Here is a 144,179-nt window from a genome sequence, read left to right on the forward strand (position 1 = left end):
AAACGCCCCCAGGTCAAGGGAAAGGAGGTAAACACCTACCTTATTCAAGCTGTGCATGTGCTGCCATTCCACTCCGACCTGAGGAAATAAGAAGCCTCAGCACCTGGACATATTTGCTGGAAGCCCATAGAGCCAACTGACAGTCTGGGGTGGCTTTCTGTTTCTGGGTTTGCTGATGTTCCATCCCCCACAGTTCTCAGAATCAACCTGCAAGTCCTCCAGGCCGCTTTCCCACAAGCAGGTGGGAGACACCTGCTTAATTCGTGTCCACTTAGAAACACAAAGTCCAGAGATGGCCAAGAGTGTTCTGGTAAGCCTGGGAGCAGGGGTGTCCCGTGGTGCTTACACCTGGGTGGGGAGCAGACACTGGTCCAATACCATGGACTACTCATGCCCTCTTGAATTTGGAGCTTCTGGATGATCAGGAGGATAGATGGGAATCAAGAAGGGAGAGGTCAGTGTGAAGGGCTGGAGCTGAGATGAGCGAGTGCAGCAGCTTGTCCACTGCCATGTCTGAGGGAGTCTGTGTGTCAGGTGGCAGCATGCAGTCCAGAAGGGCAGGGACAGGTATGGGTGACAGATGAGAATAGGACAGGAACTAGGTTGCAGGTTCCCTTGTATGGGATGCTGACGTCTATGGAGGAGGACAGCAGTGTGAGGTTCTCCATGTTCCTTGAACAAGGAGCTGAGAGAGTCTCTCTGCAGAGTCGATATGGATGTGGAGCAAGCACACTAAATGTCCAGGTAACCCAATGACCACCCTTGCCGGATGAGGTGCCCTCCTACATCCCAGCCAGCACTGAGCCTCTGGAGGCCAGGAGCTCTCATGGCTATCTTTCAGCTCTCCTGTGTGTGGTCATGTTCCTGGGTCTGTTTTTGGCCCTGGCAATCCAGACCAAAGCCTCTAGGTTTTGTGCCTAGGCCATTCCCAATGCCGCCTGCATCCTCGGGCAGACCTGGGATCTTGGAGGCTATTGTCCCATTCCTCCCAACTTGTGGGATGAGATTGCATCTGTATGCAGGTAGTGGGGTCCTTTCACTCCGAGAGGAGTGCAGCTCCACAAAGAGCAATGGCAGGCCCAGGAAGTCCTATGTACAAGGATTGGGCTAGTAGCCTGTGGGAAGAGCCCACACGATGAGCAGGAGGTCAGCCTCGGGTAGTAGGGTCATGGATGTTGCCCTTGTATTTAGAGTGGAGGTGCCTCCAGAATGCCCCTGCCCACTGTCCTTGAGTAGTCACTTCAAGGCCCATTTCCTGAAGGCCTGTCTCCCATGCTGCTCCAGGTGACCTGCCACGATAGGGCTCCTGTCGTCATCCGCAGCGCCCTCGACCTACACTTCCTTACTGAGGAGAATCCAGAGGATTATGAGCTGGGCCAAATCATCTCTCGCCATCAGAGTAAGTGAGACAATCAGATAGCAGAGAGCAAGGGTCAGGATGTGGACTCAGGTCAACTCTTAGCAACAAAGAGTAGTCTCTGACCCTCAAGAACACTCCAACAGGTGTGTTGGGTTCGTGCACAAAGCCAACTGCACTTCTGCTGGTGGAAGGTCTTGAGGTCCAATGGTATACCCCGGTGGATATTGCGGCTCCCCACCAGGTGCCCTCCCCTGGACATGAACAGGCATCCAAAGCTGACATCTTTGAGGAGTGAGGAGGAAAGCCTCTCTCCAGGAGCAGTATGTTTTCATGGTCTGGGATAGGAGTGGTTTCAAAGGAACATGGGAATGCATGGGCTAAAGAGGGAACTGGCATTTTGTGGACTGAAGCAGTACTATTGAAAGCCTTCTGTGTGACCAAAAAACCACTGCCTGGGCAGAGCATTGCCAGGATTCTAGCAAGCAGTAACAGGATGAAATTGGGAAGAAAACACAGCCTGGGAGACAGCCTGAATCATCTGTTTTTGCATAAATTCCATGGTCTTACGCACCTGAGTCCACTAGGCAAGGAGTGATCACAATAGCCAGGTTGTGATCCCTAACTAAAGTCAGATGAGGGCTTCCTGAGCACGTAGCCACAGAGCTCATCTGATAATAATGCCAGCGCTTTTTCGTTGGTTGGTTGGTTGGTTGGTTTTTGTGAGCCAAACACCACAGCAGCCATTATCCCAGCCTATGTACCCTGAAGACCACCATCCCTACGAGTTCTAGGATCACTTGTCTCCTATCTTAACCTACTGTTAGGTTAGTAGAGTCTATGGAAGAGGAAGTCTGTCTGGGGCCTTGGTAGCCTGAGAAATTCATAGCAGAGATCTCCACATCCAACCCAGAAGGGATGGAGAACAGGCTCTAGGTTAGAGGAGGGCGACAGGAAACACATGTTCAGAGGAAGGAGAAGCGGCTGTTGTATTCCCCCACTCGGGGTCATGGCACCACTGGGCCATACACCATGTTGGAGGGAAGCAGTCCCTTTGCTGGTCTTTGGAACCATTGTTCTCAGTAGGGCAGTATTTGGAATGTGGCCTCCATTCTCAGAAGCCTGGTTCACATGGAGGCGGGCTCCACCAATGCAGAAGCATGGCTCTAACGTGGTATCCGTGCTGGTCAGCCTGTCCTCACTGTGGCCATACTTGAGGAAAATAACTCAGAGGAGGAATCCTAGGCCTTTTTTTCTCTGGGTTTCATAGCTTTCTCTTTGGTTGTGCACTGAGGCTGTCCATAAAGCTCTAGTGTGTGGCAGTGGAGAGCTCCTCAGCCCTTGCCACAAAGGCATAGACTGGGAGAGAGAGAACGAGGCTGGCAGAGAGGGAGAGAGAGAAAGATGGAGAGGGAGGACCTCTCCTTGGAGAATGAGGATTCAGTGGAGCCAACAGGAACAAGGTACTGTTGCCCAGGGCACAACCCTGTTTAGGTCTTACTCCAACCATGCTCAACCTTTCTTCCAGTCCCTCCCACCCCCCAGTAGTGTATTCATCTTGAATGAGAATTTCATGTTGACATCAGAGCACTCACCATCCAATGCTTCCCTCCAAACCCACCTATGAAGATGGCTCATGTGGGGACTGAATCTTCGGCACAGGAGCCTTTTGTGGGAGATTTCAGATGCAAACCCTAGTGGTGTGCTTTGGCAGATGCAAGAGGACCTGAGATATTCTGGAGTCCAAAGCCTTCGGTAGGAACAGACATTAGGTCTGTTGAAGTGCTCTGCCTAGTTCTTCCTCAGGGAGGACTGTGGAGGCTGTCTTTGTTGGTATTGGTGCTGAATTGGAGAGCTCTCAGGTGTGTGGCTCTGGCCTTTTCTGGCACAGGCTCTCAGATGTTGGCGTGTCCTAGGGAGCACCTCCTGAGTGCCACCTTCTTTTTGTACACCCCTCTCTCCCCAGAGCTGAAGATTCCAGCAGAGGCCAATATATTTTATGCCAAGAATCCTCACAAAAAATCCAACTTTGTGCTGAGGAAAAGGAGCCTCTCCCAAAAGAATGATGGGTGGATCGAGCCTCAACCTCCCTCTCGTCCTGCAAAGAAGGCTCCTGCCCTCCTGAGGATGCTTGCAAAACCATTCTGTTGCTGTGTGCCTGGGCGGGGCTGAGGCAGCCCAGGAATATTTACATTGATTACTATTTTCTTCAAAGTTTGAATCTATAGTTTGCCATTGTCCTTGACCTTGTTTAGTAACACAGTTGTTACTCTATCCTGTATTTGTTGTTTCCATTAATATATTATTATTATTTTAAAATATATATGTTTTTGTTACCTGATCTACTGTGATGATTTGAGTATACTAAATGTAGCAGTGATTCCTAAAGGACACATCCAAACCAACAGGAAGGAATGTTTCATTCTATCAGCAAGAACTTTGGTTTTTAGGAGTTTGGCAGATGGCATTATCTGAGTCAGTTTTCCAATGGGGGCAATGAAGTATCAGCTGTGATGGTACAAACACAAACAAAGACACACAAACACACACAAGAGCACACACACTCACTGAGAGATAGATAGACAGATGGAGTTGGTCTCTGCTGAAATACTTTGGAGACATGGTTCTGATTTCTCCCCTTTTGGAGTATTTTCAATTGCACAAGGTGTCTTGCAAATGAACCCATGTCTGAGGAAGACATGCATGTGTACTTCACATGCCACTTTTCACATAGCAGGAAGGTCATGTAATATTTTTCATGCAGCTGTCTTTTGACTGTGAACCATCCCATGAGGTCAGCTGTGGAATTTTCAACTTGTAGCATCACAATGGGGATCCACTCTTTGGATTTGGGGATATTTCCGATTTTCTTGATTCAGATTGGAATGATATATATATTAGGTTTTGATGAAAATTCTGCATTTGATGGTAATGAATGTCGTGCATCTAGGAATCTGTAGAGTGCAGACAATGAATGGATGCCTACTGTTGTCTGGACTGGTCTGAAAAGTCCTGTAGCATCTGAGCATGTGTGAGGGCTGTACAGGTCTTGCCAATAGTCCAGGTCAGATGATCCTGCACAAAGCTGAACTCCTAGTGGTCTCCACAACAGTGTAAGGGCCAAGGAGGAACTCACTTCCACACAGAAGTTGGGAAGCTACCTTATGAAGGTGATCATAGATACGGGATTATTAATATATCCAGGTTGGCATCTATTATTTTTTTAGCTTTTGACTTTCGCAGCTGTGGGCATCTTGACAACCATCAACTCCCTGTAAGCACAGACAACTCTATAAGAACCTGAGGATAAATTTCCCTGTGCATGTCCCCTTGTGAAACTGCTTAAGCACCGCCTGGTTTACACACAGGTGGAATTTCTAGGTCAAAGTGTGCATGTTTACTTCTTTGACTAAGCACTGCCAGGTGGCTCTTCGGCATAGCTCTACCTGTGGCCAGGATTGTATTATCTAGCTTTCTAACTTTTGCAGGTTGAGTAGATACATAGTGGGAGCACACTGTTTTTGTTGGTATTTTTCTTGGTATCTATTCTGATGCTTTTCACTGGGGGATTTTTTCCTGTGAAAATGGGCTTCCTCTACTTGACCTTATTTTCTTCTTTTTAAAATTTTTTCAATGTGACTTTTTAATTTTAGTTTTATTAAAGACATTGCCCCTTGCTTGCATAGTCTATATCTAAAGCACTAGTCCTTGCTCCAAGGCCCAGCTTGCTCTCAGCTGCCCCAGGAGGGGAACAGTCTTTGGCGGTAGACAAGAGACGCCCCTGCAGGGGGCACAAGTGCTTTGGCCCTCTGGTGTCTTGCCAGCAGTGCTTCTCATGCCCACAGAGGGTTTCAGACACTGAGTCAATGGTCCAGGTGGTCTTTTGTTCAGTCTGATCTCAAATTGAGCTCCTCTGAGAGGTCATATTGAAGTCCTTGTGTGTACCTGACCCATCATTTTAAACAATATTCCAAGTTCAGTTTTTGTGTGTACGTGGGTTCTGGGGATTGAACCCAGGGCCTTGAGCCTGTGAGGCAAGTGACCTACCTGAGCTACACCCTCAGAGACCCCTGTAAAAGTATTTCCCCTTTGCCTCGGGGTCTAAGTTGCCAAGGCTGACCTCAAACGTTCCTCTTGCCTCAGCCTCCCTGGTGGCTGGCATGACAGGCATGCACCTGGGACTGTCACACTCGAGCCTGTGATGGGAACTCATGTGCATCTGTCCAGGGCTGAGCATGGTTAGGCAGAGCTGTGCTCCAGGCTCCCTGCAGGGCTGTGGAGGCTTCTGCTGCCCAGCAGCCCTGGTGCCATGGCCAGGGCTCCTCCCAGCCGAGGGCAGGCAGCTGCCCATTGCTGTAGGCTGACCTTATTTTCTTCTTATGGCACTCGTCCGTTCTCTGGAGTATGTTGTATGGTTTGTCCATTAGGAGTCTAACAGGTCCTCTAGAACCTTCAAACAATTAGTAAAATTCCTGAACAGTAAGTGAGCGCGCGCAGAAATTGGGCTAATATTTTGGGAAGAACAATGTTGGATGATATATTCATGTCTTGAATATGTCATCCAACATGAAGTTATATTTTATTACTTACAAAATAATAAAATAATGAAGCAATACCATGGGCTGAGCTAAAATAGATCCTTAGGATCTTAGGCATTCTGTAATAAATCTGTGTCACTTGAAGTATAGAGTTGATCGACTCTGAGTAATGAAACAGAAGTAAAGGTATCAAAGCCAATGATCATCTGTTTCCAATTTTCTGTGATTTGGTTCAAGTGGTAAAGTGGTGATATTTATTAATAATGGATCGAATAGGTTCATAATTGTTTTAGAGTACAATTAGATGCCTTCAAACTTTAGGCTACATGGGCACATTTGAGAACGGTTCCAGCCATTCTCTCATCCTTTGGGTCATTCCCCTCCTATGTCCTGTGAGACATTTTCTATTAGAGGCTTTAAGAAGAAGAAGAGAATATTCTGTAAAGAAAACCTTGTGATCTGTGCAGTATGAAGTTGAATGGATTCATTCAGAAATCAGAAATTCTATTGAAAGATATTTATTGGCATGAGCCAAATAAAACCTATTTTTAGGCATCCTGGTGAAGACAAGGTTTTATCTTTATGTCTCATTTTCTATGTTTTGTTGTTGTTGTTGTTGTTAGAATGAAATTCATATCTTGCCAGACCATTCTATCAGATGTGTAACTAGATGCCATTTAAATTACCCACTTTTACATGGTAGACAGTTTTTAATGAACACTGCCTGTCTGCACCTTTTTTAAAAACAGGACTGGGATCAGAAGCCCAAATACCAATGGTTAGCTGGAGCATATTTTTCATTTGGCCTATCTGTCAGTATTCCCTGAGGTCATCTGTGCAATCAGCTTCGTTACTCCTGCTCCCTCACTGGATTTCATAGAAACCATATGCTATGTATGAATCAGGGACACCAATCCCACAACATAGCATTCTTGGAATATCCAAAGTCCCACTTTTCACTTCGCCATGCCTGAGATCAGCAGTAATATTTATCAGCAAATGTGAGATTTTCAAAGATCCAATTCTATGTGCTCCTTTCTCATAGAGCCTTAGGCAGGGATATAGCATACATAAATATTAAGTAAAGTCCATAGTTTTTAAAATGTCATCCATTGAATAGTTGACACATGTCTGAGATACTTTTTATTTTGGAGGAGGTATTATTTAATAGGGAATTCCAACAGCTACCTAATAGTGAAATGAGAAGTCTTGCATCCATTTTATTTTGTTTCTGATGATTTTTATGAGTAAGGGTAAGATACTTCCTTGTTCTGATGCAGATGTTGCCCACTTTTGTGAATGGATGCGGGGTGTCACCTACTACTTGCATATCTGCATATTGGGCTTGACACTGCTATCGTACTTGGTAGTTGGCAAAAAGTCAATACTGAAGTTAAGCTCTTGTGTTCTAGCAGCAGAGCTGAAGATCCTTGATGTGCCACCTTCTGCAATCCATGCTGCTCTCTTCATGTTCCTTATTGACTTCCTGGTGAGGAGCATCATGGTCTCCTGGTCTTGAGAATGGCCAAGCATTGCTCTGTGAATGTGGAAGATGGGCATGTGGAAGGCTCCAGGGAGGAGGGATCATTGAACATGTACTCGAATCCATGTGCCTGTTGAATGACCTGTTTTTTTATTTTTGGGTTTTAAGGGAGACACTGCCCTAAAACACTTCTGTGCAGCTGGGGATGCAGGCTTCTGCTTCACCTTGCAGGAAGCATTAACGAATCCTTTCCAGAAGACATGAGAAGAGAGAAGTGAGCCTCTGGTATCATGCAGGTTCCTTGCATTGCCCATGGGCTAGAAGAGAGAAGAGTTGCTTCATGAGATTTGATCCCCTTTTCCTGAAAAGTTCCACACAGAGGTGAGTCCCCAGCATGTTTAGAAATCATTTCAGACACCTTTCTGGACGGAATTGAATCAGAGCCCCTGATGATGTGGAAGAGCTAAAGATGGGTTTGCTATGAATTTTCTATTTCATTCATCAGGGCCTGAGTCAGGTCAGTCATTGTGCTGTCAACACATGAGCTGCTGGTCAAATGTGAGGAAGTGGTCTTGCTTTATGAAAACACCACCCTGATTCAGTGAGCCAGAGGCAGCCTGCAGTCCCTGTTTTCCTGTAAAGGCAGATTGCTGTGGATGGCCTCTGGCCTCGTCATGCAGCCCTGCTCAGAGTAGGGGATTGAGGGACCAGGCAGATCCCTAGTTCCTTTTGACCTTTATTGCCACTGGGCCACCCCAGGGTCCTTGGACTCTACCTGGTCTTCTGGCCTGGGTCAGGGGATGTGAGGTTTGGAATCCCCCTCTGTGGCAGGATCCCAGCCCCCCAGCCACTTGAGGTCAGCACATCCTTTCCTAATTGTGTTAGAGTTGGAGACTTCTCCCACCCATCCTCATCCATGCTCATCCCACATTTTGTAGCTTGGCACCTGAGGACCTTTATTCATTGACTTAGTTGTTAGTGATGATGGTTACTAAGACTAAGTGACTCTTTCAAGTCACATCACTTGCATGGTAGGGCTAGAGCATGGATCTTCCTAATTGATTTCATGGGACTCTCTCATGGAAACTGTGACTGCTTCCTAAACACACACTCTACATTTGGAGTGTCAAAATTCTTGCCACTGCCTCCTTGGCAAGTGTATCTTTCTTCTACGTGGGAATTTCACAAATATTTTCCTTTGGTTTGTGGAGGTCATGCAGAAGCGATTTCATTTGAAATAGCCCAAACAAGAAATACCAGTTGTCTTTTTCGCACATGGATGTGTGTAGTGAACACCCCTTTCTGTGTGCTTGCATGAGTTACTCCTTTGAATTTGTTGAAGAATGGTTGGCTGGGGAGCAAGTTAACGAGAGATGGATATCAATGGTTGTCAAGTATTCTGACGTGAAGAATGTATTGAGGATGTGAAGGCTTTTCTAGCCAGTTCCTATGGCTCAGTCAGGGATCAGTCAGAGGATTCTGTCTGGTAGACTCTTTGGCACAGATGTCAAAGTGGCCTGGTCTTACCCTGTCCAGGACTGAATGCTGAGCTTGAGTGGGAGCTTCTTGTCATTTCAAGCATTTCCATGAGTCTGTCCTCTGTTCTCTTGTATCCAAGTGGTTTCTAATAGGAAAGCAGAACAAAAATTGAAAGTATGGTGATTGATTATTTTTACCAATGTTATTTCAATCCACTTTGTTTAATACGAAATTACCTTTATGCTAGTAAGATTTCATATGTGAGGAAATAATGAAAATATTGGGGTTAGGGGATGAGAATATGCAAATCAAACATTTTTGAGCACCAAGACCCGTTTTTTGTTTTTTGTTTTTTTTTTTTTTAACTTCAATAATATTAAGTGCCAGAGGACCACCGCTGCCATTCAGCCTCAACAACCTCCAGGTCCAGCCTCCAGGTGGCCCATTTCACCAGGGTGTGTGGGACCACACTGTCCTGGGATGAGAGAACAGTACCCACGGATGTTGACATCTCACAGAGTAGATATTGCCAGTGACAGTAGGGAGCTATTGGCACATGAGGAAGGGAAGAGCTCTCAGGATGGGAAGAGGGGGCCGCTTCGAGACTCATTGGGTATGGCACGAGGCTGCTGCGTGTGGTGTTGGCCTGGGCCCACTGAGTGGGGCAGATCCGTGGTCTGTGTTTCTGTACCCTCCTCTGTAGCCTGTGTTGGCAGCAGATCAGGGAATTGCGATCAGAAGTGCTCCCAGTAACACAGGCACCAGCCCCCAGAGTGTGTGCCTATCCGTTTCCCCACCTGGCCTGACTTAGTGCCTGTCTTGCCTCAGGGCTGAGACCCTACAATCTCTGATGAGGGTGTCTGTGGTCCAGATCCAACCTGCATGGCCAACATGCTCAGACCTTCAGCTGGGTCCTAGGCTGCTGCAACCAAACTCTGTTAACTGGGTGGCCGACAACAGAGGAAGTGTCTTCCGTTGAGCTCCAGAGGCTCAACACAGTAGGTGTTGGGCTGTCCCAGTGCCATAACCCCTCCCAGGTTTCAAGGGGACTGTCTCCCCAACTCTCCCAGCCCTTGCCCACTCTCCTATTGCTGCCCACGATCTGTGGTTCCCATATGGGCATCCCGCCCTGGCTCCAACCTCACATATCCGGTATCCCCCAGTCTCCCTGGTATCTGGGTCCAGACTCTCCTCTTCCTACAAGAATATCAGATATTGGATTTGGTCCCAGTTGATGCTGTGTTCCATCATGTGAGCTCTTAGCTTCATCACTGTGCAAAGACTCTTTTCCCACACAAGTTCGCACGGCTTTTGGCTGGCTAAGAATTTTCAGGCGACACTTTTCTAATGAGTACACTTTCCTTCCTTCCGATCTCCCACCAGTGAGCATTCCTCGCACCCTTGTCCTAGTTCCTTTATGGCAGTTTCCCTCCTTATGGCTGAGAGGACCTAGTGACCCCTGAATTCACACGTTCTCCTTAATCACCAACACACTGCAGAATTCTCCAGGGGGCCATATATGCTCCTGGAAGTTGGTGTTGGAAATAGTTCTCCATCCATTAATCACTCCCTCACTCACTAAAGTCCTTGTGTCCTTGAGAAAGGCTCTCCCTTTCCTGGTTTTCCTGAATAGAAATCCTCTTGCCTCTTGGGTGAATAGGGTTATGGGTTGTGCAGAGGGTGTTGGTCCACTGAGCATCTTAGAGACTGTCCTTTATGGAGCCTAATGATCCTCACTGGGGAATGAGGCCAGGGTCCTAACTGTGGTTAGTTAGAGAGGGAAAGAAGGACGAGGGAAACTCAGATGTCCCTTCATGGCCCCTGGAGTTAGAGGACTTACCCCTTTGCACCTGGGATCAGGAGACCTCATTTCCTCGAGGACACGCACACTCAGACGTTAATCTTGAGTGTGGGTTCCTTTCTGGGGTCCAGGGCTGTTGTTAGCCACCAGGAATGACAGTGCTCTCCATGCTGAGTGGAGCCATTTTTGCCAGGAAAGAGAGCCCATGGTCACGCCTTGTGCAAAGCATCCCACGCCAGGGGCTCCCATGCCTACATTCCTGTCCTGAAAGGAAGCCACTCAGAGGCAAGGTGGGTCCAACCACCTCCCATGTGTTCACTCATCACTGTGTTCCAGCAGTCACCCCAGTGAACAGTCCTGATGGGATTGGATGTGGCTCAGAATGTCACCCTCATGAGCTCTACCCTGCCACAGCTGCAGTTCTGCAGTGGGAGAAACTCAAAACCTCAAAACACATGCACATGAAAGAAAAGAGCAAGAGCCAGAGCCCAAACAGGCCAGGTGTGGCAAAGACAGCTGGAGTGCCTAGGTTGGGACTCAGAATTATGTCAGTGGGGTGGCATTGCTGCTGGCACCAGCATGATAACCGAGAGCCAGCCCTGCTCATTTTGGGGAGCAGTGTGTTGGGGAAGGCAGCAGAAATTGAGAGGCAGGATTGAGTTTGGCCCTAGGAGGAGGTTGGGTAAGAGGCCAGTGTGGGTTGGAGAGCCTGGGCAGATAGACAGAGGCCAGGGCACACCCCAAAGCCTGGAGACTGCACTTGATGTCCAGGGTTGTGAAACACCACTTCCCCTCTTACTCACAACTGAGAGCAAGGGGCATTGATGAGTTCAGTTTGTGTGCGGCTGCATCCAAGGTGGCTCGGCTAGGAACCTCTGTTTCCTTGACTCAGGAGGCTGGGAGTCCAGGCTCCACTGAGGCTCGGCTGGGAGGATCGGAGTCTGAGTTTATGCCTGTGTTCCCTGTAGGATCCATGTTGGCTGAGCCTCAGTGTTTTTGTAATGAGAGGATGGGTGACCGTCATGTCTTTATCACAGGACACACTTGCTAAATGGATTTGTTTGCTCTGAGGAGGAAAGAGAGAGGGGGGAGTGGTGCTGGAGACAGGGATGCAGACAGGGGTCATGGACTTGGCATAACTCAGTCTTGGAGGTGATATCCCATCACCTGTACCCACTTCAATTCCCATGAATCCAGAGGCTGAGCCCCCTTGAGGTGAGGGGTGAACCGGTTCTGGGCAGCAGGATGCTGTGGTACCTCGGAGTCTCTGTGAGACCCCAACACTAGACACACTTGGCCCTTTTGAAATCTTAGGAGAAGCCTTGGGAAGTTGTATGGCAGAGGGGAGCAGCCTCTGCATCTCAGTCCCCTCCAACTTGCCATGGTGTAGAGAGGGAACTGCAGCCACGATGGGACGGACATTGGCCATGTCCCTGTGTGGGACACAGGCCTGATTGAGTTAGGGTGCATTCTTTGTCTCTCCCTTTCTTGTGATTATCCCATCTCTACATTTGTGCTTTAGCCACCTGTGAGTCCCATCTCTGGTTTCAGAGAGAACAGAGGGTGTTATGGGCCAATAGACACAATAAACCCTAGAGATTAGATGCTACCCTACTTTCCAGAAAAGACTGGGCACACCATGAGTTGCACAATGATGGGACCAGGGTCCAAAAGCTGCTGAGAGGGAAGGACTGGTTGTGAATGCATTTTTGAAGGCTCCAAGCTGGAACTCTAGTGGCACCAAGCAGGGCAGATGCTGGTGGGGATGTTTGGGTAGTTGTTGGTGAACACCTGCGCACCTGAGATGGGTAGGCATGGAGGAGAAATCGGCAGCCCATAGGGCTGTTGAAAGTGGTCTTATGTGAAAAGAGGCTCAGGTATGGGCACAGGAAATGACATCATTGCCTTGACAATGGATCAAACAGAACATGGAACCCTGGTATCCAGGCACCCACTTCACTGACCAAGCCATCCGAGCTCACTTGGTTGGAGCCACTGGAGGGAGAAGGATGTTCTCCTGTGGTTGCAGACAATGCCGAGCCTCAGGCTCCCAGGAATCTCAGGGGGGGGCAACTAGCCCTTTTGTGGATACACTGGGTGAGGCTTCATCTTAGACGCCAGAGCCTCTGGCGATTGTCGCAGAGGAGCTCAAGAGTAACAGTGAGTAGCACAGGGCAGGTGAGCCCAGCAGGCCCTCTAGTCTGATCCCTGATGAATGGCCCAGGACTCCTATTCTGACTCTGTGTGTGTGTGTGTGTGTGTGTGTGTGTGTGTGTGTGTGTTTGTACTGATGGGAACTGTCCCATTGTGCTTCGACTCTAGTGTATTGGCACAAGTCATTTTTCTGTTTGTCACCATTTCCATTTTGAACCCACCATTCTTGGTCCCAACCCAGGGTGAAAATGATCAGAACACGGAGGAGCCCTTCAGGGTTCAGAGCCTTGAACCTTACAGGCAGGACCAGCTTAGGAATGAGCTCCTGCCTGTCATTTGTGGGAGGAACCTACATTTCAGCAGCAACATGGGGTTAATCTCCTGGGATTTCATCCCCACCCAGCAGGTGCTGGATCTCTTGTTCCCAAAACAGCCACCTTCTTCAGTCTTTACTCCTGGTGCCACTCCACATCCTCCAAGGGGACAAGAACCTCAGGTTCTGGATGGATGTTGTAGAATGCCCACAGAGCCAACTGCCAGGCTGGGTGGGGTGCAGTTGCTGGGCTTTGCTGATGTTGTCATCCCCCACAGTTCTTGGAACCTTCTGTGGCAGTGGCATCCAGGACCCCAGCAGCTGTGAGTAGCAGCTCCTCACGGCTTCACTCCAGCGAGCAGGTGGAAGACAGCCACGTTGTTCACGTCCTCCTAGAGGGACAGAGCCTGAGGGAGACAAAGCGCATCCCGGTAAGCCCGACAGCAGGGCTGCCTCCTGGGTGTCCACACAGTGGAAGGCAGGAGACACAGCCAACCCCAGGGCTATGGTGGGAAATAAAGAAGAGAGAGGTCCGTCTTAAGGGCTTGACCTGAGGAGGGAGAGCATCAGCATGCCCAGCTTCAGTGGTGAGTGGGCCTGTGTATTGTGGGTTTTGCAGGCCAGAAGTGCAGACGGAAGTGCTGTGGACAGATGAAGGCAGAGATATGTCCAGGGTGCAGGCTGCAGTGCCTAGAACTTGGTATTCTCAATGAGTGAAGTTGGAGCAGAGGAGGTGGCAGTGACTTGTCACATGTGTAGGAGGGGATGTGTTCCTGGTGGCAGGGAAGAGAACCTCCTTAGCATGACTAGGTGTAGGAATTTGGGGTCGGGATCACCTGGGGGGTCATGCCAAAGCTTCGGAATGTTAGGCTTTGCATGTATGTAAATACGGAGCTAAAGGGGTTCTTGGCAGAATTTCTATGGATGTGCAGTAGACACGCTAATGCTGCAGGTGTCCAGCTGCAGAGGAGACATGTTCAGTGACTGCCAGTGCTGAGTCAAGTACATCATGACAACCAGACCCGCACCGAGCTTCCAGAGGCCAGGGCCTCTCAAAGCTATCATGAAGCACTCAAGTGCACACTCTTGTATCTGAGTCTGTTTTGTGTCGTGGCAGTCAGGACCCAAATTTTCAGTGCATCTGCCTCTTGCACCCACAAAGGCAGCCTGCATCCCAGATCACACTTGGTGCGCAGATCCCTGGCCCATTGCTCTCATCTCAGTGAGATGAGAGTGTGTCTGTGCATAGGCAGTTTGGTCCTTTGACATGAGTGGAATGTGGCTCCCCAGGGGGAGGGGAGATGGCAGGTACAGGCAGATATTTGTACCAGGATTGTTCTAGTAGCACATTGCAAGAACCCAGGTGGTATATGGAGGACACACTCAGGTAGCAGGATAACAAGATTGTGCCCTTGTATATGTAGCTGAGATTTCTCCTGAATGTTTGACCACAGTCTTCTGGGTAGCTCTTCTAAAAGCCATTCTCTGATGACATTTGTCCCACCCTGATCCAGGTGACCTTTCAGGAGACGGTGACAAGCCTCATCTGCAGGGCCTTGGACCAAAATTTGTTGCAGCATGAGGATGTGGACAACTTTGAGCTGCTGTATATGATGTCTGAGGATGAGAGTAAGTAGGACAATCAGACAGTGGGGAGACATGATCCACAGTGGGCTCAGGATAACTGACAGCCAAGAGAAAGTGGGCCTTGGCCCCAAAATACCAAAGTGTGATGGGCCTGGCGGAGACTCTCAGGGGTTGTGGGTGTTTTGTGGTATAATCCTTGAGTGCCACCTAACAATTCTCTCCACTTCGCTCTGCAGAAATCAAGGTCTCTGACCACTCACTCGTGTGTCTGTCCATGAATCTGGGAATACAATCTTTCATCGTGAGGAAACGCCCCCAGGTCAAGGGAAAGGAGGTAAACACCTACCTTATTCAAGCTGTGCATGTGCTGCCATTCCACTCCGACCTGAGGAAATAAGAAGCCTCAGCACCTGGACATATTTGCTGGAAGCCCATAGAGCCAACTGACAGTCTGGGGTGGCTTTCTGTTTCTGGGTTTGCTGATGTTCCATCCCCCACAGTTCTCAGAATCAACCTGCAAGTCGTCCAGGCCGCTTTCCCACAAGCAGGTGGGAGACACCTGCTTAATTCGTGTCCACTTAGAAACACAAAGTCCAGAGATGGCCAAGAGTGTTCTGGTAAGCCAGGGAGCAGGAGTGTCCCGTGGTGCTTACACCTGGGTGGGGAGCAGACACTGGTCCAATACCATGGACTACTCATGCCCTCTTGAATTTGGAGCTTCTGGATGATCAGGAGGATAGATGGGAATCAAGAAGGGAGAGGTCAGTGTGAAGGGCTGGAGCTGAGATGAGCGAGTGCAGCAGCTTGTCCACTGCCATGTCTGAGGGAGTCTGTGTGTCAGGTGGCAGCATGCAGTCCAGAAGGGCAGGGACAGGTATGGGTGACAGATGAGAATAGGACAGGAACTAGGTTGCAGGTTCCCTTGTATGGGATGCTGACGTCTATGGAGGAGGACAGCAGTGTGAGGTTCTCCATGTTCCTTGAACAAGGAGCTGAGAGAGTCTCTCTGCAGAGTCGATATGGATGTGGAGCAAGCACACTAAATGTCCAGGTAACCCAATGACCACCCTTGCCGGATGAGGTGCCCTCCTACATCCCAGCCAGCACTGAGCCTCTGGAGGCCAGGAGCTCTCGTGGCTATCTTTCAGCTCTCCTGTGTGTGGTCATGTTCCTGGGTCTGTTTTTGGCCCTGGCAATCCAGACCAAAGCCTCTAGGTTTTGTGCCTAGGCCATTCCCAATGCCGCCTGCATCCTCGGGCAGACCTGGGATCTTGGAGGCTATTGTCCCATTCCTCCCAACTTGTGGGATGAGATTGCATCTGTATGCAGGTAGTGGGGTCCTTTCACTCCGAGAGGAGTGCAGCTCCACAAAGAGCAATGGCAGGCCCAGGAAGTCCTATGTACAAGGATTGGGCTAGTAGCCTGTTGGAAGAGCCCACACGATGAGCAGGAGGTCAGCCTCGGGTAGTAGGGTCATGGATGTTGCCCTTGTATTTAGAGTGGAGGTGCCTCCAGAATGCCCCTGCCCACTGTCCTTGAGTAGTCACTTCAAGGCCCATTTCCTGAAGGCCTGTCTCCCATGCTGCTCCAGGTGACCTGCCACGATAGGGCTCCTGTCGTCATCCGCAGCGCCCTCGACCTACACTTCCTTACTGAGGAGAATCCAGAGGATTATGAGCTGGGCCAAATCATCTCTCGCCGTCAGAGTAAGTGAGACAATCAGATAGCAGAGAGCAAGGGTCAGGATGTGGACTCAGGTCAACTCTTAGCAACAAAGAGTAGTCTCTGACCCCCAAGAACACTCCAACAGGTGTGTTGGGTTCGTGCACAAAGCCAACTGCACTTCTGCTGGTGGAAGGTCTTGAGGTCCAATGGTATACCCCGGTGGATATTGCGGCTCCCCACCAGGTGCCCTCCCCTGGACATGAACAGGCATCCAAAGCTGACATCTTTGAGGAGTGAGGAGGAAAGCCTCTCTCCAGGAGCAGTATGTTTTCATGGTCTGGGATAGGAGTGGTTTCAAAGGAACATGGGAATGCATGGGCTAAAGAGGGAACTGGCATTTTGTGGACTGAAGCAGTACTATTGAAAGCCTTCTGTGTGACCAAAAAACCACTGCCTGGGCAGAGCATTGCCAGGATTCTAGCAAGCAGTAACAGGATGAAATTGGGAAGAAAACACAGCCTGGGAGACAGCCTGAATCATCTGTTTTTGCATAAATTCCATGGTCTTACGCACCTGAGTCCACTAGGCAAGGAGTGATCACAATAGCCAGGTTGTGATCCCTAACTAAAGTCAGATGAGGGCTTCCTGAGCACGTAGCCACAGAGCTCATCTGATAATAATGCCAGCGCTTTTTCGTTGGTTGGTTGGTTGGTTTTTGTGAGCCAAACACCACAGCAGCCATTATCCCAGCCTATGTACCCTGAAGACCACCATCCCTATGAGTTCTAGGATCACTTGTCTCCTATCTTAACCTACTGTTAGGTTAGTAGAGTCTATGGAAGAGGAAGTCTGTCTGGGGCCTTGGTAGCCTAAGAAATTCATAGCAGAGATCTCCACATCCAACCCAGAAGGGATGGAGAACAGGCTCTAGGTTAGAGGAGGGCGACAGGAAACACATGTTCAGAGGAAGGAGAAGCGGCTGTTGTATTCCCCCACTCGGGGTCATGGCACCACTGGGCCATACACCATGTTGGAGGGAAGCAGTCCCTTTGCTGGTCTTTGGAACCATTGTTCTCAGTAGGGCAGTATTTGGAATGTGGCCTCCATTCTCAGAAGCCTGGTTCACATGGAGGCGGGCTCCACCAATGCAGAAGCATGGTTCTAACATGGTATCCGTGCTGGTCAGCCTGTCCTCACTGTGGCCATACTTGAGGAAAATAACTCAGAGGAGGAATCCTAGGCCTTTTTTCTCTGGGTTTCATAGCTTTCTCTTTGGTTGTGCACTGAGGCTGTCCATAAAGCTCTAGTGTGTGGCAGTGGAGAGCTCCTCAGCCCTTGCCACAAAGGCATAGACTGGGAGAGAGAGAACGAGGCTGGCAGAGAGGGAGAGAGAGAAAGATGGAGAGGGAGGACCTCTCCTTGGAGAATGAGGATTCAGTGGAGCCAACAGGAACAAGGTACGGTTGCTCAGGGCACAACCTATTTAGGTCTTACTCCAACCATGCTCAACCTTTCTTCCAGTCCCTCCCACCCCCCAGTAGTGTATTCATCTTGAATGAGAATTTCATGTTGACATCAGAGCACTCACCATCCAATGCTTCCCTCCAAACCCACCTATGAAGATGACTCATGTGGGGACTGAATCTTCGGCACAGGAGCCTTTTGTGGGAGATTTCAGATGCAAACCCTAGTGGTGTGCTTTGGCAGATGCAAGAGGACCTGAGATATTCTGGAGTCCAAAGCCTTCGGTAGGAACAGACATTAGGTCTGTTGAAGTGCTCTGCCTAGTTCTTCCTCAGGGAGGACTGTGGAGGCTGTCTTTGTTGGTATTGGTGCTGAATTGGAGAGCTCTCAGGTGTGTGGCTCTGGCCTTTTCTGGCACAGGCTCTCAGATGTTGGCGTGTCCTAGGGAGCACCTTCTGAGTGCCACCTTCTTTTTGTACACCCCTCTCTCCCCAGAGCTGAGGATTCCAGCAGAGGCCAACGTATTTTATGCCAAGAATCCTCACAAAAAATCCAACTTTGTGCTGAGGAAAAGGAGCCTCTCCCAAAAGAATGATGGGTGGATCGAGCCTCAACCTCCCTCTCGTCCTGCAAAGAAGGCTCCAGCCCTCCTGAGGATGCTTGCAAAACCATTCTGTTGCTGTGTGCCTGGGCGGGGCTGAGGCAGCCCAGGAATATTTACATTGATTACTATTTTCTTCAAAGTTTGAATCTATAGTTTGCCATTGTCCTTGACCTTGTTTAGTAACACAGTTGTTACTCTATCCTGTATTTGTTGTTTCCATTAATATATTATTATTATTTTAAAATATATATGTTTTTGTTACCTGATCTGCTGTGATGATTTGAGTATACTAAATGTAGCAGTGATTCCTAGAGGAAACATCCAAACCAACAGGAAGGAATGTTTCATTCTATCAGCAAGAACTTTGGTTTTTAGGAGTTTGGCAGATGGCATTATCTGAGTCAGTTTTCCAATGGGGGCAATGAAGTATCAGCTGTGATGGTACAAACACAAACAAAGACACACAAACACACACAAGAGCACACACACTCACTGAGAGATAGATAGACAGATGGAGTTGGTCTCTGCTGAAATACTTTGGAGACATGGTTCTGATTTCTCCCCTTTTGGAGTATTTTCAATTGCACAAGGTGTCTTGCAAATGAACCCATGTCTGAGGAAGACATGCATGTGTACTTCACATGCCACTTTTCACATAGCAGGAAGGTCATGTAATATTTTTCATGCAGCTGTCTTTTGACTGTGAACCATTCCATGAGGTCAGCTGTGGAATTTTCAACTTGTAGCATCACAATGGGGATCCACTCTTTGGATTTGGGGATATTTCCGATTTTCTTGATTCAGATTGGAATGATATATATATTAGTTTTTGATGAAAATTCTGCATTTGATGGTAATGAATGTCGTGCATCTAGGAATCTGTAGAGTGCAGACAATGAATGGATGCCTACTGTTGTCTGGACTGGTCTGAAAAGTCCTGTAGCATCTGAGCATGTGTGAGGGCTGTACAGGTCTTGCCAAAAGTCCAGGTCAGATGATCCTGCACAAAGCTGAACTCCTAGTGGTCTCCACAACAGTGTAAGGGCCAAGGAGAAACACACTTCCACACAGAAGTTGGGAAGCTACCTTATGAAGGTGATCATAGATACGGGATTATTAATATATCCAGGTTGGCATCTATTATTTTTTTAGCTTTTGACTTTCGCAGCTGTGGGAATCTTGACAACCATCAACTCCCTGTAAGCACAGACAACTCTATAAGAACCTGAGGATAAATTTCCCTGTGCATGTCCCCTTGTGAAACTGCTTAAGCACCGCCTGGTTTACACACAGGTGGAATTTCTAGGTCAAAGTGTGCATGTTTACTTCTTTGACTAAGCACTGCCAGGTGGCTCTTCTGCATAGCTCTACCTGTGGCCAGGATTGTATTATCTAGCTTTCTAACTTTTGCAGGTTGAGTAGATACATAGTGGGAGCACACTGTGTTTGTTGGTATTTTTCTTGGTATCTATTCTGATGCTTTTCACTGGGGGATTTTTTCCTGTGAAAATGGGCTTCCTCTACTTGACCTTATTTTCTTCTTTTTAAAATTTTTTCAATGTGACTTTTTGATTTTAGTTTTATTAAAGACATTGCCCCTTGCTTGCATAGTCTATATCTAAAGCACTAGTCCTTGCTCCAAGGCCCAGCTTGCTCTCAGCTGCCCCAGGAGGGGAACAGTCTTTGGCGGTAGACAAGAGACGCCCCTGCAGGGGGCACAAGTGCTTTGGCCCTCTGGTGTCTTGCCAGCAGTGCTTCCCATGCTCACAGAGGGTTTCAGACACTGAGTCAATGGTCCAGGTGGTCTTTTGTTCAGTCTGATCTCAAATTGAGCTCCTCTGAGAGGTCATATTGAAGTCCTTGTGTGTACCTGATCCATCATTTTAAACAATATTCCAAGTTCACTTTTTGTGTGTACATGGGTTCTGGGGATTGAACCCAGGGCCTTGAGCCTGTGAGGCAAGTGACCTACCTGAGCTACACCCTCAGAGACCCCTGTAAAAGTATTTCCCCTTTGCCTCGGGGTCTAAGTTGCCAAGGCTGACCTCAAACGTTCCTCTTGCCTCAGCCTCCCTGGTGGCTGGCATGACAGGCATGCACCTGGGACTGTCACACTCGAGCCTGTGATGGGAACTCATGTGCATCTGTCCAGGGCTGAGCATGGTTAGGCAGAGCTGTGCTCCAGGCTCCCTGCAGGGCTGTGGAGGCTTCTGCTGCCCAGCAGCCCTGGTGCCATGGCCAGGGCTCCTCCCAGCCGAGGGCAGGCAGCTGCCCATTGCTGTAGGCTGACCTTATTTTCTTCTTATGGCACTCGTCCGTTCTCTGGAGTATGTTGTATGGTTTGTCCATTAGGAGTCTAACAGGTCCTCTAGAACCTTCAAACAATTAGTAAAATTCCTGAACAGTAAGTGAGCGTGCGCAGAAATTGGGCTAATATTTTGGGAAGAACAATGTTGGATGACATATTCATGGCTTGAATATATCATCCAACATGAAGTTATATTTTATTACTTACAAAATAATAAAATAATGAAGCAATACCATGGGCTGAGCTAAAATAGATCCTTAGGATCTTAGGCATTCTGTAATAAATCTGTGTCACTTGAAGTATAGAGTTGATCGACTCTGAGTAATGAAACAGAAGTAAAGGTATCAAAGCCAATGATCATCTGTTTCCAATTTTCTGTGATTTGGTTCAAGTGGTAAAGTGGTGATATTTATTAATAATGGATCGAATAGGTTCATAATTGTTTTAGAGTACAATTAGATGCCTTCAAACTTTAGCCCTCCTATGTCCTGTGAGACATTTTCTATGTGAGGCTTTAAGAAGAAGAAGAGAATATTCTGTAAAGAAAACCTTGTGATCTGTGCAGTATGAAGTTGAATGGATTCATTCAGAAATCAGAAATTCTATTGAAAGATATTTATTTGCATGAGCCAAATAAAACCTATTTTTAGGCATCCTGGTGAAGACAAGGTTTTATCTTTATGTCTCATTTTCTATGTTTTGTTGTTGTTGTTGTTGTTAGAATGAAATTCATATGTTGCCCGACCATTCTATCAGATGTGTAACTAGATGCCATTTAAATTACCCACTTTTACATGGTAGACAGTTTTTAATGAACACTGCCTGTCTGCACCTTTTTTAAAAACAGGACTGGGATCAGAAGCCCAAATACCAATGGTTAGCTGGAGCATATTTTTCATTTGGCCTATCTTCAGTATTCCCTGAGGTCATCTGTGCAATCAGCTTCGTTACTCCTGCTCCCTCACTGGATTTCATAGAAACCATATGCTATGTATGAATCAGGGACACCAATCCCACAACATAGCATTCTTGGAATATCCAAAGTCCCACTTTTCACTTCGCCATGCCTGAGATCAGCAGTAATATTTATCAGCAAATGTGAGATTTTCAAAGATCCAATTCTATGTGCTCCTTTCTCATAGAGCCTTAGGCAGGGATATAGCATACATAAATATTAAGTAAAGTCCATAGTTTTTAAAATGTCATCCATTGAATAGTTGACACATGTCTGAGATACTTTTTATTTTGGAGGAGGTATTATTTAATAGGGAATTCCAACAGCTACCTAATAGTGAAATGAGAAGTCTTGCATCCATTTTATTTTGTTTCTGATGATTTTTATGAGTAAGGGTAAGATACTTCCTTGTTCTGATGCAGATGTTGCCCACTTTTGTGAATGGATGCGGGGTGTCACCTACTACTTGCATATCTGCATATTGGGCTTGACACTGCTATCGTACTTGGTAGTTGGCAAAAAGTCAATACTGAAGTTAAGCTCTTGTGTTCTAGCAGCAGAGCTGAAGATCCTTGATGTGCCACCTTCTGCAATCCATGCTGCTCTCTTCATGTTCCTTATTGACTTCCTGGTGAGGAGCATCATGGTCTCCTGGTCTTGAGAATGGCCAAGCATTGCTCTGTGAATGTGGAAGATGGGCATGTGGAAGGCTCCAGGGAGGAGGGATCATTGAACACGTACTCGAATCCATGTGCCTGTTGAATGACCTGTTTTTTTTTTATTTTTGGGTTTTAAGGGAGACACTGCCCTAAAACACTTCTGTGCAGCTGGGGATGCAGGCTTCTGCTTCACCTTGCAGGAAGCATTAACGAATCCTTTCCAGAAGACATGAGAAGAGAGAAGTGAGCCTCTGGTATCATGCAGGTTCCTTGCATTGCCCATGGGCTAGAAGAGAGAAGAGTTGCTTCATGAGATTTGATCCCCTTTTTCCTGAAAAGTTCCACACAGAGGTGAGTCCCCAGCATGTTTAGAAATCATTTCAGACACCTTTCTGGACGGAATTGAATCAGAGCCCCTGATGATGTGGAAGAGCTAAAGATGGGTTTGCTATGAATTTTCTATTTCATTCATCAGGGCCTGAGTCAAGTCAGTCATTGTGCTGTCAACACATGAGCTGCTGGTCAAATGTGAGGAAGTGGTCTTGCTTTATGAAAACACCACCCTGATTCAGTGAGCCAGAGGCAGCCTGCAGTCCCTGTTTTCCTGTAAAGGCAGATTGCTGTGGATGGCCTCTGGCCTCGTCATGCAGCCCTGCTCAGAGTAGGGGATTGAGGGACCAGGCAGATCCCTAGTTCCTTTTGACCTTTATTGCCATTGGGCCACCCCAGGGTCCTTGGACTCTACCTGGTCTTCTGGCCTGGGTCAGGGGATGTGAGGTTTGGAATCCCCCTCTGTGGCAGGATCCCAGCCCCCCAGCCACTTGAGGTCAGCACATCCTTCCCTAATTGTGTTAGAGTTGGAGACTTCTCCCACCCATCCTCATCCATGCTCATCCCACATTTTGTAGCTTGGCACCTGAGGACCTTTATTCATTGACTTACTTGTTAGTGATGATGGTTACTAAGACTAAGTGACTCTTTCAAGTCACATCACTTGCATGGTAGGGCTAGAGCATGGATCTTCCTAATTGATTTCATGGGACTCTCTCATGGAAACTGTGACTGCTTCCTAAACACACACTCTACATTTGGAGTGTCAAAATTCTTGCCACTGCCTCCTTGGCAAGTGTATCTTGTCTTCTACGTGGGAATTTCACAAATATTTTCCTTTGGTTTGTGGAGGTCATGCAGAAGGGATTTCATTTGAAATAGCCCAAACAAGAAATACCAGTTGTCTTTTTCGCACATGGATGTGTGTAGTGAACACCCCTTTCTGTGTGCTTGCATGAGTTACTCCTTTGAATTTGTTGAAGAATGGTTGGCTGGGGAGCAAGTTAACGAGAGATGGATATCAATGGTTGTCAAGTATTCTGACGTGAAGAATGTATTGAGGATGTGAAGGCTTTTCTAGCCAGTTCCTATGGCTCAGTCAGGGATCAGTCAGAGGATTCTGTCTGGTAGACTCTTTGGCACAGATGTCAAAGTGGCCTGGTCTTACCCTGTCCAGGACTGAATGCTGAGCTTGAGTGGGAGCTTCTTGTCATTTCAAGCATTTCCATGAGTCTGTCCTCTGTTCTCTTGTATCCAAGTGGTTTCTAATAGGAAAGCAGAACAAAAATTGAAAGTATGGTGATTGATTATTTTTACCAATGTTATTTCAATCCACTTTGTTTAATACGAAATTACCTTTATGCTAGTAAGATTTCATATGTGAGGAAATAATGAAAATATTGGGGTTAGGGGATGAGAATATGCAAATCAAACATTTTTGAGCACCAAGACCCGTTTTTTGTTTTTGTTTTTGTTTTTTTTTAACTTCAATAATATTAAGTGCCAGAGGACCACCGCTGCCATTCAGCCTCAACAACCTCCAGGTCCAGCCTCCAGGTGGCCCATTTCACCAGGGTGTGTGGGACCACACTGTCCTGGGATGAGAGAACAGTACCCACGGATGTTGACATCTCACAGAGTAGATATTGCCAGTGACAGTAGGGAGCTATTGGCACATGAGGAAGGGAAGAGCTCTCAGGATGGGAAGAGGGGGCCGCTTCGAGACTCATTGGGTATGGCACGAGGCTGCTGGGTGTGGTGTTGGCCTGGGCCCACTGAGTGGGGCAGATCCGTGGTCTGTGTTTCTGTACCCTCCTCTGTAGCCTGTGTTGGCAGCAGATCAGGGAATTGCGATCAGAAGTGCTCCCAGTAACACAGGCACCAGCCCCCAGAGTGTGTGCCTATCCGTTTCCCCACCTGGCCTGACTTAGTGCCTGTCTTGCCTCAGGGCTGAGACCCTACAATCTCTGATGAGGGTGTCTGTGGTCCAGATCCAACCTGCATGGCCAACATGCTCAGACCTTCAGCTGGGTCCTAGGCTGCTGCAACCAAACTCTGTTAACTGGGTGGCCGACAACAGAGGAAGTGTCTTCCGTTGAGCTCCAGAGGCTCAACACAGTAGGTGTTGGGCTGTCCCAGTGCCATAACCCCTCCCAGGTTTCAAGGGGACTGTCTCCCCAACTCTCCCAGCCCTTGCCCACTCTCCTATTGCTGCCCACGATCTGTGGTTCCCATATGGGCATCCCGCCCTGGCTCCAACCTCACATATCCGGTATCCCCCAGTCTCCCTGGTATCTGGGTCCAGACTCTCCTCTTCCTACAAGAATATCAGATATTGGATTTGGTCCCAGTTGATGCAGTGTTCCATCATGTGAGCTCTTAGCTTCATCACTGTGCAAAGACTCTTTTCCCACACAAGTTCGCACGACTTTTGGCTGGCTAAGAATTTTCAGGCGACACTTTTCTAATGAGTACACTTTCCTTCCTTCCGATCTCCCACCAGTGAGCATTCCTCGCACCCTTGTCCTAGTCCCTTTATGGCAGTTTCCCTCCTTATGGCTGAGAGGACCTAGTGACCCCTGAATTCACATGTTCTCCTTAATCACCAACACACTGCAGAATTCTCCAGGGGGCCATATATGCTCCTGGAAGTTGGTGTTGGAAATAGTTCTCCATCCATTAATCACTCCCTCACTCACTAATGTCCATGTGTCCTTGAGAAAGGCTCTCCCTTTCCTGGTTTTCCTGAATAGAAATCCTCTTGCCTCTTGGGTGAATAGGGTTATGGGTTGTGCAGAGGGTGTTGGTCCACTGAGCATCTTAGAGACTGTCCTTTATGGAGCCTAATGATCCTCACTGGGGAATGAGGCCAGGGTCCTAACTGTGGTTAGTTAGAGAGGGAAAGAAGGACAAGGGAAACTCAGATGTCCCTTCATGGCCCCTGGAGTTAGAGGACTTACCCCTTTGCACCTGGGATCAGGAGACCTCATTTCCTCGAGGACACGCACACTCAGACGTTAATCTTGAGTGTGGGTTCCTTTCTGGGGTCCAGGGCTGTTGTTAGCCACCAGGAATGACAGTGCTCTCCATGCTGAGTGGAGCCATTTTTGCCAGGAAAGAGAGCCCATGGTCACGCCTTGTGCAAAGCATCCCATGCCAGGGGCTCCCATGCCTACATTCCTGTCCTGAAAGGAAGCCACTCAGAGGCAAGGTGGGTCCAACCACCTCCCATGTGTTCACTCATCACTGTGTTCCAGCAGTCACCCCAGTGAACAGTCCTGATGGGATTGGATGTGGCTCAGAATGTCACCCTCATGAGCTCTACCCTGCCACAGCTGCAGTTCTGCAGTGGGAGAAACTCAAAACCTCAAAACACATGCACATGAAAGAAAAGAGCAAGAGCCAGAGCCCAAACAGGCCAGGTGTGGCAAAGACAGCTGGAGTGCCTAGGTTGGGACTCAGAATTATGTCAGTGGGGTGGCATTGCTGCTGGCACCAGCATGATAACCGAGAGCCAGCCCTGCTCATTTTGGGGAGCAGTGTGTTGGGGAAGGCAGCAGAAATTGAGAGGCAGGATTGAGTTTGGCCCTAGGAGGAGGTTGGGTAAGAGGCCAGTGTGGGTTGGAGAGCCTGGGCAGATAGACAGAGGCCAGGGCACACCCCAAAGCCTGGAGACTGCACTTGATGTCCAGGGTTGTGAAACACCACTTCCCCTCTTACTCACAACTGAGAGCAAGGGGCATTGATGAGTTCAGTTTGTGTGCGGCTGCATCCAAGGTGGCTCGGCTAGGAACCTCTGTTTCCTTGACTCAGGAGGCTGGGAGTCCAGGCTCCACTGAGGCTCGGCTGGGAGGATCGGAGTCTGAGTTTATGCCTGTGTTCCCTGTAGGATCCATGTTGGCTGAGCCTCAGTGTTTTTGTAATGAGAGGATGGGTGACCGTCATGTCTTTATCACAGGACACACTTGCTAAATGGATTTGTTTGCTCTGAGGAGGAAAGAGAGAGGGGGGAGTGGTGCTGGAGACAGGGATGCAGACAGGGGTCATGGACTTGGCATAACTCAGTCTTGGAGGTGATATCCCATCACCTGTACCCACTTCAATTCCCATGAATCCAGAGGCTGAGCCCCCTTGAGGTGAGGGGTGAACCGGTTCTGGGCAGCAGGATGCTGTGGTACCTCGGAGTCTCTGTGAGACCCCAACACTAGACACACTTGGCCCTTTTGAAATCTTAGGAGAAGCCTTGGGAAGTTGTATGGCAGAGGGGAGCAGCCTCTGCATCTCAGTCCCCTCCAACTTGCCATGGTGTAGAGAGGGAACTGCAGCCACGATGGGACGGACATTGGCCATGTCCCTGTGTGGGACACAGGCCTGATTGAGTTAGGGTGCATTCTTTGTCTCTCACTTTCTTGTGATTATCCCATCTCTACATTTGTGCTTTAGCCACCTGTGAGTCCCATCTCTGGTTTCAGAGAGAACAGAGGGTGTTATGGGCCAATAGACACAATAAACCCTAGAGATTAGATGCTACCCTACTTTCCAGAAAAGACTGGGCACACCATGAGTTGCACAATGATGGGACCAGGGTCCAAACGCTGCTGAGAGGGAAGGACTGGTTGTGAATGCATTTTTGAAGGCTCCAAGCTGGAACTCTAGTGGCACCAAGCAGGGCAGATGCTGGTGGGGATGTTTGGGTAGTTGTTGGGGAACACCTGCGCACCTGAGATGGGTAGGCATGGAGGAGAAATCGGCAGCCCATAGGGCTGTTGAAAGTGGTCTTATGTGAAAAGAGGCTCAGGTATGGGCACAGGAAATGACATCATTGCCTTGACAATGGATCAAACAGAACATGGAACCCTGGTATCTAGGCACCCACTTCACTGACCAAGTCATCCGAGCTCACTTGGTTGGAGCCACTGGAGGGAGAAGGATGTTCTCCTGTGGTTGCAGACAATGCCGAGCCTCAGGCTCCCAGGAATCTCAGGGGGGGGCAACTAGCCCTTTTGTGGATACACTGGGTGAGGCTTCATCTTAGACGCCAGAGCCTCTGGCGATTGTCGCAGAGGAGCTCAAGAGTAACAGTGAGTAGCACAGGGCAGGTGAGCCCAGCAGGCCCTCTAGTCTGATCCCTGATGAATGGCCCAGGACTCCTATTCTGACTCTGTGTGTGTGTGTGTGTGTGTGTGTGTGTGTGTGTGTGTGTGTGTTTGTACTGATGGGAACTGTCCCATTGTGCTTCGACTCTAGTGTATTGGCACAAGTCATTTTTCTGTTTGTCACCATTTCCATTTTGAACCCACCATTCTTGGTCCCAACCCAGGGTGAAAATGATCAGAACACGGAGGAGCCCTTCAGGGTTCAGAGCCTTGAACCTTACAGGCAGGACCAGCTTAGGAATGAGCTCCTGCCTGTCATTTGTGGGAGGAACCTACATTTCAGCAGCAACATGGGGTTAATCTCCTGGGATTTCATCCCCACCCAGCAGGTGCTGGATCTCTTGTTCCCAAAACAGCCACCTTCTTCAGTCTTTACTCCTGGTGCCACTCCACATCCTCCAAGGGGACAAGAACCTCAGGTTCTGGATGGATGTTGTAGAATGCCCACAGAGCCAACTGCCAGGCTGGGTGGGGTGCAGTTGCTGGGCTTTGCTGATGTTGTCATCCCCCACAGTTCTTGGAACCTTCTGTGGCAGTGGCATCCAGGACCCCAGCAGCTGTGAGTAGCAGCTCCTCACGGCTTCACTCCAGCGAGCAGGTGGAAGACAGCCGCGTTGTTCACGTCCTCCTAGAGGGACAGAGCCTGAGGGAGACAAAGCGCATCCCAGTAAGCCCGACAGCAGGGCTGCCTCCTGGGTGTCCACACAGTGGAAGGCAGGAGACACAGCCAACCCCAGGGCTATGGTGGGAAATAAAGAAGAGAGAGGTCCGTCTTAAGGGCTTGACCTGAGGAGGGAGAGCATCAGCATGCCCAGCTTCAGTGGTGAGTGGGCCTGTGTATTGTGGGTTTTGCAGGCCAGAAGTGCAGACGGAAGTGCTGTGGACAGATGAAGGCAGAGATATGTCCAGGGTGCAGGCTGCAGTGCCTAGAACTTGGTATTCTCAATGAGTGAAGTTGGAGCAGAGGAGGTGGCAGTGACTTGTCACATGTGTAGGAGGGGATGTGTTCCTGGTGGCAGGGAAGAGAACCTCCTTAGCATGACTAGGTGTAGGAATTTGGGGTCGGGATCACCTGGGGGGTCATGCCAAAGCTTCGGAATGTTAGGCTTTGCATGTATGTAAATACGGAGCTAAAGGGGTTCTTGGCAGAATTTCTATGGATGTGCAGTAGACACGCTAATGCTGCAGGTGTCCAGCTGCAGAGGAGACATGTTCAGTGACTGCCAGTGCTGAGTCAAGTACATCATGACAACCAGACCCGCACCGAGCTTCCAGAGGCCAGGGCCTCTCAAAGCTATCATGAAGCACTCAAGTGCACACTCTTGTATCTGAGTCTGTTTTGTGTCGTGGCAGTCAGGACCCAAATTTTCAGTGCATCTGCCTCTTCCACCCACAAAGGCAGCCTGCATCCCAGATCACACTTGGTGCGCAGATCCCTGGCCCATTGCTCTCATCTCAGTGAGATGAGAGTGTGTCTGTGCATAGGCAGTTTGGTCCTTTGACATGAGTGGAATGTGGCTCCCCAGGGGGAGGGGAGATGGCAGGTACAGGCAGATATTTGTACCAGGATTGTTCTAGTAGCACATTGCAAGAACCCAGGTGGTATATGGAGGACACACTCAGGTAGCAGGATAACAAGATTGTGCCCTTGTATATGTAGCTGAGATTTCTCCTGAATGTTTGACCACAGTCTTCTGGGTAGCTCTTCTAAAAGCCATTCTCTGATGACATTTGTCCCACCCTGATCCAGGTGACCTTTCAGGAGACGGTGACAAGCCTCATCCGCAGGGCCTTGGACCAAAATTTGTTGCAGCATGAGGATGTGGACAACTTTGAGCTGCTGTATATGATGTCTGAGGATGAGAGTAAGTAGGACAATCAGACAGTGGGGAGACATGATCCACAGTGGGCTCAGGATAACGGACAGCCAAGAGAAAGTGGGCCTTGGCCCCAAAATACCAAAGTGTGATGGGCCTGGCGGAGACTCTCAGGGGTTGTGGGTGTTTTGTGGTATAATCCTTGAGTGCCACCTAACAATTCTCTCCACTTCGCTCTGCAGAAATCAAGGTCTCTGACCACTCACTCGTGTGTCTGTCCATGAATCTGGGAATACAATATTTCATCGTGAGGAAACGCCCCCAGGTCAAGGGAAAGGAGGTAAACACCTACCTTATTCAAGCTGTGCATGTGCTGCCATTCCACTCCGACCTGAGGAAATAAGAAGCCTCAGCACCTGGACATATTTGCTGGAAGCCCATAGAGCCAACTGACAGTCTGGGGTGGCTTTCTGTTTCTGGGTTTGCTGATGTTCCATCCCCCACAGTTCTCAGAATCAACCTGCAAGTCCTCCAGGCCGCTTTCCCACAAGCAGGTGGGAGACACCTGCTTAATTCGTGTCCACTTAGAAACACAAAGTCCAGAGATGGCCAAGAGTGTTCTGGTAAGCCAGGGAGCAGGGGTGTCCCGTGGTGCTTACACCTGGGTGGGGAGCAGACACTGGTCCAATACCATGGACTACTCATGCCCTCTTGAATTTGGAGCTTCTGGATGATCAGGAGGATAGATGGGAATCAAGAAGGGAGAGGTCAGTGTGAAGGGCTGGAGCTGAGATGAGTGAGTGCAGCAGCTTGTCCACTGCCATGTCTGAGGGAGTCTGTGTGTCAGGTGGCAGCATGCAGTCCAGAAGGGCAGGGACAGGTATGGGTGACAGATGAGAATAGGACAGGAACTAGGTTGCAGGTTCCCTTGTATGGGATGCTGACGTCTATGGAGGAGGACAGCAGTGTGAGGTTCTCCATGTTCCTTGAACAAGGAGCTGAGAGAGTCTCTCTGCAGAGTCGATATGGATGTGGAGCAAGCACACTAAATGTCCAGGTAACCCAATGACCACCCTTGCCGGATGAGGTGCCCTCCTACATCCCAGCCAGCACTGAGCCTCTGGAGGCCAGGAGCTCTCGTGGCTATCTTTCAGCTCTCCTGTGTGTGGTCATGTTCCTGGGTCTGTTTTTGGCCCTGGCAATCCAGACCAAAGCCTCTAGGTTTTGTGCCTAGGCCATTCCCAATGCCGCCTGCATCCTCGGGCAGACCTGGGATCTTGGAGGCTATTGTCCCATTCCTCCCAACTTGTGGGATGAGATTGCATCTGTATGCAGGTAGTGGGGTCCTTTCACTCCGAGAGGAGTGCAGCTCCACAAAGAGCAATGGCAGGCCCAGGAAGTCCTATGTACAAGGATTGGGCTAGTAGCCTGTGGGAAGAGCCCACACGATGAGCAGGAGGTCAGCCTCGGGTAGTAGGGTCATGGATGTTGCCCTTGTATTTAGAGTGGAGGTGCCTCCAGAATGCCCCTGCCCACTGTCCTTGAGTAGTCACTTCAAGGCCCATTTCCTGAAGGCCTGTCTCCCATGCTGCTCCAGGTGACCTGCCACGATAGGGCTCCTGTAGTCATCCGCAGCGCCCTCGACCTACACTTCCTTACTGAGGAGAATCCAGAGGATTATGAGCTGGGCCAAATCATCTCTCGCCGTCAGAGTAAGTGAGACAATCAGATAGCAGAGAGCAAGGGTCAGGATGTGGACTCAGGTCAACTCTTAGCAACAAAGAGTAGTCTCTGACCCCCAAGAACACTCCAACAGGTGTGTTGGGTTCGTGCACAAAGCCAACTGCACTTCTGCTGGTGGAAGGTCTTGAGGTCCAATGGTATACCCCGGTGGATATTGCGGCTCCCCACCAGGTGCCCTCCCCTGGACATGAACAGGCATCCAAAGCTGACATCTTTGAGGAGTGAGGAGGAAAGCCTCTCTCCAGGAGCAGTATGTTTTCATGGTCTGGGATAGGAGTGGTTTCAAAGGAACATGGGAATGCATGGGCTAAAGAGGGAACTGGCATTTTGTGGACTGAAGCAGTACTATTGAAAGCCTTCTGTGTGACCAAAAAACCACTGCCTGGGCAGAGCATTGCCAGGATTCTAGCAAGCAGTAACAGGATGAAATTGGGAAGAAAACACAGCCTGGGAGACAGCCTGAATCATCTGTTTTTGCATAAATTCCATGGTCTTACGCACCTGAGTCCACTAGGCAAGGAGTGATCACAATAGCCAGGTTGTGATCCCTAACTAAAGTCAGATGAGGGCTTCCTGAGCACGTAGCCACAGAGCTCATCTGATAATAATGCCAGCGCTTTTTCGTTGGTTGGTTGGTTGGTTTTTGTGAGCCAAACACCACAGCAGCCATTATCCCAGCCTATGTACCCTGAAGACCACCATCCCTACGAGTTCTAGGATCACTTGTCTCCTATCTTAACCTACTGTTAGGTTAGTAGAGTCTATGGAAGAGGAAGTCTGTCTGGGGCCTTGGTAGCCTAAGAAATTCATAGCAGAGATCTCCACATCCAACCCAGAAGGGATGGAGAACAGGCTCTAGGTTAGAGGAGGGCGACAGGAAACACATGTTCAGAGGAAGGAGAAGCGGCTGTTGTATTCCCCCACTCGGGGTCATGGCACCACTGGGCCATACACCATGTTGGAGGGAAGCAGTCCCTTTGCTGGTCTTTGGAACCATTGTTCTCAGTAGGGCAGTATTTGGAATGTGGCCTCCATTCTCAGAAGCCTGGTTCACATGGAGGCGGGCTCCACCAACGCAGAAGCATGGCTCTAACGTGGTATCCGCGCTGGTCAGCCTGTCCTCACTGTGGCCATACTTGAGGAAAATAACTCAGAGGAGGAATCCTAGGCCTTTTTTCTCTGGGTTTCATAGCTTTCTCTTTGGTTGTGCACTGAGGCTGTCCATAAAGCTCTAGTGTGTGGCAGTGGAGAGCTCCTCAGCCCTTGCCACAAAGGCATAGACTGGGAGAGAGAGAACGAGGCTGGCAGAGAGGGAGAGAGAGAAAGATGGAGAGGGAGGACCTCTCCTTGGAGAATGAGGATTCAGTGGAGCCAACAGGAACAAGGTACTGTTGCCCAGGGCACAACCCTGTTTAGGTCTTACTCCAACCATGCTCAACCTTTCTTCCAGTCCCTCCCACCCCCCAGTAGTGTATTCATCTTGAATGAGAATTTCATGTTGACATCAGAGCACTCACCATCCAATGCTTCCCTCCAAACCCACCTATGAAGATGGCTCATGTGGGGACTGAATCTTCGGCACAGGAGCCTTTTGTGGGAGATTTCAGATGCAAACCCTAGTGGTGTGCTTTGGCAGATGCAAGAGGACCTGAGATATTCTGGAGTCCAAAGCCTTCGGTAGGAACAGACATTAGGTCTGTTGAAGTGCTCTGCCTAGTTCTTCCTCAGGGAGGACTGTGGAGGCTGTCTTTGTTGGTATTGGTGCTGAATTGGAGAGCTCTCAGGTGTGTGGCTCTGGCCTTTTCTGGCACAGGCTCTCAGATGTTGGCGTGTCCTAGGGAGCACCTCCTGAGTGCCACCTTCTTTTTGTACACCCCTCTCTCCCCAGAGCTGAGGATTCCAGCAGAGGCCAACGTATTTTATGCCAAGAATCCTCACAAAAAATCCAACTTTGTGCTGAGGAAAAGGAGCCTCTCCCAAAAGAATGATGGGTGGATCGAGCCTCAACCTCCCTCTCGTCCTGCAAAGAAGGCTCCTGCCCCCCTGAGGATGCTTGCAAAACCATTCTGTTGCTGTGTGCCTGGGCGGGGCTGAGGCAGCCCAGGAATATTTACATTGATTACTATTTTCTTCAAAGTTTGAATCTATAGTTTGCCATTGTCCTTGACCTTGTTTAGTAACACAGTTGTTACTCTATCCTGTATTTGTTGTTTCCATTAATATATTATTATTATTTTAAAATATATATGTTTTTGTTACCTGATCTACTGTGATGATTTGAGTATACTAAATGTAGCAGTGATTCCTAAAGGACACATCCAAACCAACAGGAAGGAATGTTTCATTCTATCAGCAAGAACTTTGGTTTTTAGGAGTTTGGCAGATGGCATTATCTGAGTCAGTTTTCCAATGGGGGCAATGAAGTATCAGCTATGATGGTACAAACACAAACAAAGACACACAAACACACACAAGAGCACACACACTCACTGAGAGATAGATAGACAGATGGAGTTGGTCTCTGCTGAAATACTTTGGAGACATGGTTCTGATTTCTCCCCTTTTGGAGTATTTTCAATTGCACAAGGTGTCTTGCAAATGAACCCATGTCTGAGGAAGACATGCATGTGTACTTCACATGCCACTTTTCACATAGCAGGAAGGTCATGTAATATTTTTCATGCAGCTGTCTTTTGACTGTGAACCATCCCATGAGGTCAGCTGTGGAATTTTCAACTTGTAGCATCACAATGGGGATCCACTCTTTGGATTTGGGGATATTTCCGATTTTCTTGATTCAGATTGGAATGATATATATATATTAGTTTTTGATGAAAATTCTGCATTTGATGGTAATGAATGTCGTGCATCTAGGAATCTGTAGAGTGCAGACAATGAATGGATGCCTACTGTTGTCTGGACTGGTCTGAAAAGTCCTGTAGCATCTGAGCATGTGTGAGGGCTGTACAGGTCTTGCCAAAAGTCCAGGTCAGATGATCCTGCACAAAGCTGAACTCCTAGTGGTCTCCACAACAGTGTAAGGGCCAAGGAGGAACTCACTTCCACACAGAAGTTGGGAAGCTACCTTATGAAGGTGATCATAGATACGGGATTATTAATATATCCAGGTTGGCATCTATTATTTTTTTAGCTTTTGACTTTCGCAGCTGTGGGCATCTTGACAACCATCAACTCCCTGTAAGCACAGACAACTCTATAAGAACCTGAGGATAAATTTCCCTGTGCATGTCCCCTTGTGAAACTGCTTAAGCACCGCCTGGTTTACACACAGGTGGAATTTCTAGGTCAAAGTGTGCATGTTTACTTCTTTGACTAAGCACTGCCAGGTGGCTCTTCTGCATAGCTCTACCTGTGGCCAGGATTGTATTATCTAGCTTTCTAACTTTTGCAGGTTGAGTAGATACATAGTGGGAGCACACTGTTTTTGTTGGTATTTTTCTTGGTATCTATTCTGATGCTTTTCACTGGGGGATTTTTTCCTGTGAAAATGGGCTTCCTCTACTTGACCTTATTTTCTTCTTTTTAAAATTTTTTCAATGTGACTTTTTAATTTTAGTTTTATTAAAGACATTGCCCCTTGCTTGCATAGTCTATATCTAAAGCACTAGTCCTTGCTCCAAGGCCCAGCTTGCTCTCAGCTGCCCCAGGAGGGGAACAGTCTTTGGCGGTAGACAAGAGACGCCCCTGCAGGGGGCACAAGTGGCCCTCTGGTGTCTTGCCAGCAGTGCTTCCCATGCTCACAGAGGGTTTCAGACACTGAGTCAATGGTCCAGGTGGTCTTTTGTTCAGTCTGATCTCAAATTGAGCTCCTCTGAGAGGTCATATTGAAGTCCTTGTGTGTACCTGACCCATCATTTTAAACAATATTCCAAGTTCACTTTTTGTGTGTACGTGGGTTCTGGGGATTGAACCCAGGACCTTGAGCCTGTGAGGCAAGTGACCTACCTGAGCTACACCCTCAGAGACCCCTGTAAAAGTATTTCCCCTTTGCCTCGGGGTCTAAGTTGCCAAGGCTGACCTCAAACGTTCCTCTTGCCTCAGCCTCCCTGGTGGCTGGCATGACAGGCATGCACCTGGGACTGTCACACTCGAGCCTGTGATGGGAACTCATGTGCATCTGTCCAGGGCTGAGCATGGTTAGGCAGAGCTGTGCTCCAGGCTCCCTGCAGGGCTGTGGAGGCTTCTGCTGCCCAGCAGCCCTGGTGCCATGGCCAGGGCTCCTCCCAGCCGAGGGCAGGCAGCTGCCCATTGCTGTAGGCTGACCTTATTTTCTTCTTATGGCACTCGTCCGTTCTCTGGAGTATGTTGTATGGTTTGTCCATTAGGAGTCTAACAGGTCCTCTAGAACCTTCAAACAATTAGTAAAATTCCTGAACAGTAAGTGAGCGCGCGCAGAAATTGGGCTAATATTTTGGGAAGAACAATGTTGGATGATATATTCATGGCTTGAATATATCATCCAACATGAAGTTATATTTTATTACTTACAAAATAATAAAATAATGAAGCAATACCATGGGCTGAGCTAAAATAGATCCTTAGGATCTAAGGCATTCTGTAATAAATCTGTGTCACTTGAAGTATAGAGTTGATCGACTCTGAGTAATGAAACAGAAGTAAAGGTATCAAAGCCAATGATCATCTGTTTCCAATTTTCTGTGATTTGGTTCAAGTGGTAAAGTGGTGATATTTATTAATAATGGATCGAATAGGTTCATAATTGTTTTAGAGTACAATTAGATGCCTTCAAACTTTAGCCCTCCTATGTCCTGTGAGACATTTTCTATGTGAGGCTTTAAGAAGAAGAAGAGAATATTCTGTAAAGAAAACCTTGTGATCTGTGCAGTATGAAGTTGAATGGATTCATTCAGAAATCAGAAATTCTATTGAAAGATATTTATTGGCATGAGCCAAATAAAACCTATTTTTAGGCATCCTGGTGAAGACAAGGTTTTATCTTTATGTCTCATTTTCTATGTTTTGTTGTTGTTGTTGTTGTTAGAATGAAATTCATATGTTGCCAGACCATTCTATCAGATGTGTAACTAGATGCCATTTAAATTACCCACTTTTACATGGTAGACAGTTTTTAATGAACACTGCCTGTCTGCACCTTTTTTAAAAACAGGACTGGGATCAGAAGCCCAAATACCAATGGTTAGCTGGAGCATATTTTTCATTTGGCCTATCTGTCAGTATTCCCTGAGGTCATCTGTGCAATCAGCTTCGTTCCTCCTGCTCCCTCACTGGATTTCATAGAAACCATATGCTATGTATGAATCAGGGACACCAATCCCACAACATAGCATTCTTGGAATATCCAAAGTCCCACTTTTCACTTCGCCATGCCTGAGATCAGCAGTAATATTTATCAGCAAATGTGAGATTTTCAAAGATCCAATTCTATGTGCTCCTTTCTCATAGAGCCTTAGGCAGGGATATAGCATACATAAATATTAAGTAAAGTCCATAGTTTTTAAAATGTCATCCATTGAATAGTTGACACATGTCTGAGATACTTTTTATTTTGGAGGAGGTATTATTTAATAGGGAATTCCAACAGCTACCTAATAGTGAAATGAGAAGTCTTGCATCCATTTTATTTTGTTTCTGATGATTTTTATGAGTAAGGGTAAGATACTTCCTTGTTCTGATGCAGATGTTGCCCACTTTTGTGAATGGATGCGGGGTGTCACCTACTACTTGCATATCTGCATATTGGGCTTGACACTGCTATCGTACTTGGTAGTTGGCAAAAAGTCAATACTGAAGTTAAGCTCTTGTGTTCTAGCAGCAGAGCTGAAGATCCTTGATGTGCCACCTTCTGCAATCCATGCTGCTCTCTTCATGTTCCTTATTGACTTCCTGGTGATGAGCATCATGGTCTCCTGGTCTTGAGAATGGCCAAGCATTGCTCTGTGAATGTGGAAGATGGGCATGTGGAAGGCTCCAGGGAGGAGGGATCATTGAACATGTACTCGAATCCATGTGCCTGTTGAATGACCTGTTTTTTTATTTTTGGGTTTTAAGGGAGACACTGCCCTAAAACACTTCTGTGCAGCTGGGGATGCAGGCTTCTGCTTCACCTTGCAGGAAGCATTAACGAATCCTTTCCAGAAGACATGAGAAGAGAGAAGTGAGCCTCTGGTATCATGCAGGTTCCTTGCATTGCCCATGGGCTAGAAGAGAGAAGAGTTGCTTCATGAGATTTGATCCCCTTTTTCCTGAAAAGTTCCACACAGAGGTGAGTCCCCAGCATGTTTAGAAATCATTTCAGACACCTTTCTGGACGGAATTGAATCAGAGCCCCTGATGATGTGGAAGAGCTAAAGATGGGTTTGCTATGAATTTTCTATTTCATTCATCAGGGCCTGAGTCAAGTCAGTCATTGTGCTGTCAACACATGAGCTGCTGGTCAAATGTGAGGAAGTGGTCTTGCTTTATGAAAACACCACCCTGATTCAGTGAGCCAGAGGCAGCCTGCAGTCCCTGTTTTCCTGTAAAGGCAGATTGCTGTGGATGGCCTCTGGCCTCGTCATGCAGCCCTGCTCAGAGTAGGGGATTGAGGGACCAGGCAGATCCCTAGTTCCTTTTGACCTTTATTGCCATTGGGCCACCCCAGGGTCCTTGGACTCTACCTGGTCTTCTGGCCTGGGTCAGGGGATGTGAGGTTTGGAATCCCCCTCTGTGGCAGGATCCCAGCCCCCCAGCCACTTGAGGTCAGCACATCCTTCCCTAATTGTGTTAGAGTTGGAGACTTCTCCCACCCATCCTCATCCATGCTCATCCCACATTTTGTAGCTTGGCACCTGAGGACCTTTATTCATTGACTTAGTTGTTAGTGATGATGGTTACTAAGACTAAGTGACTCTTTCAAGTCACATCACTTGCATGGTAGGGCTAGAGCATGGATCTTCCTAATTGATTTCATGGGACTCTCTCATGGAAACTGTGACTGCTTCCTAAACACACACTCTACATTTGGAGTGTCAAAATTCTTGCCACTGCCTCCTTGGCAAGTGTATCTTGTCTTCTACGTGGGAATTTCACAAATATTTTCCTTTGGTTTGTGGAGGTCATGCAGAAGGGATTTCATTTGAAATAGCCCAAACAAGAAATACCAGTTGTCTTTTTCGCACATGGATGTGTGTAGTGAACACCCCTTTCTGTGTGCTTGCATGAGTTACTCCTTTGAATTTGTTGAAGAATGGTTGGCTGGGGAGCAAGTTAACGAGAGATGGATATCAATGGTTGTCAAGTATTCTGACGTGAAGAATGTATTGAGGATGTGAAGGCTTTTCTAGCCAGTTCCTATGGCTCAGTCAGGGATCAGTCAGAGGATTCTGTCTGGTAGACTCTTTGGCACAGATGTCAAAGTGGCCTGGTCTTACCCTGTCCAGGACTGAATGCTGAGCTTGAGTGGGAGCTTCTTGTCATTTCAAGCATTTCCATGAGTCTGTCCTCTGTTCTCTTGTATCCAAGTGGTTTCTAATAGGAAAGCAGAACAAAAATTGAAAGTATGGTGATTGATTATTTTTACCAATGTTATTTCAATCCACTTTGTTTAATACGAAATTACCTTTATGCTAGTAAGATTTCATATGTGAGGAAATAATGAAAATATTGGGGTTAGGGGATGAGAATATGCAAATCAAACATTTTCGAGCACCAAGACCCGTTTTTTGTTTTTTTTTGTTTTTTTTTTTTTTTAACTTAAATAATATTAAGTGCCAGAGGACCACCGCTGCCATTCAGCCTCAACAACCTCCAGGTCCAGCCTCCAGGTGGCCCATTTCACCAGGGTGTGTGGGACCACACTGTCCTGGGATGAGAGAACAGTACCCACGGATGTTGACATCTCACAGAGTAGATATTGCCAGTGACAGTAGGGAGCTATTGGCACATGAGGAAGGGAAGAGCTCTCAGGATGGGAAGAGGGGGCCGCTTCGAGACTCATTGGGTATGGCACGAGGCTGCTGGGTGTGGTGTTGGCCTGGGCCCACTGAGTGGGGCAGATCCGTGGTCTGTGTTTCTGTACCCTCCTCTGTAGCCTGTGTTGGCAGCAGATCAGGGAATTGCGATCAGAAGTGCTCCCAGTAACACAGGCACCAGCCCCCAGAGTGTGTGCCTATCCGTTTCCCCACCTGGCCTGACTTAGTGCCTGTCTTGCCTCAGGGCTGAGACCCTACAATCTCTGATGAGGGTGTCTGTGGTCCAGATCCAACCTGCATGGCCAACATGCTCAGACCTTCAGCTGGGTCCTAGGCTGCTGCAACCAAACTCTGTTAACTGGGTGGCCGACAACAGAGGAAGTGTCTTCCGTTGAGCTCCAGAGGCTCAACACAGTAGGTGTTGGGCTGTCCCAGTGCCATAACCCCTCCCAGGTTTCAAGGGGACTGTCTCCCCAACTCTCCCAGCCCTTGCCCACTCTCCTATTGCTGCCCACGATCTGTGGTTCCCATATGGGCATCCCGCCCTGGCTCCAACCTCACATATCCGGTATCCCCCAGTCTCCCTGGTATCTGGGTCCAGACTCTCCTCTTCCTACAAGAATATCAGATATTGGATTTGGTCCCAGTTGATGCTGTGTTCCATCATGTGAGCTCTTAGCTTCATCACTGTGCAAAGACTCTTTTCCCACACAAGTTCGCACGACTTTTGGCTGGCTAAGAATTTTCAGGCGACACTTTTCTAATGAGTACACTTTCCTTCCTTCCGATCTCCCACCAGTGAGCATTCCTCGCACCCTTGTCCTAGTTCCTTTATGGCAGTTTCCCTCCTTATGGCTGAGAGGACCTAGTGACCCCTGAATTCACACGTTCTCCTTAATCACCAACACACTGCAGAATTCTCCAGGGGGCCATATATGCTCCTGGAAGTTGGTGTTGGAAATAGTTCTCCATCCATTAATCACTCCCTCACTCACTAATGTCCTTGTGTCCTTGAGAAAGGCTCTCCCTTTCCTGGTTTTCCTGAATAGAAATCCTCTTGCCTCTTGGGTGAATAGGGTTATGGGTTGTGCAGAGGGTGTTGGTCCACTGAGCATCTTAGAGACTGTCCTTTATGGAGCCTAATGATCCTCACTGGGGAATGAGGCCAGGGTCCTAACTGTGGTTAGTTAGAGAGGGAAAGAAGGACGAGGGAAACTCAGATGTCCCTTCATGGCCCCTGGAGTTAGAGGACTTACCCCTTTGCACCTGGGATCAGGAGACCTCATTTCCTCGAGGACACGCACACTCAGACGTTAATCTTGAGTGTGGGTTCCTTTCTGGGGTCCAGGGCTGTTGTTAGCCACCAGGAATGACAGTGCTCTCCATGCTGAGTGGAGCCATTTTTGCCAGGAAAGAGAGCCCATGGTCACGCCTTGTGCAAAGCATCCCACGCCAGGGGCTCCCATGCCTACATTCCTGTCCTGAAAGGAAGCCACTCAGAGGCAAGGTGGGTCCAACCACCTCCCATGTGTTCACTCATCACTGTGTTCCAGCAGTCACCCCAGTGAACAGTCCTGATGGGATTGGATGTGGCTCAGAATGTCACCCTCATGAGCTCTACCCTGCCACAGCTGCAGTTCTGCAGTGGGAGAAACTCAAAACCTCAAAACACATGCACATGAAAGAAAAGAGCAAGAGCCAGAGCCCAAACAGGCCAGGTGTGGCAAAGACAGCTGGAGTGCCTAGGTTGGGACTCAGAATTATGTCAGTGGGGTGGCATTGCTGCTGGCACCAGCATGATAACCGAGAGCCAGCCCTGCTCATTTTGGGGAGCAGTGTGTTGGGGAAGGCAGCAGAAATTGAGAGGCAGGATTGAGTTTGGCCCTAGGAGGAGGTTGGGTAAGAGGCCAGTGTGGGTTGGAGAGCCTGGGCAGATAGACAGAGGCCAGGGCACACCCCAAAGCCTGGAGACTGCACTTGATGTCCAGGGTTGTGAAACACCACTTCCCCTCTTACTCACAACTGAGAGCAAGGGGCATTGATGAGTTCAGTTTGTGTGCGGCTGCATCCAAGGTGGCTCGGCTAGGAACCTCTGTTTCCTTGACTCAGGAGGCTGGGAGTCCAGGCTCCACTGAGGCTCGGCTGGGAGGATCAGAGTCTGAGTTTATGCCTGTGTTCCCTGTAGGATCCATGTTGGCTGAGCCTCAGTGTTTTTGTAATGAGAGGATGGGTGACCGTCATGTCTTTATCACAGGACACACTTGCTAAATGGATTTGTTTGCTCTGAGGAGGAAAGAGAGAGGGGGGAGTGGTGCTGGAGACAGGGATGCAGACAGGGGTCATGGACTTGGCATAACTCAGTCTTGGAGGTGATATCCCATCACCTGTACCCACTTCAATTCCCATGAATCCAGAGGCTGAGCCCCCTTGAGGTGAGGGGTGAACCGGTTCTGGGCAGCAGGATGCTGTGGTACCTCGGAGTCTCTGTGAGACCCCAACACTAGACACACTTGGCCCTTTTGAAATCTTAGGAGAAGCCTTGGGAAGTTGTATGGCAGAGGGGAGCAGCCTCTGCATCTCAGTCCCCTCCAACTTGCCATGGTGTAGAGAGGGAACTGCAGCCACGATGGGACGGACATTGGCCATGTCCCTGTGTGGGACACAGGCCTGATTGAGTTAGGGTGCATTCTTTGTCTCTCCCTTTCTTGTGATTATCCCATCTCTACATTTGTGCTTTAGCCACCTGTGAGTCCCATCTCTGGTTTCAGAGAGAACAGAGGGTGTTATGGGCCAATAGACACAATAAACCCTAGAGATTAGATGCTACCCTACTTTCCAGAAAAGACTGGGCACACCATGAGTTGCACAATGATGGGACCAGGGTCCAAAAGCTGCTGAGAGGGAAGGACTGGTTGTGAATGCATTTTTGAAGGCTCCAAGCTGGAACTCTAGTGGCACCAAGCAGGGCAGATGCTGGTGGGGATGTTTGGGTAGTTGTTGGTGAACACCTGCGCACCTGAGATGGGTAGGCATGGAGGAGAAATCGGCAGCCCATAGGGCTGTTGAAAGTGGTCTTATGTGAAAAGAGGCTCAGGTATGGGCACAGGAAATGACATCATTGCCTTGACAATGGATCAAACAGAACATGGAACCCTGGTATCTAGGCACCCACTTCACTGACCAAGCCATCCGAGCTCACTTGGTTGGAGCCACTGGAGGGAGAAGGATGTTCTCCTGTGGTTGCAGACAATGCCGAGCCTCAGGCTCCCAGGAATCTCAGGGGGGCCAACTAGCCCTTTTGTGGATACACTGGGTGAGGCTTCATCTTAGACGCCAGAGCCTCTGGCGATTGTCGCAGAGGAGCTCAAGAGTAACAGTGAGTAGCACAGGGCAGGTGAGCCCAGCAGGCCCTCTAGTCTGATCCCTGATGAATGGCCCAGGACTCCTATTCTGACTCTATGTGTGTGTGTGTGTGTGTGTGTGTGTGTGTGTGTGTGTGTGTTTGTACTGATGGGAACTGTCCCATTGTGCTTTGACTCTAGTGTATTGGCACAAGTCATTTTTCTGTTTGTCACCATTTCCATTATGAACCCACCATTCTTGGTCCCAACCCAGGGTGAAAATGATCAGAACACGGAGGAGCCCTTCAGGGTTCAGAGCCTTGAACCTTACAGGCAGGACCAGCTTAGGAATGAGCTCCTGCCTGTCATTTGTGGGAGGAACCTACATTTCAGCAGCAACATGGGGTTAATCTCCTGGGATTTCATCCCCACCCAGCAGGTGCTGGATCTCTTGTTCCCAAAACAGCCACCTTCTTCAGTCTTTACTCCTGGTGCCACTCCACATCCTCCAAGGGGACAAGAACCTCAGGTTCTGGATGGATGTTGTAGAATGCCCACAGAGCCAACTGCCAGGCTGGGTGGGGTGCAGTTGCTGGGCTTTGCTGATGTTGTCATCCCCCACAGTTCTTGGAACCTTCTGTGGCAGTGGCATCCAGGACCCCAGCAGCTGTGAGTAGCAGCTCCTCACTGCTTCACTCCAGCGAGCAGGTGGAAGACAGCCGCGTTGTTCACGTCCTCCTAGAGGGACAGAGCCTGAGGGAGACAAAGCGCATCCCGGTAAGCCCGACAGCAGGGCTGCCTCCTGGGTGTCCACACAGTGGAAGGCAGGAGACACAGCCAACCCCAGGGCTATGGTGGGAAATAAAGAAGAGAGAGGTCCGTCTTAAGGGCTTGACCTGAGGAGGGAGAGCATCAGCATGCCCAGCTTCAGTGGTGAGTGGGCCTGTGTATTGTGGGTTTTGCAGGCCAGAAGTGCAGACGGAAGTGCTGTGGACAGATGAAGGCAGAGATATGTCCAGGGTGCAGGCTGCAGTGCCTAGAACTTGGTATTCTCAATGAGTGAAGTTGGAGCAGAGGAGGTGGCAGTGACTTGTCACATGTGTAGGAGGGGATGTGTTCCTGGTGGCAGGGAAGAGAACCTCCTTAGCATGACTAGGTGTAGGAATTTGGGGTCGGGATCACCTGGGGGGTCATGCCAAAGCTTCGGAATGTTAGGTTTTGCATGTATGTAAATACGGAGCTAAAGGGGTTCTTGGCAGAATTTCTATGGATGTGCAGTAGACACGCTAATGCTGCAGGTGTCCAGCTGCAGAGGAGACATGTTCAGTGACTGCCAGTGCTGAGTCAAGTACATCATGACAACCAGACCCGCACCGAGCTTCCAGAGGCCAGGGCCTCTCAAAGCTATCATGAAGCACTCAAGTGCACACTCTTGTATCTGAGTCTGTTTTGTGTCGTGGCAGTCAGGACCCAAATTTTCAGTGCATCTGCCTCTTGCACCCACAAAGGCAGCCTGCATCCCAGATCACACTTGGTGCGCAGATCCCTGGCCCATTGCTCTCATCTCAGTGAGATGAGAGTGTGTCTGTGCATAGGCAGTTTGGTCCTTTGACATGAGTGGAATGTGGCTCCCCAGGGGGAGGGGAGATGGCAGGTACAGGCAGATATTTGTACCAGGATTGTTCTAGTAGCACATTGCAAGAACCCAGGTGGTATATGGAGGACACACTCAGGTAGCAGGATAACAAGATTGTGCCCTTGTATATGTAGCTGAGATTTCTCCTGAATGTTTGACCACAGTCTTCTGGGTAGCTCTTCTAAAAGCCATTCTCTGATGACATTTGTCCCACCCTGATCCAGGTGACCTTTCAGGAGACGGTGACAAGCCTCATCCGCAGGGCCTTGGACCAAAATTTGTTGCAGCATGAGGATGTGGACAACTTTGAGCTGCTGTATATGATGTCTGAGGATGAGAGTAAGTAGGACAATCAGACAGTGGGGAGACATGATCCACAGTGGGCTCAGGATAACTGACAGCCAAGAGAAAGTGGGCCTTGGCCCCAAAATACCAAAGTATGATGGGCCTGGCGGAGACTCTCAGGGGTTGTGGGTGTTTTGTGGTATAATCCTTGAGTGCCACCTAACAATTCTCTCCACTTCGCTCTGCAGAAATCAAGGTCTCTGACCACTCACTCGTGTGTCTGTCCATGAATCTGGGAATACAATCTTTCATCGTGAGGAAACGCCCCCAGGTCAAGGGAAAGGAGGTAAACACCTACCTTATTCAAGCTGTGCATGTGCTGCCATTCCACTCCGACCTGAGGAAATAAGAAGCCTCAGCACCTGGACATATTTGCTGGAAGCCCATAGAGCCAACTGACAGTCTGGGGTGGCTTTCTGTTTCTGGGTTTGCTGATGTTCCATCCCCCACAGTTCTCAGAATCAACCTGCAAGTCCTCCAGGCCGCTTTCCCACAAGCAGGTGGGAGACACCTGCTTAATTCGTGTCCACTTAGAAACACAAAGTCCAGAGATGGCCAAGAGTGTTCTGGTAAGCCTGGGAGCAGGGGTGTCCCGTGGTGCTTACACCTGGGTGGGGAGCAGACACTGGTCCAATACCATGGACTACTCATGCCCTCTTGAATTTGGAGCTTCTGGATGATCAGGAGGATAGATGGGAATCAAGAAGGGAGAGGTCAGTGTGAAGAGCTGGAGCTGAGATGAGCGAGTGCAGCAGCTTGTCCACTGCCATGTCTGAGGGAGTCTGTGTGTCAGGTGGCAGCATGCAGTCCAGAAGGGCAGGGACAGGTATGGGTGACAGATGAGAATAGGACAGGAACTAGGTTGCAGGTTCCCTTGTATGGGATGCTGACGTCTATGGAGGAGGACAGCAGTGTGAGGTTCTCCATGTTCCTTGAACAAGGAGCTGAGAGAGTCTCTCTGCAGAGTCGATATGAATGTGGAGCAAGCACACTAAATGTCCAGGTAACCCAATGACCACCCTTTCCGGATGAGGTGCCCTCCTATATCCCAGCCAGCACTGAGCCTCTGGAGGCCAGGAGCTCTCGTGGCTATCTTTCAGCTCTCCTGTGTGTGGTCATGTTCCTGGGTCTGTTTTTGGCCCTGGCAATCCAGACCAAAGCCTCTAGGTTTTGTGCCTAGGCCATTCCCAATGCTGCCTGCATCCTCGGGCAGACCTGGGATCTTGGAGGCTATTGTCCCATTCCTCCCAACTTGTGGGATGAGATTGCATCTGTATGCAGGTAGTGGGGTCCTTTCACTCCGAGAGGAGTGCAGCTCCACAAAGAGCAATGGCAGGCCCAGGAAGTCCTATGTACAAGGATTGGGCTAGTAGCCTGTGGGAAGAGCCCACACGATGAGCAGGAGGTCAGCCTCGGGTAGTAGGGTCATGGATGTTGCCCTTGTATTTAGAGTGGAGGTGCCTCCAGAATGCCCCTGCCCACTGTCCTTGAGTAGTCACTTCAAGGCCCATTTCCTGAAGGCCTGTCTCCCATGCTGCTCCAGGTGACCTGCCACGATAGGGCTCCTGTCGTCATCCGCAGCGCCCTCGACCTACACTTCCTTACTGAGGAGAATCCAGAGGATTATGAGCTGGGCCAAATCATCTCTCGCCGTCAGAGTAAGTGAGACAATCAGATAGCAGAGAGCAAGGGTCAGGATGTGGACTCAGGTCAACTCTTAGCAACAAAGAGTAGTCTCTGACCCCCAAGAACACTCCAACAGGTGTGTTGGGTTCGTGCACAAAGCCAACTGCACTTCTGCTGGTGGAAGGTCTTGAGGTCCAATGGTATACCCCGGTGGATATTGCGGCTCCCCACCAGGTGCCCTCCCCTGGACATGAACAGGCATCCAAAGCTGACATCTTTGAGGAGTGAGGAGGAAAGCCTCTCTCCAGGAGCAGTATGTTTTCATGGTCTGGGATAGGAGTGGTTTCAAAGGAACATGGGAATGCATGGGCTAAAGAGGGAACTGGCATTTTGTGGACTGAAGCAGTACTATTGAAAGCCTTCTGTGTGACCAAAAAACCACTGCCTGGGCAGAGCATTGCCAGGATTCTAGCAAGCAGTAACAGGATGAAATTGGGAAGAAATCACAGCCTGGGAGACAGCCTGAATCATCTGTTTTTGCATAAATTCCATGGTCTTACGCACCTGAGTCCACTAGGCAAGGAGTGATCACAATAGCCAGGTTGTGATCCCTAACTAAAGTCAGATGAGGGCTTCCTGAGCACGTAGCCACAGAGCTCATCTGATAATAATGCCAGCGCTTTTTCGTTGGTTGGTTGGTTGGTTTTTGTGAGCCAAACACCACAGCAGCCATTATCCCAGCCTATGTACCCTGAAGACCACCATCCCTATGAGTTCTAGGATCACTTGTCTCCTATCTTAACCTACTGTTAGGTTAGTAGAGTCTATGGAAGAGGAAGTCTGTCTGGGGCCTTGGTAGCCTAAGAAATTCATAGCAGAGATCTCCACATCCAACCCAGAAGGGATGGAGAACAGGCTCTAGGTTAGAGGAGGGCGACAGGAAACACATGTTCAGAGGAAGGAGAAGCGGCTGTTGTATTCCCCCACTCGGGGTCATGGCACCACTGGGCCATACACCATGTTGGAGGGAAGCAGTCCCTTTGCTGGTCTTTGGAACCATTGTTCTCAGTAGGGCAGTATTTGGAATGTGGCCTCCATTCTCAGAAGCCTGGTTCACATGGAGGCGGGCTCCACCAACGCAGAAGCATGGCTCTAACGTGGTATCCGCGCTGGTCAGCCTGTCCTCACTGTGGCCATACTTGAGGAAAATAACTCAGAGGAGGAATCCTAGGCCTTTTTTCTCTGGGTTTCATAGCTTTCTCTTTGGTTGTGCACTGAGGCTGTCCATAAAGCTCTAGTGTGTGGCAGTGGAGAGCTCCTCAGCCCTTGCCACAAAGGCATAGACTGGGAGAGAGAGAACGAGGCTGGCAGAGAGGGAGAGAGAGAAAGATGGAGAGGGAGGACCTCTCCTTGGAGAATGAGGATTCAGTGGAGCCAACAGGAACAAGGTACTGTTGCCCAGGGCACAACCCTGTTTAGGTCTTACTCCAACCATGCTCAACCTTTCTTCCAGTCCCTCCCACCCCCCAGTAGTGTATTCATCTTGAATGAGAATTTCATGTTGACATCAGAGCACTCACCATCCAATGCTTCCCTCCAAACCCACCTATGAAGATGGCTCATGTGGGGACTGAATCTTCGGCACAGGAGCCTTTTGTGGGAGATTTCAGATGCAAACCCTAGTGGTGTGCTTTGGCAGATGCAAGAGGACCTGAGATATTCTGGAGTCCAAAGCCTTCGGTAGGAACAGACATTAGGTCTGTTGAAGTGCTCTGCCTAGTTCTTCCTCAGGGAGGACTGTGGAGGCTGTCTTTGTTGGTATTGGTGCTGAATTGGAGAGCTCTCAGGTGTGTGGCTCTGGCCTTTTCTGGCACAGGCTCTCAGATGTTGGCGTGTCCTAGGGAGCACCTCCTGAGTGCCACCTTCTTTTTGTACACCCCTCTCTCCCCAGAGCTGAGGATTCCAGCAGAGGCCAACGTATTTGATGCCAAGAATCCTCACAAAAAATCCAACTTTGTGCTGAGGAACAGGAGCCTCTCCCAAAAGAATGATGGGTGGATCCAGCCTCAACCTCCCTCTCGTCCTGCAAAGATTCTCCAGCCCTCCTGAGGATGCTTGCAAAACCATTCTGTTGCTGTGTGCCTGGGCGGGGCTGAGGCAGCCCAGGAATATTTACATTGATTACTATTTTCTTCAAAGTTTGAATCTATAGTTTGCCATTGTCCTTGACCTTGTTTAGTAACACAGTTGTTACTCTATCCTGTATTTGTTGTTTCCATTAATATATAATTATTATTTTAAAATATATATGTTTTTGTTACCTGATCTACTGTGATGATTTGAGTATACTAAATGTAGCAGTGATTCCTAAAGGACACATCCAAACCAACAGGAAGGAATGTTTCATTCTATCAGCAAGAACTTTGGTTTTTAGGAGTTTGGCAGATGGCATTATCTGAGTCAGTTTTCCAATGGGGGCAATGAAGTATCAGCTATGATGGTACAAACACAAACAAAGACACACAAACACACACAAGAGCACACACACTCACTGAGAGATAGATAGACAGATGGAGTTGGTCTCTGCTGAAATACTTTGGAGACATGGTTCTGATTTCTCCCCTTTTGGAGTATTTTCAATTGCACAAGGTGTCTTGCAAATGAACCCATGTCTGAGGAAGACATGCATGTGTACTTCACATGCCACTTTTCACATAGCAGGAAGGTCATGTAATATTTTTCATGCAGCTGTCTTTTGACTGTGAACCATCCCATGAGGTCAGCTGTGGAATTTTCAACTTGTAGCATCACAATGGGGATCCACTCTTTGGATTTGGGGATATTTCCGATTTTCTTGATTCAGATTGGAATGATATATATATTAGTTTTTGATGAAAATTCTGCATTTGATGGTAATGAATGTCGTGCATCTAGGAATCTGTAGAGTGCAGACAATGAATGGATGCCTACTGTTGTCTGGACTGGTCTGAAAAGTCCTGTAGCATCTGAGCATGTGTGAGGGCTGTACAGGTCTTGCCAAAAGTCCAGGTCAGATGATCCTGCACAAAGCTGAACTCCTAGTGGTCTCCACAACAGTGTAAGGGCCAAGGAGGAACTCACTTCCACACAGAAGTTGGGAAGCTACCTTATGAAGGTGATCATAGATACGGGATTATTAATATATCCAGGTTGGCATCTATTATTTTTTTAGCTTTTGACTTTCGCAGCTGTGGGCATCTTGACAACCATCAACTCCCTGTAAGCACAGAAAACTCTATAAGAACCTGAGGATAAATTTCCCTGTGCATGTCCCCTTGTGAAACTGCTTAAGCACCGCCTGGTTTACACACAGGTGGAATTTCTAGGTCAAAGTGTGCATGTTTACTTCTTTGACTAAGCACTGCCAGGTGGCTCTTCTGCATAGCTCTACCTGTGGCCAGGATTGTATTATCTAGCTTTCTAACTTTTGCAGGTTGAGTAGATACATAGTGGGAGCACACTGTTTTTGTTGGTATTTTTCTTGGTATCTATTCTGATGCTTTTCACTGGGGGATTTTTTCCTGTGAAAATGGGCTTCCTCTACTTGACCTTATTTTCTTCTTTTTAAAATTTTTTCAATGTGACTTTTTAATTTTAGTTTTATTAAAGACATTGCCCCTTGCTTGCATAGTCTATATCTAAAGCACTAGTCCTTGCTCCAGGGCCCAGCTTTCTCTCAGCTGCCCCAGGAGGGGAACAGTCTTTGGCGGTAGACAAGAGACGCCCCTGCAGGGGGCACAAGTGCTTTGGCCCTCTGGTGTCTTGCCAGCAGTGCTTCCCATGCTCACAATGGGTTTCAGACACTGAGTCAATGGTCCAGGTGGTCTTTTGTTCAGTCTGATCTCAAATTGAGCTCCTCTGAGAGGTCATATTGAAGTCCTTGTGTGTACCTGACCCATCATTTTAAACAATATTCCAAGTTCACTTTTTGTGTGTACGTGGGTTCTGGGGATTGAACCCAGGGCCTTGAGCCTGTGAGGCAAGTGACCTACCTGAGCTACACCCTCAGAGACCCCTGTAAAAGTATTTCCCCTTTGCCTCGGGGTCTAAGTTGCCAAGGCTGACCTCAAACGTTCCTCTTGCCTCAGCCTCCCTGGTGGCTGGCATGACAGGCATGCACCTGGGACTGTCACACTCGAGCCTGTGATGGGAACTCATGTGCATCTGTCCAGGGCTGAGCATGGTTAGGCAGAGCTGTGCTCCAGGCTCCCTGCAGGGCTGTGGAGGCTTCTGCTGCCCAGCAGCCCTGGTGCCATGGCCAGGGCTCCTCCCAGCCGAGGGCAGGCAGCTGCCCATTGCTGTAGGCTGACCTTATTTTCTTCTTATGGCACTCGTCCGTTCTCTGGAGTATGTTGTATGGTTTGTCCATTAGGAGTCTAACAGGTCCTCTAGAACCTTCAAACAATTAGTAAAATTCCTGAACAGTAAGTGAGCACGCGCAGAAATTGGGCTAATAATTGGGAAGAACAATGTTGGATGACATATTCATGGCTTGAATATGTCATCCAACATGAAGTTATATTTTATTACTTACAAAATAATAAAATAATGAAGCAATACCATGGGCTGAGCTAAAATAGATCCTTAGGATCTTAGGCATTCTGTAATAAATCTGTGTCACTTGAAGTATAGAGTTGATCGACTCTGAGTAATGAAACAGAAGTAAAGGTATCAAAGCCAATGATCATCTGTTTCCAATTTTCTGTGATTTGGTTCAAGTGGTAAAGTGGTGATATTTATTAATAATGGATCGAATAGGTTCATAATTGTTTTAGAGTACAATTAGATGCCTTCAAACTTTAGGCTACATGGGCACATTTGAGAACGGTTCCAGCCATTCTCTCATCCTTTGGGTCATTCCCCTCCTATGTCCTGTGAGACATTTTCTATGTGAGGCTTTAAGAAGAAGAAGAGAATATTCTGTAAAGAAAACCTTGTGATCTGTGCAGTATGAAGTTGAATGGATTCATTCAGAAATCAGAAATTCTATTGAAAGATATTTATTGGCATGAGCCAAATAAAACCTATTTTTAGGCATCCTGGTGAAGACAAGGTTTTATCTTTATGTCTCATTTTCTATGTTTTGTTGTTGTTGTTGTTGTTAGAATGAAATTCATATGTTGCCAGACCATTCTATCAGATGTGTAACTAGATGCCATTTAAATTACCCACTTTTACATGGTAGACAGTTTTTAATGAACACTGCCTGTCTGCACCTTTTTTAAAAACAGGACTGGGATCAGAAGCCCAAATACCAATGGTTAGCTGGAGCATATTTTTCATTTGGCCTATCTGTCAGTATTCCCTGAGGTCATCTGTGCAATCAGCTTCGTTCCTCCTGCTCCCTCACTGGATTTCATAGAAACCATATGCTATGTATGAATCAGGGACACCAATCCCACAACATAGCATTCTTGGAATATCCAAAGTCCCACTTTTCACTTCGCCATGCCTGAGATCAGCAGTAATATTTATCAGCAAATGTGAGATTTTCAAAGATCCAATTCTATGTGCTCCTTTCTCATAGAGCCTTAGGCAGGGATATAGCATACATAAATATTAAGTAAAGTCCATAGTTTTTAAAATGTCATCCATTGAATAGTTGACACATGTCTGAGATACTTTTTATTTTGGAGGAGGTATTATTTAATAGGGAATTCCAACAGCTACCTAATAGTGAAATGAGAAGTCTTGCATCCATTTTATTTTGTTTCTGATGATTTTTATGAGTAAGGGTAAGATACTTCCTTGTTCTGATGCAGATGTTGCCCACTTTTGTGAATGGATGCGGGGTGTCACCTACTACTTGCATATCTGCATATTGGGCTTGACACTGCTATCGTACTTGGTAGTTGGCAAAAAGTCAATACTGAAGTTAAGCTCTTGTGTTCTAGCAGCAGAGCTGAAGATCCTTGATGTGCCACCTTCTGCAATCCATGCTGCTCTCTTCATGTTCCTTATTGACTTCCTGGTGATGAGCATCATGGTCTCCTGGTCTTGAGAATGGCCAAGCATTGCTCTGTGAATGTGGAAGATGGGCATGTGGAAGGCTCCAGGGAGGAGGGATCATTGAACATGTACTCGAATCCATGTGCCTGTTGAATGACCTGTTTTTTTATTTTTGGGTTTTAAGGGAGACACTGCCCTAAAACACTTCTGTGCAGCTGGGGATGCAGGCTTCTGCTTCACCTTGCAGGAAGCATTAACGAATCCTTTCCAGAAGACATGAGAAGAGAGAAGTGAGCCTCTGGTATCATGCAGGTTCCTTGCATTGCCCATGGGCTAGAAGAGAGAAGAGTTGCTTCATGAGATTTGATCCCCTTTTTCCTGAAAAGTTCCACACAGAGGTGAGTCCCCAGCATGTTTAGAAATCATTTCAGACACCTTTCTGGACGGAATTGAATCAGAGCCCCTGATGATGTGGAAGAGCTAAAGATGGGTTTGCTATGAATTTTCTATTTCATTCATCAGGGCCTGAGTCAAGTCAGTCATTGTGCTGTCAACACATGAGCTGCTGGTCAAATGTGAGGAAGTGGTCTTGCTTTATGAAAACACCACCCTGATTCAGTGAGCCAGAGGCAGCCTGCAGTCCCTGTTTTCCTGTAAAGGCAGATTGCTGTGGATGGCCTCTGGCCTCGTCATGCAGCCCTGCTCAGAGTAGGGGATTGAGGGACCAGGCAGATCCCTAGTTCCTTTTGACCTTTATTGCCATTGGGCCACCCCAGGGTCCTTGGACTCTACCTGGTCTTCTGGCCTGGGTCAGGGGATGTGAGGTTTGGAATCCCCCTCTGTGGCAGGATCCCAGCCCCCCAGCCACTTGAGGTCAGCACATCCTTCCCTAATTGTGTTAGAGTTGGAGACTTCTCCCACCCATCCTCATCCATGCTCATCCCACATTTTGTAGCTTGGCACCTGAGGACCTTTATTCATTGACTTAGTTGTTAGTGATGATGGTTACTAAGACTAAGTGACTCTTTCAAGTCACATCACTTGCATGGTAGGGCTAGAGCATGGATCTTCCTAATTGATTTCATGGGACTCTCTCATGGAAACTGTGACTGCTTCCTAAACACACACTCTACATTTGGAGTGTCAAAATTCTTGCCACTGCCTCCTTGGCAAGTGTATCTTGTCTTCTACGTGGGAATTTCACAAATATTTTCCTTTGGTTTGTGGAGGTCATGCAGAAGGGATTTCATTTGAAATAGCCCAAACAAGAAATACTAGTTGTCTTTTTCGCACATGGATGTGTGTAGTGAACACCCCTTTCTGTGTGCTTGCATGAGTTACTCCTTTGAATTTGTTGAAGAATGGTTGGCTGGGGAGCAAGTTAACGAGAGATGGATATCAATGGTTGTCAAGTATTCTGACGTGAAGAATGTATTGAGGATGTGAAGGCTTTTCTAGCCAGTTCCTATGGCTCAGTCAGGGATCAGTCAGAGGATTCTGTCTGGTAGACTCTTTGGCACAGATGTCAAAGTGGCCTGGTCTTACCCTGTCCAGGACTGAATGCTGAGCTTGAGTGGGAGCTTCTTGTCATTTCAAGCATTTCCATGAGTCTGTCCTCTGTTCTCTTGTATCCAAGTGGTTTCTAATAGGAAAGCAGAACAAAAATTGAAAGTATGGTGATTGATTATTTTTACCAATGTTATTTCAATCCACTTTGTTTAATACGAAATTACCTTTATGCTAGTAAGATTTCATATGTGAGGAAATAATGAAAATATTGGGGTTAGGGGATGAGAATATGCAAATCAAACATTTTTGAGCACCAAGACCCGTTTTTTGTTTTTGTTTTTGTTTTTTTTTTTTAACTTAAATAATATTAAGTGCCAGAGGACCACCGCTGCCATTCAGCCTCAACAACCTCCAGGTCCAGCCTCCAGGTGGCCCATTTCACCAGGGTGTGTGGGACCACACTGTCCTGGGATGAGAGAACAGTACCCACGGATATTGACATCTCACAGAGTAGATATTGCCAGTGACAGTAGGGAGCTATTGGCACATGAGGAAGGGAAGAGCTCTCAGGATGGGAAGAGGGGGCCGCTTCGAGACTCATTGGGTATGGCACGAGGCTGCTGGGTGTGGTGTTGGCCTGGGCCCACTGAGTGGGGCAGATCCGTGGTCTGTGTTTCTGTACGCTCCTCTGTAGCCTGTGTTGGCAGCAGATCAGGGAATTGCGATCAGAAGTGCTCCCAGTAACACAGGCACCAGCCCCCAGAGTGTGTGCCTATCCGTTTCCCCACCTGGCCTGACTTAGTGCCTGTCTTGCCTCAGGGCTGAGACCCTACAATCTCTGATGAGGGTGTCTGTGGTCCAGATCCAACCTGCATGGCCAACATGCTCAGACCTTCAGCTGGGTCCTAGGCTGCTGCAACCAAACTCTGTTAACTGGGTGGCCGACAACAGAGGAAGTGTCTTCCGTTGAGCTCCAGAGGCTCAACACAGTAGGTGTTGGGCTGTCCCAGTGCCATAACCCCTCCCAGGTTTCAAGGGGACTGTCTCCCCAACTCTCCCAGCCCTTGCCCACTCTCCTATTGCTGCCCACGATCTGTGGTTCCCATATGGGCATCCCGCCCTGGCTCCAACCTCACATATCCGGTATCCCCCAGTCTCCCTGGTATCTGGGTCCAGACTCTCCTCTTCCTACAAGAATATCAGATATTGGATTTGGTCCCAGTTGATGCTGTGTTCCATCATGTGAGCTCTTAGCTTCATCACTGTGCAAAGACTCTTTTCCCACACAAGTTCGCACGACTTTTGGCTGGCTAAGAATTTTCAGGCGACACTTTTCTAATGAGTACACTTTCCTTCCTTCCGATCTCCCACCAGTGAGCATTCCTCGCACCCTTGTCCTAGTTCCTTTATGGCAGTTTCCCTCCTTATGGCTGAGAGGACCTAGTGACCCCTGAATTCACACGTTCTCCTTAATCACCAACACACTGCAGAATTCTCCAGGGGGCCATATATGCTCCTGGAAGTTGGTGTTGGAAATAGTTCTCCATCCATTAATCACTCCCTCACTCACTAATGTCCTTGTGTCCTTGAGAAAGGCTCTCCCTTTCCTGGTTTTCCTGAATAGAAATCCTCTTGCCTCTTGGGTGAATAGGGTTATGGGTTGTGCAGAGGGTGTTGGTCCACTGAGCATCTTAGAGACTGTCCTTTATGGAGCCTAATGATCCTCACTGGGGAATGAGGCCAGGGTCCTAACTGTGGTTAGTTAGAGAGGGAAAGAAGGACGAGGGAAACTCAGATGTCCCTTCATGGCCCCTGGAGTTAGAGGACTTACCCCTTTGCACCTGGGATCAGGAGACCTCATTTCCTCGAGGACACGCACACTCAGACGTTAATCTTGAGTGTGGGTTCCTTTCTGGGGTCCAGGGCTGTTGTTAGCCACCAGGAATGACAGTGCTCTCCATGCTGAGTGGAGCCATTTTTGCCAGGAAAGAGAGCCCATGGTCACGCCTTGTGCAAAGCATCCCACGCCAGGGGCTCCCATGCCTACATTCCTGTCCTGAAAGGAAGCCACTCAGAGGCAAGGTGGGTCCAACCACCTCCCATGTGTTCACTCATCACTGTGTTCCAGCAGTCACCCCAGTGAACAGTCCTGATGGGATTGGATGTGGCTCAGAATGTCACCCTCATGAGCTCTACCCTGCCACAGCTGCAGTTCTGCAGTGGGAGAAACTCAAAACCTCAAAACACATGCACATGAAAGAAAAGAGCAAGAGCCAGAGCCCAAACAGGCCAGGTGTGGCAAAGACAGCTGGAGTGCCTAGGTTGGGACTCAGAATTATGTCAGTGGGGTGGCATTGCTGCTGGCACCAGCATGATAACCGAGAGCCAGCCCTGCTCATTTTGGGGAGCAGTGTGTTGGGGAAGGCAGCAGAAATTGAGAGGCAGGATTGAGTTTGGCCCTAGGAGGAGGTTGGGTAAGAGGCCAGTGTGGGTTGGAGAGCCTGGGCAGATAGACAGAGGCCAGGGCACACCCCAAAGCCTGGAGACTGCACTTGATGTCCAGGGTTGTGAAACACCACTTCCCCTCTTACTCACAACTGAGAGCAAGGGGCATTGATGAGTTCAGTTTGTGTGCGGCTGCATCCAAGGTGGCTCGGCTAGGAACCTCTGTTTCCTTGACTCAGGAGGCTGGGAGTCCAGGCTCCACTGAGGCTCGGCTGGGAGGATCAGAGTCTGAGTTTATGCCTGTGTTCCCTGTAGGATCCATGTTGGCTGAGCCTCAGTGTTTTTGTAATGAGAGGATGGGTGACCGTCATGTCTTTATCACAGGACACACTTGCTAAATGGATTTGTTTGCTCTGAGGAGGAAAGAGAGAGGGGGGAGTGGTGCTGGAGACAGGGATGCAGACAGGGGTCATGGACTTGGCATAACTCAGTCTTGGAGGTGATATCCCATCACCTGTACCCACTTCAATTCCCATGAATCCAGAGGCTGAGCCCCCTTGAGGTGAGGGGTGAACCGGTTCTGGGCAGCAGGATGCTGTGGTACCTCGGAGTCTCTGTGAGACCCCAACACTAGACACACTTGGCCCTTTTGAAATCTTAGGAGAAGCCTTGGGAAGTTGTATGGCAGAGGGGAGCAGCCTCTGCATCTCAGTCCCCTCCAACTTGCCATGGTGTAGAGAGGGAACTGCAGCCACGATGGGACGGACATTGGCCATGTCCCTGTGTGGGACACAGGCCTGATTGAGTTAGGGTGCATTCTTTGTCTCTCCCTTTCTTGTGATTATCCCATCTCTACATTTGTGCTTTAGCCACCTGTGAGTCCCATCTCTGGTTTCAGAGAGAACAGAGGGTGTTATGGGCCAATAGACACAATAAACCCTAGAGATTAGATGCTACCCTACTTTCCAGAAAAGACTGGGCACACCATGAGTTGCACAATGATGGGACCAGGGTCCAAAAGCTGCTGAGAGGGAAGGACTGGTTGTGAATGCATTTTTGAAGGCTCCAAGCTGGAACTCTAGTGGCACCAAGCAGGGCAGATGCTGGTGGGGATGTTTGGGTAGTTGTTGGTGAACACCTGCGCACCTGAGATGGGTAGGCATGGAGGAGAAATCGGCAGCCCATAGGGCTGTTGAAAGTGGTCTTATGTGAAAAGAGGCTCAGGTATGGGCACAGGAAATGACATCATTGCCTTGACAATGGATCAAACAGAACATGGAACCCTGGTATCTAGGCACCCACTTCACTGACCAAGCCATCCGAGCTCACTTGGTTGGAGCCACTGGAGGGAGAAGGATGTTCTCCTGTGGTTGCAGACAATGCCGAGCCTCAGGCTCCCAGGAATCTCAGGGGGGCCAACTAGCCCTTTTGTGGATACACTGGGTGAGGCTTCATCTTAGACGCCAGAGCCTCTGGCGATTGTCGCAGAGGAGCTCAAGAGTAACAGTGAGTAGCACAGGGCAGGTGAGCCCAGCAGGCCCTCTAGTCTGATCCCTGATGAATGGCCCAGGACTCCTATTCTGACTGTGTGTGTGTGTGTGTGTGTGTGTGTGTGTGTGTGTGTGTGTGTGTTTGTACTGATGGGAACTGTCCCATTGTGCTTTGACTCTAGTGTATTGGCACAAGTCATTTTTCTGTTTGTCACCATTTCCATTATGAACCCACCATTCTTGGTCCCAACCCAGGGTGAAAATGATCAGAACACGGAGGAGCCCTTCAGGGTTCAGAGCCTTGAACCTTACAGGCAGGACCAGCTTAGGAATGAGCTCCTGCCTGTCATTTGTGGGAGGAACCTACATTTCAGCAGCAACATGGGGTTAATCTCCTGGGATTTCATCCCCACCCAGCAGGTGCTGGATCTCTTGTTCCCAAAACAGCCACCTTCTTCAGTCTTTACTCCTGGTGCCACTCCACATCCTCCAAGGGGACAAGAACCTCAGGTTCTGGATGGATGTTGTAGAATGCCCACAGAGCCAACTGCCAGGCTGGGTGGGGTGCAGTTGCTGGGCTCTGCTGATGTTGTCATCCCCCACAGTTCTTGGAACCTTCTGTGGCAGTGGCATCCAGGACCCCAGCAGCTGTGAGTAGCAGCTCCTCACTGCTTCACTCCAGCGAGCAGGTGGAAGACAGCCGCGTTGTTCACGTCCTCCTAGAGGGACAGAGCCTGAGGGAGACAAAGCGCATCCCGGTAAGCCCGACAGCAGGGCTGCCTCCTGGGTGTCCACACAGTGGAAGGCAGGAGACACAGCCAACCCCAGGGCTATGGTGGGAAATAAAGAAGAGAGAGGTCCGTCTTAAGGGCTTGACCTGAGGAGGGAGAGCATCAGCATGCCCAGCTTCAGTGGTGAGTGGGCCTGTGTATTGTTGGTTTTGCAGGCCAGAAGTGCAGACGGAAGTGCTGTGGACAGATGAAGGCAGAGATATGTCCAGGGTGCAGGCTGCAGTGCCTAGAACTTGGTATTCTCAATGAGTGAAGTTGGAGCAGAGGAGGTGGCAGTGACTTGTCACATGTGTAGGAGGGGATGTGTTCCTGGTGGCAGGGAAGAGAACCTCCTTAGCATGACTAGGTGTAGGAATTTGGGGTCGGGATCACCTGGGGGGTCATGCCAAAGCTTCGGAATGTTAGGCTTTGCATGTATGTAAATACGGAGCTAAAGGGGTTCTTGGCAGAATTTCTATGGATGTGCAGTAGACACGCTAATGCTGCAGGTGTCCAGCTGCAGAGGAGACATGTTCAGTGACTGCCAGTGCTGAGTCAAGTACATCATGACAACCAGACCCGCACCGAGCTTCCAGAGGCCAGGGCCTCTCAAAGCTATCATGAAGCACTCAAGTGCACACTCTTGTATCTGAGTCTGTTTTGTGTCGTGGCAGTCAGGACCCAAATTTTCAGTGCATCTGCCTCTTGCACCCACAAAGGCAGCCTGCATCCCAGATCACACTTGGTGCGCAGATCCCTGGCCCATTGCTCTCATCTCAGTGAGATGAGAGTGTGTCTGTGCATAAGCAGTTTGGTCCTTTGACATGAGTGGAATGTGGCTCCCCAGGGGGAGGGGAGATGGCAGGTACAGGCAGATATTTGTACCAGGATTGTTCTAGTAGCACATTGCAAGAACCCAGGTGGTATATGGAGGACACACTCAGGTAGCAGGATAACAAGATTGTGCCCTTGTATATGTAGCTGAGATTTCTCCTGAATGTTTGACCACAGTCTTCTGGGTAGCTCTTCTAAAAGCCATTCTCTGATGACATTTGTCCCACCCTGATCCAGGTGACCTTTCAGGAGACGGTGACAAGCCTCATCCGCAGGGCCTTGGACCAAAATTTGTTGCAGCATGAGGATGTGGACAACTTTGAGCTGCTGTATATGATGTCTGAGGATGAGAGTAAGTAGGACAATCAGACAGTGGGGAGACATGATCCACAGTGGGCTCAGGATAACTGACAGCCAAGAGAAAGTGGGCCTTGGCCCCAAAATACCAAAGTATGATGGGCCTGGCGGAGACTCTCAGGGGTTGTGGGTGTTTTGTGGTATAATCCTTGAGTGCCACCTAACAATTCTCTCCACTTCGCTCTGCAGAAATCAAGGTCTCTGACCACTCACTCGTGTGTCTGTCCATGAATCTGGGAATACAATATTTCATGGTGAGGAAACGCCCCCAGGTCAAGGGAAAGGAGGTAAACACCTACCTTATTCAAGCTGTGCATGTGCTGCCATTCCACTCCGACCTGAGGAAATAAGAAGCCTCAGCACCTGGACATATTTGCTGGAAGCCCATAGAGCCAACTGACAGTCTGGGGTGGCTTTCTGTTTCTGGGTTTGCTGATGTTCCATCCCCCACAGTTCTCAGAATCAACCTGCAAGTCCTCCAGGCCGCTTTCCCACAAGCAGGTGGGAGACACCTGCTTAATTCGTGTCCACTTAGAAACACAAAGTCCAGAGATGGCCAAGAGTGTTCTGGTAAGCCTGGGAGCAGGGGTGTCCCGTGGTGCTTACACCTGGGTGGGGAGCAGACACTGGTCCAATACCATGGACTACTCATGCCCTCTTGAATTTGGAGCTTCTGGATGATCAGGAGGATAGATGGGAATCAAGAAGGGAGAGGTCAGTGTGAAGAGCTGGAGCTGAGATGAGCGAGTGCAGCAGCTTGTCCACTGCCATGTCTGAGGGAGTCTGTGTGTCAGGTGGCAGCATGCAGTCCAGAAGGGCAGGGACAGGTATGGGTGACAGATGAGAATAGGACAGGAACTAGGTTGCAGGTTCCCTTGTATGGGATGCTGACGTCTATGGAGGAGGACAGCAGTGTGAGGTTCTCCATGTTCCTTGAACAAGGAGCTGAGAGAGTCTCTCTGCAGAGTCGATATGGATGTGGAGCAAGCACACTAAATGTCCAGGTAACCCAATGACCACCCTTGCCGGATGAGGTGCCCTCCTACATCCCAGCCAGCACTGAGCCTCTGGAGGCCAGGAGCTCTCGTGGCTATCTTTCAGCTCTCCTGTGTGTGGTCATGTTCCTGGGTCTGTTTTTGGCCCTGGCAATCCAGACCAAAGCCTCTAGGTTTTGTGCCTAGGCCATTCCCAATGCCGCCTGCATCCTCGGGCAGACCTGGGATCTTGGAGGCTATTGTCCCATTCCTCCCAACTTGTGGGATGAGATTGCATCTGTATGCAGGTAGTGGGGTCCTTTCACTCCGAGAGGAGTGCAGCTCCACAAAGAGCAATGGCAGGCCCAGGAAGTCCTATGTACAAGGATTGGGCTAGTAGCCTGTGGGAAGAGCCCACACGATGAGCAGGAGGTCAGCCTCGGGTAGTAGGGTCATGGATGTTGCCCTTGTATTTAGAGTGGAGGTGCCTCCAGAATGCCCCTGCCCACTGTCCTTGAGTAGTCACTTCAAGGCCCATTTCCTGAAGGCCTGTCTCCCATGCTGCTCCAGGTGACCTGCCACGATAGGGCTCCTGTCGTCATCCACAGCGCCCTCGACCTACACTTCCTTACTGAGGAGAATCCAGAGGATTATGAGCTGGGCCAAATCATCTCTCGCCGTCAGAGTAAGTGAGACAATCAGATAGCAGAGAGCAAGGGTCAGGATGTGGACTCAGGTCAACTCTTAGCAACAAAGAGTAGTCTCTGACCCCCAAGAACACTCCAACAGGTGTGTTGGGTTCGTGCACAAAGCCAACTGCACTTCTGCTGGTGGAAGGTCTTGAGGTCCAATGGTATACCCCGGTGGATATTGCGGCTCCCCACCAGGTGCCCTCCCCTGGACATGAACAGGCATCCAAAGCTGACATCTTTGAGGAGTGAGGAGGAAAGCCTCTCTCCAGGAGCAGTATGTTTTCATGGTCTGGGATAGGAGTGGTTTCAAAGGAACATGGGAATGCATGGGCTAAAGAGGGAACTGGCATTTTGTGGACTGAAGCAGTACTATTGAAAGCCTTCTGTGTGACCAAAAAACCACTGCCTGGGCAGAGCATTGCCAGGATTCTAGCAAGCAGTAACAGGATGAAATTGGGAAGAAATCACAGCCTGGGAGACAGCCTGAATCATCTGTTTTTGCATAAATTCCATGGTCTTACGCACCTGAGTCCACTAGGCAAGGAGTGATCACAATAGCCAGGTTGTGATCCCTAACTAAAGTCAGATGAGGGCTTCCTGAGCACGTAGCCACAGAGCTCATCTGATAATAATGCCAGCGCTTTTTCGTTGGTTGGTTGGTTGGTTTTTGTGAGCCAAACACCACAGCAGCCATTATCCCAGCCTATGTACCCTGAAGACCACCATCCCTATGAGTTCTAGGATCACTTGTCTCCTATCTTAACCTACTGTTAGGTTAGTAGAGTCTATGGAAGAGGAAGTCTGTCTGGGGCCTTGGTAGCCTAAGAAATTCATAGCAGAGATCTCCACATCCAACCCAGAAGGGATGGAGAACAGGCTCTAGGTTAGAGGAGGGCGACAGGAAACACATGTTCAGAGGAAGGAGAAGCGGCTGTTGTATTCCCCCACTCGGGGTCATGGCACCACTGGGCCATACACCATGTTGGAGGGAAGCAGTCCCTTTGCTGGTCTTTGGAACCATTGTTCTCAGTAGGGCAGTATTTGGAATGTGGCCTCCATTCTCAGAAGCCTGGTTCACATGGAGGCGGGCTCCACCAACGCAGAAGCATGGCTCTAACGTGGTATCCGCGCTGGTCAGCCTGTCCTCACTGTGGCCATACTTGAGGAAAATAACTCAGAGGAGGAATCCTAGGCCTTTTTTCTCTGGGTTTCATAGCTTTCTCTTTGGTTGTGCACTGAGGCTGTCCATAAAGCTCTAGTGTGTGGCAGTGGAGAGCTCCTCAGCCCTTGCCACAAAGGCATAGACTGGGAGAGAGAGAACGAGGCTGGCAGAGAGGGAGAGAGAGAAAGATGGAGAGGGAGGACCTCTCCTTGGAGAATGAGGATTCAGTGGAGCCAACAGGAACAAGGTACTGTTGCCCAGGGCACAACCCTGTTTAGGTCTTACTCCAACCATGCTCAACCTTTCTTCCAGTCCCTCCCACCCCCCAGTAGTGTATTCATCTTGAATGAGAATTTCATGTTGACATCAGAGCACTCACCATCCAATGCTTCCCTCCAAACCCACCTATGAAGATGGCTCATGTGGGGACTGAATCTTCGGCACAGGAGCCTTTTGTGGGAGATTTCAGATGCAAACCCTAGTGGTGTGCTTTGGCAGATGCAAGAGGACCTGAGATATTCTGGAGTCCAAAGCCTTCGGTAGGAACAGACATTAGGTCTGTTGAAGTGCTCTGCCTAGTTCTTCCTCAGGGAGGACTGTGGAGGCTGTCTTTGTTGGTATTGGTGCTGAATTGGAGAGCTCTCAGGTGTGTGGCTCTGGCCTTTTCTGGCACAGGCTCTCAGATGTTGGCGTGTCCTAGGGAGCACCTCCTGAGTGCCACCTTCTTTTTGTACACCCCTCTCTCCCCAGAGCTGAGGATTCCAGCAGAGGCCAACGTATTTGATGCCAAGAATCCTCACAAAAAATCCAACTTTGTGCTGAGGAACAGGAGCCTCTCCCAAAAGAATGATGGGTGGATCCAGCCTCAACCTCCCTCTCGTCCTGCAAAGATTCTCCAGCCCTCCTGAGGATGCTTGCAAAACCATTCTGTTGCTGTGTGCCTGGGCGGGGCTGAGGCAGCCCAGGAATATTTACATTGATTACTATTTTCTTCAAAGTTTGAATCTATAGTTTGCCATTGTCCTTGACCTTGTTTAGTAACACAGTTGTTACTCTATCCTGTATTTGTTGTTTCCATTAATATATTATTATTATTTTAAAATATATATGTTTTTGTTACCTGATCTACTGTGATGATTTGAGTATACTAAATGTAGCAGTGATTCCTAAAGGACACATCCAAACCAACAGGAAGGAATGTTTCATTCTATCAGCAAGAACTTTGGTTTTTAGGAGTTTGGCAGATGGCATTATCTGAGTCAGTTTTCCAATGGGGGCAATGAAGTATCAGCTATGATGGTACAAACACAAACAAAGACACACAAACACACACAAGAGCACACACACTCACTGAGAGATAGATAGACAGATGGAGTTGGTCTCTGCTGAAATACTTTGGAGACATGGTTCTGATTTCTCCCCTTTTGGAGTATTTTCAATTGCACAAGGTGTCTTGCAAATGAACCCATGTCTGAGGAAGACATGCATGTGTACTTCACATGCCACTTTTCACATAGCAGGAAGGTCATGTAATATTTTTCATGCAGCTGTCTTTTGACTGTGAACCATCCCATGAGGTCAGCTGTGGAATTTTCAACTTGTAGCATCACAATGGGGATCCACTCTTTGGATTTGGGGATATTTCCGATTTTCTTGATTCAGATTGGAGTGATATATATATTAGTTTTTGATGAAAATTCTGCATTTGATGGTAATGAATGTCGTGCATCTAGGAATCTGTAGAGTGCAGACAATGAATGGATGCCTACTGTTGTCTGGACTGGTCTGAAAAGTCCTGTAGCATCTGAGCATGTGTGAGGGCTGTACAGGTCTTGCCAAAAGTCCAGGTCAGATGATCCTGCACAAAGCTGAACTCCTAGTGGTCTCCACAACAGTGTAAGGGCCAAGGAGGAACTCACTTCCACACAGAAGTTGGGAAGCTACCTTATGAAGGTGATCATAGATACGGGATTATTAATATATCCAGGTTGGCATCTATTATTTTTTTAGCTTTTGACTTTCGCAGCTGTGGGCATCTTGACAACCATCAACTCCCTGTAAGCACAGACAACTCTATAAGAACCTGAGGATAAATTTCCCTGTGCATGTCCCCTTGTGAAACTGCTTAAGCACCGCCTGGTTTACACACAGGTGGAATTTCTAGGTCAAAGTGTGCATGTTTACTTCTTTGACTAAGCACTGCCAGGTGGCTCTTCTGCATAGCTCTACCTGTGGCCAGGATTGTATTATCTAGCTTTCTAACTTTTGCAGGTTGAGTAGATACATAGTGGGAGCACACTGTTTTTGTTGGTATTTTTCTTGGTATCTATTCTGATGCTTTTCACTGGGGGATTTTTTCCTGTGAAAATGGGCTTCCTCTACTTGACCTTATTTTCTTCTTTTTAAAATTTTTTCAATGTGACTTTTTAATTTTAGTTTTATTAAAGACATTGCCCCTTGCTTGCATAGTCTATATCTAAAGCACTAGTCCTTGCTCCAGGGCCCAGCTTTCTCTCAGCTGCCCCAGGAGGGGAACAGTCTTTGGCGGTAGACAAGAGACGCCCCTGCAGGGGGCACAAGTGCTTTGGCCCTCTGGTGTCTTGCCAGCAGTGCTTCCCATGCTCACAATGGGTTTCAGACACTGAGTCAATGGTCCAGGTGGTCTTTTGTTCAGTCTGATCTCAAATTGAGCTCCTCTGAGAGGTCATATTGAAGTCCTTGTGTGTACCTGACCCATCATTTTAAACAATATTCCAAGTTCACTTTTTGTGTGTACGTGGGTTCTGGGGATTGAACCCAGGGCCTTGAGCCTGTGAGGCAAGTGACCTACCTGAGCTACACCCTCAGAGACCCCTGTAAAAGTATTTCCCCTTTGCCTCGGGGTCTAAGTTGCCAAGGCTGACCTCAAACGTTCCTCTTGCCTCAGCCTCCCTGGTGGCTGGCATGACAGGCATGCACCTGGGACTGTCACACTCGAGCCTGTGATGGGAACTCATGTGCATCTGTCCAGGGCTGAGCATGGTTAGGCAGAGCTGTGCTCCAGGCTCCCTGCAGGGCTGTGGAGGCTTCTGCTGCCCAGCAGCCCTGGTGCCATGGCCAGGGCTCCTCCCAGCCGAGGGCAGGCAGCTGCCCATTGCTGTAGGCTGACCTTATTTTCTTCTTATGGCACTCGTCCGTTCTCTGGAGTATGTTGTATGGTTTGTCCATTAGGAGTCTAACAGGTCCTCTAGAACCTTCAAACAATTAGTAAAATTCCTGAACAGTAAGTGAGCACGCGCAGAAATTGGGCTAATAATTGGGAAGAACAATGTTGGATGACATATTCATGGCTTGAATATGTCATCCAACATGAAGTTATATTTTATTACTTACAAAATAATAAAATAATGAAGCAATACCATGGGCTGAGCTAAAATAGATCCTTAGGATCTTAGGCATTCTGTAATAAATCTGTGTCACTTGAAGTATAGAGTTGATCGACTCTGAGTAATGAAACAGAAGTAAAGGTATCAAAGCCAATGATCATCTGTTTCCAATTTTCTGTGATTTGGTTCAAGTGGTAAAGTGGTGATATTTATTAATAATGGATCGAATAGGTTCATAATTGTTTTAGAGTACAATTAGATGCCTTCAAACTTTAGGCTACATGGGCACATTTGAGAACGGTTCCAGCCATTCTCTCATCCTTTGGGTCATTCCCCTCCTATGTCCTGTGAGACATTTTCTATGTGAGGCTTTAAGAAGAAGAAGAGAATATTCTGTAAAGAAAACCTTGTGATCTGTGCAGTATGAAGTTGAATGGATTCATTCAGAAATCAGAAATTCTATTGAAAGATATTTATTGGCATGAGCCAAATAAAACCTATTTTTAGGCATCCTGGTGAAGACAAGGTTTTATCTTTATGTCTCATTTTCTATGTTTTGTTGTTGTTGTTGTTGTTAGAATGAAATTCATATCTTGCCAGACCATTCTATCAGATGTGTAACTAGATGCCATTTAAATTACCCACTTTTACATGGTAGACAGTTTTTAATGAACACTGCCTGTCTGCACCTTTTTTAAAAACAGGACTGGGATCAGAAGCCCAAATACCAATGGTTAGCTGGAGCATATTTTTCATTTGGCCTATCTGTCAGTATTCCCTGAGGTCATCTGTGCAATCAGCTTCGTTCCTCCTGCTCCCTCACTGGATTTCATAGAAACCATATGCTATGTATGAATCAGGGACACCAATCCCACAACATAGCATTCTTGGAATATCCAAAGTCCCACTTGTCACTTCGCCATGCCTGAGATCAGCAGTAATATTTATCAGCAAATGTGAGATTTTCAAAGATCCAATTCTATGTGCTCCTTTCTCATAGAGCCTTAGGCAGGGATATAGCATACATAAATATTAAGTAAAGTCCATAGTTTTTAAAATGTCATCCGTTGAATAGTTGACACATGTCTGAGATACTTTTTATTTTGGAGGAGGTATTATTTAATAGGGAATTCCAACAGCTACCTAATAGTGAAATGAGAAGTCTTGCATCCATTTTATTTTGTTTCTGATGATTTTTATGAGTAAGGGTAAGATACTTCCTTGTTCTGATGCAGATGTTGCCCACTTTTGTGAATGGATGCGGGGTGTCACCTACTACTTGCATATCTGCATATTGGGCTTGACACTGCTATCGTACTTGGTAGTTGGCAAAAAGTCAATACTGAAGTTAAGCTCTTGTGTTCTAGCAGCAGAGCTGAAGATCCTTGATGTGCCACCTTCTGCAATCCATGCTGCTCTCTTCATGTTCCTTATTGACTTCCTGGTGATGAGCATCATGGTCTCCTGGTCTTGAGAATGGCCAAGCATTGCTCTGTGAATGTGGAAGATGGGCATGTGGAAGGCTCCAGGGAGGAGGGATCATTGAACATGTACTCGAATCCATGTGCCTGTTGAATGACCTGTTTTTTTATTTTTGGGTTTTAAGGGAGACACTGCCCTAAAACACTTCTGTGCAGCTGGGGATGCAGGCTTCTGCTTCACCTTGCAGGAAGCATTAACCAATCCTTTCCAGAAGACATGAGAAGAGAGAAGTGAGCCTCTGGTATCATGCAGGTTCCTTGCATTGCCCATGGGCTAGAAGAGAGAAGAGTTGCTTCATGAGATTTGATCCCCTTTTTCCTGAAAAGTTCCACACAGAGGTGAGTCCCCAGCATGTTTAGAAATCATTTCAGACACCTTTCTGGACGGAATTGAATCAGAGCCCCTGATGATGTGGAAGAGCTAAAGATGGGTTTGCTATGAATTTTCTACTTCATTCATCAGGGCCTGAGTCAAGTCAGTCATTGTGCTGTCAACACATGAGCTGCTGGTCAAATGTGAGGAAGTGGTCTTGCTTTATGAAAACACCACCCTGATTCAGTGAGCCAGAGGCAGCCTGCAGTCCCTGTTTTCCTGTAAAGGCAGATTGCTGTGGATGGCCTCTGGCCTCGTCATGCAGCCCTGCTCAGAGTAGGGGATTGAGGGACCAGGCAGATCCCTAGTTCCTTTTGACCTTTATTGCCATTGGGCCACCCCAGGGTCCTTGGACTCTACCTGGTCTTCTGGCCTGGGTCAGGGGATGTGAGGTTTGGAATCCCCCTCTGTGGCAGGATCCCAGCCCCCCCAGCCACTTGAGGTCAGCACATCCTTCCCTAATTGTGTTAGAGTTGGAGACTTCTCCCACCCATCCTCATCCATGCTCATCCCACATTTTGTAGCTTGGCACCTGAGGACCTTTATTCATTGACTTAGTTGTTAGTGATGATGGTTACTAAGACTAAGTGACTCTTTCAAGTCACATCACTTGCATGGTAGGGCTAGAGCATGGATCTTCCTAATTGATTTCATGGGACTCTCTCATGGAAACTGTGACTGCTTCCTAAACACACACTCTACATTTGGAGTGTCAAAATTCTTGCCACTGCCTCCTTGGCAAGTGTATCTTGTCTTCTACGTGGGAATTTCACAAATATTTTCCTTTGGTTTGTGGAGGTCATGCAGAAGGGATTTCATTTGAAATAGCCCAAACAAGAAATACCAGTTGTCTTTTTCGCACATGGATGTGTGTAGTGAACACCCCTTTCTGTGTGCTTGCATGAGTTACTCCTTTGAATTTGTTGAAGAATGGTTGGCTGGGGAGCAAGTTAACGAGAGATGGATATCAATGGTTGTCAAGTATTCTGACGTGAAGAATGTATTGAGGATGTGAAGGCTTTTCTAGCCAGTTCCTATGGCTCAGTCAGGGATCAGTCAGAGGATTCTGTCTGGTAGACTCTTTGGCACAGATGTCAAAGTGGCCTGGTCTTACCCTGTCCAGGACTGAATGCTGAGCTTGAGTGGGAGCTTCTTGTCATTTCAAGCATTTCCATGAGTCTGTCCTCTGTTCTCTTGTATCCAAGTGGTTTCTAATAGGAAAGCAGAACAAAAATTGAAAGTATGGTGATTGATTATTTTTACCAATGTTATTTCAATCCACTTTGTTTAATACGAAATTACCTTTATGCTAGTAAGATTTCATATGTGAGGAAATAATGAAAATATTGGGGTTAGGGGATGAGAATATGCAAATCAAACATTTTCGAGCACCAAGACCCGTTTTTTGTTTTTGTTTTTGTTTTTTTTTTAACTTAAATAATATTAAGTGCCAGAGGACCACCGCTGCCATTCAGCCTCAACAACCTCCAGGTCCAGCCTCCAGGTGGCCCATTTCACCAGGGTGTGTGGGACCACACTGTCCTGGGATGAGAGAACAGTACCCACGGATGTTGACATCTCACAGAGTAGATATTGCCAGTGACAGTAGGGAGCTATTGGCACATGAGGAAGGGAAGAGCTCTCAGGATGGGAAGAGGGGGCCGCTTCGAGACTCATTGGGTATGGCACGAGGCTGCTGGGTGTGGTGTTGGCCTGGGCCCACTGAGTGGGGCAGATCCGTGGTCTGTGTTTCTGTACGCTCCTCTGTAGCCTGTGTTGGCAGCAGATCAGGGAATTGCGATCAGAAGTGCTCCCAGTAACACAGGCACCAGCCCCCAGAGTGTGTGCCTATCCGTTTCCCCACCTGGCCTGACTTAGTGCCTGTCTTGCCTCAGGGCTGAGACCCTACAATCTCTGATGAGGGTGTCTGTGGTCCAGATCCAACCTGCATGGCCAACATGCTCAGACCTTCAGCTGGGTCCTAGGCTGCTGCAACCAAACTCTGTTAACTGGGTGGCCGACAACAGAGGAAGTGTCTTCCATTGAGCTCCAGAGGCTCAACACAGTAGGTGTTGGGCTGTCCCAGTGCCATAACCCCTCCCAGGTTTCAAGGGGACTGTCTCCCCAACTCTCCCAGCCCTTGCCCACTCTCCTATTGCTGCCCACGATCTGTGGTTCCCATATGGGCATCCTGCCCTGGCTCCAACCTCACATATCCGGTATCCCCCAGTCTCCCTGGTATCTGGGTCCAGACTCTCCTCTTCCTACAAGAATATCAGATATTGGATTTGGTCCCAGTTGATGCTGTGTTCCATCATGTGAGCTCTTAGCTTCATCACTGTGCAAAGACTCTTTTCCCACACAAGTTCGCACGACTTTTGGCTGGCTAAGAATTTTCAGGCGACACTTTTCTAATGAGTACACTTTCCTTCCTTCCGATCTCCCACCAGTGAGCATTCCTCGCACCCTTGTCCTAGTTCCTTTATGGCAGTTTCCCTCCTTATGGCTGAGAGGACCTAGTGACCCCTGAATTCACACGTTCTCCTTAATCACCAACACACTGCAGAATTCTCCAGGGGGCCATATATGCTCCTGGAAGTTGGTGTTGGAAATAGTTCTCCATCCATTAATCACTCCCTCACTCACTAATGTCCTTGTGTCCTTGAGAAAGGCTCTCCCTTTCCTGGTTTTCCTGAATAGAAATCCTCTTGCCTCTTGGGTGAATAGGGTTATGGGTTGTGCAGAGGGTGTTGGTCCACTGAGCATCTTAGAGACTCTCCTTTATGGAGCCTAATGATCCTCACTGGGGAATGAGGCCAGGGTCCTAACTGTGGTTAGTTAGAGAGGGAAAGAAGGACAAGGGAAACTCAGATGTCCCTTCATGGCCCCTGGAGTTAGAGGACTTACCCCTTTGCACCTGGGATCAGGAGACCTCATTTCCTCGAGGACACGCACACTCAGACGTTAATCTTGAGTGTGGGTTCCTTTCTGGGGTCCAGGGCTGTTGTTAGCCACCAGGAATGACAGTGCTCTCCATGCTGAGTGGAGCCATTTTTGCCAGGAAAGAGAGCCCATGGTCACGCCTTGTGCAAAGCATCCCACGCCAGGGGCTCCCATGCCTACATTCCTGTCCTGAAAGGAAGCCACTCAGAGGCAAGGTGGGTCCAACCACCTCCCATGTGTTCACTCATCACTGTGTTCCAGCAGTCACCCCAGTGAACAGTCCTGATGGGATTGGATGTGGCTCAGAATGTCACCCTCATGAGCTCTACCCTGCCACAGCTGCAGTTCTGCAGTGGGAGAAACTCAAAACCTCAAAACACATGCACATGAAAGAAAAGAGCAAGAGCCAGAGCCCAAACAGGCCAGGTGTGGCAAAGACAGCTGGAGTGCCTAGGTTGGGACTCAGAATTATGTCAGTGGGGTGGCATTGCTGCTGGCACCAGCATGATAACCGAGAGCCAGCCCTGCTCATTTTGGGGAGCAGTGTGTTGGGGAAGGCAGCAGAAATTGAGAGGCAGGATTGAGTTTGGCCCTAGGAGGAGGTTGGGTAAGAGGCCAGTGTGGGTTGGAGAGCCTGGGCAGATAGACAGAGGCCAGGGCACACCCCAAAGCCTGGAGACTGCACTTGATGTCCAGGGTTGTGAAACACCACTTCCCCTCTTACTCACAACTGAGAGCAAGGGGCATTGATGAGTTCAGTTTGTGTGCGGCTGCATCCAAGGTGGCTCGGCTAGGAACCTCTGTTTCCTTGACTCAGGAGGCTGGGAGTCCAGGCTCCACTGAGGCTCGGCTGGGAGGATCGGAGTCTGAGTTTATGCCTGTGTTCCCTGTAGGATCCATGTTGGCTGAGCCTCAGTGTTTTTGTAATGAGAGGATGGGTGACCGTCATGTCTTTATCACAGGACACACTTGCTAAATGGATTTGTTTGCTCTGAGGAGGAAAGAGAGAGGGGGGAGTGGTGCTGGAGACAGGGATGCAGACAGGGGTCATGGACTTGGCATAACTCAGTCTTGGAGGTGATATCCCATCACCTGTACCCACTTCAATTCCCATGAATCCAGAGGCTGAGCCCCCTTGAGGTGAGGGGTGAACCGGTTCTGGGCAGCAGGATGCTGTGGTACCTCGGAGTCTCTGTGAGACCCCAACACTAGACACACTTGGCCCTTTTGAAATCTTAGGAGAAGCCTTGGGAAGTTGTATGGCAGAGGGGAGCAGCCTCTGCATCTCAGTCCCCTCCAACTTGCCATGGTGTAGAGAGGGAACTGCAGCCACGATGGGACGGACATTGGCCATGTCCCTGTGTGGGACACAGGCCTGATTGAGTTAGGGTGCATTCTTTGTCTCTCACTTTCTTGTGATTATCCCATCTCTACATTTGTGCTTTAGCCACCTCTGAGTCCCATCTCTGGTTTCAGAGAGAACAGAGGGTGTTATGGGCCAATAGACACAATAAACCCTAGAGATTAGATGCTACCCTACTTTCCAGAAAAGACTGGGCACACCATGAGTTGCACAATGATGGGACCAGGGTCCAAAAGCTGCTGAGAGGGAAGGACTGGTTGTGAATGCATTTTTGAAGGCTCCAAGCTGGAACTCTAGTGGCACCAAGCAGGGCAGATGCTGGTGGGGATATTTGGGTAGTTGTTGGTGAACACCTGCGCACCTGAGATGGGTAGGCATGGAGGAGAAATCGGCAGCCCATAGCGCTGTTGAAAGTGGTCTTATGTGAAAAGAGGCTCAGGTATGGGCACAGGAAATGACATCATTGCCTTGACAATGGATCAAACAGAACATGGAACCCTGGTATCCAGGCACCCACTTCACTGACCAAGCCATCCGAGCTCACTTGGTTGGAGCCACTGGAGGGAGAAGGATGTTCTCCTGTGGTTGCAGACAATGCCGAGCCTCAGGCTCCCAGGAATCTCAGGGGGGCCAACTAGCCCTTTTGTGGATACACTGGGTGAGGCTTCATCTTAGACGCCACAGCCTCTGGCGATTGTCGCAGAGGAGCTCAAGAGTAACAGTGAGTAGCACAGGGCAGGTGAGCCCAGCAGGCCCTCTAGTCTGATCCCTGATGAATGGCCCAGGACTCCTATTCTGACTGTGTGTGTGTGTGTGTGTGTGTGTGTGTGTGTGTGTGTGTGTGTGTGTGTTTGTACTGATGGGAACTGTCCCATTGTGCTTTGACTCTAGTGTATTGGCACAAGTCATTTTTCTGTTTGTCACCAATTCCATTTTGAACCCACCATTCTTGGTCCCAACCCAGGGTGAAAATGATCAGAACACGGAGGAGCCCTTCAGGGTTCAGAGCCTTGAACCTTACAGGCAGGACCAGCTTAGGAATGAGCTCCTGCCTGTCATTTGTGGGAGGAACCTACATTTCAGCAGCAACATGGGGTTAATCTCCTGGGATTTCATCCCCACCCAGCAGGTGCTGGATCTCTTGTTCCCAAAACAGCCACCTTCTTCAGTCTTTACTCCTGGTGCCACTCCACATCCTCCAAGGGGACAAGAACCTCAGGTTCTGGATGGATGTTGTAGAATGCCCACAGAGCCAACTGCCAGGCTGGGTGGGGTGCAGTTGCTGGGCTTTGCTGATGTTGTCATCCCCCACAGTTCTTGGAACCTTCTGTGGCAGTGGCATCCAGGACCCCAGCAGCTGTGAGTAGCAGCTCCTCACTGCTTCACTCCAGCGAGCAGGTGGAAGACAGCCGCGTTGTTCACGTCCTCCTAGAGGGACAGAGCCTGAGGGAGACAAAGCGCATCCCGGTAAGCCCGACAGCAGGGCTGCCTCCTGGGTGTCCACACAGTGGAAGGCAGGAGACACAGCCAACCCCAGGGCTATGGTGGGAAATAAAGAAGAGAGAGGTCCGTCTTAAGGGCTTGACCTGAGGAGGGAGAGCATCAGCATGCCCAGCTTCAGTGGTGAGTGGGCCTGTGTATTGTGGGTTTTGCAGGCCAGAAGTGCAGACGGAAGTGCTGTGGACAGATGAAGGCAGAGATATGTCCAGGGTGCAGGCTGCAGTGCCTAGAACTTGGTATTCTAAATGAGTGAAGTTGGAGCAGAGGAGGTGGCAGTGACTTGTCACATGTGTAGGAGGGGATGTGTTCCTGGTGGCAGGGAAGAGATCCTCCTTAGCATGACTAGGTGTAGGAATTTGGGGTCGGGATCACCTGGGGGGTCATGCCAAAGCTTCGGAATGTTAGGCTTTGCATGTATGTAAATACGGAGCTAAAGGGGTTCTTGGCAGAATTTCTATGGATGTGCAGTAGACACGCTAATGCTGCAGGTGTCCAGCTGCAGAGGAGACATGTTCAGTGACTGCCAGTGCTGAGTCAAGTACATCATGACAACCAGAGCCGCACCGAGCTTCCAGAGGCCAGGGCCTCTCAAAGCTATCATGAAGCACTCAAGTGCACACTCTTGTATCTGAGTCTGTTTTGTGTCGTGGCAGTCAGGACCCAAATTTTCAGTGCATCTGCCTCTTGCACCCACAAAGGCAGCCTGCATCCCAGATCACACTTGGTGCGCAGATCCCTGGCCCATTGCTCTCATCTCAGTGAGATGAGAGTGTGTCTGTGCATAGGCAGTTTGGTCCTTTGACATGAGTGGAATGTGGCTCCCCAGGGGGAGGGGAGATGGCAGGTACAGGCAGATATTTGTACCAGGATTGTTCTAGTAGCACATTGCAAGAACCCAGGTGGTATATGGAGGACACACTCAGGTAGCAGGATAACAAGATTGTGCCCTTGTATATGTAGCTGAGATTTCTCCTGAATGTTTGACCACAGTCTTCTGGGTAGCTCTTCTAAAAGCCATTCTCTGATGACATTTGTCCCACCCTGATCCAGGTGACCTTTCAGGAGACGGTGACAAGCCTCATCCGCAGGGCCTTGGACCAAAATTTGTTGCAGCATGAGGATGTGGACAACTTTGAGCTGCTGTATATGATGTCTGAGGATGAGAGTAAGTAGGACAATCAGACAGTGGGGAGACATGATCCACAGTGGGCTCAGGATAACTGACAGCCAAGAGAAAGTGGGCCTTGGACCCAAAATACCAAAGTGTGATGGGCCTGGCGGAGACTCTCAGGGGTTGTGGGTGTTTTGTGGTTTAATCCTTGAGTGCCACCTAACAATTCTCTCCACTTCGCTCTGCAGAAATCAAGGTCTCTGACCACTCACTCGTGTGTCTGTCCATGAATCTTGGAATACAATATTTCATCGTGAGGAAACGCCCCCAGGTCAAGGGAAAGGAGGTAAACACCTACCTTATTCAAGCTGTGCATGTGCTGCCATTCCACTCCGACCTGAGGAAATAAGAAGCCTCAGCACCTGGACATATTTGCTGGAAGCCCATAGAGCCAACTGACAGTCTGGGGTGGCTTTCTGTTTCTGGGTTTGCTGATGTTCCATCCCCCACAGTTCTCAGAATCAACCTGCAAGTCCTCCAGGCCGCTTTCCCACAAGCAGGTGGGAGACACCTGCTTAATTCGTGTCCACTTAGAAACACAAAGTCCAGAGATGGCCAAGAGTGTTCTGGTAAGCCTGGGAGCAGGGGTGTCCCGTGGTGCTTACACCTGGGTGGGGAGCAGACACTGGTCCAATACCATGGACTACTCATGCCCTCTTGAATTTGGAGCTTCTGGATGATCAGGAGGATAGATGGGAATCAAGAAGGGAGAGGTCAGTGTGAAGAGCTGGAGCTGAGATGAGCGAGTGCAGCAGCTTGTCCACTGCCATGTCTGAGGGAGTCTGTGTGTCAGGTGGCAGCATGCAGTCCAGAAGGGCAGGGACAGGTATGGGTGACAGATGAGAATAGGACAGGAACTAGGTTGCAGGTTCCCTTGTATGGGATGCTGACGTCTATGGAGGAGGACAGCAGTGTGAGGTTCTCCATGTTCCTTGAACAAGGAGCTGAGAGAGTCTCTCTGCAGAGTCGATATGAATGTGGAGCAAGCACACTAAATGTCCAGGTAACCCAATGACCACCCTTTCCGGATGAGGTGCCCTCCTATATCCCAGCCAGCACTGAGCCTCTGGAGGCCAGGAGCTCTCGTGGTTATCTTTCAGCTCTCCTGTGTGTGGTCATGTTCCTGGGTCTGTTTTTGGCCCTGGCAATCCAGACCAAAGCCTCTAGGTTTTGTGCCTAGGCCATTCCCAATGCCGCCTGCATCCTCGGGCAGACCTGGGATCTTGGAGGCTATTGTCCCATTCCTCCCAACTTGTGGGATGAGATTGCATCTGTATGCAGGTAGTGGGGTCCTTTCACTCCGAGAGGAGTGCAGCTCCACAAAGAGCAATGGCAGGCCCAGGAAGTCCTATGTACAAGGATTGGGCTAGTAGCCTGTGGGAAGAGCCCACACGATGAGCAGGAGGTCAGCCTCGGGTAGTAGGGTCATGGATGTTGCCCTTGTATTTAGAGTGGAGGTGCCTCCAGAATGCCCCTGCCCACTGTCCTTGAGTAGTCACTTCAAGGCCCATTTCCTGAAGGCCTGTCTCCCATGCTGCTCCAGGTGACCTGCCACGATAGGGCTCCTGTCGTCATCCGCAGCGCCCTCGACCTACACTTCCTTACTGAGGAGAATCCAGAGGATTATGAGCTGGGCCAAATCATCTCTCGCCGTCAGAGTAATTGAGACAATCAGATAGCAGAGAGCAAGGGTCAGGATGTGGACTCAGGTCAACTCTTAGCAACAAAGAGTAGTCTCTGACCCCCAAGAACACTCCAACAGGTGTGTTGGGTTCGTGCACAAAGCCAACTGCACTTCTGCTGGTGGAAGGTCTTGAGGTCCAATGGTATACCCCGGTGGATATTGCGGCTCCCCACCAGGTGCCCTCCCCTGGACATGAACAGGCATCCAAAGCTGACATCTTTGAGGAGTGAGGAGGAAAGCCTCTCTCCAGGAGCAGTATGTTTTCATGGTCTGGGATAGGAGTGGTTTCAAAGGAACATGGGAATGCATGGGCTAAAGAGGGAACTGGCATTTTGTGGACTGAAGCAGTACTATTGAAAGCCTTCTGTGTGACCAAAAAACCACTGCCTGGGCCGAGCATTGCCAGGATTCTAGCAAGCAGTAACAGGATGAAATTGGGAAGAAAACACAGCCTGGGAGACAGCCTGAATCATCTGTTTTTTCATAAATTCCAAGGTCTTACGCACCTGAGTCCACTAGGCAAGGAGTGATCACAATAGCCAGGTTGTGATCCCTAACTAAAGTCAGATGAGGGCTTCCTGAGCACGTAGCCACAGAGCTCATCTGATAATAATGCCAGCGCTTTTTCGTTGGTTGGTTGGTTGGTTTTTGTGAGCCAAACACCACAGCAGCCATTATCCCAGCCTATGTACCCTGAAGACCACCATCCCTATGAGTTCTAGGATCACTTGTCTCCTATCTTAACCTACTGTTAGGTTAGTAGAGTCTATGGAAGAGGAAGTCTGTCTGGGGCCTTGGTAGCCTAAGAAATTCATAGCAGAGATCTCCACATCCAACCCAGAAGGGATGGAGAACAGGCTCTAGGTTAGAGGAGGGCGACAGGAAACACATGTTCAGAGGAAGGAGAAGCGGCTGTTGTATTCCCCCACTCGGGGTCATGGCACCACTGGGCCATACGCCATGTTGGAGGTAAGCAGTCCCTTTGCTGGTCTTTGGAACCATTGTTCTCAGTAGGGCAGTATTTGGAATGTGGCCTCCATTCTCAGAAGCCTGGTTCACATGGAGGCGGGCTCCACCAACGCAGAAGCATGGCTCTAACGTGGTATCCGCGCTGGTCAGCCTGTCCTCACTGTGGCCATACTTGAGGAAAATAACTCAGAGGAGGAATCCTAGGCCTTTTTTCTCTGGGTTTCATAGCTTTCTCTTTGGTTGTGCACTGAGGCTGTCCATAAAGCTCTAGTGTGTGGCAGTGGAGAGCTCCTCAGCCCTTGCCACAAAGGCATAGACTGGGAGAGAGAGAACGAGGCTGGCAGAGAGGGAGAGAGAGAAAGATGGAGAGGGAGGACCTCTCCTTGGAGAATGAGGATTCAGTGGAGCCAACAGGAACAAGGTACTGTTGCCCAGGGCACAACCCTGTTTAGGTCTTACTCCAACCATGCTCAACCTTTCTTCCAGTCCCTCCCACCCCCCAGTAGTGTATTCATCTTGAATGAGAATTTCATGTTGACATCAGAGCACTCACCATCCAATGCTTCCCTCCAAACCCACCTATGAAGATGGCTCATGTGGGGACTGAATCTTCGGCACAGGAGCCTTTTGTGGGAGATTTCAGATGCAAACCCTAGTGGTGTGCTTTGGCAGATGCAAGAGGACCTGAGATATTCTGGAGTCCAAAGCCTTCAGTAGGAACAGACATTAGGTCTGTTGAAGTGCTCTGCCTAGTTCTTCCTCAGGGAGGACTGTGGAGGCTGTCTTTGTTGGTATTGGTGCTGAATTGGAGAGCTCTCAGGTGTGTGGCTCTGGCCTTTTCTGGCACAGGCTCTCAGATGTTGGCGTGTCCTAGGGAGCACCTCCTGAGTGCCACCTTCTTTTTGTACACCCCTCTCTCCCCAGAGCTGAGGATTCCAGCAGAGGCCAACGTATTTGATGCCAAGAATCCTCACAAAAAATCCAACTTTGTGCTGAGGAAAAGGAGCCTCTCCCAAAAGAATGATGGGTGGATCGAGCCTCAACCTCCCTCTCGTCCTGCAAAGAAGGCTCCTGCCCTCCTGAGGATGCTTGCAAAACCATTCTGTTGCTGTGTGCCTGGGCGGGGCTGAGGCAGCCCAGGAATATTTACATTGATTACTATTTTCTTCAAAGTTTGAATCTATAGTTTGCCATTTTCCTTGACCTTGTTTAGTAACACAGTTGTTACTCTATCCTGTATTTGTTGTTTCTATTAATATATTATTATTATTTTAAAATATATATGTTTTTGTTACCTGATCTACTGTGATGATTTGAGTATACTAAATGTAGCAGTGATTCCTAAAGGACACATCCAAACCAACAGGAAGGAATGTTTCATTCTATCAGCAAGAACTTTGGTTTTTAGGAGTTTGGCAGATGGCATTATCTGAGTCAGTTTTCCAATGGGGGCAATGAAGTATCAGCTGTGATGGTACAAACACAAACAAAGACACACAAACACACACAAGAGCACACACACTCACTGAGAGATAGATAGACAGATGGAGTTGGTCTCTGCTGAAATACTTTGGAGACATGGTTCTGATTTCTCCCCTTTTGGAGTATTTTCAATTGCACAAGGTGTCTTGCAAATGAACCCATGTCTGAGGAAGACATGCATGTGTACTTCACATGCCACTTTTCACATAGCAGGAAGGTCATGTAATATTTTTCATGCAGCTGTCTTTTGACTGTGAACCATCCCATGAGGTCAGCTGTGGAATTTTCAACTTGTAGCATCACAATGGGGATCCACTCTTTGGATTTGGGGATATTTCCGATTTTCTTGATTCAGATTGGAATGATATATATATTAGTTTTTGATGAAAATTCTGCATTTGATGGTAATGAATGTCGTGCATCTAGGAATCTGTAGAGTGCAGACAATGAATGGATGCCTACTGATGTCTGGACTGGTCTGAAAAGTCCTGTAGCATCTGAGCATGTGTGAGGGCTGTACAGGTCTTGCCAAAAGTCCAGGTCAGATGATCCTGCACAAAGCTGAACTCCTAGTGGTCTCCACAACAGTGTAAGGGCCAAGGAGAAACACACTTCCACACAGAAGTTGGGAAGCTACCTTATGAAGGTGATCATAGATACGGGATTATTAATATATCCAGGTTGGCATCTATTATTTTTTTAGCTTTTGACTTTCGCAGCTGTGGGCATCTTGACAACCATCAACTCCCTGTAAGCACAGACAACTCTATAAGAACCTGAGGATAAATTTCCCTGTGCATGTCCCCTTGTGAAACTGCTTAAGCACCGCCTGGTTTACACACAGGTGGAATTTCTAGGTCAAAGTGTGCATGTTTACTTCTTTGACTAAGCACTGCCAGGTGGCTCTTCTGCATAGCTCTACCTGTGGCCAGGATTGTATTATCTAGCTTTCTAACTTTTGCAGGTTGAGTAGATACATAGTGGGAGCACACTGTTTTTGTTGGTATTTTTCTTGGTATCTATTCTGATGCTTTTCACTGGGGGATTTTTTCCTGTGAAAATGGGCTTCCTCTACTTGACCTTATTTTCTTCTTTTTAAAATTTTTTCAATGTGACTTTTTAATTTTAGTTTTATTAAAGACATTGCCCCTTGCTTGCATAGTCTATATCTAAAGCACTAGTCCTTGCTCCAAGGCCCAGCTTGCTCTCAGCTGCCCCAGGAGGGGAACAGTCTTTGGCGGTAGACAAGAGACGCCCCTGCAGGGGGCACAAGTGCTTTGGCCCTCTGGTGTCTTGCCAGCAGTGCTTCCCATGCTCACAGAGGGTTTCAGACACTGAGTCAATGGTCCAGGTGGTCTTTTGTTCAGTCTGATCTCAAATTGAGCTCCTCTGAGAGGTCATATTGAAGTCCTTGTGTGTACCTGATCCATCATTTTAAACAATATTCCAAGTTCACTTTTTGTGTGTACGTGGGTTCTGGGGATTGAACCCAGGGCCTTGAGCCTGTGAGGCAAGTGACCTACCTGAGCTACACCCTCAGAGACCCCTGTAAAAGTATTTCCCCTTTGCCTCGGGGTCTAAGTTGCCAAGGCTGACCTCAAACGTTCCTCTTGCCTCAGCCTCCCTGGTGGCTGGCATGACAGGCATGCACCTGGGACTGTCACACTCGAGCCTGTGATGGGAACTCATGTGCATCTGTCCAGGGCTGAGCATGGTTAGGCAGAGCTGTGCTCCAGGCTCCCTGCAGGGCTGTGGAGGCTTCTGCTGCCCAGCAGCCCTGGTGCCATGGCCAGGGCTCCTCCCAGCCGAGGGCAAGCAGCTGCCCATTGCTGTTGGCTGACCTTATTTTCTTCTTATGGCACTCGTCCGTTCTCTGGAGTATGTTGTATGGTTTGTCCATTAGGAGTCTAACAGGTCCTCTAGAACCTTCAAACAATTAGTAAAATTCCTGAACAGTAAGTGAGCGTGCGCAGAAATTGGGCTAATATTTTGGGAAGAACAATGTTGGATGATATATTCATGGCTTGAATATGTCATCCAACATGAAGTTATATTTTATTACTTACAAAATAATAAAATAATGAAGCAATACCATGGGCTGAGCTAAAATAGATCCTTAGGATCTTAGGCATTCTGTAATAAATCTGTGTCACTTGAAGTATAGAGTTGATCGACTCTGAGTAATGAAACAGAAGTAAAGGTATCAAAGCCAATGATCATCTGTTTCCAATTTTCTGTGATTTGGTTCAAGTGGTAAAGTGGTGATATTTATTAATAATGGATCGAATAGGTTCATAATTGTTTTAGAGTACAATTAGATGCCTTCAAACTTTAGGCTACATGGGCACATTTGAGAACGGTTCCAGCCATTCTCTCATCCTTTGGGTCATTCCCCTCCTATGTCCTGTGAGACATTTTCTATTAGAGGCTTTAAGAAGAAGAAGAGAATATTCTGTAAAGAAAACCTTGTGATCTGTGCAGTATGAAGTTGAATGGATTCATTCAGAAATCAGAAATTCTATTGAAAGATATTTATTGGCATGAGCCAAATAAAACCTATTTTTAGGCATCCTGGTGAAGACAAGGTTTTATCTTTATGTCTCATTTTCTATGTTTTGTTGTTGTTGTTGTTGTTAGAATGAAATTCATATCTTGCCAGACCATTCTATCAGATGTGTAACTAGATGCCATTTAAATTACCCACTTTTACATGGTAGACAGTTTTTAATGAACACTGCCTGTCTGCACCTTTTTTAAAAACAGGACTGGGATCAGAAGCCCAAATACCAATGGTTAGCTGGAGCATATTTTTCATTTGGCCTATCTGTCAGTATTCCCTGAGGTCATCTGTGCAATCAGCTTCGTTACTCCTGCTCCCTCACTGGATTTCATAGAAACCATATGCTATGTATGAATCAGGGACACCAATCCCACAACATAGCATTCTTGGAATATCCAAAGTCCCACTTTTCACTTCGCCATGCCTGAGATCAGCAGTAATATTTATCAGCAAATGTGAGATTTTCAAAGATCCAATTCTATGTGCTCCTTTCTCATAGAGCCTTAGGCAGGGATATAGCATACATAAATATTAAGTAAAGTCCATAGTTTTTAAAATGTCATCCATTGAATAGTTGACACATGTCTGAGATACTTTTTATTTTGGAGGAGGTATTATTTAATAGGGAATTCCAACAGCTACCTAATAGTGAAATGAGAAGTCTTGCATCCATTTTATTTTGTTTCTGATGATTTTTATGAGTAAGGGTAAGATACTTCCTTGTTCTGATGCAGATGTTGCCCACTTTTGTGAATGGATGCGGGGTGTCACCTACTACTTGCATATCTGCATATTGGGCTTGACACTGCTATCGTACTTGGTAGTTGGCAAAAAGTCAATACTGAAGTTAAGCTCTTGTGTTCTAGCAGCAGAGCTGAAGATCCTTGATGTGCCACCTTCTGCAATCCATGCTGCTCTCTTCATGTTCCTTATTGACTTCCTGGTGAGGAGCATCATGGTCTCCTGGTCTTGAGAATGGCCAAGCATTGCTCTGTGAATGTGGAAGATGGGCATGTGGAAGGCTCCAGGGAGGAGGGATCATTGAACATGTACTCGAATCCATGTGCCTGTTGAATGACCTGTTTTTTTTATTTTTGGGTTTTAAGGGAGACACTGCCCTAAAACACTTCTGTGCAGCTGGGGATGCAGGCTTCTGCTTCACCTTGCAGGAAGCATTAACCAATCCTTTCCAGAAGACATGAGAAGAGAGAAGTGAGCCTCTGGTATCATGCAGGTTCCTTGCATTGCCCATGGGCTAGAAGAGAGAAGAGTTGCTTCATGAGATTTGATCCCCTTTTTCCTAAAAAGTTCCACACAGAGGTGAGTCCCCAGCATGTTTAGAAATCATTTCAGACACCTTTCTGGACGGAATTGAATCAGAGCCCCTGATGATGTGGAAGAGCTAAAGATGGGTTTGCTATGAATTTTCTATTTCATTCATCAGGGCCTGAGTCAAGTCAGTCATTGTGCTGTCAACACATGAGCTGCTGGTCAAATGTGAGGAAGTGGTCTTGCTTTATGAAAACACCACCCTGATTCAGTGAGCCAGAGGCAGCCTGCAGTCCCTGTTTTCCTGTAAAGGCAGATTGCTGTGGATGGCCTCTGGCCTCGTCATGCAGCCCTGCTCAGAGTAGGGGATTGAGGGACCAGGCAGATCCCTAGTTCCTTTTGACCTTTATTGCCATTGGGCCACCCCAGGGTCCTTGGACTCTACCTGGTCTTCTGGCCTGGGTCAGGGGATGTGAGGTTTGGAATCCCCCTCTGTGGCAGGATCCCAGCCCCCCAGCCACTTGAGGTCAGCACATCCTTCCCTAATTGTGTTAGAGTTGGAGACTTCTCCCACCCATCCTCATCCATGCTCATCCCACATTTTGTAGCTTGGCACCTGAGGACCTTTATTCATTGACTTAGTTGTTAGTGATGATGGTTACTAAGACTAAGTGACTCTTTCAAGTCACATCACTTGCATGGTAGGGCTAGAGCATGGATCTTCCTAATTGATTTCATGGGACTCTCTCATGGAAACTGTGACTGCTTCCTAAACACACACTCTACATTTGGAGTGTCAAAATTCTTGCCACTGCCTCCTTGGCAAGTGTATCTTGTCTTCTACGTGGGAATTTCACAAATATTTTCCTTTGGTTTGTGGAGGTCATGCAGAAGGGATTTCATTTGAAATAGCCCAAACAAGAAATACCAGTTGTCTTTTTCGCACATGGATGTGTGTAGTGAACACCCCTTTCTGTGTGCTTGCATGAGTTACTCCTTTGAATTTGTTGAAGAATGGTTGGCTGGGGAGCAAGTTAACGAGAGATGGATATCAATGGTTGTCAAGTATTCTGACGTGAAGAATGTATTGAGGATGTGAAGGCTTTTCTAGCCAGTTCCTATGGCTCAGTCAGGGATCAGTCAGAGGATTCTGTCTGGTAGACTCTTTGGCACAGATGTCAAAGTGGCCTGGTCTTACCCTGTCCAGGACTGAATGCTGAGCTTGAGTGGGAGCTTCTTGTCATTTCAAGCATTTCCATGAGTCTGTCCTCTGTTCTCTTGTATCCAAGTGGTTTCTAATAGGAAAGCAGAACAAAAATTGAAAGTATGGTGATTGATTATTTTTACCAATGTTATTTCAATCCACTTTGTTTAATACGAAATTACCTTTATGCTAGTAAGATTTCATATGTGAGGAAATAATGAAAATATTGGGGTTAGGGGATGAGAATATGCAAATCAAACATTTTTGAGCACCAAGACCCGTTTTTTGTTTTTGTTTTTGTTTTTTTTTTTAACTTAAATAATATTAAGTGCCAGAGTACCACCGCTGCCATTCAGCCTCAACAACCTCCAGGTCCAGCCTCCAGGTGGCCCATTTCACCAGGGTGTGTGGGACCACACTGTCCTGGGATGAGAGAACAGTACCCACGGATGTTGACATCTCACAGAGTAGATATTGCCAGTGACAGTAGGGAGCTATTGGCACATGAGGAAGGGAAGAGCTCTCAGGATGGGAAGAGGGGGCCGCTTCGAGACTCATTGGGTATGGCACGAGGCTGCTGGGTGTGGTGTTGGCCTGGGCCCACTGAGTGGGGCAGATCCGTGGTCTGTGTTTCTGTACGCTCCTCTGTAGCCTGTGTTGGCAGCAGATCAGGGAATTGCGATCAGAAGTGCTCCCAGTAACACAGGCACCAGCCCCCAGAGTGTGTGCCTATCCGTTTCCCCACCTGGCCTGACTTAGTGCCTGTCTTGCCTCAGGGCTGAGACCCTACAATCTCTGATGAGGGTGTCTGTGGTCCAGATCCAACCTGCATGGCCAACATGCTCAGACCTTCAGCTGGGTCCTAGGCTGCTGCAACCAAACTCTGTTAACTGGGTGGCCGACAACAGAGGAAGTGTCTTCCGTTGAGCTCCAGAGGCTCAACACAGTAGGTGTTGGGCTGTCCCAGTGCCATAACCCCTCCCAGGTTTCAAGGGGACTGTCTCCCCAACTCTCCCAGCCCTTGCCCACTCTCCTATTGCTGCCCACGATCTGTGGTTCCCATATGGGCATCCCGCCCTGGCTCCAACCTCACATATCCGGTATCCCCCAGTCTCCCTGGTATCTGGGTCCAGACTCTCCTCTTCCTACAAGAATAACAGATATTGGATTTGGTCCCAGTTGATGCTGTGTTCCATCATGTGAGCTCTTAGCTTCATCACTGTGCAAAGACTCTTTTCCCACACAAGTTCGCACGACTTTTGGCTGGCTAAGAATTTTCAGGCGACACTTTTCTAATGAGTACACTTTCCTTCCTTCCGATCTCCCACCAGTGAGCATTCCTCGCACCCTTGTCCTAGTTCCTTTATGGCAGTTTCCCTCCTTATGGCTGAGAGGACCTAGTGACCCCTGAATTCACACGTTCTCCTTAATCACCAACACACTGCAGAATTCTCCAGGGGGCCATATATGCTCCTGGAAGTTGGTGTTGGAAATAGTTCTCCATCCATTAATCACTCCCTCACTCACTAATGTCCTTGTGTCCTTGAGAAAGGCTCTCCCTTTCCTGGTTTTCCTGAATAGAAATCCTCTTGCCTCTTGGGTGAATAGGGTTATGGGTTGTGCAGAGGGTGTTGGTCCACTGAGCATCTTAGAGACTGTCCTTTATGGAGCCTAATGATCCTCACTGGGGAATGAGGCCAGGGTCCTAACTGTGGTTAGTTAGAGAGGGAAAGAAGGACGAGGGAAACTCAGATGTCCCTTCATGGCCCCTGGAGTTAGAGGACTTACCCCTTTGCACCTGGGATCAGGAGACCTCATTTCCTCGAGGACACGCACACTCAGTCGTTAATCTTGAGTGTGGGTTCCTTTCTGGGGTCCAGGGCTGTTGTTAGCCACCAGGAATGACAGTGCTCTCCATGCTGAGTGGAGCCATTTTTGCCAGGAAAGAGAGCCCATGGTCACGCCTTGTGCAAAGCATCCCACGCCAGGGGCTCCCATGCCTACATTCCTGTCCTGAAAGGAAGCCACTCAGAGGCAAGGTGGGTCCAACCACCTCCCATGTGTTCACTCATCACTGTGTTCCAGCAGTCACCCCAGTGAACAGTCCTGATGGGATTGGATGTGGCTCAGAATGTCACCCTCATGAGCTCTACCCTGCCACAGCTGCAGTTCTGCAGTGGGAGAAACTCAAAACCTCAAAACACATGCACATGAAAGAAAAGAGCAAGAGCCAGAGCCCAAACAGGCCAGGTGTGGCAAAGACAGCTGGAGTGCCTAGGTTGGGACTCAGAATTATGTCAGTGGGGTGGCATTGCTGCTGGCACCAGCATGATAACCGAGAGCCAGCCCTGCTCATTTTGGGGAGCAGTGTGTTGGGGAAGGCAGCAGAAATTGAGAGGCAGGATTGAGTTTGGCCCTAGGAGGAGGTTGGGTAAGAGGCCAGTGTGGGTTGGAGAGCCTGGGCAGATAGACAGAGGCCAGGGCACACCCCAAAGCCTGGAGACTGCACTTGATGTCCAGGGTTGTGAAACACCACTTCCCCTCTTACTCACAACTGAGAGCAAGGGGCATTGATGAGTTCAGTTTGTGTGCGGCTGCATCCAAGGTGGCTCGGCTAGGAACCTCTGTTTCCTTGACTCAGGAGGCTGGGAGTCCAGGCTCCACTGAGGCTCGGCTGGGAGGATCGGAGTCTGAGTTTATGCCTGTGTTCCCTGTAGGATCCATGTTGGCTGAGCCTCAGTGTTTTTGTAATGAGAGGATGGGTGACCGTCATGTCTTTATCACAGGACACACTTGCTAAATGGATTTGTTTGCTCTGAGGAGGAAAGAGAGAGGGGGGAGTGGTGCTGGAGACAGGGATGCAGACAGGGGTCATGGACTTGGCATAACTCAGTCTTGGAGGTGATATCCCATCACCTGTACCCACTTCAATTCCCATGAATCCAGAGGCTGAGCCCCCTTGAGGTGAGGGGTGAACCGGTTCTGGGCAGCAGGATGCTGTGGTACCTCGGAGTCTCTGTGAGACCCCAACACTAGACACACTTGGCCCTTTTGAAATCTTAGGAGAAGCCTTGGGAAGTTGTATGGCAGAGGGGAGCAGCCTCTGCATCTCAGTCCCCTCCAACTTGCCATGGTGTAGAGAGGGAACTGCAGCCACGATGGGACGGACATTGGCCATGTCCCTGTGTGGGACACAGGCCTGATTGAGTTAGGGTGCATTCTTTGTCTCTCCCTTTCTTGTGATTATCCCATCTCTACATTTGTGCTTTAGCCACCTGTGAGTCCCATCTCTGGTTTCAGAGAGAACAGAGGGTGTTATGGGCCAATAGACACAATAAACCCTAGAGATTAGATGCTACCCTACTTTCCAGAAAAGACAGGGCACACCATGAGTTGCACAATGATGGGACCAGGGTCCAAAAGCTGCTGAGAGGGAAGGACTGGTTGTGAATGCACTTTTGAAGGCTCCAAGCTGGAACTCTAGTGGCACCAAGCAGGGCAGATGCTGGTGGGGATATTTGGGTAGTTGTTGGTGAACACCTGCGCACCTGAGATGGGTAGGCATGGAGCAGAAATTTGCAGCCCATAGGGCTGTTGAAAGTGGTCTTATGTGAAAAGAGGCTCAGGTATGGGCACAGGAAATGACATCATTGCCTTGACAATGGATCAAACAGAACATGGAACCCTGGTATCCAGGCACCCACTTCACTGACCAAGCCATCCGAGCTCACTTGGTTGGAGCCACTGGAGGGAGAAGGATGTTCTCCTGTGGTTGCAGACAATGCCGAGCCTCAGGCTCCCAGGAATCTCAGGGGGGCCAACTAGCCCTTTTGTGGATACACTGGGTGAGGCTTCATCTTAGACGCCAGAGCCTCTGGCGATTGTCGCAGAGGAGCTCAAGAGTAACAGTGAGTAGCACAGGGCAGGTGAGCCCAGCAGGCCCTCTAGTCTGATCCCTGATGAATGGCCCAGGACTCCTATTCTGACTGTGTGTGTGTGTGTGTGTGTGTGTGTGTGTGTGTGTGTGTTTGTACTGATGGGAACTGTCCCATTGTGCTTTGACTCTAGTGTATTGGCACAAGTCATTTTTCTGTTTGTCACCAATTCCATTTTGAACCCACCATTCTTGGTCCCAACCCAGGGTGAAAATGATCAGAACACGGAGGAGCCCTTCAGGGTTCAGAGCCTTGAACCTTACAGGCAGGACCAGCTTAGGAATGAGCTCCTGCCTGTCATTTGTGGGAGGAACCTACATTTCAGCAGCAACATGGGGTTAATCTCCTGGGATTTCATCCCCACCCAGCAGGTGCTGGATCTCTTGTTCCCAAAACAGCCACCTTCTTCAGTCTTTACTCCTGGTGCCACTCCACATCCTCCAAGGGGACAAGAACCTCAGGTTCTGGATGGATGTTGTAGAATGCCCACAGAGCCAACTGCCAGGCTGGGTGGGGTGCAGTTGCTGGGCTTTGCTGATGTTGTCATCCCCCACAGTTCTTGGAACCTTCTGTGGCAGTGGCATCCAGGACCCCAGCAGCTGTGAGTAGCAGCTCCTCACTGCTTCACTCCAGCGAGCAGGTGGAAGACAGCCGCGTTGTTCACGTCCTCCTAGAGGGACAGAGCCTGAGGGAGACAAAGCGCATCCCGGTAAGCCCGACAGCAGGGCTGCCTCCTGGGTGTCCACACAGTGGAAGGCAGGAGACACAGCCAACCCCAGGGCTATGGTGGGAAATAAAGAAGAGAGAGGTCCGTCTTAAGGGTTTGACCTGAGGAGGGAGAGCATCAGCATGCCCAGGACCCAAGTTTTCAGTGCATCTGCCTCTTCCACCCACAAAGGCAGCCTGCATCCCAGATCACACTTGGTGCGCAGATCCCTGGCCCATTGCTCTCATCTCAGTGAGATGAGAGTGTGTCTGTGCATAGGCAGTTTGGTCCTTTGACATGAGTGGAATGTGGCTCCCCAGGGGGAGGGGAGATGGCAGGTACAGGCAGATATTTGTACCAGGATTGTTCTAGTAGCACATTGCAAGAACCCAGGTGGTATATGGAGGACACACTCAGGTAGCAGGATAACAAGATTGTGCCCTTGTATATGTAGCTGAGATTTCTCCTGAATGTTTGACCACAGTCTTCTGGGTAGCTCTTCTAAAAGCCATTCTCTGATGACATTTGTCCCACCCTGATCCAGGTGACCTTTCAGGAGACGGTGACAAGCCTCATCCGCAGGGCCTTGGACCAAAATTTGTTGCAGCATGAGGATGTGGACAACTTTGAGCTGCTGTATATGATGTCTGAGGATGAGAGTAAGTAGGACAATCAGACAGTGGGGAGACATGATCCACAGTGGGCTCAGGATAAATGACAGCCAAGAGAAAGTGGGCCTTGGACCCAAAATACCAAAGTGTGATGGGCCTGGCGGAGACTCTCAGGGGTTGTGGGTGTTTTGTGGTATAATCCTTGAGTGCCACCTAACAATTCTCTCCACTTCGCTCTGCAGAAATCAAGGTCTCTGACCACTCACTCGTGTGTCTGTCCATGAATCTTGGAATACAATATTTCATCGTGAGGAAACGCCCCCAGGTCAAGGGAAAGGAGGTAAACACCTACCTTATTCAAGCTGTGCATGTGCTGCCATTCCACTCCGACCTGAGGAAATAAGAAGCCTCAGCACCTGGACATATTTGCTGGAAGCCCATAGAGCCAACTGACAGTCTGGGGTGGCTTTCTGTTTCTGGGTTTGCTGATGTTCCATCCCCCACAGTTCTCAGAATCAACCTGCAAGTCCTCCAGGCCGCTTTCCCACAAGCAGGTGGGAGACACCTGCTTAATTCGTGTCCACTTAGAAACACAAAGCCCAGAGATGGCCAAGAGTGTTCTGGTAAGCCTGGGAGCAGGGGTGTCCCGTGGTGCTTACACCTGGGTGGGGAGCAGACACTGGTCCAATACCATGGACTACTCATGCCCTCTTGAATTTGGAGCTTCTGGATGATCAGGAGGATAGATGGGAATCAAGAAGGGAGAGGTCAGTGTGAAGGGCTGGAGCTGAGATGAGCGAGTGCAGCAGCTTGTCCACTGCCATGTCTGAGGGAGTCTGTGTGTCAGGTGGCAGCATGCAGTCCAGAAGGGCAGGGACAGGTATGGGTGACAGATGAGAATAGGACAGGAACTAGGTTGCAGGTTCCCTTGTATGGGATGCTGACGTCTATGGAGGAGGACAGCAGTGTGAGGTTCTCCATGTTCCTTGAACAAGGAGCTGAGAGAGTCTCTCTGCAGAGTCGATATGGATGTGGAGCAAGCACACTAAATGTCCAGGTAACCCAATGACCACCCTTGCCGGATGAGGTGCCCTCCTACATCCCAGCCAGCACTGAGCCTCTGGAGGCCAGGAGCTCTCGTGGCTATCTTTCAGCTCTCCTGTGTGTGGTCATGTTCCTGGGTCTGTTTTTGGCCCTGGCAATCCAGACCAAAGCCTCTAGGTTTTGTGCCTAGGCCATTCCCAATGCCGCCTGCATCCTCGGGCAGACCTGGGATCTTGGAGGCTATTGTCCCATTCCTCCCAACTTGTGGGATGAGATTGCATCTGTATGCAGGTAGTGGGGTCCTTTCACTCCGAGAGGAGTGCAGCTCCACAAAGAGCAATGGCAGGCCCAGGAAGTCCTATGTACAAGGATTGGGCTAGTAGCCTGTGGGAAGAGCCCACACGATGAGCAGGAGGTCAGCCTCGGGTAGTAGGGTCATGGATGTTGCCCTTGTATTTAGAGTGGAGGTGCCTCCAGAATGCCCCTGCCCACTGTCCTTGAGTAGTCACTTCAAGGCCCATTTCCTGAAGGCCTGTCTCCCATGCTGCTCCAGGTGACCTGCCACGATAGGGCTCCTGTCGTCATCCGCAGCGCCCTCGACCTACACTTCCTTACTGAGGAGAATCCAGAGGATTATGAGCTGGGCCAAATCATCTCTCGCCGTCAGAGTAAGTGAGACAATCAGATAGCAGAGAGCAAGGGTCAGGATGTGGACTCAGGTCAACTCTTAGCAACAAAGAGTAGTCTCTGACCCCCAAGAACACTCCAACAGGTGTGTTGGGTTCGTGCACAAAGCCAACTGCACTTCTGCTGGTGGAAGGTCTTGAGGTCCAATGGTATACCCCGGTGGATATTGCGGCTCCCCACCAGGTGCCCTCCCCTGGACATGAACAGGCATCCAAAGCTGACATCTTTGAGGAGTGAGGAGGAAAGCCTCTCTCCAGGAGCAGTATGTTTTCATGGTCTGGGATAGGAGTGGTTTCAAAGGAACATGGGAATGCATGGGCTAAAGAGGGAACTGGCATTTTGTGGACTGAAGAAGTACTATTGAAAGCCTTCTGTGTGACCAAAAAACCACTGCCTGGGCAGAGCATTGCCAGGATTCTAGCAAGCAGTAACAGGATGGCATTGGGAAGAAAACACAGCCTGGGAGACAGCCTGAATCATCTGTTTTTGCATAAATTCCATGGTCTTACGCACCTGAGTCCACTAGCAAGGAGTGATCACAATAGCCAGGTTGTGATCCCTAACTAAAGTCAGATGAGGGCTTCCTGAGCACGTAGCCACAGAGCTCATCTGATAATAATGCCAGCGCTTTTTCGTTGGTTGGTTGGTTGGTTTTTGTGAGCCAAACACCACAGCAGCCATTATCCCAGCCTATGTACCCTGAAGACCACCATCCCTATGAGTTCTAGGATCACTTGTCTCCTATCTTAACCTACTGTTAGGTTAGTAGAGTCTATGGAAGAGGAAGTCTGTCTGGGGCCTTGGTAGCCTAAGAAATTCATAGCAGAGATCTCCACATCCAACCCAGAAGGGATGGAGAACAGGCTCTAGGTTAGAGGAGGGCGACAGGAAACACATGTTCAGAGGAAGGAGAAGCAGCTGTTGTATTCCCCCACTCGGGGTCATGGCACCACTGGGCCATACACCATGTTGGAGGGAAGCAGTCCCTTTGCTGGTCTTTGGAACCATTGTTCTCAGTAGGGCAGTATTTGGAATGTGGCCTCCATTCTCAGAAGCCTGGTTCACATGGAGGCGGGCTCCACCAACGCAGAAGCATGGCTCTAACGTGGTATCCGCGCTGGTCAGCCTGTCCTCACTGTGGCCATACTTGAGGAAAATAACTCAGAGGAGGAATCCTAGGCCTTTTTTCTCTGGGTTTCATAGCTTTCTCTTTGGTTGTGCACTGAGGCTGTCCATAAAGCTCTAGTGTGTGGCAGTGGAGAGCTCCTCAGCCCTTGCCACAAAGGCATAGACTGGGAGAGAGAGAACGAGGCTGGCAGAGAGGGAGAGAGAGAAAGATGGAGAGGGAGGACCTCTCCTTGGAGAATGAGGATTCAGTGGAGCCAACAGGAACAAGGTACTGTTGCCCAGGGCACAACCCTGTTTAGGTCTTACTCCAACCATGCTCAACCTTTCTTCCAGTCCCTCCCACCCCCCAGTAGTGTATTCATCTTGAATGAGAATTTCATGTTGACATCAGAGCACTCACCATCCAGTGCTTCCCTCCAAACCCACCTATGAAGATGGCTCATGTGGGGACTGAATCTTCGGCACAGGAACCTTTTGTGGGAGATTTCAGATGCAAACCCTAGTGGTGTGCTTTGGCAGATGCAAGAGGACCTGAGATATTCTGGAGTCCAAAGCCTTCGGTAGGAACAGACAGTAGGTCTGTTGAAGTGCTCTGCCTAGTTCTTCCTCAGGGAGGACTGTGGAGGCTGTCTTTGTTGGTATTGGTGCTGAATTGGAGAGCTCTCAGGTGTGTGGCTCTGGCCTATTCTGGCACAGGCTCTCAGATGTTGGCGTGTCCTAGGGAGCACCTCCTGAGTGCCACCTTCTTTTTGTACACCCCTCTCTCCCCAGAGCTGAGGATTCCAGCAGAGGCCAACGTATTTTATGCCAAGAATCCTCACAAAAAATCCAACTTTGTGCTGGGGAAAAGGAGCCTCTCCCAAAAGAATGATGGGTGGATCCAGCCTCAACCTTCCTCTCGTCCTGGAAAGAAGGCTCCAGCCCTCCTGAGGATGCTTGCAAAACCATTCTGTTGCTGTGTGCCTGGGCGGGGCTGAGGCAGCCCAGGAATATTTACATTGATTACTATTTTCTTCAAAGTTTGAATCTATAGTTTGCCTTTGTCCTTGACCTTGTTTAGTAACACAGTTGTTAGTCTATCCTGTATTTGTTGTTTCCATTAATATATTATTATTTTAAAATATATATGTTTTTGTTACCTGATCTACTGTGATGATTTGAGTATACTAAATGTAGCAGTGATTCCTAAAGGACACATCCAAACCAACAGGAAGGAATGTTTCATTCTATCAGCAAGAACTTTGGTTTTTAGGAGTTTGGCAGATGGCATTATCTGAGTCAGTTTTCCAATGGGGGCAATGAAGTATCAGCTATGATGGTACAAACACAAACAAAGACACACAAACACACACAAGAGCACACACACTCACTGAGAGATAGATAGACAGATGGAGTTGGTCTCTGCTGAAATACTTTGGAGACATGGTTCTGATTTCTCCCCTTTTGGAGTATTTTCAATTGCACAAGGTGTCTTGCAAATGAACCCATGTCTGAGGAAGACATGAATGTGTACTTCACATGCCACTTTTCACATAGCAGGAAGGTCATGTAATATTTTTCATGCAGCTGTCTTTTGACTGTGAACCATCCCATGAGGTCAGCTGTGGAATTTTCAACTTGTAGCATCACAATGGGGATCCACTCTTTGGATTTGGGGATATTTCCGATTTTCTTGATTCAGATTGGAATGATATATATATTAGTTTTTGATGAAAATTCTGCATTTGATGGTAATGAATGTCGTGCATCTAGGAATCTGTAGAGTGCAGACAATGAATGGATGCCTACTGTTGTCTGGACTGGTCTGAAAAGTCCTGTAGCATCTGAGCATGTGTGAGGGCTGTACAGGTCTTGCCAAAAGTCCAGGTCAGATGATCCTGCACAAAGCTGAACTCCTAGTGGTCTCCACAACAGTGTAAGGGCCAAGGAGAAACACACTTCCACACAGAAGTTGGGAAGCTACCTTATGAAGGTGATCATAGATACGGGATTATTAATATATCCAGGTTGGCATCTATTATTTTTTTAGCTTTTGACTTTCGCAGCTGTGGGCATCTTGACAACCATCAACTCCCTGTAAGCAAAGACAACTCTATAAGAACCTGAGGATAAATTTCCCTGTGCATGTCCCCTTGTGAAACTGCTTAAGGACCGCTGGTTTACACACAGGTGGAATTTCTAGGTCAAAGTGTGCATGTTTACTTCTTTGACTAAGCACTGCCAGGTGGCTCTTCTGCATAGCTCTACCTGTGGCCAGGATTGTATTATCTAGCTTTCTAACTTTTGCATGTTGAGTAGATACATACTGGGAGCACACTGTTTTTGTTGGTATTTTTCTTGGTATCTATTCTGATGCTTTTCACTGGGGGATTTTTCCTGTGAAAATGGGCTTCCTCTACTTGACCTTATTTTCTTCATTTTAAAATTTTATCAATGTGACTTTTTAATTTTAGTTTTATTAAAGACATTGCCCCTTGCTTGCATAGTCTATATCTAAAGCACTAGTCCTTGCTCCAAGGCCCAGCTTGCTCTCAGCTGCCCCAGGAGGGGAACAGTCTTTGGCGGTAGACAAGAGACGCCCCTGCAGGGGGCACAAGTGCATTGGCCCTCTGGTGTCTTGCCAGCAGTGCTTCCCATGCTCACAGAGGGTTTCAGACACTGAGTCAATGGTCCAGGTGGTCTTTTGTTCAGTCTGATCTCAAATTGAGCTCCTCTGAGAGGTCATATTGAAGTCCTTGTGTGTTCCTGACCCATCATTTTAAACAATATTCCAAGTTCACTTTTTGTGTGTACGTGGGTTCTGGGGATTGAACCCAGGGCCTTGAGCCTGTGAGGCAAGTGACCTACCTGAGCTACACCCTCAGAGACCCCTGTAAAAGTATTTCCCCTTTGCCTCGGGGTCTAAGTTGCCAAGGCTGACCTCAAACGTTCCTCTTGCCTCAGCCTCCCTGGTGGCTGGCATGACAGGCATGCACCTGGGACTGTCACACTCGAGCCTGTGATGGGAACTCATGTGCATCTGTCCAGGGCTGAGCATGGTTAGGCAGAGCTGTGCTCCAGGCTCCCTGCAGGGCTGTGGAGGCTTCTGCTGCCCAGCAGCCCTGGTGCCATGGCCAGGGCTCCTCCCAGCCGAGGGCAGGCAGCTGCCCATTGCTGTAGGCTGACCTTATTTTCTTCTTATGGCACTCGTCCGTTCTCTGGAGTATGTTGTATGGTTTGTCCATTAGGAGTCTAACAGGTCCTCTAGAACCTTCAAACAATTAGTAAAATTCCTGAACAGTAAGTGAGCGCGCGCAGAAATTGGGCTAATATTTTGGGAAGAACAATGTTGGATGATATATTCATGGCTTGAATATATCATCCAACATGAAGTTATTTTTTATTACTTACAAAATAATAAAATAAGGAAGCAATACCATGGGCTGAGCTAAAATAGATCCTTAGGATCTTAGGCATTCTGTAATAAATCTGTGTCACTTGAAGTATAGAGTTGATCGACTCTGAGTAATGAAACAGAAGTAAAGGTATCAAAGCCAATGATCATCTGTTTCCAATTTTCTGTGATTTGGTTCAAGTGGTAAAGTGGTGATATTTATTAATAATGGATCGAATAGGTTCATAATTGTTTTAGAGTACAATTAGATGCCTTCAAACTTTAGGCTACATGGGCACATTTGAGAACGGTTCCAGCCATTCTCTCATCCTTTGGGTCATTCCCCTCCTATGTCCTGTGAGACATTTTCTATGTGAGGCTTTAAGAAGAAGAAGAGAATATTCTGTAAAGAAAACCTTGTGATCTGTGCAGTATGAAGTTGAATGGATTCATTCAGAAATCAGAAATTCTATTGAAAGATATTTATTTGCATGAGCCAAATAAAACCTATTTTTAGGCATCCTGGTGAAGACAAGGTTTTATCTTTATGTCTCATTTTCTATGTTTTGTTGTTGTTGTTGTTGTTAGAATGAAATTCATATGTTGCCAGACCATTCTATCAGATGTGTAACTAGATGCCATTTAAATTACCCACTTTTACATGGTAGACAGTTTTTAATGAACACTGCCTGTCTGCACCTTTTTTAAAAACAGGACTGGGATCAGAAGCCCAAATACCAATGGTTAGCTGGAGCATATTTTTCATTTGGCCTATCTGTCAGTATTCCCTGAGGTCATCTGTGCAATCAGCTTCGTTACTCCTGCTCCCTCACTGGATTTCATAGAAACCATATGCTATGTATGAATCAGGGACACCAATCCCACAACATAGCATTCTTGGAATATCCAAAGTCCCACTTTTCACTTCGCCATGCCTGAGATCAGCAGTAATATTTATCAGCAAATGTGAGATTTTCAAAGAACCAATTCTATGTGCTCCTTTCTCATAGAGCCTTAGGCAGGGATATAGCATACATAAATATTAAGTAAAGTCCATAGTTTTTAAAATGTCATCCATTGAATAGTTGACACATGTCTGAGATACTTTTTATTTTGGAGGAGGTATTATTTAATAGGGAATTCCAACAGCTACCTAATAGTGAAATGAGAAGTCTTGCATCCATTTTATTTTGTTTCTGATGATTTTTATGAGTAAGGGTAAGATACTTCCTTGTTCTGATGCAGATGTTGCCCACTTTTGTGAATGGATGCGGGGTGTCACCTACTACTTGCATATCTGCATATTGGGCTTGACACTGCTATCGTACTTGGTAGTTGGCAAAAAGTCAATACTGAAGTTAAGCTCTTGTGTTCTAGCAGCAGAGCTGAAGATCCTTGATGTGCCACCTTCTGCAATCCATGCTGCTCTCTTCATGTTCCTTATTGACTTCCTGGTGATGAGCATCATGGTCTCCTGGTCTTGAGAATGGCCAAGCATTGCTCTGTGAATGTGGAAGATGGGCATGTGGAAGGCTCCAGGGAGGAGGGATCATTGAACATGTACTCGAATCCATGTGCCTGTTGAATGACCTGTTTTTTTATTTTTGGGTTTTAAGGGAGACACTGCCCTAAAACACTTCTGTGCAGCTGGGGATGCAGGCTTCTGCTTCACCTTGCAGGAAGCATTAACGAATCCTTTCCAGAAGACATGAGAAGAGAGAAGTGAGCCTCTGGTATCATGCAGGTTCCTTGCATTGCCCATGGGCTAGAAGAGAGAAGAGTTGCTTCATGAGATTTGATCCCCTTTTTCCTGAAAAGTTCCACACAGAGGTGAGTCCCCAGCATGTTTAGAAATCATTTCAGACACCTTTCTGGACGGAATTGAATCAGAGCCCCTGATGATGTGGAAGAGCTAAAGATGGGTTTGCTATGAATTTTCTATTTCATTCATCAGGGCCTGAGTCAAGTCAGTCATTGTGCTGTCAACACATGAGCTGCTGGTCAAATGTGAGGAAGTGGTCTTGCTTTATGAAAACACCACCCTGATTCAGTGAGCCAGAGGCAGCCTGCAGTCCCTGTTTTCCTGTAAAGGCAGATTGCTGTGGATGGCCTCTGGCCTCGTCATGCAGCCCTGCTCAGAGTAGGGGATTGAGGGACCAGGCAGATCCCTAGTTCCTTTTGACCTTTATTGCCATTGGGCCACCCCAGGGTCCTTGGACTCTACCTGGTCTTCTGGCCTGGGTCAGGGGATGTGAGGTTTGGAATCCCCCTCTGTGGCAGGATCCCAGCCCCCCAGCCACTTGAGGTCAGCACATCCTTCCCTAATTGTGTTAGAGTTGGAGACTTCTCCCACCCATCCTCATCCATGCTCATCCCACATTTTGTAGCTTGGCACCTGAGGACCTTTATTCATTGACTTAGTTGTTAGTGATGATGGTTACTAAGACTAAGTGACTCTTTCAAGTCACATCACTTGCATGGTAGGGCAAGAGCATGGATCTTCCTAATTGATTTCATGGGACTCTCTCATGGAAACTGTGACTGCTTCCTAAACACACACTCTACATTTGGAGTGTCAAAATTCTTGCCACTGCCTCCTTGGCAAGTGTATCTTGTCTTCTACGTGGGAATTTCACAAATATTTTCCTTTGGTTTGTGGAGGTCATGCAGAAGGGATTTCATTTGAAATAGCCCAAACAAGAAATACCAGTTGTCTTTTTCGCACATGGATGTGTGTAGTGAACACCCCTTTCTGTGTGCTTGCATGAGTTACTCCTTTGAATTTGTTGAAGAATGGTTGGCTGGGGAGCAAGTTAACGAGAGATGGATATCAATGGTTGTCAAGTATTCTGACGTGAAGAATGTATTGAGGATGTGAAGGCTTTTCTAGCCAGTTCCTATGGCTCAGTCAGGGATCAGTCAGAGGATTCTGTCTGGTAGACTCTTTGGCACAGATGTCAAAGTGGCCTGGTCTTACCCTGTCCAGGACTGAATGCTGAGCTTGAGTGGGAGCTTCTTGTCATTTCAAGCATTTCCATGAGTCTGTCCTCTGTTCTCTTGTATCCAAGTGGTTTCTAATAGGAAAGCAGAACAAAAATTGAAAGTATGGTGATTGATTATTTTTACCAATGTTATTTCAATCCACTTTGTTTAATACGAAATTACCTTTATGCTAGTAAGACTTCATATGTGAGGAAATAATGAAAATATTGGGGTTAGGGGATGAGAATATGCAAATCAAACATTTTTGAGCACCAAGACCCGTTTTTTGTTTTTGTTTTTGTTTTTTTTTTAACTTAAATAATATTAAGTGCCAGAGTACCACCGCTGCCATTCAGCCTCAACAACCTCCAGGTCCAGCCTCCAGGTGGCCCATTTCACCAGGGTGTGTGGGACCACACTGTCCTGGGATGAGAGAACAGTACCCACGGATGTTGACATCTCACAGAGTAGATATTGCCAGTGACAGTAGGGAGCTATTGGCACATGAGGAAGGGAAGAGCTCTCAGGATGGGAAGAGGGGGCCGCTTCGAGACTCATTGGGTATGGCACGAGGCTGCTGGGTGTGGTGTTGGCCTGGGCCCACTGAGTGGGGCACATCCGTGGTCTGTGTTTCTGTACCCTCCTCTGTAGCCTGTGTTGGCAGCAGATCAGGGAATTGCGATCAGAAGTGCTCCCAGTAACACAGGCACCAGCCCCCAGAGTGTGTGCCTATCCGTTTCCCCACCTGGCCTGACTTAGTGCCTGTCTTGCCTCAGGGCTGAGACCCTACAATCTCTGATGAGGGTGTCTGTGGTCCAGATCCAACCTGCATGGCCAACATGCTCAGACCTTCAGCTGGGTCCTAGGCTGCTGCAACCAAACTCTGTTAACTGGGTGGCCGACAACAGAGGAAGTGTCTTCCGTTGAGCTCCAGAGGCTCAACACAGTAGGTGTTGGGCTGTCCCAGTGCCATAACCCCTCCCAGGTTTCAAGGGGACTGTCTCCCCAACTCTCCCAGCCCTTGCCCACTCTCCTATTGCTGCCCACGATCTGTGGTTCCCATATGGGCATCCCGCCCTGGCTCCAACCTCACATATCCGGTATCCCCCAGTCTCCCTGGTATCTGGGTCCAGACTCTCCTCTTCCTACAAGAATATCAGATATTGGATTTGGTCCCAGTTGATGCTGTGTTCCATCATGTGAGCTCTTAACTTCATCACTGTGCAAAGACTCTTTTCCCACACAAGTTCGCACGACTTTTGGCTGGCTAAGAATTTTCAGGCGACACTTTTCTAATGAGTACACTTTCCTTCCTTCCGATCTCCCACCAGTGAGCATTCCTCGCACCCTTGTCCTAGTTCCTTTATGGCAGTTTCCCTCCTTATGGCTGAGAGGACCTAGTGACCCCTGAATTCACACGTTCTCCTTAATCACCAACACACTGCAGAATTCTCCAGGGGGCCATATATGCTCCTGGAAGTTGGTGTTGGAAATAGTTCTCCATCCATTAATCACTCCCTCACTCACTAATGTCCTTGTGTCCTTGAGAAAGGCTCTCCCTTTCCTGGTTTTCCTGAATAGAAATCCTCTTGCCTCTTGGGTGAATAGGGTTATGGGTTGTGCAGAGGGTGTTGGTCCACTGAGCATCTTAGAGACTGTCCTTTATGGAGCCTAATGATCCTCACTGGGGAATGAGGCCAGGGTCCTAACTGTGGTTAGTTAGAGAGGGAAAGAAGGACGAGGGAAACTCAGATGTCCCTTCATGGCCCCTGGAGTTAGAGGACTTACCCCTTTGCACCTGGGATCAGGAGACCTCATTTCCTCGAGGACACGCACACTCAGACGTTAATCTTGAGTGTGGGTTCCTTTCTGGGGTCCAGGGCTGTTGTTAGCCACCAGGAATGACAGTGCTCTCCATGCTGAGTGGAGCCATTTTTGCCAGGAAAGAGAGCCCATGGTCACGCCTTGTGCAAAGCATCCCACGCCAGGGGCTCCCATGCCTACATTCCTGTCCTGAAAGGAAGCCACTCAGAGGCAAGGTGGGTCCAACCACCTCCCATGTGTTCACTCATCACTGTGTTCCAGCAGTCACCCCAGTGAACAGTCCTGATGGGATTGGATGTGGCTCAGAATGTCACCCTCATGAGCTCTACCCTGCCACAGCTGCAGTTCTGCAGTGGGAGAAACTCAAAACCTCAAAACACATGCACATGAAAGAAAAGAGCAAGAGCCAGAGCCCAAACAGGCCAGGTGTGGCAAAGACAGCTGGAGTGCCTAGGTTGGGACTCAGAATTATGTCAGTGGGGTGGCATTGCTGCTGGCACCAGCATGATAACCGAGAGCCAGCCCTGCTCATTTTGGGGAGCAGTGTGTTGGGGAAGGCAGCAGAAATTGAGAGGCAGGATTGAGTTTGGCCCTAGGAGGAGGTTGGGTAAGAGGCCAGTGTGGGTTGGAGAGCCTGGGCAGATAGACAGAGGCCAGGGCACACCCCAACGCCTGGAGACTGCACTTGATGTCCAGGGTTGTGAAACACCACTTCCCCTCTTACTCACAACTGAGAGCAAGGGGCATTGATGAGTTCAGTTTGTGTGCAGCTGCATCCAAGGTGGCTCGGCTAGGAACCTCTGTTTCCTTGACTCAGGAGGCTGGGAGTCCAGGCTCCACTGAGGCTTGGCTGGGAGGATCGGAGTCTGAGTTTATGCCTGTGTTCCCTGTAGGATCCATGTTGGCTGAGCCTCAGTGTTTTTGTAATGAGAGGATGGGTGACCGTCATGTCTTTATCACAGGACACACTTGCTAAATGGATTTGTTTGCTCTGAGGAGGAAAGAGAGAGGGGGGAGTGGTGCTGGAGACAGGGATGCAGACAGGGGTCATGGACTTGGCATAACTCAGTCTTGGAGGTGATATCCCATCACCTGTACCCACTTCAATTCCCATGAATCCAGAGGCTGAGCCCCCTTGAGGTGAGGGGTGAACCGGTTCTGGGCAGCAGGATGCTGTGGTACCTCGGAGTCTCTGTGAGACCCCAACACTAGACACACTTGGCCCTTTTGAAATCTTAGGAGAAGCCTTGGGAAGTTGTATGGCAGAGGGGAGCAGAGATTAGAGATTAATTAGAGATTAAATAAACCCTAGAGATTAGATGCTACCCTACTTTCCAGAAAAGACTGGGCACACCATGAGTTGCACAATGATGGGACCAGGGTCCAAAAGCTGCTGAGAGGGAAGGACTGGTTGTGAATGCATTTTTGAAGGCTCCAAGCTGGAACTCTAGTGGCACCAAGCAGGGCAGATGCTGGTGGGGATGTTTGGGTAGTTGTTGGTGAACACCTGCGCACCTGAGATGGGTAGGCATGGAGCAGAAATCGGCAGCCCATAGGGCTGTTGAAAGTGGTCTTATGTGAAAAGAGGCTCAGGTATGGGCACAGGAAATGACATCATTGCCTTGACAATGGATCAAACAGAACATGGAACCCTGGTATCCAGGCACCCACTTCACTGACCAAGCCATCCGAGCTCACTTGGTTGGAGCCACTGGAGGGAGAAGGATGTTCTCCTGTGGTTGCAGACAATGCCGAGCCTCAGGCTCCCAGGAATCTCAGGGGGGCCAACTAGCCCTTTTGTGGATACACTGGGTGAGGCTTCATCTTAGACGCCAGAGCCTCTGGCGATTGTCGCAGAGGAGCTCAAGAGTAACAGTGAGTAGCACAGGGCAGGTGAGCCCAGCAGGCCCTCTAGTCTGATCCCTGATGAATGGCCCAGGACTCCTATTCTGACTCTGTGTGTGTGTGTGTGTGTGTGTGTGTGTGTGTGTGTGTGTTTGTACTGATGGGAACTGTCCCATTGTGCTTTGACTCTAGTGTATTGGCACAAGTCATTTTTCTGTTTGTCACCATTTCCATTTTGAACCCACCATTCTTGGTCCCAACCCAGGGTGAAAATGATCAGAACACAGAGGAGCCCTTCAGGGTTCAGAGCCTTGAACCTTACAGGCAGGACCAGCTTAGGAATGAGCTCCTGCCTGTCATTTGTGGGAGGAACCTACATTTCAGCAGCAACATGGGGTTAATCTCCTGGGATTTCATCCCCACCCAGCAGGTGCTGGATCTCTTGTTCCCAAAACAGCCACCTTCTTCAGTCTTTACTCCTGGTGCCACTCCACATCCTCCAAGGGGACAAGAACCTCAGGTTCTGGATGGATGTTGTAGAATGCCCACAGAGCCAACTGCCAGGCTGGGTGGGGTGCAGTTGCTGGGCTTTGCTGATGTTGTCATCCCCCACAGTTCTTGGAACCTTCTGTGGCAGTGGCATCCAGGACCCCAGCAGCTGTGAGTAGCAGCTCCTCACTGCTTCACTCCAGCGAGCAGGTGGAAGACAGCCGCGTTGTTCACGTCCTCCTAGAGGGACAGAGCCTGAGGGAGACAAAGCGCATCCCGGTAAGCCCGACAGCAGGGCTGCCTCCTGGGTGTCCACACAGTGGAAGGCAGGAGACACAGCCAACCCCAGGGCTATGGTGGGAAATAAAGAAGAGAGAGGTCCGTCTTAAGGGCTTGACCTGAGGAGGGAGAGCATCAGCATGCCCAGCTTCAGTGGTGAGTGGGCCTGTGTATTGTTGGTTTTGCAGGCCAGAAGTGCAGACGGAAGTGCTGTGGACAGATGAAGGCAGAGATATGTCCAGGGTGCAGGCTGCAGTGCCTAGAACTTGGTATTCTCAATGAGTGAAGTTGGAGCAGAGGAGGTGGCAGTGACTTGTCACATGTGTAGGAGGGGATGTGTTCCTGGTGGCAGGGAAGAGAACCTCCTTAGCATGACTAGGTGTAGGAATTTGGGGTCGGGATCACCTGGGGGGTCATGCCAAAGCTTCGGAATGTTAGGCTTTGCATGTATGTAAATACGGAGCTAAAGGGGTTCTTGGCAGAATTTCTATGGATGTGCAGTACACACGCTAATGCTGCAGGTGTCCAGCTGCAGAGGAGACATGTTCAGTGACTGCCAGTGCTGAGTCAAGTACATCATTACAACCAGACCCGCACCGAGCTTCCAGAGGCCAGGGCCTCTCAAAGCTATCATGAAGCACTCAAGTGCACACTCTTGTATCTGAGTCTGTTTTGTGTCGTGGAAGTCAGGACCCAAATTTTCAGTGCATCTGCCTCTTCCACCCAAAAAGGCAGCCTGCATCCCAGATCACACTTGGTGCGCAGATCCCTGGCCCATTGCTCTCATCTCAGTGAGATGAGAGTGTGTCTGTGCATAGGCAGTTTGGTCCTTTGACATGAGTGGAATGTGGCTCCCCAGGGGGAGGGGAGATGGCAGGTACGGGCAGATATTTGTACCAGGATTGTTCTAGTAGCACATTGCAAGAACCCAGGTGGTATATGGAGGACACACTCAGGTAGCAGGATAACAAGATTGTGCCCTTGTATATGTAGCTGAGATTTCTCCTGAATGTTTGACCACAGTCTTCTGGGTAGCTCTTCTAAAAGCCATCCTCTGATGACATTTGTCCCACCCTGATCCAGGTGACCATTCAGGAGACGGTGACAAGCCTCATCTGCAGGGCCTTGGACCAAAATTTGTTGCAGCATGAGGATGTGCACAACTTTGAGCTGCTGTATATGATGTCTGAGGATGAGAGTAAGTAGGACAATCAGACAGTGGGGAGACATGATCCACAGTGGGCTCAGGATAACTGACAGCCAAGAGAAAGTGGGCCTTGGCCCCAAAATACCAAAGTGTGATGGGCCTGGCAGAGACTCTCAGGGGTTGTGGGTGTTTTGTGGTATAATCCTTGAGTGCCACCTAACAATTCTCTCCACTTCGCTCTGAAGAAATCAAGGTCTCTGACCACTCACTCGTGTGTCTGTCCATGAATCTGGGAATACAATATTTCATGGTGAGGAAACGCCCCCAGGTCAAGGGAAAGGAGGTAAACACCTACCTTATTCAAGCTGTGCATGTGCTGCCATTCCACTCCGACCTGAGGAAATAAGAAGCCTCAGCACCTGGACATATTTGCTGGAAGCCCATAGAGCCAACTGACAGTCTGGGGTGGCTTTCTGTTTCTGGGTTTGCTGATGTTCCATCCCCCACAGTTCTCAGAATCAACCTGCAAGTCCTCCAGGCCGCTTTCCCACAAGCAGGTGGGAGACACCTGCTTAATTCGTGTCCACTTAGAAACACAAAGTCCAGAGATGGCCAAGAGTGTTCTGGTAAGCCTGGGAGCAGGGGTGTCCCGTGGTGCTTACACCTGGGTGGGGAGCAGACACTGGTCCAATACCATGGACTACTCATGCCCTCTTGAATTTGGAGCTTCTGGATGATCAGGAGGATAGATGGGAATCAAGAAGGGAGAGGTCAGTGTGAAGGGCTGGAGCTGAGATGAGCGAGTGCAGCAGCTTGTCCACTGCCATGTCTGAGGGAGTCTGTGTGTCAGGTGGCAGCATGCAGTCCAGAAGGGCAGGGACAGGTATGGGTGACAGATGAGAATAGGACAGGAACTAGGTTGCAGGTTCCCTTGTATGGGATGCTGACGTCTATGGAGGAGGACAGCAGTGTGAGGTTCTCCATGTTCCTTGAACAAGGAGCTGAGAGAGTCTCTCTGCCGAGTCGATATGGATGTGGAGCAAGCACACTAAATGTCCAGGTAACCCAATGACCACCCTTGCCGGATGAGGTGCCCTCCTACATCCCAGCCAGCACTGAGCCTCTGGAGGCCAGGAGCTCTCGTGGCTATCTTTCAGCTCTCCTGTGTGTGGTCATGTTCCTGGGTCTGTTTTTGGCCCTGGCAATCCAGACCAAAGCCTCTAGGTTTTGTGCCTAGGCCATTCCCAATGCCGCCTGCATCCTCGGGCAGACCTGGGATCTTGGAGGCTATTGTCCCATTCCTCCCAACTTGTGGGATGAGATTGCATCTGTATGCAGGTAGTGGGGTCCTTTCACTCCGAGAGGAGTGCAGCTCCACAAAGAGCAATGGCAGGCCCAGGAAGTCCTATGTACAAGGATTGGGCTAGTAGCCTGTGGGAAGAGCCCACACGATGAGCAGGAGGTCAGCCTCGGGTAGTAGGGTCATGGATGTTGCCCTTGTATTTAGAGTGGAGGTGCCTCCAGAATGCCCCTGCCCACTGTCCTTGAGTAGTCACTTCAAGGCCCATTTCCTGAAGGCCTGTCTCCCATGCTGCTCCAGGTGACCTGCCATGATAGGGCTCCTGTCGTCATCCGCAGCGCCCTCGACCTACACTTCCTTACTGAGGAGAATCCAGAGGATTATGAGCTGGGCCAAATCATCTCTTGCCGTCAGAGTAAGTGAGACAATCAGATAGCAGAGAGCAAGGGTCAGGATGTGGACTCAGGTCAACTCTTAGCAACAAAGAGTAGTCTCTGACCCCCAAGAACACTCCAACAGGTGTGTTGGGTTCGTGCACAAAGCCAACTGCACTTCTGCTGGTGGAAGGTCTTGAGGTCCAATGGTATACCCCGGTGGATATTGCGGCTCCCCACCAGGTGCCCTCCCCTGGACATGAACAGGCATCCAAAGCTGACATCTTTGAGGAGTGAGGAGGAAAGCCTCTCTCCAGGAGCAGTATGTTTTCATGGTCTGGGATAGGAGTGGTTTCAAAGGAACATGGGAATGCATGGGCTAAAGAGGGAACTGGCATTTTGTGGACTGAAGCAGTACTATTGAAAGCCTTCTGTGTGACCAAAAAACCACTGCCTGGGCAGAGCATTGCCAGGATTCTAGCAAGCAGTAACAGGATGAAATTGGGAAGAAAACACAGCCTGGGAGACAGCCTGAATCATCTGTTTTTGCATAAATTCCATGGTCTTACGCACCTGAGTCCACTAGGCAAGGAGTGATCACAATAGCCAGGTTGTGATCCCTAACTAAAGTCAGATGAGGGCTTCCTGAGCACGTAGCCACAGAGCTCATCTGATAATAATGCCAGCGCTTTTTCGTTGGTTGGTTGGTTGGTTTTTGTGAGCCAAACACCACAGCAGCCATTATCCCAGCCTATGTACCCTGAAGACCACCATCCCTATGAGTTCTAGGATCACTTGTCTCCTATCTTAACCTACTGTTAGGTTAGTAGAGTCTATGGAAGAGGAAGTCTGTCTGGGGCCTTGGTAGCCTAAGAAATTCATAGCAGAGATCTCCACATCCAACCCAGAAGGGATGGAGAACAGGCTCTAGGTTAGAGGAGGGCGACAGGAAACACATGTTCAGAGGAAGGAGAAGCGGCTGTTGTATTCCCCCACTCGGGGTCATGGCACCACTGGGCCATACACCATGTTGGAGGGAAGCAGTCCCTTTGCTGGTCTTTGGAACCATTGTTCTCAGTAGGGCAGTATTTGGAATGTGGCCTCCATTCTCAGAAGCCTGGTTCACATGGAGGCGGGCTCCACCAACGCAGAAGCATGGCTCTAACGTGGTATCCGCGCTGGTCAGCCTGTCCTCACTGTGGCCATACTTGAGGAAAATAACTCAGAGGAGGAATCCTAGGCCTTTTTTCTCTGGGTTTCATAGCTTTCTCTTTGGTTGTGCACTGAGGCTGTCCATAAAGCTCTAGTGTGTGGCAGTGGAGAGCTCCTCAGCCCTTGCCACAAAGGCATAGACTGGGAGAGAGAGAACGAGGCTGGCAGAGAGGGAGAGAGAGAAAGATGGAGAGGGAGGACCTCTCCTTGGAGAATGAGGATTCAGTGGAGCCAACAGGAACAAGGTACTGTTGCCCAGGGCACAACCCTGTTTAGGTCTTACTCCAACCATGCTCAACCTTTCTTCCAGTCCCTCCCACCCCCCAGTAGTGTATTCATCTTGAATGAGAATTTCATGTTGACATCAGAGCACTCACCATCCAATGCTTCCCTCCAAACCCACCTATGAAGATGGCTCATGTGGGGACTGAATCTTCGGCACAGGAGCCTTTTGTGGGAGATTTCAGATGCAAACCCTAGTGGTGTGCTTTGGATGTGCAGTAGACACGCTAATGCTGCAGGTGTCCAGCTGCAGAGGAGACATGTTCAGTGACTGCCAGTGCTGAGTCAAGTACATCATTACAACCAGACCCGCACCGAGCTTCAAGAGGCCAGGGCCTCTCAAAGCTATCATGAAGCACTCAAGTGCACACACTTGTATCTGAGTCTGTTTTGTGTCGTGGCAGTCAGGACCCAAATTTTCAGTGCATCTGCCTCTTGCACCCACAAAGGCAGCCTGCATCCCAGATCACACTTGGTGCGCAGATCCCTGGCCCATTGCTCTCATCTCAGTGAGATGAGAGTGTGTCTGTGCATAGGCAGTTTGGTCCTTTGACATGAGTGGAATGTGGCTCCCCAGGGGGAGGGGAGATGGCAGGTACAGGCAGATATTTGTACCAGGATTGTTCTAGTAGCACATTGCAAGAACCCAGGTGGTATATGGAGGACACACTCAGGTAGCAGGATAACAAGATTGTGCCCTTGTATATGTAGCTGAGATTTCTCCTGAATGTTTGACCACAGTCTTCTGGGTAGCTCTTCTAAAAGCCATTCTCTGATGACATTTGTCCCACCCTGATCCAGGTGACCTTTCAGGAGATGGTGACAAGCCTCATCCGCAGGGCCTTGTACCAAAATTTGTTGCAGCATGAGGATGTGGACAACTTTGAGCTGCTGTATATGATGTCTGAGGATGAGAGTAAGTAGGACAATCAGACAGTGGGGAGACATGATCCACAGTGCGCTCAGGATAACTGACAGCCAAGAGAAAGTGGGCCTTGGCCCCAAAATACCAAAGTGTGATGGGCCTGGCGGAGACTCTCAGGGGTTGTGGGTGTTTTGTGGTATAATCCTTGAGTGCCACCTAACAATTCTCTCCACTTCGCTCTGCAGAAATCAAGGTCTCTGACCACTCACTCGTGTGTCTGTCCATGAATCTGGGAATACAATATTTCATGGTGAGGAAACGCCCCCAGGTCAAGGGAAAGGAGGTAAACATCTACCTTATTCAAGCTGTGCATGTGCTGCCATTCCACTCCGACCTGAGGAAATAAGAAGCCTCAGCACCTGGACATATTTGCTGGAAGCCCATAGAGCCAACTGACAGTCTGGGGTGGCTTTCTGTTTCTGGGTTTGCTGATGTTCCATCCCCCACAGTTCTCAGAATCAACATGCAAGTCCTCCAGGCCGCTTTCCCACAAGCAGGTGGGAGACACCTGCTTAATTCGTGTCCACTTAGAAACACAAAGCCCAGAGATGGCCAAGAGTGTTCTGGTAAGCCTGGGAGCAGGGGTGTCCCGTGGTGCTTACACCTGGGTGGGGAGCAGACACTGGTCCAATACCATGGACTACTCATGCCCTCTTGAATTTGGAGCTTCTGGATGATCAGGAGGATAGATGGGAATCAAGAAGGGAGAGGTCAGTGTGAAGGGCTGGAGCTGAGATGAGCGAGTGCAGCAGCTTGTCCACTGCCATGTCTGAGGGAGTCTGTGTGTCAGGTGGCAGCATGCAGTCCAGAAGGGCAGGGACAGGTATGGGTGACAGATGAGAATAGGACAGGAACTAGGTTGCAGGTTCCCTTGTATGGGATGCTGACGTCTATGGAGGAGGACAGCAGTGTGAGGTTCTCCATGTTCCTTGAACAAGGAGCTGAGAGAGTCTCTCTGCAGAGTCGATATGGATGTGGAGCAAGCACACTAAATGTCCAGGTAACCCAATGACCACCCTTGCCGGATGAGGTGCCCTCCTACATCCCAGCCAGCACTGAGCCTCTGGAGGCCAGGAGCTCTCGTGGCTATCTTTCAGCTCTCCTGTGTGTGGTCATGTTCCTGGGTCTGTTTTTGGCCCTGGCAATCCAGACCAAAGCCTCTAGGTTTTGTGCCTAGGCCATTCCCAATGCCGCCTGCATCCTCGGGCAGACCTGGGATCTTGGAGGCTATTGTCCCATTCCTCCCAACTTGTGGGATGAGATTGCATCTGTATGCAGGTAGTGGGGTCCTTTCACTCCGAGAGGAGTGCAGCTCCACAAAGAGCAATGGCAGGCCCAGGAAGTCCTATGTACAAGGATTGGGCTAGTAGCCTGTGGGAAGAGCCCACACGATGAGCAGGAGGTCAGCCTCGGGTAGTAGGGTCATGGATGTTGCCCTTATATTTAGAGTGGAGGTGCCTCCAGAATGCCCCTGCCCACTGTCCTTGAGTAGTCACTTCAAGGCCCATTTCCTGAAGGCCTGTCTCCCATGCTGCTCCAGGTGACCTGCCACGATAGGGCTCCTGTCGTCATCCGCAGCACCCTCGACCTACACTTCCTTACTGAGGAGAATCCAGAGGATTATGAGCTGGGCCAAATCATCTCTCGCCGTCAGAGTAAGTGAGACAATCAGATAGCAGAGAGCAAGGGTCAGGATGTGGACTCAGGTCAACTCTTAGCAACAAAGAGTAGTCTCTGACCCCCAAGAACACTCCAACAGGTGTGTTGGGTTCGTGCACAAAGCCAACTGCACTTCTGCTGGTGGAAGGTCTTGAGGTCCAATGGTATACCCCGGTGGATATTGCGGCTCCCCACCAGGTGCCCTCCCCTGGACATGAACAGGCATCCAAAGCTGACATCTTTGAGGAGTGAGGAGGAAAGCCTCTCTCCAGGAGCAGTATGTTTTCATGGTCTGGGATAGGAGTGGTTTCAAAGGAACATGGGAATGCATGGGCTAAAGAGGGAACTGGCATTTTGTGGACTGAAGCAGTACTATTGAAAGCCTTCTGTGTGACCAAAAAACCACTGCCTGTGCAGAGCATTGCCAGGATTCTAGCAAGCAGTAACAGGATGAAATTGGGAAGAAAACACAGCCTGGGAGACAGCCTGAATCATCTGTTTTTGCATAAATTCCATGGTCTTACGCACCTGAGTCCACTAGGCAAGGAGTGATCACAATAGCCAGGTTGTGATCCCTAACTAAAGTCAGATGAGGGCTTCCTGAGCACGTAGCCACAGAGCTCATCTGATAATAATGCCAGCGCTTTTTCGTTGGTTGGTTGGTTGGTTTTTGTGAGCCAAACACCACAGCAGCCATTATCCCAGCCTATGTACCCTGAAGACCACCATCCCTATGAGTTCTAGGATCACTTGTCTCCTATCTTAACCTACTGTTAGGTTAGTAGAGTCTATGGAAGAGGAAGTCTGTCTGGGGCCTTGGTAGCCTAAGAAATTCATAGCAGAGATCTCCACATCCAACCCAGAAGGGATGGAGAACAGGCTCTAGGTTAGAGGAGGGCGACAGGAAACACATGTTCAGAGGAAGGAGAAGCGGCTGTTGTATTCCCCCACTCGGGGTCATGGCACCACTGGGCCATACACCATGTTGGAGGGAAGCAGTCCCTTTGCTGGTCTTTGGAACCATTGTTCTCAGTAGGGCAGTATTTGGAATGTGGCCTCCATTCTCAGAAGCCTGGTTCACATGGAGGCGGGCTCCACCAAAGCAGAAGCATGGCTCTAACGTGGTATCCGCGCTGGTCAGCCTGTCCTCACTGTGGCCATACTTGAGGAAAATAACTCAGAGGAGGAATCCTAGGCCTTTTTTCTCTGGGTTTCATAGCTTTCTCTTTGGTTGTGCACTGAGGCTGTCCATAAAGCTCTAGTGTGTGGCAGTGGAGAGCTCCTCAGCCCTTGCCACAAAGGCATAGACTGGGAGAGAGAGAACGAGGCTGGCAGAGAGGGAGAGAGAGAAAGATGGAGAGGGAGGACCTCTCCTTGGAGAATGAGGATTCAGTGGAGCCAACAGGAACAAGGTACTGTTGCCCAGGGCACAACCCTGTTTAGGTCTTACTCCAACCATGCTCAACCTTTCTTCCAGTCCCTCCCACCCCCCAGTAGTGTATTCATCTTGAATGAGAATTTCATGTTGACATCAGAGCACTCACCATCCAATGCTTCCCTCCAAACCCACCTATGAAGATGGCTCATGTGGGGACTGAATCTTCGGCACAGGAGCCTTTTGTGGGAGATTTCAGATGCAAACCCTAGTGGTGTGCTTTGGCAGATGCAAGAGGACCTGAGATATTCTGGAGTCCAAAGCCTTCGGTAGGAACAGACATTAGGTCTGTTGAAGTGCTCTGCCTAGTTCTTCCTCAGGGAGGACTGTGGAGGCTGTCTTTGTTGGTATTGGTGCTGAATTGGAGAGCTCTCAGGTGTGTGGCTCTGGCCTTTTCTGGCACAGGCTCTCAGATGTTGGCGTGTCCTAGGGAGCACCTCCTGAGTGCCACCTTCTTTTTGTACACCCCTCTCTCCCCAGAGCTGAGGATTCCAGCAGAGGCCAACGTATTTTATGCCAAGAATCCTCACAAAAAATCCAACTTTGTGCTGAGGAAAAGGAGCCTCTCCCAAAAGAATGATGGGTGGATCGAGCCTCAACCTCCCTCTCGTCCTGCAAAGAAGGCTCCTGCCCTCCTGAGGATGCTTGCAAAACCATTCTGTTGCTGTGTGCCTGGGCGGGGCTGAGGCAGCCCAGGAATATTTACATTGATTACTATTTTCTTCAAAGTTTGAATCTATAGTTTGCCATTGTCCTTGACCTTGTTTAGTAACACAGTTGTTACTCTATCCTGTATTTGTTGTTTCCATTAATATATTATTATTATTATTTTAAAATATATATGTTTTTGTTACCTGATCTACTGTGATGATTTGAGTATACTAAATGTAGCAGTGATTCCTAAAGGACACATCCAAACCAACAGGAAGGAATGTTTCATTCTATCAGCAAGAACTTTGGTTTTTAGGAGTTTGGCAGATGGCATTATCTGAGTCAGTTTTCCAATGGGGGCAATGAAGTATCAGCTATGATGGTACAAACACAAACAAAGACACACAAACACACACAAGAGCACACACACTCACTGAGAGATAGATAGACAGATGGAGTTGGTCTCTGCTGAAATACTTTGGAGACATGGTTCTGATTTCTCCCCTTTTGGAGTATTTTCAATTGCACAAGGTGTCTTGCAAATGAACCCATGTCTGAGGAAGACATGCATGTGTACTTCACATGCCACTTTTCACATAGCAGGAAGGTCATGTAATATTTTTCATGCAGCTGTCTTTTGACTGTGAACCATCCCATGAGGTCAGCTGTGGAATTTTCAACTTGTAGCATCACAATGGGGATCCACTCTTTGGATTTGGGGATATTTCCGATTTTCTTGATTCAGATTGGAATGATATATATATTAGTTTTTGATGAAAATTCTGCATTTGATGGTAATGAATGTCGTGCATCTAGGAATCTGTAGAGTGCAGACAATGAATGGATGCCTACTGTTGTCTGGACTGGTCTGAAAAGTCCTGTAGCATCTGAGCATGTGTGAGGGCTGTACAGGTCTTGCCAAAAGTCCAGGTCAGATGATCCTGCACAAAGCTGAACTCCTAGTGGTCTCCACAACAGTGTAAGGGCCAAGGAGAAACACACTTCCACACAGAAGTTGGGAAGCTACCTTATGAAGGTGATCATAGATACGGGATTATTAATATATCCAGGTTGGCATCTATTATTTTTTTAGCTTTTGACTTTCGCAGCTGTGGGCATCTTGACAACCATCAACTCCCTGTAAGCACAGACAACTCTATAAGAACCTGAGGATAAATTTCCCTGTGCATGTCCCCTTGTGAAACTGCTTAAGCACCGCCTGGTTTACACACAGGTGGAATTTCTAGGTCAAAGTGTGCATGCTTACTTCTTTGACTAAGCACTGCCAGGTGGCTCTTCTGCATAGCTCTACCTGTGGCCAGGATTGTATTATCTAGCTTTCTAACTTTTGCATGTTGAGTAGATACATAGTGGGAGCACACTGTTTTTGTTGGTATTTTTCTTGGTATCTATTCTGATGCTTTTCACTGGGGGATTTTTTCCTGTGAAAATGGGCTTCCTCTACTTGACCTTATTTTCTTCTTTTTAAAATTTTTTCAATGTGACTTTTTAATTTTAGTTTTATTAAAGACATTGCCCCTTGCTTGCATAGTCTATATCTAAAGCACTAGTCCTTGCTCCAAGGCCCAGCTTGCTCTCAGCTGCCCCAGGAGGGGAACAGTCTTTGGCGGTAGACAAGAGACACCCCTGCAGGGGGCACAAGTGCTTTGGCCCTCTGGTGTCTTGCCAGCAGTGCTTCCCATGCTCACAGAGGGTTTCAGACACTGAGTCAATGGTCCAGGTGGTCTTTTGTTCAGTCTGATCTCAAATTGAGCTCCTCTGAGAGGTCATATTGAAGTCCTTGTGTGTACCTGATCCATCATTTTAAACAATATTCCAAGTTCACTTTTTGTGTGTACATGGGTTCTGGGGATTGAACCCAGGGCCTTGAGCCTGTGAGGCAAGTGACCTACCTGAGCTACACCCTCAGAGACCCCTGTAAAAGTATTTCCCCTTTGCCTCGGGGTCTAAGTTGCCAAGGCTGACCTCAAACGTTCCTCTTGCCTCAGCCTCCCTGGTGGCTGGCATGACAGGCATGCACCTGGGACTGTCACACTCGAGCCTGTGATGGGAACTCATGTGCATCTGTCCAGGGCTGAGCATGGTTAGGCAGAGCTGTGCTCCAGGATCCCTGCAGGGCTGTGGAAGCTTCTGCTGCCCAGCACCCCTGGTGCCATGGCCAGGGCTCCTCCCAGCCGAGGGCAGGCAGCTGCCCATTGCTGTAGGCTGACCTTATTTTCTTCTTATGGCACTCGTCCGTTCTCTGGAGTATGTTGTATGGTTTGTCCATTAGGAGTCTAACAGGTCCTCTAGAACCTTCAAACAATTAGTAAAATTCCTGAACAGTAAGTGAGCGCGCGCAGAAATTGGGCTAATATTTTGGGAAGAACAATGTTGGATGATATATTCATGGCTTGAATATATCATCCAACATGAAGTTATTTTTTATTACTTACAAAATAATAAAATAAGGAAGCAATACCATGGGCTGAGCTAAAATAGATCCTTAGGATCTTACGCATTCTGTAATAAATCTGTGTCACTTGAAGTATAGAGTTGATCGACTCTGAGTAATGAAACAGAAGTAAAGGTATCAAAGCCAATGATCATCTCTTTCCAATTTTCTGTGATTTGGTTCAAGTGGTAAAATGGTGATATTTATTAATAATGGATCTAATAGGTTCACAATTGTTTTAGAGTACAATTAGATGCCTTCAAACTTTAGGCTACATGGGCACATTTGAGAACGGTTCCAGCCATTCTCTCATCCTTTGGGTCATTCCCCTCCTATGTCCTGTGAGACATTTTCTATGTGAGGCTTTAAGAAGAAGAAGAGAATATTCTGTAAAGAAAACCTTGTGATCTGTGCAGTATGAAGTTGAATGGATTCATTCAGAAATCAGAAATTCTATTGAAAGATATTTATTTGCATGAACCAAATAAAACCTATTTTTAGGCATCCTGGTGAAGACAAGGTTTTATCTTTATGTCTCATTTTCTATGTTTTGTTGTTGTTGTTGTTGTTAGAATGAAATTCATATGTTGCCAGACCATTCTATCAGATGTGTAACTAGATGCCATTTAAATTACCCACTTTTACATGGTAGACAGTTTTTAATGAACACTGCCTGTCTGCACCTTTTTTAAAAACAGGACTGGGATCAGAAGCCCAAATACCAATGGTTAGCTGGAGCATATTTTTCATTTGGCCTATCTGTCAGTATTCCCTGAGGTCATCTGTGCAATCAGCTTCGTTACTCCTGCTCCCTCACTGGATTTCATAGAAACCATATGCTATGTATGAATCAGGGACACCAAGCCCACAACATAGCATTCTTGGAATATCCAAAGTCCCACTTTTCACTTCGCCATGCCTGAGATCAGCAGTAATATTTATCAGCAAATGTGAGATTTTCAAAGATCCAATTCTATGTGCTCCTTTCTCATAGAGCCTTAGGCAGGGATATAGCATACATAAATATTAAGTAAAGTCCATAGTTTTTAAAATGTCATCCATTGAATAGTTGACACATGTCTGAGATACTTTTTATTTTGGAGGAGGTATTATTTAATAGGGAATTCCAACAGCTACCTAATAGTGAAATGAGAAGTCTTGCATCCATTTTATTTTGTTTCTGATGATTTTTATGAGTAAGGGTAAGATACTTCCTTGTTCTGATGCAGATGTTGCCCACTTTTGTGAATGGATGCGGGGTGTCACCTACTACTTGCATATCTGCATATTGGGCTTGACACTGCTATCGTACTTGGTAGTTGGCAAGAAGTCAATACTGAAGTTAAGCTCTTGTGTTCTAGCAGCAGAGCTGAAGATCCTTGATGTGCCACCTTCTGCAATCCATGCTGCTCTCTTCATGTTCCTTATTGACTTCCTGGTGAGGAGCATCATGGTCTCCTGGTCTTGAGAATGGCCAAGCATTGCTCTGTGAATGTGGAAGATGGGCATGTGGAAGGCTCCAGGGAGGAGGGATCATTGAACATGTACTCGAATCCATGTGCCTGTTGAATGACCTGTTTTTTTTTATTTTTGGGTTTTAAGGGAGACACTGCCCTAAAACACTTCTGTGCAGCTGGGGATGCAGGCTTCTGCTTCACCTTGCAGGAAGCATTAACGAATCCTTTCCAGAAGACATGAGAAGAGAGAAGTGAGCCTCTGGTATCATGCAGGTTCCTTGCATTGCCCATGGGCTAGAAGAGAGAAGAGTTGCTTCATGAGATTTGATCCCCTTTTTCCTGAAAAGTTCCACACAGAGGTGAGTCCCCAGCATGTTTAGAAATCATTTCAGACACCTTTCTGGACGGAATTGAATCAGAGCCCCTGATGATGTGGAAGAGCTAAAGATGGGTTTGCTATGAATTTTCTATTTCATTCATCAGGGCCTGAGTCAAGTCAGTCATTGTGCTGTCAACACATGAGCTGCTGGTCAAATGTGAGGAAGTGGTCTTGCTTTATGAAAACACCACCCTGATTCAGTGAGCCAGAGGCAGCCTGCAGTCCCTGTTTTCCTGTAAAGGCAGATTGCTGTGGATGGCCTCTGGCCTCGTCATGCAGCCCTGCTCAGAGTAGGGGATTGAGGGACCAGGCAGATCAGTAGTTCCTTTTGACCTTTATTGCCACTGGGCCACCCCAGGGTCCTTGGACTCTACCTGGTCTTCTGGCCTGGGTCAGGGGATGTGAGGTTTGGAATCCCCCTCTGTGGCAGGATCCCAGCCCCCCAGCCACTTGAGGTCAGCACATCCTTCCCTAATTGTGTTAGAGTTGGAGACTTCTCCCACCCATCCTCATCCATGCTCATCCCACATTTTGTAGCTTGGCACCTGAGGACCTTTATTCATTGACTTAGTTGTTAGTGATGATGGTTACTAAGACTAAGTGACTCTTTCAAGTCACATCACTTGCATGGTAGGGCTAGAGCATGGATCTTCCTAATTGATTTCATGGGACTCTCTCATGGAAACTGTGACTGCTTCCTAAACACACACTCTACATTTGGAGTGTCAAAATTCTTGCCACTGCCTCCTTGGCAAGTGTATCTTGTCTTCTACGTGGGAATTTCACAAATATTTTCCTTTGGTTTGTGGAGGTCATGCAGAAGGGATTTCATTTGAAATAGCCCAAACAAGAAATACCAGTTGTCTTTTTCGCACATGGATGTGTGTAGTGAACACCCCTTTCTGTGTGCTTGCATGAGTTACTCCTTTGAATTTGTTGAAGAATGGTTGGCTGGGGAGCAAGTTAACGAGAGATGGATATCAATGGTTGTCAAGTATTCTGACGTGAAGAATGTATTGAGGATGTGAAGGCTTTTCTAGCCAGTTCCTATGGCTCAGTCAGGGATCAGTCAGAGGATTCTGTCTGGTAGACTCTTTGGCACAGATGTCAAAGTGGCCTGGTCTTACCCTGTCCAGGACTGAATGCTGAGCTTGAGTGGGAGCTTCTTGTCATTTCAAGCATTTCCATGAGTCTGTCCTCTGTTCTCTTGTATCCAAGTGGTTTCTAATAGGAAAGCAGAACAAAAATTGAAAGTATGGTGATTGATTATTTTTACCAATGTTATTTCAATCCACTTTGTTTAATACGAAATTACCTTTATGCTAGTAAGACTTCATATGTGAGGAAATAATGAAAATATTGGGGTTAGGGGATGAGAATATGCAAATCAAACATTTTTGAGCACCAAGACCCGTTTTTTTTTTTTTTTTTTTTTTTTTTTTTAACTTAAATAATATTAAGTGCCAGAGGACCACCGCTGCCATTCAGCCTCAACAACCTCCAGGTCCAGCCTCCAGGTGGCCCATTTCACCAGGGTGTGTGTGACCACACTGTCCTGGGATGAGAGAACAGTACCCACGGATGTTGACATCTCACAGAGTAGATATTGCCAGTGACAGTAGGGAGCTATTGGCACATGAGGAAGGGAAGAGCTCTCAGGATGGGAAGAGGGGGCCGCTTCGAGACTCATTGGGTATGGCACGAGGCTGCTGGGTGTGGTGTTGGCCTGGGCCCACTGAGTGGGGCAGATCCGTGGTCTGTGTTTCTGTACGCTCCTCTGTAGCCTGTGTTGGCAGCAGATCAGGGAATTGCGATCAGAAGTGCTCCCAGTAACACAGGCACCAGCCCCCAGAGTGTGTGCCTATCCGTTTCCCCACCTGGCCTGACTTAGTGCCTGTCTTGCCTCAGGGCTGAGACCCTACAATCTCTGATGAGGGTGTCTGTGGTCCAGATCCAACCTGCATGGCCAACATGCTCAGACCTTCAGCTGGGTCCTAGGCTGCTGCAACCAAACTCTGTTAACTGGGTGGCCGACAACAGAGGAAGTGTCTTCCGTTGAGCTCCAGAGGCTCAACACAGTAGGTGTTGGGCTGTCCCAGTGCCATAACCCCTCCCAGGTTTCAAGGGGACTGTCTCCCCAACTCTCCCAGCCCTTGCCCACTCTCCTATTGCTGCCCACGATCTGTGGTTCCATATGGGCATCCCGCCCTGGCTCCAACCTCACATATCCGGTATCCCCCAGTCTCCCTGGTATCTGGGTCCAGACTCTCCTCTTCCTACAAGAATATCAGATATTGGATTTGGTCCCAGTTGATGCTGTGTTCCATCATGTGAGCTCTTAGCTTCATCACTGTGCAAAGACTCTTTTCCCACACAAGTTCGCACGACTTTTGGCTGGCTAAGAATTTTCAGGCGACACTTTTCTAATGAGTACACTTTCCTTCCTTCCGATCTCCCACCAGTGAGCATTCCTCGCACCCTTGTCCTAGTTCCTTTATGGCAGTTTCCCTCCTTATGGCTGAGAGGACCTAGTGACCCCTGAATTCACACGTTCTCCTTAATCACCAACACACTGCAGAATTCTCCAGGGGGCCATATATGCTCCTGGAAGTTGGTGTTGGAAATAGTTCTCCATCCATTAATCACTCCCTCACTCACTAATGTCCTTGTGTCCTTGAGAAAGGCTCTCCCTTTCCTGGTTTTCCTGAATAGAAATCCTCTTGCCTCTTGGGTGAATAGGGTTATGGGTTGTGCAGAGGGTGTTGGTCCACTGAGCATCTTAGAGACTGTCCTTTATGGAGCCTAATGATCCTCACTGGGGAATGAGGCCAGGGTCCTAACTGTGGTTAGTTAGAGAGGGAAAGAAGGACGAGGGAAACTCAGATGTCCCTTCATGGCCCCTGGAGTTAGAGGACTTACCCCTTTGCACCTGGGATCAGGAGACCTCATTTCCTCGAGGACACGCACACTCAGTCGTTAATCTTGAGTGTGGGTTCCTTTCTGGGGTCCAGGGCTGTTGTTAGCCACCAGGAATGACAGTGCTCTCCATGCTGAGTGGAGCCATTTTTGCCAGGAAAGAGAGCCCATGGTCACGCCTTGTGCAAAGCATCCCACGCCAGGGGCTCCCATGCCTACATTCCTGTCCTGAAAGGAAGCCACTCAGAGGCAAGGTGGGTCCAACCACCTCCCATGTGTTCACTCATCACTGTGTTCCAGCAGTCACCCCAGTGAACAGTCCTGATGGGATTGGATGTGGCTCAGAATGTCACCCTCATGAGCTCTACCCTGCCACAGCTGCAGTTCTGCAGTGGGAGAAACTCAAAACCTCAAAACACATGCACATGAAAGAAAAGAGCAAGAGCCAGAGCCCAAACAGGCCAGGTGTGGCAAAGACAGCTGGAGTGCCTAGGTTGGGACTCAGAATTATGTCAGTGGGGTGGCATTGCTGCTGGCACCAGCATGATAACCGAGAGCCAGCCCTGCTCATTTTGGGGAGCAGTGTGTTGGGGAAGGCAGCAGAAATTGAGAGGCAGGATTGAGTTTGGCCCTAGGAGGAGGTTGGGTAAGAGGCCAGTGTGGGTTGGAGAGCCTGGGCAGATAGACAGAGGCCAGGGCACACCCCAAAGCCTGGAGACTGCACTTGATGTCCAGGGTTGTGAAACACCACTTCCCCTCTTACTCACAACTGAGAGCAAGGGGCATTGATGAGTTCAGTTTGTGTGCGGCTGCATCCAAGGTGGCTCGGCTAGGAACCTCTGTTTCCTTGACTCAGGAGGCTGGGAGTCCAGGCTCCACTGAGGCTCGGCTGGGAGGATCGGAGTCTGAGTTTATGCCTGTGTTCCCTGTAGGATCCATGTTGGCTGAGCCTCAGTGTTTTTGTAATGAGAGGATGGGTGACCGTCATGTCTTTATCACAGGACACACTTGCTAAATGGATTTGTTTGCTCTGAGGAGGAAAGAGAGAGGGGGGAGTGGTGCTGGAGACAGGGATGCAGACAGGGGTCATGGACTTGGCATAACTCAGTCTTGGAGGTGATATCCCATCACCTGTACCCACTTCAATTCCCATGAATCCAGAGGCTGAGCCCCCTTGAGGTGAGGGGTGAACCGGTTCTGGGCAGCAGGATGCTGTGGTACCTCGGAGTCTCTGTGAGACCCCAACACTAGACACACTTGGCCCTTTTGAAATCTTAGGAGAAGCCTTGGGAAGTTGTATGGCAGAGGGGAGCAGCCTCTGCATCTCAGTCCCCTCCAACTTGCCATGGTGTAGAGAGGGAACTGCAGCCACGATGGGACGGACATTGGCCATGTCCCTGTGTGGGACACAGGCCTGATTGAGTTAGGGTGCATTCTTTGTCTCTCCCTTTCTTGTGATTATCCCATCTCTACATTTGTGCTTTAGCCACCTGTGAGTCCCATCTCTGGTTTCAGAGAGAACAGAGGGTGTTATGGGCCAATAGACACAATAAACCCTAGAGATTAGATGCTACCCTACTTTCCAGAAAAGACTGGGCACACCATGAGTTGCACAATGATGGGACCAGGGTCCAAAAGCTGCTGAGAGGGAAGGACTGGTTGTGAATGCATTTTTGAAGGCTCCAAGCTGGAACTCTAGTGGCACCAAGCAGGGCAGATGCTGGTGGGGATGTTTGGGTAGTTGTTGGTGAACACCTGCGCACCTGAGATGGGTAGGCATGGAGCAGAAATCGGCAGCCCATAGGGCTGTTGAAAGTGGTCTTATGTGAAAAGAGGCTCAGGTATGGGCACAGGAAATGACATCATTGCCTTGACAATGGATCAAACAGAACATGGAACCCTGGTATCCAGGCACCCACTTCACTGACCAAGCCATCCGAGCTCACTTGGTTGGAGCCACTGGAGGGAGAAGGATGTTCTCCTGTGGTTGCAGACAATGCCGAGCCTCAGGCTCCCAGGAATCTCAGGGGGGCCAACTAGCCCTTTTGTGGATACACTGGGTGAGGCTTCATCTTAGACGCCAGAGCCTCTGGCGATTGTCGCAGAGGAGCTCAAGAGTAACAGTGAGTAGCACAGGGCAGGTGAGCCCAGCAGGCCCTCTAGTCTGATCCCTGATGAATGGCCCAGGACTCCTATTCTGACTCTGTGTGTGTGTGTGTGTGTGTGTGTGTGTGTGTGTTTGTACTGATGGGAACTGTCCCATTGTGCTTTGACTCTAGTGTATTGGCACAAGTCATTTTTCTGTTTGTCACCATTTCCATTTTGAACCCACCATTCTTGGTCCCAACCCAGGGTGAAAATGATCAGAACACGGAGGAGCCCTTCAGGGTTCAGAGCCTTGAACCTTACAGGCAGGACCAGCTTAGGAATGAGCTCCTGCCTGTCATTTGTGGGAGGAACCTACATTTCAGCAGCAACATGGGGTTAATCTCCTGGGATTTCATCCCCACCCAGCAGGTGCTGGATCTCTTGTTCCCAAAACAGCCACCTTCTTCAGTCTTTACTCCTGGTGCCACTCCACATCCTCCAAGGGGACAAGAACCTCAGGTTCTGGATGGATGTTGTAGAATGCCCACAGAGCCAACTGCCAGGCTGGGTGGGGTGCAGTTGCTGGGCTTTGCTGATGTTGTCATCCCCCACAGTTCTTGGAACCTTCTGTGGCAGTGGCATCCAGGACCCCAGCAGCTGTGAGTAGCAGCTCCTCACTGCTTCACTCCAGCGAGCAGGTGGAAGACAGCCGCGTTGTTCACGTCCTCCTAGAGGGACAGAGCCTGAGGGAGACAAAGCGCATCCCGGTAAGCCCGACAGCAGGGCTGCCTCCTGGGTGTCCACACAGTGGAAGGCAGGAGACACAGCCAACCCCAGGGCTATGGTGGGAAATAAAGAAGAGAGAGGTCCGTCTTAAGGGCTTGACCTGAGGAGGGAGAGCATCAGCATGCCCAGCTTCAGTGGTGAGTGGGCCTGTGTATTGTGGGTTTTGCAGGCCAGAAGTGCAGACGGAAGTGCTGTGGACAGATGAAGGCAGAGATATGTCCAGGGTGCAGGCTGCAGTGCCTAGAACTTGGTATTCTCAATGAGTGAAGTTGGAGCAGAGGAGGTGGCAGTGACTTGTCACATGTGTAGGAGGGGATGTGTTCCTGGTGGCAGGGAAGAGAACCTCCTTAGCATGACTAGGTGTAGGAATTTGGGGTCGGGATCACCTGGGGGGTCATGCCAAAGCTTCGGAATGTTAGGCTTTGCATGTATGTAAATACGGAGCTAAAGGGGTTCTTGGCAGAATTTCTATGGATGTGCAGTAGACACGCTAATGCTGCAGGTGTCCAGCTGCAGAGGAGACATGTTCAGTGACTGCCAGTGCTGAGTCAAGTACATCATGACAACCAGACCCGCACCGAGCTTCCAGAGGCCAGGGCCTCTCAAAGCTATCATGAAGCACTCAAGTGCACACTCTTGTATCTGAGTCTGTTTTGTGTCGTGGCAGTCAGGACCCAAATTTTCAGTGCATCTGCCTCTTGCACCCACAAAGGCAGCCTGCATCCCAGATCACACTTGGTGCGCAGATCCCTGGCCCATTGCTCTCATCTCAGTGAGATGAGAGTGTGTCTGTGCATAGGCAGTTTGGTCCTTTGACATGAGTGGAATGTGGCTCCCCAGGGGGAGGGGAGATGGCAGGTACAGGCAGATATTTGTACCAGGATTGTTCTAGTAGCACATTGCAAGAACCCAGGTGGTATATGGAGGACACACTCAGGTAGCAGGATAACAAGATTGTGCCCTTGTATATGTAGCTGAGATTTCTCCTGAATGTTTGACCACAGTCTTCTGGGTAGCTCTTCTAAAAGCCATTCTCTGATGACATTTGTCCCACCCTGATCCAGGTGACCTTTCAGGAGACGGTGACAAGCCTCATCCGCAGGGCCTTGGACCAAAATTTGTTGCAGCATGAGGATGTGGACAACTTTGAGCTGCTGTATATGATGTCTGAGGATGAGAGTAAGTAGGACAATCAGACAGTGGGGAGACATGATCCACAGTGGGCTCAGGATAACTGACAGCCAAGATAAAGTGGGCCTTGGCCCCAAAATACCAAAGTGTGATGGGCCTGGCGGAGACTCTCAGGGGTTGTGGGTGTTTTGTGGTATAATCCTTGAGTGCCACCTAACAATTCTCTCCACTTCGCTCTGCAGAAATCAAGGTCTCTGACCACTCACTCGTGTGTCTGTCCATGAATCTGGGAATACAATCTTTCATCGTGAGGAAACGCCCCCAGGTCAAGGGAAAGGAGGTAAACACCTACCTTATTCAAGCTGTGCATGTGCTGCCATTCCACTCCGACCTGAGGAAATAAGAAGCCTCAGCACCTGGACATATTTGCTGGAAGCCCATAGAGCCAACTGACAGTCTGGGGTGGCTTTCTGTTTCTGGGTTTGCTGATGTTCCATCCCCCACAGTTCTCAGAATCAACCTGCAAGTCCTCCAGGCCGCTTTCCCACAAGCAGGTGGGAGACACCTGCTTAATTCGTGTCCACTTAGAAACACAAAGTCCAGAGATGGCCAAGAGTGTTCTGGTAAGCCTGGGAGCAGGGGTGTCCCGTGGTGCTTACACCTGGGTGGGGAGCAGACACTGGTCCAATACCATGGACTACTCATGCCCTCTTGAATTTGGAGCTTCTGGATGATCAGGAGGATAGATGGGAATCAAGAAGGGAGAGGTCAGTGTGAAGGGCTGGAGCTGAGATGAGCGAGTGCAGCAGCTTGTCCACTGCCATGTCTGAGGGAGTCTGTGTGTCAGGTGGCAGCATGCAGTCCAGAAGGGCAGGGACAGGTATGGGTGACAGATGAGAATAGGACAGGAACTAGGTTGCAGGTTCCCTTGTATGGGATGCTGACGTCTATGGAGGAGGACAGCAGTGTGAGGTTCTCCATGTTCCTTGAACAAGGAGCTGAGAGAGTCTCTCTGCAGAGTCGATATGGATGTGGAGTAAGCACACTAAATGTCCAGGTAACCCAATGACCACCCTTGCCGGATGAGGTGCCCTCCTACATCCCAGCCAGCACTGAGCCTCTGGAGGCCAGGAGCTCTCGTGGCTATCTTTCAGCTCTCCTGTGTGTGGTCATGTTCCTGGGTCTGTTTTTGGCCCTGGCAATCCAGACCAAAGCCTCTAGGTTTTGTGCCTAGGCCATTCCCAATGCCGCCTGCATCCTCGGGCAGACCTGGGATCTTGGAGGCTATTGTCCCATTCCTCCCAACTTGTGGGATGAGATTGCATCTGTATGCAGGTAGTGGGGTCCTTTCACTCCGAGAGGTGTGCAGCTCCACAAAGAGCAATGGCTGGCCCAGGAAGTCCTATGTACAAGGATTGGGCTAGTAGCCTGTGGGAAGAGCCCACACGATGAGCAGGAGGTCAGCCTCGGGTAGTAGGGTCATGGATGTTGCCCTTGTATTTAGAGTGGAGGTGCCTCCAGAATGCCCCTGCCCACTGTCCTTGAGTAGTCACTTCAAGGCCCATTTCCTGAAGGCCTGTCTCCCATGCTGCTCCAGGTGACCTGCCACGATAGGGCTCCTGTCGTCATCCGCAGCGCCCTCGACCTACACTTCCTTACTGAGGAGAATCCAGAGGATTATGAGCTGGGCCAAATCATCTCTCGCCGTCAGAGTAAGTGAGACAATCAGATAGCAGAGAGCAAGGGTCAGGATGTGGACTCAGGTCAACTCTTAGCAACAAAGAGTAGTCTCTGACCCCCAAGAACACTCCAACAGGTGTGTTGGGTTCGTGCACAAAGCCAACTGCACTTCTGCTGGTGGAAGGTCTTGAGGTCCAATGGTATACCCCGGTGGATATTGCGGCTCCCCACCAGGTGCCCTCCCCTGGACATGAACAGGCATCCAAAGCTGACATCTTTGAGGAGTGAGGAGGAAAGCCTCTCTCCAGGAGCAGTATGTTTTCATGGTCTGGGATAGGAGTGGTTTCAAAGGAACATGGGAATGCATGGGCTAAAGAGGGAACTGGCATTTTGTGGACTGAAGCAGTACTATTGAAAGCCTTCTGTGTGACCAAAAAACCACTGCCTGGGCAGAGCATTGCCAGGATTCTAGCAAGCAGTAACAGGATGAAATTGGGAAGAAAACACAGCCTGGGAGACAGCCTGAATCATCTGTTTTTGCATAAATTCCATGGTCTTACGCACCTGAGTCCACTAGGCAAGGAGTGATCACAATAGCCAGGTTGTGATCCCTAACTAAAGTCAGATGAGGGCTTCCTGAGCACGTAGCCACAGAGCTCATCTGATAATAATGCCAGCGCTTTTTCGTTGGTTGGTTGGTTGGTTTTTGTGAGCCAAACACCACAGCAGCCATTATCCCAGCCTATGTACCCTGAAGACCACCATCCCTATGAGTTCTAGGATCACTTGTCTCCTATCTTAACCTACTGTTAGGTTAGTAGAGTCTATGGAAGAGGAAGTCTGTCTGGGGCCTTGGTAGCCTAAGAAATTCATAGCAGAGATCTCCACATCCAACCCAGAAGGGATGGAGAACAGGCTCTAGGTTAGAGGAGGGCGACAGGAAACACATGTTCAGAGGAAGGAGAAGCGGCTGTTGTATTCCCCCACTCGGGGTCATGGCACCACTGGGCCATACGCCATGTTGGAGGGAAGCAGTCCCTTTGCTGGTCTTTGGAACCATTGTTCTCAGTAGGGCAGTATTTGGAATGTGGCCTCCATTCTCAGAAGCCTGGTTCACATGGAGGCGGGCTCCACCAACGCAGAAGCATGGCTCTAACGTGGTATCCGTGCTGGTCAGCCTGTCCTCACTGTGGCCATACTTGAGGAAAATAACTCAGAGGAGGAATCCTAGGCCTTTTTTCTCTGGGTTTCATAGCTTTCTCTTTGGTTGTGCACTGAGGCTGTCCATAAAGCTCTAGTGTGTGGCAGTGGAGAGCTCCTCAGCCCTTGCCACAAAGGCATAGACTGGGAGAGAGAGAACGAGGCTGGCAGAGAGGGAGAGAGAGAAAGATGGAGAGGGAGGACCTCTCCTTGGAGAATGAGGATTCAGTGGAGCCAACAGGAACAAGGTACTGTTGCCCAGGGCACAACCCTGTTTAGGTCTTACTCCAACCATGCTCAACCTTTCTTCCAGTCCCTCCCACCCCCCAGTAGTGTATTCATCTTGAATGAGAATTTCATGTTGACATCAGAGCACTCACCATCCAATGCTTCCCTCCAAACCCACCTATGAAGATGGCTCATGTGGGGACTGAATCTTCGGCACAGGAGCCTTTTGTGGGAGATTTCAGATGCAAACCCTAGTGGTGTGCTTTGGCAGATGCAAGAGGACCTGAGATATTCTGGAGTCCAAAGCCTTCGGTAGGAACAGACATTAGGTCTGTTGAAGTGCTCTGCCTAGTTCTTCCTCAGGGAGGACTGTGGAGGCTGTCTTTGTTGGTATTGGTGCTGAATTGGAGAGCTCTCAGGTGTGTGGCTCTGGCCTTTTCTGGCACAGGCTCTCAGATGTTGGCGTGTCCTAGGGAGCACCTCCTGAGTGCCACCTTCTTTTTGTCCACCGCTCTCTCCCCAGAGCTGAGGATTCCAGCAGAGGTCAACGTATTTTATGCCAAGAATCCTCACAAAAAATCCAACTTTGTGCTGAGGAAAAGGAGCCTCTCCCAAAAGAATGATGGGTGGATCGAGCCTCAACCTCCCTCTCGTCCTGCAAAGAAGGCTCCTGCCCTCCTGAGGATGCTTGCAAAACCATTCTGTTGCTGTGTGCCTGGGCGGGGCTGAGGCAGCCCAGGAATATTTACATTGATTACTATTTTCTTCAAAGTTTGAATCTATAGTTTGCCATTGTCCTTGACCTTGTTTAGTTACACAGTTGTTACTCTATCCTGTATTTGTTGTTTCCATTAATATATTATTATTATTTTAAAATATATATGTTTTTGTTACCTGATGTACTGTGATGATTTGAGTATACTAAATGTAGCAGTGATTCCTAAAGGACACATCCAAACCAACAGGAAGGAATGTTTCATTCTATCAGCAAGAACTTTGGTTTTTAGGAGTTTGGCAGATGGCATTATCTGAGTCAGTTTTCCAATGGGGGCAATGAAGTATCAGCTGTGATGGTACAAACACAAACAAAGACACACAAACACACACAAGAGCACACACACTCACTGAGAGATAGATAGACAGATGGAGTTGGTCTCTGCTGAAATACTTTGGAGACATGGTTCTGATTTCTCCCCTTTTGGAGTATTTTCAATTGCACAAGGTGTCTTGCAAATGAACCCATGTCTGAGGAAGACATGCATGTGTACTTCACATGCCACTTTTCACATAGCAGGAAGGTCATGTAATATTTTTCATGCAGCTGTCTTTTGACTGTGAACCATCCCATGAGGTCAGCTGTGGAATTTTCAACTTGTAGCATCACAATGGGGATCCACTCTTTGGATTTGGGGATATTTCCGATTTTCTTGATTCAGATTGGAATGATATATATATTAGTTTTTGATGAAAATTCTGCATTTGATGGTAATGAATGTCGTGCATCTAGGAATCTGTAGAGTGAAGACAATGAATGGATGCCTACTGTTGTCTGGACTGGTCTGAAAAGTCCTGTAGCATCTGAGCATGTGTGAGGGCTGTACAGGTCTTGCCAAAAGTCCAGGTCAGATGATCCTGCACAAAGCTGAACACCTAGTGGTCTCCACAACAGTGTAAGGGCCAAGGAGAAACTCACTTCCACATAGAAGTTGGGAAGCTACCTTATGAAGGTGATCATAGATACGGGATTATTAATATATCCAGGTTGGCATCTATTATTTTTTTAGCTTTTGACTTTCGCAGCTGTGGGCATCTTGACAACCATCAACTCCCTGTAAGCACAGACAACTCTATAAGAACCTGAGGATAAATTTCCCTGTGCATGTCCCCTTGTGAAACTGCTTAAGCACCGCCTGGTTTACACACAGGTGGAATTTCTAGGTCAAAGTGTGCATGCTTACTTCTTTGACTAAGCACTGCCAGGTGGCTCTTCTGCATAGCTCTACCTGTGGCCAGGATTGTATTATCTAGCTTACTAACTTTTGCATGTTGAGTAGATACATAGTGGGAGCACACTGTTTTTGTTGGTATTTTTCTTGGTATCTATTCTGATGCTTTTCACTGGGGGATTTTTTCCTGTGAAAATGGGCTTCCTCTACTTGACCTTATTTTCTTCTTTTTAAAATTTTTTCAATGTGACTTTTTAATTTTAGTTTTATTAAAGACATTGCCCCTTGCTTGCATAGTCTATATCTAAAGCACTAGTCCTTGCTCCAAGGCCCAGCTTGCTCTCAGCTGCCCCAGGAGGGGAACAGTCTTTGGCGGTAGACAAGAGACACCCCTGCAGGGGGCACAAGTGCTTTGGCCCTCTGGTGTCTTGCCAGCAGTGCTTCCCATGCTCACAGAGGGTTTCAGACACTGAGTCAATGGTCCAGGTGGTCTTTTGTTCAGTCTGATCTCAAATTGAGCTCCTCTGAGAGGTCATATTGAAGTCCTTGTGTGTACCTGACCCATCATTTTAAACAATATTCCAAGTTCAGTTTTTGTGTGTACGTGGGTTCTGGGGATTGAACCCAGGGCCTTGAGCCTGTGAGGCAAGTGACCTACCTGAGCTACACCCTCAGAGACCCCTGTAAAAGTATTTCCCCTTTGCCTCGGGGTCTAAGTTGCCAAGGCTGACCTCAAACGTTCCTCTTGCCTCAGCCTCCCTGGTGGCTGGCATGACAGGCATGCACCTGGGACTGTCACACTCGAGCCTGTGATGCGAACTCATGTGCATCTGTCCAGGGCTGAGCATGGTTAGGCAGAGCTGTGCTCCAGGCTCCCTGCAGGGCTGTGGAGGCTTCTGCTGCCCAGCAGCCCTGGTGCCATGGCCAGGGCTCCTCCCAGCCGAGGGCAGGCAGCTGCCCATTGCTGTAGGCTGACCTTATTTTCTTCTTATGGCACTCGTCCGTTCTCTGGAGTATGTTGTATGGTTTGTCCATTAGGAGTCTAACAGGTCCTCTAGAACCTTCAAACAATTAGTAAAATTCCTGAACAGTAAGTGAGCACGCACAGAAATTGGGCTAATATTTTGGGAAGAACAATGTTGGATGATATATTCATGGCTTGAATATATCATCCAACATGAAGTTATATTTTATTACTTACAAAATAATAAAATAATGAAGCAATACCATGGGCTGAGCTAAAATAGATCCTTAGGATCTTAGGCATTCTGTAATAAATCTGTGTCACTTGAAGTATAGAGTTGATCGACTCTGAGTAATGAAACAGAAGTAAAGGTATCAAAGCCAATGATCATCTGTTTCCAATTTTCTGTGATTTGGTTCAAGTGGTAAAGTGGTGATATTTATTAATAATGGATCGAATAGGTTCATAATTGTTTTAGAGTACAATTAGATGCCTTCAAACTTTAGCCCTCCTATGTCCTGTGAGACATTTTCTATGTGAGGCTTTAAGAAGAAGAAGAGAATATTCTGTAAAGAAAACCTTGTGATCTGTGCAGTATGAAGTTGAATGGATTCATTCAGAAATCAGAAATTCTATTGAAAGATATTTATTGGCATGAGCCAAATAAAACCTATTTTTAGGCATCCTGGTGAAGACAAGGTTTTATCTTTATGTCTCATTTTCTATGTTTTGTTGTTGTTGTTGTTGTTAGAATGAAATTCATATGTTGCCAGACCATTCTATCAGATGTGTAACTAGATGCCATTTAAATTACCCACTTTTACATGGTAGACAGTTTTTAATGAACACTGCCTGTCTGCACCTTTTTTAAAAACAGGACTGGGATCAGAAGCCCAAATACCAATGGTTAGCTGGAACATATTTTTCATTTGGCCTATCTGTCAGTATTCCCTGAGGTCATCTGTGCAATCAGCTTCGTTACTCCTGCTCCCTCACTGGATTTCATAGAAACCATATGCTATGTATGAATCAGGGACACCAATCCCACAACATAGCATTCTTGGAATATCCAAAGTCCCACTTTTCACTTCGCCATGCCTGAGATCAGCAGTAATATTTATCAGCAAATGTGAGATTTTCAAAGATCCAATTCTATGTGCTCCTTTCTCATAGAGCCTTAGGCAGGGATATAGCATACATAAATATTAAGTAAAGTCCATAGTTTTTAAAATGTCATCCATTGAATAGTTGACACATGTCTGAGATACTTTTTATTTTGGAGGAGGTATTATTTAATAGGGAATTCCAACAGCTACCTAATAGTGAAATGAGAAGTCTTGCATCCATTTTATTTTGTTTCTGATGATTTTTATGAGTAAGGGTAAGATACTTCCTTGTTCTGATGCAGATGTTGCCCACTTTTGTGAATGGATGCGGGGTGTCACCTACTACTTGCATATCTGCATATTGGGCTTGACACTGCTATCGTACTTGATAGTTGGCAAAAAGTCAATACTGAAGTTAAGCTCTTGTGTTCTAGCAGCAGAGCTGAAGATCCTTGATGTGCCACCTTCTGCAATCCATGCTGCTCTCTTCATGTTCCTTATTGACTTCCTGGTGATGAGCATCATGGTCTCCTGGTCTTGAGAATGGCCAAGCATTGCTCTGTGAATGTGGAAGATGGGCATGTGGAAGGCTCCAGGGAGGAGGGATCATTGAACATGTACTCGAATCCATGTGCCTGTTGAATGACCTGTTTTTTTTATTTTTGGGTTTTAAGGGAGACACTGCCCTAAAACACTTCTGTGCAGCTGGGGATGCAGGCTTCTGCTTCACCTTGCAGGAAGCATTAACGAATCCTTTCCAGAAGACATGAGAAGAGAGAAGTGAGCCTCTGGTATCATGCAGGTTCCTTGCATTGCCCATGGGCTAGAAGAGAGAAGAGTTGCTTCATGAGATTTGATCCCCTTTTTCCTGAAAAGTTCCACACAGAGGTGAGTCCCCAGCATGTTTAGAAATCATTTCAGACACCTTTCTGGACGGAATTGAATCAGAGCCCCTGATGATGTGGAAGAGCTAAAGATGGGTTTGCTATGAATTTTCTACTTCATTCATCAGGGCCTGAGTCAAGTCAGTCATTGTGCTGTCAACACATGAGCTGCTGGTCAAATGTGAGGAAGTGGTCTTGCTTTATGAAAACACCACCCTGATTCAGTGAGCCAGAGGCAGCCTGCAGTCCCTGTTTTCCTGTAAAGGCAGATTGCTGTGGATGGCCTCTGGCCTCGTCATGCAGCCCTGCTCAGAGTAGGGGATTGAGGGACCAGGCAGATCCCTAGTTCCTTTTGACCTTTATTGCCATTGGGCCACCCCAGGGTCCTTGGACTCTACCTGGTCTTCTGGCCTGGGTCAGGGGATGTGAGGTTTGGAATCCCCCTCTGTGGCAGGATCCCAGCCTCCCAGCCACTTGAGGTCAGCACATCCTTCCCTAATTGTGTTAGAGTTGGAGACTTCTCCCACCCATCCTCATCCATGCTCATCCCACATTTTGTAGCTTGGCACCTGAGGACCTTTATTCATTGACTTAGTTGTTAGTGATGATGGTTACTAAGACTAAGTGACTCTTTCAAGTCACATCACTTGCATGGTAGGGCTAGAGCATGGATCTTCCTAATTGATTTCATGGGACTCTCTCATGGAAACTGTGACTGCTTCCTAAACACACACTCTACATTTGGAGTGTCAAAATTCTTGCCACTGCCTCCTTGGCAAGTGTATCTTGTCTTCTACGTGGGAATTTCACAAATATTTTCCTTTGGTTTGTGGAGGTCATGCAGAAGGGATTTCATTTGAAATAGCCCAAACAAGAAATACCAGTTGTCTTTTTCGCACATGGATGTGTGTAGTGAACACCCCTTTCTGTGTGCTTGCATGAGTTACTCCTTTGAATTTGTTGAAGAATGGTTGGCTGGGGAGCAAGTTAACGAGAGATGGATATCAATGGTTGTCAAGTATTCTGACGTGAAGAATGTATTGAGGATGTGAAGGCTTTTCTAGCCAGTTCCTATGGCTCAGTCAGGGATCAGTCAGAGGATTCTGTCTGGTAGACTCTTTGGCACAGATGTCAAAGTGGCCTGGTCTTACCCTGTCCAGGACTGAATGCTGAGCTTGAGTGGGAGCTTCTTGTCATTTCAAGCATTTCCATGAGTCTGTCCTCTGTTCTCTTGTATCCAAGTGGTATCTAATAGGAAAGCAGAACAAAAATTGAAAGTATGGTGATTGATTATTTTTACCAATGTTATTTCAATCCACTTTGTTTAATACGAAATTACCTTTATGCTAGTAAGATTTCATATGTGAGGAAATAATGAAAATATTGGGGTTAGGGGATGAGAATATGCAAATCAAACATTTTTGAGCACCAAGACCCGTTTTTTGTTTTTGTTTTTGTTTTTTTTTTTTTTAACTTAAATAATATTAAGTGCCAGAGGACCACCGCTGCCATTCAGCCTCAACAACCTCCAGGTCCAGCCTCCAGGTGGCCCATTTCACCAGGGTGTGTGGGACCACACTGTCCTGGGATGAGAGAACAGTACCCACGGATGTTGACATCTCACAGAGTAGATATTGCCAGTGACAGTAGGGAGCTATTGGCACATGAGGAAGGGAAGAGCTCTCAGGATGGGAAGAGGGGGCCGCTTCGAGACTCATTGGGTATGGCACGAGGCTGCTGGGTGTGGTGTTGGCCTGGGCCCACTGAGTGGGGCAGATCCGTGTTCTGTGTTTCTGTACCCTCCTCTGTAGCCTGTGTTGGCAGCAGATCAGGGAATTGCGATCAGAAGTGCTCCCAGTAACACAGGCACCAGCCCCCAGAGTGTGTGCCTATCCGTTTCCCCACCTGGCCTGACTTAGTTCCTGTCTTGCCTCAGGGCTGAGACCCTACAATCTCTGATGAGGGTGTCTGTGGTCCAGATCCAACCTGCATGGCCAACATGCTCAGACCTTCAGCTGGGTCCTAGGCTGCTGCAACCAAACTCTGTTAACTGGGTGGCCGACAACAGAGGAAGTGTCTTCCGTTGAGCTCCAGAGGCTCAACACAGTAGGTGTTGGGCTGTCCCAGTGCCATAACCCCTCCCAGGTTTCAAGGGGACTGTCTCCCCAACTCTCCCAGCCCTTGCCCACTCTCCTATTGCTGCCCACGATCTGTGGTTCCCATATGGGCATCCCGCCCTGGCTCCAACCTCACATATCCGGCATCCCCCAGTCTCCTTGGTATCTGGGTCCAGACTCTCCTCTTCCTACAAGAATATCAGATATTGGATTTGGTCCCAGTTGATGCTGTGTTCCATCATGTGAGCTCTTAGCTTCATCACTGTGCAAAGACTCTTTTCCCACACAAGTTCGCACGACTTTTGGCTGGCTAAGAATTTTCAGGCGACACTTTTCTAATGAGTACACTTTCCTTCCTTCCGATCTCCCACCAGTGAGCATTCCTCGCACCCTTGTCCTAGTTCCTTTATGGCAGTTTCCCTCCTTATGGCTGAGAGGACCTAGTGACCCCTGAATTCACACGTTCTCCTTAATCACCAACACACTGCAGAATTCTCCAGGGGGCCATATATGCTCCTGGAAGTTGGTGTTGGAAATAGTTCTCCATCCATTAATCACTCCCTCACTCACTAATGTCCTTGTGTCCTTGAGAAAGGCTCTCCCTTTCCTGGTTTTCCTGAATAGAAATCCTCTTGCCTCTTGGGTGAATAGGGTTATGGGTTGTGCAGAGGGTGTTGGTCCACTGAGCATCTTAGAGACTGTCCTTTATGGAGCCTAATGATCCTCACTGGGGAATGAGGCCAGGGTCCTAACTGTGGTTAGTTAGAGAGGGAAAGAAGGACGAGGGAAACTCAGATGTCCCTTCATGGCCCCTGGAGTTAGAGGACTTACCCCTTTGCACCTGGGATCAGGAGACCTCATTTCCTCGAGGACACGCACACTCAGACGTTAATCTTGAGTGTGGGTTCCTTTCTGGGGTCCAGGGCTGTTGTTAGCCACCAGGAATGACAGTGCTCTCCATGCTGAGTGGAGCCATTTTTGCCAGGAAAGAGAGCCCATGGTCACGCCTTGTGCAAAGCATCCCACGCCAGGGGCTCCCATGCCTACATTCCTGTCCTGAAAGGAAGCCACTCAGAGGCAAGGTGGGTCCAACCACCTCCCATGTGTTCACTCATCACTGTGTTCCAGCAGTCACCCCAGTGAACAGTCCTGATGGGATTGGATGTGGCTCAGAATGTCACCCTCATGAGCTCTACCCTGCCACAGCTGCAGTTCTGCAGTGGGAGAAACTCAAAACCTCAAAACACATGCACATGAAAGAAAAGAGCAAGAGCCAGAGCCCAAACAGGCCAGGTGTGGCAAAGACAGCTGGAGTGCCTAGGTTGGGACTCAGAATTATGTCAGTGGGGTGGCATTGCTGCTGGCACCAGCATGATAACCGAGAGCCAGCCCTGCTCATTTTGGGGAGCAGTGTGTTGGGGAAGGCAGTAGAAATTGAGAGGCAGGATTGAGTTTGGCCCTAGGAGGAGGTTGGGTAAGAGGCCAGTGTGGGTTGGAGAGCCTGGGCAGATAGACAGAGGCCAGGGCACACCCCAAAGCCTGGAGACTGCACTTGATGTCCAGAGTTGTGAAACACCACTTCCCCTCTTACTCACAACTGAGAGCAAGGGGCATTGATGAGTTCAGTTTGTGTGCGGCTGCATCCAAGGTGGCTCGGCTAGGAACCTCTGTTTCCTTGACTCAGGAGGCTGGGAGTCCAGGCTCCACTGAGGCTCGGCTGGGAGGATCGGAGTCTGAGTTTATGCCTGTGTTCCCTGTAGGATCCATGTTGGCTGAGCCTCAGTGTTTTTGTAATGAGAGGATGGGTGACCGTCATGTCTTTATCACAGGACACACTTGCTAAATGGATTTGTTTGCTCTGAGGAGGAAAGAGAGAGGGGGGAGTGGTGCTGGAGACAGGGATGCAGACAGGGGTCATGGACTTGGCATAACTCAGTCTTGGAGGTGATATCCCATCACCTGTACCCACTTCAATTCCCATGAATCCAGAGGCTGAGCCCCCTTGAGGTGAGGGGTGAACCGGTTCTGGGCAGCAGGATGCTGTGGTACCTCGGAGTCTCTGTGAGACCCCAACACTAGACACACTTGGCCCTTTTGAAATCTTAGGAGAAGCCTTGGGAAGTTGTATGGCAGAGGGGAGCAGCCTCTGCATCTCAGTCCCCTCCAACTTGCCATGGTGTAGAGAGGGAACTGCAGCCACGATGGGACGGACATTGGCCATGTCCCTGTGTGGGACACAGGCCTGATTGAGTTAGGGTGCATTCTTTGTCTCTCCCTTTCTTGTGATTATCCCATCTCTAGATTCGTGCTTTAGCCACCTGTGTGTCCCATCTCTGGTTTCAGAGAGAACAGAGGGTGTTATGGGCCAATAGACACAATAAACCCTAGAGATTAGATGCTACCCTACTTTCCAGAAAAGACTGGGCACACCATGAGTTGCACAATGATGGGACCAGGGTCCAAAAGCTGCTGAGAGGGAAGGACTGGTTGTGAATGCATTTTTGAAGGCTCCAAGCTGGAACTCTAGTGGCACCAAGCAGGGCAGATGCTGGTGGGGATGTTTGGGTAGTTGTTGGTGAACACCTGCGCACCTGAGATGGGTAGGCATGGAGGAGAAATCGGCAGCCCATAGGGCTGTTGAAAGTGGTCTTATGTGAAAAGAGGCTCAGGTATGGGCACAGGAAATGACATCATTGCCTTGACAATGGATCAAACAGAACATGGAACCCTGGTATCCAGGCACCCACTTCACTGACCAAGCCATCCGAGCTCACTTGGTTGGAGCCACTGGAGGGAGAAGGATGTTCTCCTGTGGTTGTAGACAATGCCGAGCCTCAGGCTCCCAGGAATCTCAGGGGGGCCAACTAGCCCTTTTGTGGATACACTGGGTGAGGCTTCATCTTAGACGCCAGAGCCTCTGGCGATTGTCGCAGAGGAGCTCAAGAGTAACAGTGAGTAGCACAGGGCAGGTGAGCCCAGCAGGCCCTCTAGTCTGATCCCTGATGAATGGCCCAGGACTCCTATTCTGACTCTGTGTGTGTGTGTGTGTGTGTGTGTGTGTGTGTGTGTTTGTACTGATGGGAACTGTCCCATTGTGCTTTGACTCTAGTGTATTGGCACAAGTCATTTTTCTGTTTGTCACCATTTCCATTTTGAACCCACCATTCTTGGTCCCAACCCAGGGTGAAAATGATCAGAACACGGAGGAGCCCTTCAGGGTTCAGAGCCTTGAACCTTACAGGCAGGACCAGCTTAGGAATGAGCTCCTGCCTGTCATTTGTGGGAGGAACCTACATTTCAGCAGCAACATGGGGTTAATCTCCTGGGATTTCATCCCCACCCAGCAGGTGCTGGATCTCTTGTTCCCAAAACAGCCACCTTCTTCAGTCTTTACTCCTGGTGCCACTCCACATCCTCCAAGGGGACAAGAACCTCAGGTTCTGGATGGATGTTGTAGAATGCCCACAGAGCCAACTGCCAGGCTGGGTGGGGTGCAGTTGCTGGGCTTTGCTGATGTTGTCATCCCCCACAGTTCTTGGAACCTTCTGTGGCAGTGGCATCCAGGACCCCAGCAGCTGTGAGTAGCAGCTCCTCACTGCTTCACTCCAGCGAGCTGGTGGAAGACAGCCGCGTTGTTCACGTCCTCCTAGAGGGACAGAGCCTGAGGGAGACAAAGCGCATCCCGGTAAGCCCGACAGCAGGGCTGCCTCCTGGGTGTCCACACAGTGGAAGGCAGGAGACACAGCCAACCCCAGGGCTATGGTGGGAAATAAAGAAGAGAGAGGTCCGTCTTAAGGGCTTGACCTGAGGAGGGAGAGCATCAGCATGCCCAGCTTCAGTGGTGAGAGGGCCTGTGTATTGTGGGTTTTGCAGGCCAGAAGTGCAGACGGAAGTGCTGTGGACAGATGAAGGCAGAGATATGTCCAGGGTGCAGGCTGCAGTGCCTAGAACTTGGTATTCTCAATGAGTGAAGTTGGAGCAGAGGAGGTGGCAGTGACTTGTCACATGTGTAGGAGGGGATGTGTTCCTGGTGGCAGGGAAGAGAACCTCCTTAGCATGACTAGGTGTAGGAATTTGGGGTCGGGATCACCTGGGGGGTCATGCCAAAGCTTCGGAATGTTAGGCTTTGCATGTATGTAAATACGGAGCTAAAGGGGTTCTTGGCAGAATTTCTATGGATGTGCAGTAGACACGCTAATGCTGCAGGTGTCCAGCTGCAGAGGAGACATGTTCAGTGACTGCCAGTGCTGAGTCAAGTACATCATTACAACCAGACCCGCACCGAGCTTCCAGAGGCCAGGGCCTCTCAAAGCTATCATGAAGCACTCAAGTGCACACTCTTGTATCTGAGTCTGTTTTGTGTCGTGGCAGTCAGGACCCAAATTTTCAGTGCATCTGCCTCTTGCACCCACAAAGGCAGCCTGCATCCCAGATCACACTTGGTGCGCAGATCCCTGGCCCATTGCTCTCATCTCAGTGAGATGAGAGTGTGTCTGTGCATAGGCAGTTTGGTCCTTTGACATGAGTGGAATGTGGCTCCCCAGGGGGAGGGGAGATGGCAGGTACAGGCAGATATTTGTACCAGGATTGTTCTAGTAGCACATTGCAAGAACCCAGGTGGTATATGGAGGACACACTCAGGTAGCAGGATAACAAGATTGTGCCCTTGTATATGTAGCTGAGATTTCTCCTGAATGTTTGACCACAGTCTTCTGGGTAGCTCTTCTAAAAGCCATTCTCTGATGACATTTGTCCCACCCTGATCCAGGTGACCTTTCAGGAGACGGTGACAAGCCTCATCCGCAGGGCCTTGGACCAAAATTTGTTGCAGCATGAGGATGTGGACAACTTTGAGCTGCTGTATATGATGTCTGAGGATGAGAGTAAGTAGGACAATCAGACAGTGGGGAGACATGATCCACAGTGGGCTCAGGATAACTGACAGCCAAGAGAAAGTGGGCCTTGGCCCCAAAATACCAAAGTGTGATGGGCCTGGCGGAGACTCTCAGGGGTTGTGGGTGTTTTGTGGTATAATCCTTGAGTGCCACCTAACAATTCTCTCCACTTCGCTCTGCAGAAATCAAGGTCTCTGACCACTCACTCGTGTGTCTGTCCATGAATCTGGGAATACAATCTTTCATCGTGAGGAAACGCCCCCAGGTCAAGGGAAAGGAGGTAAACACCTACCTTATTCAAGCTGTGCATGTGCTGCCATTCCACTCCGACCTGAGGAAATAAGAAGCCTCAGCACCTGGACATATTTGCTGGAAGCCCATAGAGCCAACTGACAGTCTGGGGTGGCTTTCTGTTTCTGGGTTTGCTGATGTTCCATCCCCCACAGTTCTCAGAATCAACCTGCAAGTCCTCCAGGCCGCTTTCCCACAAGCAGGTGGGAGACACCTGCTTAATTCGTGTCCACTTAGAAACACAAAGTCCAGAGATGGCCAAGAGTGTTCTGGTAAGCCTGGGAGCAGGGGTGTCCCGTGGTGCTTACACCTGGGTGGGGAGCAGACACTGGTCCAATACCATGGACTACTCATGCCCTCTTGAATTTGGAGCTTCTGGATGATCAGGAGGATAGATGGGAATCAAGAAGGGAGAGGTCAGTGTGAAGGGCTGGAGCTGAGATGAGCGAGTGCAGCAGCTTGTCCACTGCCATGTCTGAGGGAGTCTGTGTGTCAGGTGGCAGCATGCAGTCCAGAAGGGCAGGGACAGGTATGGGTGACAGATGAGAATAGGACAGGAACTAGGTTGCAGGTTCCCTTGTATGGGATGCTGACGTCTATGGAGGAGGACAGCAGTGTGAGGTTCTCCATGTTCCTTGAACAAGGAGCTGAGAGAGTCTCTCTGCAGAGTCGATATGGATGTGGAGCAAGCACACTAAATGTCCAGGTAACCCAATGACCACCCTTGCCGGATGAGGTGCCCTCCTACATCCCAGCCAGCACTGAGCCTCTGGAGGCCAGGAGCTCTCGTGGCTATCTTTCAGCTCTCCTGTGTGTGGTCATGTTCCTGGGTCTGTTTTTGGCCCTGGCAATCCAGACCAAAGCCTCTAGGTTTTGTGCCTAGGCCATTCCCAATGCCGCCTGCATCCTCGGGCAGACCTGGGATCTTGGAGGCTATTGTCCCATTCCTCCCAACTTGTGGGATGAGATTGCATCTGTATGCAGGTAGTGGGGTCCTTTCACTCCGAGAGGTGTGCAGCTCCACAAAGAGCAATGGCTGGCCCAGGAAGTCCTATGTACAAGGATTGGGCTAGTAGCCTGTGGGAAGAGCCCACACGATGAGCAGGAGGTCAGCCTCGGGTAGTAGGGTCATGGATGTTGCCCTTGTATTTAGAGTGGAGGTGCCTCCAGAATGCCCCTGCCCACTGTCCTTGAGTAGTCACTTCAAGGCCCATTTCCTGAAGGCCTGTCTCCCATGCTGCTCCAGGTGACCTGCCACGATAGGGCTCCTGTCGTCATCCGCAGCGCCCTCGACCTACACTTCCTTACTGAGGAGAATCCAGAGGATTATGAGCTGGGCCAAATCATCTCTCGCCGTCAGAGTAAGTGAGACAATCAGATAGCAGAGAGCAAGGGTCAGGATGTGGACTCAGGTCAACTCTTAGCAACAAAGAGTAGTCTCTGACCCCCAAGAACACTCCAACAGGTGTGTTGGGTTCGTGCACAAAGCCAACTGCACTTCTGCTGGTGGAAGGTCTTGAGGTCCAATGGTATACCCCGGTGGATATTGCGGCTCCCCACCAGGTGCCCTCCCCTGGACATGAACAGGCATCCAAAGCTGACATCTTTGAGGAGTGAGGAGGAAAGCCTCTCTCCAGGAGCAGTATGTTTTCATGGTCTGGGATAGGAGTGGTTTCAAAGGAACATGGGAATGCATGGGCTAAAGAGGGAACTGGCATTTTGTGGACTGAAGAAGTACTATTGAAAGCCTTCTGTGTGACCAAAAAACCACTGCCTGGGCAGAGCATTGCCAGGATTCTAGCAAGCAGTAACAGGATGGCATTGGGAAGAAAACACAGCCTGGGAGACAGCCTGAATCATCTGTTTTTGCATAAATTCCATGGTCTTACGCACCTGAGTCCACTAGCAAGGAGTGATCACAATAGCCAGGTTGTGATCCCTAACTAAAGTCAGATGAGGGCTTCCTGAGCACGTAGCCACAGAGCTCATCTGATAATAATGCCAGCGCTTTTTCGTTGGTTGGTTGGTTGGTTTTTGTGAGCCAAACACCACAGCAGCCATTATCCCAGCCTATGTACCCTGAAGACCACCATCCCTATGAGTTCTAGGATCACTTGTCTCCTATCTTAACCTACTGTTAGGTTAGTAGAGTCTATGGAAGAGGAAGTCTGTCTGGGGCCTTGGTAGCCTAAGAAATTCATAGCAGAGATCTCCACATCCAACCCAGAAGGGATGGAGAACAGGCTCTAGGTTAGAGGAGGGCGACAGGAAACACATGTTCAGAGGAAGGAGAAGCAGCTGTTGTATTCCCCCACTCGGGGTCATGGCACCACTGGGCCATACACCATGTTGGAGGGAAGCAGTCCCTTTGCTGGTCTTTGGAACCATTGTTCTCAGTAGGGCAGTATTTGGAATGTGGCCTCCATTCTCAGAAGCCTGGTTCACATGGAGGCGGGCTCCACCAACGCAGAAGCATGGCTCTAACGTGGTATCCGCGCTGGTCAGCCTGTCCTCACTGTGGCCATACTTGAGGAAAATAACTCAGAGGAGGAATCCTAGGCCTTTTTTCTCTGGGTTTCATAGCTTTCTCTTTGGTTGTGCACTGAGGCTGTCCATAAAGCTCTAGTGTGTGGCAGTGGAGAGCTCCTCAGCCCTTGCCACAAAGGCATAGACTGGGAGAGAGAGAACGAGGCTGGCAGAGAGGGAGAGAGAGAAAGATGGAGAGGGAGGACCTCTCCTTGGAGAATGAGGATTCAGTGGAGCCAACAGGAACAAGGTACTGTTGCCCAGGGCACAACCCTGTTTAGGTCTTACTCCAACCATGCTCAACCTTTCTTCCAGTCCCTCCCACCCCCCAGTAGTGTATTCATCTTGAATGAGAATTTCATGTTGACATCAGAGCACTCACCATCCAATGCTTCCCTCCAAACCCACCTATGAAGATGGCTCATGTGGGGACTGAATCTTCGGCACAGGAGCCTTTTGTGGGAGATTTCAGATGCAAACCCTAGTGGTGTGCTTTGGCAGATGCAAGAGGACCTGAGATATTCTGGAGTCCAAAGCCTTCGGTAGGAACAGACATTAGGTCTGTTGAAGTGCTCTGCCTAGTTCTTCCTCAGGGAGGACTGTGGAGGCTGTCTTTGTTGGTATTGGTGCTGAATTGGAGAGCTCTCAGGTGTGTGGCTCTGGCCTTTTCTGGCACAGGCTCTCAGATGTTGGCGTGTCCTAGGGAGCACCTCCTGAGTGCCACCTTCTTTTTGTACACCCCTCTCTCCCCAGTGCTGAGGATTCCAGCAGAGGCCAACGTATTTGATGCCAAGAATCCTCACAAAAAATCCAACTTTGTGCTGAGGAAAAGGAGCCTCTCCCAAAAGAATGATGGGTGGATCGAGCCTCAACCTCCCTCTCGTCCTGCAAAGAAGGCTCCTGCCTTCCTGAGGATGCTTGCAAAACCATTCTGTTGCTGTGTGCCTGGGCGGGGCTGAGGCAGCCCAGGAATATTTACATTGATTACTATTTTCTTCAAAGTTTGAATCTATAGTTTGCCATTGTCCTTGACCTTGTTTAGTTACACAGTTGTTACTCTATCCTGTATTTGTTGTTTCCATTAATATATTATTATTATTTTAAAATATATATGTTTTTGTTACCTGATCTACTGTGATGATTTGAGTATACTAAATGTAGCAGTGATTCCTAAAGGACACATCCAAACCAACAGGAAGGAATGTTTCATTCTATCAGCAAGAACTTTGGTTTTTAGGAGTTTGGCAGATGGCATTATCTGAGTCAGTTTTCCAATGGGGGCAATGAAGTATCAGCTGTGATGGTACAAACACAAACAAAGACACACAAACACACACAAGAGCACACACACTCACTGAGAGATAGATAGACAGATGGAGTTGGTCTCTGCTGAAATACTTTGGAGACATGGTTCTGATTTCTCCCCTTTTGGAGTATTTTCAATTGCACAAGGTGTCTTGCAAATGAACCCATGTCTGAGGAAGACATGCATGTGTACTTCACATGCCACTTTTCACATAGCAGGAAGGTCATGTAATATTTTTCATGCAGCTGTCTTTTGACTGTGAACCATCCCATGAGGTCAGCTGTGGAATTTTCAACTTGTAGCATCACAATGGGGATCCACTCTTTGGATTTGGGGATATTTCCGATTTTCTTGATTCAGATTGGAATGATATATATATTAGTTTTTGATGAAAATTCTGCATTTGATGGTAATGAATGTCGTGCATCTAGGAATCTGTAGAGTGCAGACAATGAATGGATGCCTACTGTTGTCTGGACTGGTCTGAAAAGTCCTGTAGCATCTGAGCATGTGTGAGGGCTGTACAGGTCTTGCCAAAAGTCCAGGTCAGATGATCCTGCACAAAGCTGAACTCCTAGTGGTCTCCACAACAGTGTAAGGGCCAAGGAGAAACTCACTTCCACATAGAAGTTGGGAAGCTACCTTATGAAGGTGATCATAGATACGGGATTATTAATATATCCAGGTTGGCATCTATTATTTTTTTAGCTTTTGACTTTCGCAGCTGTGGGCATCTTGACAACCATCAACTCCCTGTAAGCACAGACAACTCTATAAGAACCTGAGGATAAATTTCCCTGTGCATGTCCCCTTGTGAAACTGCTTAAGCACCGCCTGGTTTACACACAGTTGGAATTTCTAGGTCAAAGTGTGCATGTTTACTTCTTTGACTAAGCACTGCCAGGTGGCTCTTCTGGATAGCTCTACCTGTGGCCAGGATTGTATTATCTAGCTTTCTAACTTTTGCATGTTGAGTAGATACATAGTGGGAACACACTGTTTTTGTTGGTATTTTTCTTGGTATCTATTCTGATGCTTTTCACTGGGGGATTTTTTCCTGTGAAAATGGGCTTCCTCTACTTGACCTTATTTTCTTCTTTTTAAAATTTTTTCAATGTGACTTTTTAATTTTAGTTTTATTAAAGACATTGCCCCTTGCTTGCATAGTCTATATCTAAAGCACTAGTCCTTGCTCCAAGGCCCAGCTTGCTCTCAGCTGCCCCAGGAGGGGAACAGTCTTTGGCGGTAGACAAGAGACACCCCTGCAGGGGGCACAAGTGGCCCTCTGGTGTCTTGCCAGCAGTGCTTCCCATGCTCACAGAGGGTTTCAGACACTGAGTCAATGGTCCAGGTGGTCTTTTGTTCAGTCTGATCTCAAATTGAGCTCCTCTGAGAGGTCATATTGAAGTCCTTGTGTGTACCTGACCCATCATTTTAAACAATATTCCAAGTTCACTTTTTGTGTGTACCTGGGTTCTGGGGATTGAACCCAGGGCCTTGAGCCTGTGAGGCAAGTGACCTACCTGAGCTACACCCTCAGAGACCCCTGTAAAAGTATTTCCCCTTTGCCTCGGGGTCTAAGTTGCCAAGGCTGACCTCAAACGTTCCTCTTGCCTCAGCCTCCCTGGTGGCTGGCATGACAGGCATGCACCTGGGACTGTCACACTCGAGCCTGTGATGCGAACTCATGTGCATCTGTCCAGGGCTGAGCATGGTTAGGCAGAGCTGTGCTCCAGGCTCCCTGCAGGGCTGTGGAGGCTTCTGCTGCCCAGCAGCCCTGGTGCCATGGCCAGGGCTCCTCCCAGCCGAGGGCAGGCAGCTGCCCATTGCTGTAGGCTGACCTTATTTTCTTCTTATGGCACTCGTCCGTTCTCTGGAGTATGTTGTATGGTTTGTCCATTAGGAGTCTAACAGGTCCTCTAGAACCTTCAAACAATTAGTAAAATTCCTGAACAGTAAGTGAGCGCGCGCAGAAATTGGGCTAATATTTTGGGAAGAACAATGTTGGATGATATATTCATGGCTTGAATATATCATC

The sequence above is a fragment of the Urocitellus parryii genome, chromosome Y, assembly GCF_045843805.1.
Source record: "Urocitellus parryii isolate mUroPar1 chromosome Y, mUroPar1.hap1, whole genome shotgun sequence".
Lineage (NCBI taxonomy): Eukaryota > Metazoa > Chordata > Mammalia > Rodentia > Sciuridae > Urocitellus > Urocitellus parryii.